This window comes from Leiobunum rupestre, chromosome 1 (genome assembly GCF_980474605.1).
Source record: "Leiobunum rupestre chromosome 1, qqLeiRupe1.1.hap1, whole genome shotgun sequence".
Classification (NCBI taxonomy): Eukaryota; Metazoa; Arthropoda; class Arachnida; order Opiliones; family Sclerosomatidae; genus Leiobunum; species Leiobunum rupestre.
Window position 1 is genome coordinate 43,029,143 of NC_143384.1, and position 144,179 is coordinate 43,173,321.

A 144,179-nucleotide genomic window follows, 5' to 3' on the forward strand; every position below is an offset into this window, starting at 1 on the left:
CAGTTGACTCGACTCCCTCAGTTGACTCGACTCCCTCAGTTGACTCGACTCCCTCAGTTGACTCGACTCCCTCAGTTGACTCGACTCCCTCAGTTGACTCGACTCCCTCAGTTGACTCGACTCCCTCAGTTGACTCGACTCCCTCAGTTGACTCGACTCCCTCAGTTGACTCGACTCCCTCGGTTGACTCGACTCCCTCGGTTGACTCGACTCCCTCGGTTGACTCGACTCCCTCGGTTGACTCGACTCCCTCGGTTGACTCGACTCCCTCGGTTGACTCGACTCCCTCGGTTGACTCGACTCCCTCGGTTGACTCGACTCCCTCGGTTGACTCGACTCCCTCGGTTGACTCGACTCCCTCGGTTGACTCGACTCCCTCGGTTGACTCGACTCCCTCGGTTGACTCGACTCCCTCGGTTGACTCGACTCCCTCGGTTGACTCGACTCCCTCGGTTGACTCGACTCCCTCGGTTGACTCGACTCCCTCGGTTGACTCGACTCCCTCGGTTGACTCGACTCCCTCAGTTGACTCGACTCCCTCAGTTGACTCGACTCCCTCAGTTGACTCGACTCCCTCAGTTGACTCGACTCCCTCAGTTGACTCGACTCCCTCAGTTGACTCGACTCCCTCAGTTGACTCGACTCCCTCAGTTGACTCGACTCCCTCAGTTGACTCGACTCCCTCAGTTGACTCGACTCCCTCAGTTGACTCGACTCCCTCAGTTGACTCGACTCCCTCAGTTGACTCGACTCCCTCAGTTGACTCGACTCCCTCAGTTGACTCGACTCCCTCAGTTGACTCGACTCCCTCAGTTGACTCGACTCCCTCAGTTGACTCGACTCCCTCAGTTGACTCGACTCCCTCAGTTGACTCGACTCCCTCAGTTGACTCGACTCCCTCAGTTGACTCGACTCCCTCAGTTGACTCGACTCCCTCAGTTGACTCGACTCCCTCAGTTGACTCGACTCCCTCAGTTGACTCGACTCCCTCAGTTGACTCGACTCCCTCAGTTGACTCGACTCCCTCAGTTGACTCGACTCCCTCAGTTGACTCGACTCCCTCAGTTGACTCGACTCCCTCAGTTGACTCGACTCCCTCAGTTGACTCGACTCCCTCAGTTGACTCGACTCCCTCAGTTGACTCGACTCCCTCAGTTGACTCGACTCCCTCAGTTGACTCGACTCCCTCAGTTGACTCGACTCCCTCAGTTGACTCGACTCCCTCAGTTGACTCGACTCCCTCAGTTGACTCGACTCCCTCAGTTGACTCGACTCCCTCAGTTGACTCGACTCCCTCAGTTGACTCGACTCCCTCAGTTGACTCGACTCCCTCAGTTGACTCGACTCCCTCAGTTGACTCGACTCCCTCAGTTGACTCGACTCCCTCAGTTGACTCGACTCCCTCAGTTGACTCGACTCCCTCAGTTGACTCGACTCCCTCAGTTGACTCGACTCCCTCAGTTGACTCGACTCCCTCAGTTGACTCGACTCCCTCAGTTGACTCGACTCCCTCAGTTGACTCGACTCCCTCAGTTGACTCGACTCCCTCAGTTGACTCGACTCCCTCAGTTGACTCGACTCCCTCAGTTGACTCGACTCCCTCAGTTGACTCGACTCCCTCAGTTGACTCGACTCCCTCAGTTGACTCGACTCCCTCAGTTGACTCGACTCCCTCAGTTGACTCGACTCCCTCAGTTGACTCGACTCCCTCAGTTGACTCGACTCCCTCAGTTGACTCGACTCCCTCAGTTGACTCGACTCCCTCAGTTGACTCGACTCCCTCAGTTGACTCGACTCCCTCAGTTGACTCGACTCCCTCAGTTGACTCGACTCCCTCAGTTGACTCGACTCCCTCAGTTGACTCGACTCCCTCAGTTGACTCGACTCCCTCAGTTGACTCGACTCCCTCAGTTGACTCGACTCCCTCAGTTGACTCGACTCCCTCAGTTGACTCGACTCCCTCAGTTGACTCGACTCCCTCAGTTGACTCGACTCCCTCAGTTGACTCGACTCCCTCAGTTGACTCGACTCCCTCAGTTGACTCGACTCCCTCAGTTGACTCGACTCCCTCAGTTGACTCGACTCCCTCAGTTGACTCGACTCCCTCAGTTGACTCGACTCCCTCAGTTGACTCGACTCCCTCAGTTGACTCGACTCCCTCAGTTGACTCGACTCCCTCAGTTGACTCGACTCCCTCAGTTGACTCGACTCCCTCAGTTGACTCGACTCCCTCAGTTGACTCGACTCCCTCAGTTGACTCGACTCCCTCAGTTGACTCGACTCCCTCAGTTGACTCGACTCCCTCAGTTGACTCGACTCCCTCAGTTGACTCGACTCCCTCAGTTGACTCGACTCCCTCAGTTGACTCGACTCCCTCAGTTGACTCGACTCCCTCAGTTGACTCGACTCCCTCAGTTGACTCGACTCCCTCAGTTGACTCGACTCCCTCAGTTGACTCGACTCCCTCAGTTGACTCGACTCCCTCAGTTGACTCGACTCCCTCGGTTGACTCGACTCCCTCAGTTGACTCGACTCCCTCAGTTGACTCGACTCCCTCAGTTGACTCGACTCCCTCAGTTGACTCGACTCCCTCAGTTGACTCGACTCCCTCAGTTGACTCGACTCCCTCGGTTGACTCGACTCCCTCGGTTGACTCGACTCCCTCGGTTGACTCGACTCCCTCGGTTGACTCGACTCCCTCGGTTGACTCGACTCCCTCGGTTGACTCGACTCCCTCAGTTGACTCGACTCCCTCGGTTGACTCGACTCCCTCGGTTGACTCGACTCCCTCGGTTGACTCGACTCCCTCGATTGACTCGACTCCCTCGATTGACTCCCTCGATTGACTCCCTCGATTGACTCCCTCGATTGACTCCCTCGATTGACTCCCTCGATTGACTCCCTCGATTGACTCCCTCGATTGACTCCCTCGATTGACTCCCTCGATTGACTCCCTCGATTGACTCCCTCGATTGACTCCCTCGATTGACTCCCTCGATTGACTCCCTCGATTGACTCCCTCGATTGACTCCCTCGATTGACTCCCTCGATTGACTCCCTCGATTGACTCCCTCGATTGACTCCCTCGATTGACTCCCTCGATTGACTCCCTCGATTGACTCCCTCGATTGACTCCCTCGATTGACTCCCTCGATTGACTCCCTCGATTGACTCCCTCGATTGACTCCCTCGATTGACTCCCTCGATTGACTCCCTCGATTGACTCCCTCGGTTGACTCCCTCGGTTGACTCCCTCGGTTGACTCCCTCGGTTGACTCCCTCGGTTGACTCCCTCGATTGACTCCCTCGATTGACTCCCTCGATTGACTCCCTCGGTTGACTCCCTCGATTGACTCCCTCGGTTGACTCCCTCGGTTGACTCCCTCGGTTGACTCCCTCGGTTGACTCCCTCGGTTGACTCCCTCGGTTGACTCCCTCGGTTGACTCCCTCGGTTGACTCCCTCGGTTGACTCCCTCGGTTGACTCCCTCGGTTGACTCCCTCGGTTGACTCCCTCGGTTGACTCCCTCGGTTGACTCCCTCGGTTGACTCCCTCGGTTGACTCCCTCGGTTGACTCCCTCGGTTGACTCCCTCGGTTGACTCTTTCCTGTGGCACTGAATGTTGAACAGATCTATATCATTCCCGTAAATAAAGTGGAATACCTTTCAGAAAACTGTGGACTAGATATTCTGACTTCACAATATACTTCTTCAACTCCCTACGTATTTTTCCTGGTATATCGCACTCCGTCTTATGACAACCATATAGCAGTCTACTTGAAGTAATTGATCTGTTCCTCAGACATTGTTCCACAATGGGTGCTGAACCAATTTTGTTCAGCGACTTCAATTACCGTCACATCTCCTGGCCGACTACTCCCTTCAGCGGATGCATCCACGAAATCCTTCTTTGAAGCCGTATCTTCGCAGCACTTATTTCAATCAGTCCACGACTTCACATGAATGGGCCATTTATTCCAGAGTCCTACACTCTTAAGAAAAAAGGCTCCATGTAGGTCGGAAAAGGGGTTTTCAAAAATGTCCCTTATTTCAAACCCTTTTTTGGCCTAGTTAGATCCTATTTGAAAGGTTCCATTTAGCATCACCAAGGGTTTTTATCGAACCCCTTATAGTTTTATTTAGCACCGTCAGGGGTTCTACCTGACGCCGCCTCGGGTCATTTTGACCGCCATCACGGTTCCATCTAGCGCCGAAGGGGGTTCCAGCTTAAACCGCTTACGGTTCTAACTAACACGATGAGGGGTTCAATTTTAAGCCCTTCATGGTTTCATCAAGGGCCGTCAGGGGCCCCTCTTAACACCCCTACGGTTCTACCTGACGCCGGCTCTTGTTCGATTTGACCGCCATCGTGGTTTCATCGCGCGCCGAAGGGGTTCCAAACTTAAACCGCTTACGGTTCCACCTAACACCATCAGCGGTTCAATTTTAAGCCCTTCATGGTTTCACAAGGGCCGTCCGGGGTCCCTCTTCACACCCCTACGGTTCTACCCGACGCCGGCTCTTGTTCGATTTGACCGCCATCATGGTTTCATCGCGCGCCGAAGGGGGTTCCAAACTTAAACCGCTTACGGTTCCACCTAATACCATCAGCGGTTCAATTTTAAGCCCTTCATGGTTTCACAAGGGCCGTCCGGGGTCCCTCTTCACACCCCTACGGTTCTACCTGACGCCGGCTCTTGTTCGATTTGACCGCCATCATGGTTTCATCGCGCGCCGAAGGGGGTTCCAAACTTAAACCGCTTACGGTTCCACCTAATACCATCAGCGGTTCAATTTTAAGCCCTTCATGGTTTCACAAGGGCCGTCCGGGGTCCCTCTTCACACCCCTACGGTTCTACCTGACGCCGGCTCTTGTTCGATTTGACCGCCATCGTGGTTTCATCGCGCGCCGAAGGGGTTCCAAACTTAAACCGCTTACGGTTCCACCTAACACCATCAGCGGTTCAATTTTAAGCCCTTCATGGTTTCACAAGGGCCGTCCGGGGTCCCTCTTCACACCCCTACGGTTCTACCCGACGCCGGCTCTTGTTCGATTTGACCGCCATCATGGTTTCATCGCGCGCCGAAGGGGGTTCCAAACTTAAACCGCTTACGGTTCCACCTAATACCATCAGCGGTTCAATTTTAAGCCCTTCATGGTTTCACAAGGGCCGTCCGGGGTCCCTCTTCACACCCCTACGGTTCTACCCGACGCCGGCTCTTGTTCGATTTGACCGCCATCATGGTTTCATCGCGCGCCGAAGGGGGTTCCAAACTTAAACCGCTTACGGTTCCACCTAATACCATCAGCGGTTCAATTTTAAGCCCTTCATGGTTTCACAAGGGCCGTCCGGGGTCCCTCTTCACACCCCTACGGTTCTACCTGACGCCGGCTCTTGTTCGATTTGACCGCCATCATGGTTTCATCGCGCGCCGAAGGGGGTTCCAAACTTAAACCGCTTACGGTTCCACCTAATACCATCAGCGGTTCAATTTTAAGCCCTTCATGGTTTCACAAGGGCCGTCCGGGGTCCCTCTTCACACCCCTACGGTTCTACCTGACGCCGGCTCTTGTTCGATTTGACCGCCATCGTGGTTTCATCGCGCGCGGAAGGGGTTCCAAACTTAAACCGCTTACGGTTCCACCTAACACCATCAGCGGTTCAATTTTAAGCCCTTCATGGTTTCACAAGGGCCGTCCGGGGTCCCTCTTCACACCCCTACGGTTCTACCCGACGCCGGCTCTTGTTCGATTTGACCGCCATCATGGTTTCATCGCGCGCCGAAGGGGGTTCCAAACTTAAACCGCTTACGGTTCCACCTAATACCATCAGCGGTTCAATTTTAAGCCCTTCATGGTTTCACAAGGGCCGTCCGGGGTCCCTCTTCACACCCCTACGGTTCTACCCGACGCCGGCTCTTGTTCGATTTGACCGCCATCATGGTTTCATCGCGCGCCGAAGGGGGTTCCAAACTTAAACCGCTTACGGTTCCACCTAATACCATCAGCGGTTCAATTTTAAGCCCTTCATGGTTTCACAAGGGCCGTCCGGGGTCCCTCTTCACACCCCTACGGTTCTACCTGACGCCGGCTCTTGTTCGATTTGACCGCCATCATGGTTTCATCGCGCGCCGAAGGGGGTTCCAAACTTAAACCGCTTACGGTTCCACCTAATACCATCAGCGGTTCAATTTTAAGCCCTTCATGGTTTCACAAGGGCCGTCCGGGGTCCCTCTTCACACCCCTACGGTTCTACCCGACGCCGGCTCTTGTTCGATTTGACCGCCATCATGGTTTCATCGCGCGCCGAAGGGGGTTCCAAACTTAAACCGCTTACGGTTCCACCTAATACCATCAGCGGTTCAATTTTAAGCCCTTCATGGTTTCACAAGGGCCGTCCGGGGTCCCTCTTCACACCCCTACGGTTCTACCTGACGCCGGCTCTTGTTCGATTTGACCGCCATCATGGTTTCATCGCGCGCCGAAGGGGGTTCCAAACTTAAACCGCTTACGGTTCCACCTAATACCATCAGCGGTTCAATTTTAAGCCCTTCATGGTTTCACAAGGGCCGTCCGGGGTCCCTCTTCACACCCCTACGGTTCTACCTGACGCCGGCTCTTGTTCGATTTGACCGCCATCGTGGTTTCATCGCGCGCCGAAGGGGTTCCAAACTTAAACCGCTTACGGTTCCACCTAACACCATCAGCGGTTCAATTTTAAGCCCTTCATGGTTTCACAAGGGCCGTCCGGGGTCCCTCTTCACACCCCTACGGTTCTACCCGACGCCGGCTCTTGTTCGATTTGACCGCCATCATGGTTTCATCGCGCGCCGAAGGGGGTTCCAAACTTAAACCGCTTACGGTTCCACCTAATACCATCAGCGGTTCAATTTTAAGCCCTTCATGGTTTCACAAGGGCCGTCCGGGGTCCCTCTTCACACCCCTACGGTTCTACCCGACGCCGGCTCTTGTTCGATTTGACCGCCATCATGGTTTCATCGCGCGCCGAAGGGGGTTCCAAACTTAAACCGCTTACGGTTCCACCTAATACCATCAGCGGTTCAATTTTAAGCCCTTCATGGTTTCACAAGGGCCGTCCGGGGTCCCTCTTCACACCCCTACGGTTCTACCTGACGCCGGCTCTTGTTCGATTTGACCGCCATCATGGTTTCATCGCGCGCCGAAGGGGGTTCCAAACTTAAACCGCTTACGGTTCCACCTAATACCATCAGCGGTTCAATTTTAAGCCCTTCATGGTTTCACAAGGGCCGTCCGGGGTCCCTCTTCACACCCCTACGGTTCTACCTGACGCCGGCTCTTGTTCGATTTGACCGCCATCGTGGTTTCATCGCGCGCGGAAGGGGTTCCAAACTTAAACCGCTTACGGTTCCACCTAACACCATCAGCGGTTCAATTTTAAGCCCTTCATGGTTTCACAAGGGCCGTCCGGGGTCCCTCTTCACACCCCTACGGTTCTACCCGACGCCGGCTCTTGTTCGATTTGACCGCCATCATGGTTTCATCGCGCGCCGAAGGGGGTTCCAAACTTAAACCGCTTACGGTTCCACCTAATACCATCAGCGGTTCAATTTTAAGCCCTTCATGGTTTCACAAGGGCCGTCCGGGGTCCCTCTTCACACCCCTACGGTTCTACCCGACGCCGGCTCTTGTTCGATTTGACCGCCATCATGGTTTCATCGCGCGCCGAAGGGGGTTCCAAACTTAAACCGCTTACGGTTCCACCTAATACCATCAGCGGTTCAATTTTAAGCCCTTCATGGTTTCACAAGGGCCGTCCGGGGTCCCTCTTCACACCCCTACGGTTCTACCTGGCGCCGGCTCTTGTTCGATTTGACCGCCATCATGGTTTCATCGCGCGCCGAAGGGGGTTCCAAACTTAAACCGCTTACGGTTCCACCTAATACCATCAGCGGTTCAATTTTAAGCCCTTCATGGTTTCACAAGGGCCGTCCGGGGTCCCTCTTCACACCCCTACGGTTCTACCCGACGCCGGCTCTTGTTCGATTTGACCGCCATCATGGTTTCATCGCGCGCCGAAGGGGGTTCCAAACTTAAACCGCTTACGGTTCCACCTAATACCATCAGCGGTTCAATTTTAAGCCCTTCATGGTTTCACAAGGGCCGTCCGGGGTCCCTCTTCACACCCCTACGGTTCTACCTGACGCCGGCTCTTGTTCGATTTGACCGCCATCGTGGTTTCATCGCGCGCCGAAGGGGTTCCAAACTTAAACCGCTTACGGTTCCACCTAACACCATCAGCGGTTCAATTTTAAGCCCTTCATGGTTTCACAAGGGCCGTCCGGGGTCCCTCTTCACACCCCTACGGTTCTACCCGACGCCGGCTCTTGTTCGATTTGACCGCCATCATGGTTTCATCGCGCGCCGAAGGGGGTTCCAAACTTAAACCGCTTACGGTTCCACCTAATACCATCAGCGGTTCAATTTTAAGCCCTTCATGGTTTCACAAGGGCCGTCCGGGGTCCCTCTTCACACCCCTACGGTTCTACCTGACGCCGGCTCTTGTTCGATTTGACCGCCATCATGGTTTCATCGCGCGCCGAAGGGGGTTCCAAACTTAAACCGCTTACGGTTCCACCTAATACCATCAGCGGTTCAATTTTAAGCCCTTCATGGTTTCACAAGGGCCGTCCGGGGTCCCTCTTCACACCCCTACGGTTCTACCTGACGCCGGCTCTTGTTCGATTTGACCGCCATCATGGTTTCATCGCGCGCCGAAGGGGGTTCCAAACTTAAACCGCTTACGGTTCCACCTAATACCATCAGCGGTTCAATTTTAAGCCCTTCATGGTTTCACAAGGGCCGTCCGGGGTCCCTCTTCACACCCCTACGGTTCTACCTGACGCCGGCTCTTGTTCGATTTGACCGCCATCATGGTTTCATCGCGCGCCGAAGGGGGTTCCAAACTTAAACCGCTTACGGTTCCACCTAATACCATCAGCGGTTCAATTTTAAGCCCTTCATGGTTTCACAAGGGCCGTCCGGGGTCCCTCTTCACACCCCTACGGTTCTACCTGACGCCGGCTCTTGTTCGATTTGACCGCCATCGTGGTTTCATCGCGCGCGGAAGGGGTTCCAAACTTAAACCGCTTACGGTTCCACCTAACACCATCAGCGGTTCAATTTTAAGCCCTTCATGGTTTCACAAGGGCCGTCCGGGGTCCCTCTTCACACCCCTACGGTTCTACCCGACGCCGGCTCTTGTTCGATTTGACCGCAATCATGGTTTCATCGCGCGCCGAAGGGGGTTCCAAACTTAAACCGCTTACGGTTCCACCTAATACCATCAGCGGTTCAATTTTAAGCCCTTCATGGTTTCACAAGGGCCGTCCGGGGTCCCTCTTCACACCCCTACGGTTCTACCTGACGCCGGCTCTTGTTCGATTTGACCGCCATCGTGGTTTCATCGCGCGCCGAAGGGGTTCCAAACTTAAACCGCTTACGGTTCCACCTAACACCATCAGCGGTTCAATTTTAAGCCCTTCATGGTTTCACAAGGGCCGTCCGGGGTCCCTCTTCACACCCCTACGGTTCTACCCGACGCCGGCTCTTGTTTGATTTGACCGCCATCATGGTTTCATCGCGCGCCGAAGGGGGTTCCAAACTTAAACCGCTTACGGTTCCACCTAATACCATCAGCGGTTCAATTTTAAGCCCTTCATGGTTTCACAAGGGCCGTCCGGGGTCCCTCTTCACACCCCTACGGTTCTACCTGACGCCGGCTCTTGTTCGATTTGACCGCCATCATGGTTTCATCGCGCGCCGAAGGGGGTTCCAAACTTAAACCGCTTACGGTTCCACCTAATACCATCAGCGGTTCAATTTTAAGCCCTTCATGGTTTCACAAGGGCCGTCCGGGGTCCCTCTTCACACCCCTACGGTTCTACCTGACGCCGGCTCTTGTTCGATTTGACCGCCATCATGGTTTCATCGCGCGCCGAAGGGGGTTCCAAACTTAAACCGCTTACGGTTCCACCTAACACCATCAGCGGTTCAATTTTAAGCCCTTCATGGTTTCACAAGGGCCGTCCGGGGTCCCTCTTCACACCCCTACGGTTCTACCTGACGCCGGCTCTTGTTCGATTTGACCGCCATCATGGTTTCATCGCGCGCCGAAGGGGGTTCCAAACTTAAACCGCTTACGGTTCCACCTAACACCATCAGCGGTTCAATTTTAAGCCCTTCATGGTTTCACAAGGGCCGTCCGGGGTCCCTCTTCACACCCCTACGGTTCTACCTGACGCCGCCTTTGGTTCGATTTGACCGCCAATCACGGTTCCATCTAGCGCCGAAGGGGTTCCAGCTATGGTGCGAAGGCCTAGTTGTCATGTGCACCAAAATAAAGTTTATTATTTTTGAAAAAAAAACCACATACGGTTTTATCTATCACGTCCAAGGGCTCTTCTTCAAACACACCATGGTTCAACCCAGCATCCCATAGGTCCTTTATTAACCATATACCGTTCTAGAAAGTGCCTCTCGGGGTTAATGTTTAAATCCGTACGGTGCTACTTTTCCGCTTAAGAGGTGAGGTTCATTTTTAAGCCCTTCACAGTTCTAAGTACCACCTCAACGTTTTAATTTTGAAAACCCAGCATCTCCAGGGATTCTATTTCCACACTCTATAGTTCTATTTAGCACCTTCAGAAGTACGGTTCCGCCCTTCAACACAACGAATACTACTTCAAATCCTTTTAGAGTGTGTTGGGTTTGCTTTAATTTATAAACCTTAGCTTTATCAGCCTAGTGTTCTTTATGAGTTTTATTCCCATTAGCAGGATAAATCATGAAAAAAGTATTCTTATAAGTCAAAATAGTAGTATTTATTATTCTTTCTTATACCTAATGGCCATTTTTGGGGTATATTAAAAAAAAAGTTTTTGGAAGTAATCCAACATTTTAAAAAATATTTTGGGGTATTGTAGCTGAAAAACTAAGTACGAAGCAAAAAGACAAACAATTCCTTTTTTTAAATTGGAGACATCTTCATCCGAAACGATAGCGTTGCGTGACGTGCTTCGGTTCAGCCTAAAAGAAAAAGATCAGATGTTTGGTATGATAACTAACAGTTTTTTATCAATGATGTTGAGTCATCCATCATTGATAACAAATTCCCTCCGAAATAAAGAGAGCGTCTCTTATTTATTACGGCACTATAACTTTCCGAGGTGGATTAGGGGGGGGGGGGTTATGTTAGGGGAGTCGTGGAGATCAGTAAGGAGGGGAGATTTAAAAAGTTCCAATTGTAACCTTGAGAATCTGACCCACGCACTAAACTCGAGGGAAATTTAATACTTATTTCCCCGTGCCGTATGTATCGAATTTATTTGTTCGGGATCCTTAGAGTCGATATTGTTACAGTCAGGGACGTACCTTGGGGGGGGGACAGGGGGGAGGCTACCCCCCAAAGCTTTGTAGAGTTGGCAAATCGAGGTGGACTTGGCAAAATGTAAATTATGAAACATGTTAGTTAATTAATAAAACTCCTAAATGGATGGTAAACGATATTGCAACAAATCATTTAGAATTTCCCAGCAATTTACTTCCCTAAAATCATTAATTATGTTTGAGATATCTATGTAGTTGCTTCTCCTTATGTATAACTTACAAGACCTGATTTCTATGCTAGGCAGCTAGTGTGTCGGAACTTTAGTTCAGCTTTGAGGTAAAACCTTTTTAAATAGTCATTTTTCCTACAGCACCTTATAAAATTCAAAGGCAGATAGACGCGTGATAGATAATATCGGTTGTTCATTATTATTTCAGTGTTCATTTTCTACGTTAAATTTGGCAATCTATATAAAACTTATAAAAATAGTTTTAATTTCTATAGGAGATGTTACAGTTTTTTTTACTTAGGGTAAATTAGGTAAGTCGTGAATATTATATTCTTTAGGAAAGGGAAAATTTAACAAGCCAATATTCCTAAAGTTGCGTTGGGTAAAGATAACGTGTGATCGTATGGCGTGATACAGTGTCGGTTGCTCTTACGTTAATATTTCAGTCATAAGTGTTTGAATTGTTTATGTTATATTTGGGTATGAATAATTCCAGTTATTCAAAGCAGCTCAGTTAAACAACAAGTCAACTAGTATTAGTCAGGATGAAATGGATCTATTTTTTACTACAGCGGGATACACGACGAGAAAATAGTAAGCGGGTTTGATGGGATTTTTAAATTGCTGTAGCATCGTTCAATCTCTTTTTTCTTCTTCGTGTATCTCGCTTTATATATAAAGAGAGTACGCAAAAGCTTCACTCACTATAACTAGACTAGACGCCGAGCCGTTTTCGCCATTGAATCGGGAATAGTACCGCTAGAATGACATAGGCGCGTTCGGTAGTCGGGGTTTCGCGAAACAAATTCTGAAATTTCCAGTCGGCGCACTCAGCCGTCAACATCAATTGTATATAGTTCCTGCCGCTAACAGTGGATGGCGCCACCGATTATAATTTTAATGAAACATTTAAATTGAAATCTACCGTAACAATCCAAACTTAGACGACTTGACAAACTTTGTTTTTTACTTGGCAAATTTCACTTACCTCCCCCCCAAACGTACTCTCTTCGGTACGCCCCTGGTTACAGTGTAGGTAAATGAAATCAAAGGTTGTTATGCAAAAAATAGTAACTTTGTTTATTTATGGAACTTAGGAACAACAGATTCAATTGACGGATTTTGAAATGACGTTTTAGCGCGCGACACTACAGGTACATGTCTTGGGCACACAGCCTTCTTTGCGTGCTTTTTTGACCATAACATGTAGAGGTATTTTCACGCGCAAAATGAATTTTAAAAGCCGTCAATTATGGTAATTATTTGGAGATGATTAACACTTAAAGGCTATGGCGGGCTCTTTAGGGTGTACAATGAATATAGCAGGGGAAACTTTGGTTGGGTAATTAAGTAGATTGGCTATGGTTGGCCAAATCTTATTAAAAGTAAACATTGCCCAATTACAATTTATGATTACGGAATGAAAACAGTTTAGCTATTAGGAATCTGATTAAGTTACTTCATACAAAATATAATTTAAAAAACAAAAGAATGGAAAATTAACAAGAGTTTAAAAGTACTTATCGTTCTTCAAGTAACCGTCCTTAAACCAAGGAACGAACCGCACATAATTCTCTTCACCAAAAATTATCACGAACAACCACGAATCCGACGCGAAATACCCGCACAAATACCGTGCACTTTAACCTTCACGTCGAACCGCGTCACCGGATGCCGTATACCACATCCTGATCTCTAAAACCTTGACGACACGATTAAAGAAAAACTGAGTCCCTGATTGAAGCTGACTTGGCGTTTTATACTAGATAATTAGATGAAACCTTATTCTATCGGGGTGTGTTAATAACTAAAAAAGCTACGGGGCTGCCAGAATAGGCCAGAGAAATGAAACAAAACAAAAAACAAAATATGGGTGGTCCCTAGATGGCTATACTGAGGGAAAAAAGATAAAAAAAGAAAAATAACAAGATGCTCACTCCCGAAAGTTAACGGGTCGTGATATATTACACAAGTATTTCGGAAAATTTTAAATATGCTACTTACCAATTGTACGTTTAACGCCCTAATTACGTATAATCTAATACTAACATGATAAATAAGAAATTACTCAATAAAATTGATTGCGGCTATTTGTGCATAAATTACCAATAAGGACTTGGCAGCATGACGTAGGTAATACGTCACATATGCTTTTTTCAATTGAAGAAAAAAAGGATACCAGCATGGCGGCCATAGCAAAAGGTGTGACGTCATGCTGCCAAATTGCCTATAAAAGTCCCTATTGAAAATTTGAAAATCGATGGTATTTTATTGCGCACAGTATTAAAATCAGTTAAAAGACCGACTGTAGTTTCTGCTTGTTTAGGCCTAGTGCCGTTGATTTTGAAAAATTTGATTTGTAGGAAATTACTCGTAAATTACTTACTTCGTAGAAGAAAATGCTTCTTCGTCCCCTCAATTATTTCAACAACTTTAAACGCCGCTGAGACGATCTAAATGTACACAAAAACTTCGAAACAAAAATGGTAGGCCGTAGACGGGAATTTCAACATGAGGAAAAAGTATTTTGATTTGAAACGAAAGGGAAACAACGGTCAGCTTCAAGATATTTTAACCGCTCTTTGCCCCCCCCCCCCGGGTTCTCTATCTCATAGGCGTGCGCAGATCTTCTCATCAGGTGCGGTCAATTAAATATTTTCCGCTCCCATTTATTACCAAAAGTTTTACCTCTCCGAGGGGTTATACAATCACCGTGTCTGTGGGTCTGTCTGTCAGGCCTGCGAACGCGTTCGCATTTTCGGGGCAAAGCAGGGCCGTCTTAAGACCTTTTGGGGCCCTGGGCTAAATTACTTCTTAAGACCTTTGCGATCCCCAACGGTCAGCCTTTGTATGTCCGTTGTCTAAATTCAACTACACAAAAATCAAACCAAAACTTTTAATTTCAAAAGTATAACATAGACCTACCGAAAATAGATTTTACTAACCGGGACTTGCTGTTAGGTTTTAGAAATTGTTGGTACCGTATGATACGCTATGGGGCGAAGAGTCAAATTACTTTAGACGTAACTAAAAGATACATAATATTTATCCAACTAAACCCTTATCCCTAGAGTAGAGGCTGTATGGCTGGCCTTTCCGGGGCCCCAAAACTGGCTGGGGGCCCAGGGCGGTAGCCCATTTAGCCCATGCCTTAAGACGGCCCTGTGGCAAAGGCACTACGTACGCAGTTTCTTGGCTCACTGGGTTCGCAGTTTCTCGAAGGGTTGGCTAAACCACCGTGTGACGTTGAGCGTTAACGGATTGATTTGCTGTTCGGTTTGGTTTGGTTGGTCTTTTTTCGTCAACGCTCACCGTCGCGACAGTTTTAACTCGTTTGATTGGATATTTCGTTATTGTAATGTTTATACGTTGGTTGTTGAGTTCGTGTTGTGATGGTTGTGGATGTTGAGTTCATGTTATGACGAATATGGGTGTTGAGCTTGTGTTATGATGGTTGTGTTTGTATGGGCTTTTTCTCTCCAACGTTTTCTGAATGACTTTGGGACGGACCGAGTGCTGAGTGCTATGCAACCTCTCATCGTCCAATGGCAGGGTTTCCACCAATTGTACAGGGTATTCGTCTTAGTATTAATTTGCGATTTGTTGGCGTCGGCCGGGGATCGAACCCGGGTCTGCCTCGTGCCAGAGATTTACTCTAACCACTCAGCCACCAACGCTTGTTAAGTTACGGTGTTTTTCTAAAAAACAGCTTTGGCGAATGTCCTTTACAAAGTTATAACGTTAGGTACGATAATTTATTCTACATCATTTTAAATATTTATAAATTATATTAATCTTATATTTATAAATTATATTAATCTTATATTTATAAATTATATTAATCTTATATTTATAAATTATATTAATCTTATATTTATAAATTTTATTAATCTTATATTTATAAATTATATTAATCTTATATTTATAAATTTTATTAATCTTATATTTATAAATTATATTAATCTTATATTTATAAATTATATTAATCTTATATTTTTAAATTATATTAATCTTATATTTATAAATTATATTAATCTTATATTTATAAATTATATTAATCTTATATTTATAAATTATATTAATCTTATATTTATAAATTATATTAATCTTATATTTATAAATTATATTAATCTTATATTTATAAATTATATTAATCTTATATAAAAATTTATAAATTATATTAATATTATATTTAATTAATTAAAAATTTATAAATTATATTAATATTATATTTAATTAAAAATTTATAAATTATATTAATATTATATTTAATTAAAAATTTATAAATTATATTAATATTATATTTAATTAAATATTTATAAATTATATTAATATTATATTTAATTAAATATTTATAAGTTATATTAATATTATATTTAATTAAATATTTATAAATTATATTAATATTATATTTAATTAAATATTTATAAGTTATAAATATTTAATTAAATATAATATTAATATAACTTATAAATATTTAATTAAATATAATATTAATATAACTTATAAATATTTAATTAAATATAATATTAATATAACTTATAAATATTTAATTAAATATAATATTAATATAACTTATAAATATTTAATTAAATATAACATTAATATAAGTTATATTAATATTATATTTAATTAAATATTTATAAGTTATATTAATATTATATTTAATTAAATATTTATAAGTTATATTAATATTATATTTAATTAAATATTTTAGTATTTTAATGTAAAATTTTATCGTGAACAGGAATTGAACTCGGATCGCATCGTTACAATGCAGATAGTTCACCGCCGAGCCATTGACCTCCTTTGGGAAAATAAAAAAGTTAAGGAACCATTATGATAAGGCGGGGTTTTTTACTAAACGGATGAATACAATATCTGTATATATTGTTTATTGAACTTTGTTTTTTAATTTTTGTGAACTTGTTAAAGTCTAAATATTTTACGTATGAAAATGTAAAGGTCAAATCTTGTTTTAGCGCAGTCAGCAGATAAGATAAAGGGTAGAATCCGTTAGTTATTTTTTTGCAATTTATTTCGTTTTTTCAGTCTTTTTTTATCTAGTGTATTTAAACTCGGTCGTCATTACTTCGTTATTTATTTTAAACGTTTTCTCGACTGATTAAGATGTTTAGTGCAGTTTATCAATTTGGTTCGTTTGTGTTTATTTATAAAGAGCCCTAACTATTCCGTCTACGGTCATTTATTGATATATCAGCTGTCGTTTAGTCAAGTGGCTTTCTGTGCTTTGTGAATGGTAAGTTTTTCGCTTCTTGTTAATTCATTTTGTATTGGTGTGGATATTTGGACATCTACGATTCCTAATGCAGTCATTGATTTCCTGGGTGTGTGAGTCATTATATGATATTGTAAATTGGACGGTATTGGTCTTTTTCATGTGGTATGTGTCACAACGTCAACAGGAAGTGTACGAGTCGTCCACTACCAGATATCTACGGTATCTTCATCAAGGGCGAGTGTTGAAATAAAATGAGCGTTAAAGATGCGGCAAGTATTTCGTAAGCGAGAAAATTACAAAAAGCCTCTGTAGATATTTCTTTCAATAAAATTTGCTTCGTATTATATTTAACTGATAAACTTGTTCTGTAAAAAGGGTTTAATTCAATTGTGCATTGTTATAGTACGTCTAACTCACTGTTGTTAAAATACGCGAAAAAGTAGATACGTCCATAATTAAAAGGGATAATATAGCTAAATCCTAAACAAATTTGAAGAAAATTAAAAACTTACTAATAACTCGTACCGATAGGTCTTCGAGCAACGCGAAACTCGGATCAAATAGATCTTCGAGTAATAAACTAAAGTAAGAATAAATAAAATAGCCAGAAATTCCAACGGTAGACCGGTTTCGTTCTATTTGGAACTCATCAGTACCGTGCGGGAAATCTGGCTGGCGACTATCAAATCGAAAAGAAAAACTAAGCCTAAACATTAAAAATTTCAAAACGCGTTGCGTATAGCAACGGAAAGCCGAAAAGGGGGGAGTGTGGTGGAGAATAGTATATACGATAAGTTAAGTTAGAAGAAACCACCTATGGACTGTGAGAAGGATGATAAAATACGCGAAAAAGTAGGTACGTCCATAATTAAAAGGGATAATATAGCTAAATCCTAAACAAATTTGAAGAAAATTAAAAACTTACTAATAACTCGTACCGATAGGTCTTCGAGCAACGCGAAACTCGGATCAAATAGATCTTCGAGTAATAAACTAAAGTAAAAATAAATAAAATAGCCATAAATTCCAACGGTAGACCGGTTTCGTTCTATTTGGAATTTTAATTTCTTCAAATTTGTTTAGGATTTAGCTTTATTATCCCTTTTAATTATGGACTAATCTACTTTTTCACGTATTTTATCATCCTTCTCACAGTCCATAGGTGGTTTCTTCTAACTTAACTTATCGTATATACTATTCTCCACCACACTCCCCCTTTTCGGCTTTCAATACAAAAAAATACAAATACCCCCTGTAGATATTTCTTTCATTAAAATTGGCTTCGTATTATATTTAACTGCTAAACTTGTACCGTAAATAGGGTTAAAGTCAATTGTGCATTGTTTTAGTACGTCTAACTCACTGTTGTAACTACTTACCTTATGATATTCTGAATAAATTAAAATTGGTCGTTTCGTCTCAATTATTTTAATTATGATTAAAATTTTATACCGGGCGGGATAGAACTGGGATAACATATTTAACAAATAACTCCAAATTGCGGAGAAATATCTTTAAAGGTTATCTCGAGAAATTAATACCACTAGGGACAATTCTTCCGAGGATAAGTATATTTTGGCTTGCCAACTTGTTTTAAAGTTATATTGAACGTTAAAAATCGCTCCACAGTGACTGTAAATTTCCATGTTAAAGATACACTAGTCAAAAGTGAAGAGCACGGTGTCTAGAGAAACGTTTCTGGAGTAGATAGGATAATTATATCAGAAAGTGTAAAGATTATGAGAGGCGTCTCTCTTTCAAAAAAGAGTACTAAAAATGTCCACTACTACCGTAAGAGCGATGGCGCCACCAGTGGCGCCGTTCTCACAGCGCGTGCGTTTCGATGTTAGGTTTAAAAGAGACGCAAAAACTTTCCAGATTTTTAATGCTAGTTTTACAAGGTTTATAAATAATTTAGTATGTCTGGGGTATATTGTTCCGTTTTAAATTGTAAAATATCGAAAACCAGAAATCTTTTTTTAAGTTTCCAAAGCAAAAAGACTGGTAAATTCGCATTTTCATTAGATAGGCTTATTGGCATATGAACTTAATTTAAATTTTAGTTCTATTTTGTGGCTGAAAAATGTAAATAATGATGGGCTTACAAATAAAACTACGGAATATTTACAAGTTAACCATAGAGTTTGAGCGAATCATTTCATTGATGCCAGTTTCATGAATATTAGAACTAAAAATAGGCTCACACCATCCGCTGTGCCAACAATTTTCAGTCTTAATGACTCTACACCATTGGAAATTTCAGAAAATGTTAATTTCAATTCAAGCCTTGCTACTCCTCTGGGAAGATCTAAAGGATAATTTTGGTTTTAAGTTTTATTAACGGACAGGATTAGCCAAGATTTTGTAGATAATTTTCTTGGATCTATAAGACAGAAAGGAGGCAACCGTGATCATCCCAATCCACAACAATTTCGAGCTGCATACAGGGCTGCCTCTGTGAATAATCTCTTGAAACCACCGGATTCTAATTGCATTGATGATTTGGATGAGTTCATTTTAAACATTGACTTTTAAAACTGCAGCTCCAGGACCGGATGAAGATTTCTCCAATTTTGAAATTATTTTGTCTCGCAAAGCCAGGGGCAGTGTTCCGATGAAGACTTAGAATTTTGTAATTCTATTGGAAGTCCAAACCTGCTAAAACAAAATGTTCTTAGTTACATTTCAGGATATCTAATTCACCGCTGCTACTCAAACCTTCAATGCTCTTCTTGCATAAGTCAACTCAAAAAAGACAATCCAATTGTTGACCCAACAAATCTGCTCTTTCAAAACAGCAAAGAATTCTTCTATCAGCTGCTCAGCAGCCTCATCGTACCAACTGATAGTTTCTTCAAATTTGTAACGGAGACAAAGAACCCTTGGGTTTTAAAAGACACCCTTTAAGAACCCTTTTTTCTAAGAGTGTAGTGTCTTAGATTTGATATTTACGATCGACGAGCACATGGTCTATGACGTTCAACAACTCCCTCCACTTGGGAAAAGCGACCATAATGTTATCCTGTTTCGTCTTTCATGCCCAAACAACCGCCAGCAACCTACATGCCAATGCAAAGCCTTTTTTTAATGGTAACTACGAAGTCTTTGAAGAACATCTATCACAATTTAATTGGACCACCATACTTCGGGACCTGGATATTGAGGACAGTTGGACCACATTTGTGACTTTTCTGAATGCTGGTATCGACTGTTTTATCCTTTACCGGCGCTCACGCATATTCCATCTAGTCCATTTCTGAGCCAGATTTGAGCGCTCTAGACAGTAAAAAATTACAGCGTGGAGTCGCTATGTCCGTGCAAAATCACGAAACCACTCTCAAAGTCTCAATTTGTAATTGACGAAGCCTATACGGCATATAAAAAGGCCCGTAATTCTACCACTAATGCTTCTAGGAACTTTAAAAGAAAATGCGAACATGATCTTACGAAGCTGATTGCGACCAATCCTAAGCATTTCTTTGGCCACGAAAATAAATTGCGCACCACTAAATTCATAATTGCAGAAATAATTGGCAGCAAGAGGAGCCGGGTTCGATCCCAGCTTGTGGCACTGGGTGAAAACTCGGAACAACTCCTTCTGCGTTGAGTTTGCAAGTTCTTTCCCCACTGGTTTAAGGGGTTTTCCCTCGAGTTCTTCGGTTTCCCCTCCCATAAAAACTTGTCTAGGTTAACGGTAATAGCTAGTGTAGGGAGCTGTTGGCTCGATCTCGTGGCATGCAGGGCTTGCCACCACCCTCCTACGCATTGTAACCCGGCCACCTGAATTAAGGGCTTCAAAAGTCGCATGATGACTTAGGCCTAAGGTGGTGACTTGGGTATTAGCCTAGCTGATTATTTGATTATTTTATCCTACTTCAATGGCCACTACCTTAAATGAACACTTTAACGTGGTCTCCTCTCCGATACCTGGTTTTTCCCATTGCTGTGATGTTAGTCCTATTGTCCATATTCCACCAGACCCTAGTTTAACACATTTTACCTGCACCAAATCAGATATTCTGAAACAGCTCCTGATGCTAAATTCTTTCCAACCCGCTGGTCCTGACGGTTTACACCCAGTCCTCTTAAAGAGGTTAGCAACCACTCTCGCTCTTTCACTATTTTTAATTATCAACAAGAGTTTTGCCACTGGCAAAGTACCAACACAATGAAAATGTGCTAACATTACACCGATCTACAAGGCTGGAGCACGAAACGACCCATCACACTATCGACCAATCGCCAATTAGCCAATTTAGCAGATGAGCAAACCCGTTGCCATATAGTGGAAACGCATTTCTTCCACCCATTTCAGCACGGATTTCGATCCAAACATTCCTGTACAACTAATCTCCTTACTGCCACAAACGAGTGGACTACCTGGCTTGATGAAGGCAAAACTGTTGATGTCATTTACCTGGATTTTGCCTAGGCATTCGACATTATTACACATCCCGAGTTGATCGAAGCTCTTAAATCTGCTGGTGTCGGTGGCTCTCTCCTGGCTTTCTGACTTTATCACTGCCAGACAGCATTCTGTGGTACTGCGTCTCCTTCACTAACTCATCTAGCTGGTGTTCCTCGGGGCCGTGTGCTTGGACCACTGCTCTTCTCGATTTTCATTAACTCCTTCCCAAGCGCCGTGAAAAATGCCAGCATATACCTTTTTGCAGACAATTCTAAATTGGCCCACCCTGTTCACACTACCCTGAACCAACTTCACCTCCTCGGCGATCTGGACACAGTGTCGCAGTGGGCTTCCGACCATACGATGAAATTTAGTATTTCCAAATGTGCAGTACATCATCTAGGTCGTAAAAAAAACTTGTTTAACCTACTCCAAGGATGGCGTTGTACTTCCGAAGTGTGAATCTCCTGTTAGAGCCTTATTAGTCTGGATAGACAAGTATCTCAGGTTCAGCCACCATACTACCAAAGTGGTCAATCGCATAAACTCCATCACGGGCCTTACTCGGCGAGCCTTCTTCTTTAGGAATCCCAGGTTAATGCGAACCCTATACACATCGTTGATTTTACCTCAAATTGATTACTCCACTGAAGTTTGGTGCGCTCGTCTGGCGGGTGACCAAGACCGACTGACTAAAGCCCACAACCGGTTCACAAAACTGACAAAAGGCCTTGAAAAAGTGTCCTCTGAATCTAGAGACAAACGCCTCAACCTACACCCCGCTTCTTCGGCATACCCTAAACGACCTAACCCAATTGTGGAGCATGCACGGACAGGTACCTCTGCGTGCAATTTCTCTGCCCATGTTAAACTCGACTTCTTGCGCGGAACAAGAAGCAATAGAGCTAAAGTAACAAAACCTCGGGTCCTCACTACCACCCGTCAATGGCGTTTCGCTGTTCGAACTGTTAATCATTGGAAATCTCTGCGAAAAGATGCTTTTTCCTGCACCACGCGTCGCGGATTCAAAATATTTGTGCGTGAACATCTTTTAACATACGAACACAGTTCCCTGTAATATACCTACCGTTATTTTTTGTATTAATTATTTCCTTTTCTCCCGTTTTATTAATACTATTTAGTATATACCTACTGTATTGTCTAAATGGACTTACCGCTACATATAAGCTATCCTAGCTTCGTGCTTTTTTTATTGCAAATAAATAAATAAATACATTTCATTCTCCAACAATATCCCCATATTTGAATTTACGCGTTGATCAGAATATCGTAGCAACGATATTTTGCCAACGTCTTTCTATCGAGTTGAATTCCAATTATTTGGTACAAGAAAATAAAGACTGGTGTATAGTTCCACCGCTAGTTACACCTAAGAACGTAAGGACGCTTATTAACTGAAGTATCGTTGTACTAAATGAACAGACGGATTCGGTTTGGTAAAACCAGTTTAATTATGTCGTTCATGAGACGTATTACATTTATATACAAAGTCTTAAAATACATTTTACCATATTTCATAAACATAATAAAACTATTAGACAGATAACACCACGTCATTAACAAACTAAACTTAGAAAAAAAGGAGCTGAAAGCCATACGATTGCCGTTCATTTGAAACAATTTTCTAACTGACAAAAGTAAAGCTAACGAAGAATTTCATAAGTGGTCTATCAAGCAAGATAGAGGTGGGTCCCTTTTTTTTAACAAGGGAAGCGTTTTCGTTTTTCGAAAAAGCTTCTAATGTGATTAATCCTATAGTGCAATCTAACGTCCAGTTAAAAGGTAATGAGTCTAGAAAGGCAATTATTATTGATACATTAGAAAAAGATGAAATTTGGAACAGATTATGGGGCAGAGAAAAAGAAAATTCACAATCAGCTAAGCTATAATGTTTTGATATTTTAATTAATTTTCACCTAAAGGGTTAAACTAGGATGTGAAAAAAGACAATTTAATTAGCAGTGGGGTTCGGAAAGAACTTATAGTTCTAACACAAACTAAAAACCAAACTTGTCAAGAAAATTTGAAAAGATGTTTAATTTAAGAAAAACAAGCAATAAACTTTTCACGAATAGCTTTTCTTCTATTAATTCTTTTTTCTTTTGTAGAAAAACAATTTCAATTTTTAATTTTTGGCATTAATTACTTCATTAGCTTCAGTCTCTTTGCTGATTACCCATATTGATTAACTGTAGGGTTTTCACCTGAACCACAAGACCCTCGTTGTCTGCTGAAATAGTTCTCAAGTAAATCTTGGTTCAATTTTGCAGTTAACACTAATGGGGCTCCTTTCTGTAGCAAAAATTTCACTATTTCGATACTTGAGTACACTGAAATTATACAATATTTTGAAGGTTAATATTGTACATTATATTAATTACAACCGCTGTAATATGGATTTTCTAACCAGTTATTCTTAAACCCTCGAGTGTTTCCCTACTCAAAAGCATTTTTGATTTTTCAAAACCATCCTCCACCACCATGTCGTTTACCTCCTGTTCCCACTCGTCTAAATACCCAAGAAAGTCATCTACGAGCCACTGGAATTTAGTATTTATTTGTTAACACATATCCAATAATTAGTTACCAAAGTAATTAGGCTTTCACATACCTTAAATCGCCAATCATCTAAACTTCTGAAGGGTGTCAAAGCTGGTTTTCTCTTTGTACGGAATGAAAATGTATTTGATTCATTTAGGATGTCAAAAAATGTATCGGAATATCTGAAAAAATTAATAGTCTCCGTAGCTTCATCCCCCATTGCAGTGGTACTATTTAGTATTTGGGTAGCGAGCTTACCTTCATTCGCTATATGCATTAGGGTAAATGTGATTATAAGTTAATTTAGGAACAAAACGTAGCAATGAATTCGAATGAATTTCAGGTGTCAATAATATTCTTCCAGAGATGGCATTTCACATTTTTTTAACAACCTAATTGGTTGAAAGAAACCATCTTTTTGTATTTTTTTTAATTTTCCGCTATTATTTAGACCGTTCTTGGCTGTTTTAACTTTATGAGATATGTCGGAGACAAAAATAGAGGCTCGTCATTATTATAAGGATTTGTTGTTCGGTAGCCAGGCTTAGAGCAAATTTTGTTCTGGTTGGTTTCTGAAAAAATTTTAATCAACTTTTGATTTGATGTGGCTTTATCACAAACCACTGCGAGAATTTTAAACCCTGCGGCCTGTAAATTTTCAATAGCTTCTCATATTTTCGAATACAAATCTTCAGCGAGTAAGCTTCCACAGCGAAAAAAGCGTACGGATATTTAAAATTTGTTGTTATGCCTCTGACCATCAGTTGAAGAACATGGTTGACTAAGTTTACAGTTCCATCATTAGCGTGACCAATTTCAATTTCCTTAATTTTATTTCTAAAATCATTCAAATTTGTACCTCCGATTAGTTCACCCGTACTACTTTTGAACACCAAATCTTGCTTAATTTGTATTTCATCTATTATTAAAGTGAAATATTTCTGGTACTCTTCTAAGTTTTCGATATCAAACTTCTGTTTCATTTAGAAAAACACCTCATCATTAAATCCATTTTTAGTGTTTAGATCAACGGAATAATTAAACAGCGTTCTCTGTGAAGGCAATATGAAGACTTGGCGCAGGGCTTCGTATGAACTACTAGACCTAGCTTTCATTGAAATACACCACTGTATTATGGCCGGATGCCATTTTCTTGGTCTAGATTTTTTCGTTGTTATTAGTCTCAATTGTTCCCGTAATAATACATGTAGTTTTATATATATACCTGCTGTCGAAAGGATTTTTTGCAATGATGTCTTCGAAGTCTCTACTCTCTTGTTCTGTCATCAAAATCCCAGTTTTTTTACAGCTTTTCTTGGCTTTTATTTCTAGTAGTTTTAACATCTTATTTAAGGCTTTATTTTTATATTAACAATTACCAACTTTTCTTTAACTTGTTTTTCAGTCAAGTAATGGAGGTTAGTATTTTTTTATATGTTTTTTTTTATCTCTCTACATTTTCGATTTTGCAAAACCTTTTTTGTAGTTTGACAAGAATGGTACACTCTAAGAAATTGGGGTGTTGATTCAAACCGTTTTTACACTATTTGTCCACTTTTTCATGAGTCGAAATTGACACTGCTAGGGGCGTTTTATTACACAAATCAAACCCTGTATTAACACCTTCAAGATTTTTGTCTTAAAAATACGGTGTAAAAATTTAAAAAATTAGATTTAAAACTCCTATTCCACACTATTTAAACACTTTTTTATCATTCTTTGTTTGTGACACAAAATATTTCCAATAACCGTGTAATAACACACCTTTAAATAGTCATTTTGCAACTTGTAAGCTTTAAACCACACCTTTAAAGGTGTTAATACACCCATTTGAAGAGTAAAATCAAACCCGTGAAGGAGTTAAAAACAACCTTTAGAGGTGTAAACAAACCATTTTAAAGAAAAAAATAACACTCTTAAAGGTGTAAATTCGCACTTTAAAAGATAAAAATTGTACCTGATGAGAGTTGAATCACACCTCTAGAGGTGTAAATAGGTTCGTATAAAGAGTAAAATCACACTTTTAAAAGTGTAAAATCAGACGTTTAAAGGTGTAAAGTCAGACTTTTAAAGGTGTAAAACCACACTTTCAAAGGTGTAAATTCACTTGGTGAAATTCGGGGTTATGGATCATTTCATTGGCCCAGGCCTTGTAGATTTAATATTGTTATTTCACTATTAAAAATGGCGTATTAACACTTTTAAAGGTGTGATTTCACTCTTAATAAAGGGCTTATTAACACTTTTAAAGGTGTGATTTCACTCTAACAAAAGGGCGTATTAAGACTTTTAAAGGTGTGATGTCACTCTAACAAAAGGGCGTATTAACGCTTAAAAGATGCGTCATAACTGATTAAAAGTGCGTTTACATGTTATTGGATTTTTTGTTTCACGAACTGTGGAGAGTGCTTAAAAACAGTTTAATTGTTTGGTTAAGGTGTTGAATCTGGGTTGGACTTATCATATTGAGTGTAAATGGTGTTAGAACGGTGTGAAATGAATCCCAATTTCTTGGAGTGTTTATCTTATTTAAACATTTGTATAGTGTTGTCACACTATTTTTACACCTTTAAAAAGCAACTCCGTTTTGGAAGTGTTAAAACGGTGTGAACGAGGTGTAACACTTTCTTAACACCTTTTAAACACCCCTATTTCTTAGAGTGTAAAGTTGGGTATATTTTGCGAGGAATATTTTTGCATTGTTCATAACGAATTGCTTGACTGGATACACAGATATATGAAGATTTTAAATAACTGTCTTTAAAATGATAAAATAGTTCATCTTGTATGCCATTACAGCTTGACCAGTTTTCAACTTCAAAAATAAAGTTAATCAAGTCCTTAAGAGATAAAATTGAGCCATAAGGATCAACCGAATTGGTCAAGAATATTTCGTGATCTGGAACAATTAACGAGTTACAAAAATATATACTTGGTTTTAAATTTGAAGATAATTCAATGCACAAAAAAATATCTTCACATTTCTTGAACCGTAGGCATTTAAAAACACGATCATGGGATGCAGATTTTTGAATTAATTCGACAGACCAGCCACATGTTTCTAAAGGATTAAGTCGATGAACTAGAAACTCCTTGGCTAATTGTTTTAGAGGATGATCGATTGTTTGCAACTTGTGGTATAGTCATTTGTCACTATTGCTACCGAAGTCTCCACTAATTTCAAACTTCCAGTTGCAACGCTTGCAGGTTCTTTTAAATTTACAGTTACATCATTAGGTTGTGAAGGATTTGTATCAGTAGCTATTAAAGGATATAATCTTATAATATTTTAGTTTCAATTGGAAATTTTAAAGACTGTGGTTCTTCTAAACTTTCAGTTGTCATGACTTGCGAAGACAAAAATTGAGGCGAAGTTACAGTTGACCTTTCATTTGGTTGTGTAGGATTTGTATCAATAGCAATTAAACGGGAATCATCTGATATTTCCAAACTTAAAGGTGTAGACTGTAGTTTTTCTAAACTTTCAATTGCTATGCCATGTGAAGACGAAGCTTTCTGTCCTTCCAAAGTATCGATATTGTCATTCACATATGAATAACAATGGTCCAAATAAATAGGGTCCTATTTATAAAATGGTAGAGGTTGTTTAGCTGTTATGATTGAAATAAATTATATATACATGTAAGACCAAATGTTACCTGTTAAGGTTCTTTCACAGGATTCGAATATTCTTCTGAAGGCCATTCCCACCAACCAAATGCTTAGAACACACGTATTGATGATCGTGTGTGATAATATCTACTCGATTAATTGCTACTACCCAAGCCATACACTTTTCGAAACTTTTTTTAGGTTTTGGAATAGGGTAGTATTTTAAACTTTCACCACGCGATTTATTTGATGTATTGTAGCTCTTACAAGCGTTATAGACACAATACTTTCCCATTTCGATGAAAATGTCCGTATTAAAACAAAATTTAAATATGAAACAGACTAATACAAAACTAGGGTCTATTTTTTTTCTTGATGGAGACAACAAAATCGCGCCGTTACTTTGTTATTTTTTGAAAATGTGTTTTGTGTTTTTCGAATATATTATGAATATGTAGAGGGCGCGATGTAGCTTGCTCTTATCACGTGACAACTTTCTACCAGGATACGGTCCCTCTTTTTTACGGCCCCCGTTCTCCCGTTTGTGGGTAGTTGGCATCAAAAATCTGGTAGGGATCGCACGTGTATTTCCTCTCCTGGTTTTCTTTCTCCATGATGTCAGTTAGAGGTCGGGGACGGTTAATCATTATCCATGTTTAAATTGATTTTTTCGGGAAAAAATGTAAATTAGAAATTTACCGGTTAATATTTCGGAAAATGATTAAAAAACATGTATTCTTCGTAAAATTCGAGCTTTTTATCGAAAAAAAAATCGGATAATACAGAAATATAAATTACTTGATCAAAACGTTTTACGAATAATTTTGAGAGCTTTATCTATTGAATAAAAGTTAACCATCCCCGACCTCTAATGTCAGTTGTTAAAAATAGACCAAGAGGTAAGCGAAATTATATTATCGCCTTAGCGAACTTGTTATTAACTTTAGTCCTCCTAAGGCTTATTTTATGTTCCCTTTATTCGGATGGTAGCATAGGTAGATATCAATAATACTGCATTGTGGGTCGGGTTGGAATCCCACCCAAAATCCTCGATGTTGTTTCCTAATTAAAACCTCAAACATTTTAAAATCAAAATTTGGTAAATCTGCGTATTTCTCCCAGAGTAGCCCCAAGACGACAGTAGTAGAACCCGCGAGAAGAAGGTGCGGTTCTAGAAAATTATTCTTAGGTGGGTTCATACTTCAGGAAATAATAGGGAGTGGGGGAGGAAATCGTATGGAAGTTTATATAAATCATAAATTTTGGGTGGGAACGGGCCCACTGCACAAACCCCTAGTACCGCACCTGGCGTGTAATACACCTCGGTTGATCATTCACCCCCCGCTGCACGGGCCCCGCAAATTTATAATATTTTTAATATGCAAACAGTATTAGACTAATCATGGAATGAAAACTTTTATTTTTATTTAAGACCGAGGCCTTTGCCGCGGAAAATTTCCAATACTAATTAATTAATCAAATATATCTAAATAAATCTCTTAATTTGTAAACTCATAGAGAGATGGCTATAAGTCGCATGATGACTTGTCCTTCTAATGCCATTGTAACATAATCCAAAATTTATAATAAATAAATTTTAATTTTGAATTTTGATTTAAAAGATATGGAAATTTAGTACAGTCAAATCTTTTTCTGGTGATAATAAATAACGCTAAAGAAATGGTGCCCAAACCTTTATATTTCTCATCAAAAACACAATGCAAAATTACAATAATGATTTCAATAACAATGCCAAATTCTGATCATAATTAACAAATAAAATTTTGTATTATATTTTAGTTTAAATTTATCGATACAAGTTAAACGCACTCTCGCCAGCTGAATTTTCTCAGCTTTTAGTTGTTAAATGAAAAAGAGATGGCGATGGAGTCTATCGCGACGCATTCTACGAGCTATTCCAATATCACTTCAATCTTTATTGTGAAAGTCGAACCTTAGAGTAAAAGTATCTGTGGGAAGGAATGAACTATATGCCCCAAAGAGTTAGAAATCAGTCACTCCAGCAGTATTTCTTTGAGAAAATTTTCTTCGGGTGGGTTTCCCAGATATCCGGGGGTGCCGGTATCCAGTGGCGAGCGTAGCACTCCATGCACGCCTGGCAGTGGCGTCGGAAAAGGGGGAGGCTCCGGGGGGGGGGGGCGATAGACTTTTTCTTCGCCCCCCCGGAGAGATGCCTGAAAGAAACACTGCACTCCAGGGGGCTGAAAATCCTCTCTCCGCTACCTTTGGCTGTACAGCATAGTTAGAGAAACCCCCGCTACTCTCATTGCCGCTACTATCTAATAGAAAAAATTGAAAGAAAATAAGTAGTCCCGAACTCGACGATAACACAAATTTTGAGCTTGCGAGAGTGCGTTTACACGTCAATCATGAGTGAAAAGTCATTGTTTGCTTAAAAATCAATAAATTAAGTCCATTACTTCGAGAGATTTTCACTTTTCACTAATTAAATATTATTAAAGCTAATTTTTAATTTACCGATACAACGTAAATACCAAACAAGATGCAAAATCAAATAATTGAAACCCTCAAAAAGCATTTGATTTAAATTTTAAATCGATGATATAAATGTAAAAATTGTAATTTTGTAAATTAAAAATGGTCGTTCTTTGGTTCACAGCAGAACCAACTGACGCTTAACTATTGGAGAACAGCGATACAAGAACTTTACAAGTTGTTAGTAGCATCTTCAGCAATGTATATGCGCTGGCACAGATAGATTCGCAAATCTAGAGCGTGTGTGCAATCATCTGCAATTAAATAAAAATTGTAGTTAAATGTAATCTAAAATACTAATTTCAAGAAAGGGTAGGATCACACAATGAACCACCGACTTTCAAATTGGCTATTGCGGCGTAGAGTTGAACTCTAGGTCTTGGCTCTCCTCTTCGCACCGTTGTTCCCACTCCAACAGGAGCAAGATTACCCGCGCTAGGTTTCGCCTTTTCCATTGTTCCGGGTCGTCTTTCCATCGCACTAAACTTGCCGAAATCACCATGGATATTTCTTTTCCGCTCAAAACTGGAAGCGCTTCCTTTAGTGTGGTCGTCGTGAATGGTTCGATTGCCGTCGCTTTCTTACGAAAAGAGAGCGGTCCCATTTCTTGGTCCCATTTGGTCGTAGCAAGTTGCAAGGGCGTTTTTTCGTCGACGTCGTTGGCATGTATATCAGCCCCGTACGTTAACAAAAGGCGGACCACATCTTTGTGGCCACATTCACTGAAGGCGGCCACGTGTAATGGCGTTCGGCATCTCTTATCTTTAGCATTAATATTGGCTCCTTGGTTCAGCAAAATTGACACTAAATCACTGTGACCTTTCATCGACGCGATAAACAAAGGCGTTCGTCCAAATTTATTAGTAACTTCGATATCAGCTCCATTCTTCAACAGAGCCCTCACCATTTCAAGTTGTTCGCTTACGCTAAGATTATCCCCTGAACCAACATCTTTATGGGAACTCGGTTGAAAATGCTCAACGGCGTAGTGAAGTGGCGATTGATGGTTCCTTTCTTCGCGTTGATTGACGTCGAATCCTCGCTCCAATAATAGATGTATCACCTCGGTACTTCCGTTTTCAATCGCTTGAAACAAAGCCAACGAGCCACTTCTTTCGCATCCAAAATCCAAGAGACATTTGACCACCTCTACTCTGTCGAATTGACAGGCGTACTCCAGTGGCGACTGACTGTTGTATTTGAGATTTTGATCGGCACCCCTTTTCAGAAGCATTTTCACGCATTTCGAATTACCCGCTCTTATGGCCCTAAACAGTACTGGGCAGTATAACGGATCAACTGGTTGGTTTAACAGCGATCCCCGGTCTAAAAGAAATTCCAGTGCACCCTTTTGGTTTCTTTCTATCGCTCTTGCTAAGGCCGAATCATAATTCCAGCTATCTCTGCCTTTCCAAGTGTTGAGCAGCCAAAATCGAGTTTCTTCGTCAGCAGCGTCTCGCAGCAATTTATCCAAGAATTTGACGTCTCCATCGGCAGCGGCCTTAAGAAAGTGTCCAAACATAATCTGTTTCGCAAGAAGAGATTCGGATGTCACTGACATACCGGGAAATGCCAAAATAAGGTTCAATTTATCATGTGATGCCTCAATATTTCCATAGTAAACTATTTGCGTCAAAATAATGTCTTGGAAATTTTTGGAACACGACGAAAGAAACATTAAAAATAATTCAGTGCATTCAGTTTGGCATTTCCCGTAGTTCTCAAGTGGCGCGGCTTCCGCGACCAGTGGGATAAAATCCGTGGACATGTTACCCTCAAGTATAAAACATTTCAAAAGAAACCGATACGTTTTGACCCGTATTCCCCTCGAATCTACGTCGGGTTCTGTACTTTGGTCAAGTTTTGCGTGTTGAAACGCTTTCCGGAAACTATCGAATACGGAACGTGAATTAAGTCGCCAGGCCTTCAGAATTGAGTTTCGAATGAGGTAAAATTTATAGTCATTTATTTCTCGAATTTTCAAACTACTTTCGAAAAAGATCCGCACGAAATCCATGGTCCAATGCCCGCTGCCTAAAACATTTTTTATCAAAATCTCCCCTATTTCCCAAAAATTGTCTCCTTCGAGGTGTTGGATCATTACAATGAAGAATTGGGCGACGAAAAACTCCGCGAATGTTCGATTTATGAATACCGGATTCTCACCAGTTTCCGACATGATGCCTACCCTTTCCACCTTCTTCATCAAAAACTCATTGACATTTTTATCGTGACGATCAAACTTTAATTTTTTAACAATGTCTTTTCCGAGCAACAGTTGTAAACCGGATTCCCAATGATACTCATCTACAAGTGTTTTAACCAGGTGGTTATTCTCGGCGCAACTTGTAGTAGTCGTGTTTTTATACTTATTTCCTTCGTCTTGAAATTTTAACGAAATGAATTGCTGGTACAATTCGTATAATGATATTGTTCTCCATTCCGCCGAAGAATTTAGCTTATTGCCATATACTTCGGCGAGGAGACGACATTGCAAAGGAATTCCCATAAACTGACATTCCTTATCTTTAATAGATCTTGAAAATGTGTTCAACAGACGCATCGCTTTAGACACGAGAATTACATTGTCGTCATGATTCGATCTACGACGCCAGAATTTCACGAGGAAGTTTAGTTGATCTTCCTTAATGAATGGTCGCATTTGAAAGCGTAAGGCCTCAAAGGTCCTGAAGCTTTCCGCGTTACGAGGCCTCGTTGCTACGATCATATTCTCAAGGCGACTGCTCTTCAAACCTAATAGCAATCCTTGCACAAAGATTTCGTATTTTGGACTGATTTCGTCGTATCCGTCGAAGAGTAGAACAACTCTTCCGCTTTTCTCCAAACACCACTTTAACATATTTTTCTCAAATTCTTTATTGTCATTTTGCGAACTGTATATTTCGGAAACGAAAAACTTAATAGCTTCCGAGGTATTTTTGATTTGCCTGCCGAGATGTTTTTCGAAGACGGTGGCGTAACTACTCAAATTTACGAAGATGACCCAACGATTAGGATGTTTCTTTGTCATCGTTCTCGCTAACTTTTGAAGGATTATGGATTTTCCCGTTCCCGCGTCGTCGGAAATGATGATATTTCGACCACGTTCTATCTCTCTAATTAGGTCCACGACATTATTTTCGACCTTTTCTTGATCTTGAAGGTTGATAAAGGTTCGTGGTATGAAGTAGTTTTTGGTCTCCCCTAATCCGGGCAACTTTTGTCCTACGTGGACGTCTATGTCGAAGACGAGCTTGTAAAGAATGTAGTCATCTATGAGGTCTTCCAATTCCGCGCCCATTACATTTCCCAAAAGACTTGTCAGGCTCAGTTTGTTACGACGGTCTCCTTGTAACACCATTAGTGGCTTTGAAATCAACTGGTTCTGTACGACGTCGTTCACATAGGACCACGGAATCGGAGCTATTTTGTTCGAATGAAATACAATAAATGAGGTTATCCAATTAATAGATAGACGAAACCGAGAACAATACCAAATGTTAGGCCTATGTTTCCCGAACAATGTTATGATCGGTATTTATAACTTTTGCTACAGTTATTTGTTCATAAAGTCACTGTAATTAAAACAGTTAAAATGGGTTGTAAAATTCTGTTTTTGTTTAAAAAACCAAAGCACGTGTTTTCTGTTTTAAACTTGGGTTAATTTAAGCTATTGGTTTTTAATTTAAGCTATTGGTTTTTAATTTAAACTAATTATCGTTATTGTAAATTATGTTTCACTGTATAGAGGGTGTTTCAAATTGCTCGATCAGACTATTTTTCTCAAAAACTATTTAACGTACATTTTTGAAATTTTCAGGGTGTATAATCTCATTATAGATCTCTTCAATTTTCAAAATTTTCAAAAATGAATAACTTTTATGGTTTTTGAAAGATTTACTTTTTCACCGGTAGGCGGTACACCAAAATGTTCAATGAGAAAGTTGTAGGGAACATCCGAAAACGTGCGGACGAAATAGGTCTACTTAAAATGAGTTATGAGGTCGAGAAAAAAACAAGTTGGTACTCTCCTAGTACCAACTTGTTTTTCCAAGCTTCGTAAATATGCTTGCCGCGCTATATGTTCTAGCCAAACAATTCTTTAGGTTATTTTGGTATTTGAAATTTAATTTTGGTAAATTATTAGTGATAAAATTTGCAAGGTTTGAAGCACGAATCTATATGAAACAACGTGGAAAACTTACCTTTTAATTTTGAGCGATCATCGATGATTTGTTTTTCCTAAAATTCAAATAATCAGTTTAATTTGAACAGATTGAAACCTATCCGTAAGGCTTAAGAGGGGGTGATCACTACAAGTAATCAATGTACAAGCCCGTACGTTTGCAAAATTGCGTACCGTATTTTGAATCTCAAAGTTATTTCAGAAATGGGAAACTGATTTTGAGGTTTCAGAGCATGATTTTGGTGTTGATTTCTGGTTTCATAGACTAATTTAGAGATTTTTGTAACTAATTTTCGCCGATATTTCGGAATATCGAAATTGATTTCAAGATTTCTAAAATTATTTTATCTAGATTGTACAACTTCCGGATCTATCGCGGGGTACAGATTCTCAAGAAGTAGTTAGCCCCTCGGAGATTTATTCAAATATGGTTCTATACTTACAATGGTGGCATTTATGGTTGATACATCTCCTATAATCTGAAAATATCAAAGTTTGCTTGAATGGAAAATAAATTACAAAAGCTACTTGACTAAAATCAAAATGGGATGTCGGGGTGGATATTACTTGTGCCTCGCAGCAAGAGGAGCCTGGTTTGATCCTAGGCTGTGCAATCTTAAAAATAAAGGCGTTATAAAGGTGTTTAAGGGTGTTATGATGGTTTGAAAGGGGTGTGAAAATGGTGTATAGCTTCTTTTTAAGGAATGAAATAAGTCTCCAAAGGGTGTTATAAAAGAGTGAGATAGGTTTAAACACCTTTATTATACCTTTGTGGGAGTTACACTACACCCTTTAGGGCAAAAGTAAGGTGTTAAAAGAGAATATAATAAAGATGGTTTATCTTACAAAAAAGGTGTTTAGGGACACCTTTAAAAGCGCCCTTGAAAAGGATTACCTCTACACCCTATACTACGAATATCGAAACATAAATGGTATTAAAAGCACCTTTTAGGAAGGGGTAGTTACTCTTTTTATACTGTTAAAAACACCCTTTTGAAGATCGAAGTGACATCCATAAATGATTAGATTACACCGTTTATGTTCTAATTAACACCTTTTAAGATCTGAATTAACACCTCTCGATATCCCAATTACCACCGATTTGCCAAAGTGTTAATATGCCTTTATAAGAGTTAAATCACACCTTTGAGAGTGTAAATAAGCCCTTTTGATAGAGTAAAATAACACTTTTAAAAGTGTTAATACGCCTTTTTTAAGAGTTAAATAGCACCTTTTAAGGTGTTAATAGATCCTTTTGTTAGAATTAAATAACACCTTTGAAAGTGTTAATACGCCCTTTTTAAGAGTTAAATAGCATCTTTAAAGGTGTTAATAGGCCCTTTTGTTAGAGTTAAATAACACCTTTGAAAGTGTTAATACGCCCTTTTTAAGAGTTAAATAGCATCTTACAAGGTGTTAATAGGCCCTTTTGTTAGAGTTAAAACACATCTTTAAAAGTGTGAATAAGCCCTTTTTAAGAGTTAAATAATACCTTTAAAAGTGTTAATCCGCCTTTTTAAGAATTAAAACACATCTTTAAAAGTGTTAGTAAGCCCTTTTTGAGAGTTAAATAACACTTTTAAAAGTGTTAATGCACCCTATTGAAGAATTAAATCACACCTTTAAACGTGTTAATACGCCCATTTGTAGAGTTAAATCACACATTTAATACTACGCGTTTAAGCACATCGTTAACTAGGGATTTTTCATATTTATTTATTAACTAAAACATGGTGTAATTGTTACCATTTTACACGGTTAGGTGTAGTTAATCCCAATAAGAGGTTTTCTAGAAAGATAACGTTTCTGTCAAAAATCGAATAATTGCACATATCTAGCTTTATAATGTGCATATTCATTAACGCATACCGTGCCAAAATGTTTAATTGCGTGTTTAAAATATATGTATTTTATTTAAATATATATATTTTGTAAATATTTATGAATAATTATCTGTTTTTAAATGTTATTGTAATTTAAATTTATCTTTTGTTTAATTTGCTTATTGGTATAAGCAAGAAGTGTTAAAATTTCTATAAAATGCGAATTAAAGAAGAAATAATGACCATTAAATATCATGTTTTTGATTGATAGCGACCCCTATTATCACGTTAAGTCGAAAGTTTCTGTCCAACCTGGGCTTTAGTGTCAATTTTTGAGTTCTTGCTTTAAACAGATTTATAGGTTAATTTATTTATTAAAGGTGTGCTTTTACTCTGTAAGGGGCATATTTACACCTTTAAAACAGTGATTTTACTTCTTAAATGGGAATATTTGTAAATCTAAAGGTGTGATTAAAGTCTTATCAGGTGCAACTAAACTGTTTTGAAGTGTGCATTTACACCATTGAAAGTGTGATTTTACTCTTTAAAAAGGCGTATTTACACCTCTGTAGGTGTTATTTATCTCTTACCAAGTGCAATTTCTCTGTTTTAAAGTGAGCATTTACACCTTTAAAAGAGTGATTTTACTTTTTAAAAGAACCTAATTACACCTCTGTAGGTGCGATTCAACTCTTATCAGGTGCAATTTTTATCTTTTAAAATGCGCATCTACGCCTTTTAAAGTGTGATTGTCCACCATCAGGAGACCCAGGTGGACAAAAAATAAACACAAAAGCTGTTGAGGCCATGTGATTTATCAAAGGTGAAATAGGTAAGCAAAACACGACGAACATAATTGTTTTAAATTATTGAAATTAGTGGAAATATGATATAAAGAAATTCTTCAACTGGGATTAAAATGGGTTTATTTAAGGAAATTTATATCAAACATTTGGGTAATTTAGGCACCAAAAGTCATGTAAATTCGCAAATTCATAAAAAAATACCAATTAATTTATTAACTTTTCGATCACTCTCCCTTTAAGGGGGTTGGTCGGATGGAGCGGAAATTAACGGCACTGCGTGCGCGTCAAAGAGTTCTATCGAATGAGACCAACTTTTTTTTCGGTCACTCTCCCTTTAAGGGGGTTGGTTGGAGGGGGCGGAAATTAACGGCACTGCGTGCGCGTCAAAGAGTTCTATCGATTGAGACAAACTTGTTTTTTTGTCACTCTCCCTTTAAGGGGGTTGGTCGGAGGGGGCGGAAATTAACGGCCCTGCCTGCGCGTCAAAAAGGTTATATCGAATGACACCCGCTTGTTTTTTCCGGTCACTCTCCCTTTAAGGGGGTTGGTAGAAGGGGGCGGAAATTAACGGCACTGCGCGTTCTATCGTTGGACCGACTGAATAACGTGGAAACTGAATAACGCGCATCCTGATTTACGTGGAAAAGTTAGTAAAACCTGAATAACGTGGAAACTGAATAGCGTGGAAACTGAATAACGTGGAAACTGAATAACGTGGAAACTGAATAGCGTGGAAACTGAATAGCGTGGAAACTGAATAGCGTGGAAACTGAATAACGTGGAAACTGAATAGCGTGGAAACTGAATAACGTGGAAACTGAATAGCGTGGAAACTGAATAACGTGGAAACTGAATAGCGTGGAAACTGAATAGCGTGGAAACTGAATAACGTGGAAACTGAATAGCGTGGAAACTGAATAACGTGGAAACTGAATAACGTGGAAACTGAATAGCGTGGAAACTGAATAGCGTGGAAACTGAATAGCGTGGAAATGTTTCCCCTTGTCGTTGTTAGAAGTCGCCACTGACTGAATTTTAAAGGCGTGATACAGTGTCGGTTGCTCTTACGTTAATATTTCAGTCATAAGTGTTTGAATTGTTTATGTTATATTTGGGTATGAATAATTCCAGTTATTCAAAGCAGCTCAGTTAAACAACAAGTCAACTAGTATTAGTCAGGATGAAATGGATCTATTTTTTACTACAGCGGGATACACGACGAGAAAATAGTAAGCGGGTTTGATGGGATTTTTAAATTGCTGTAGCATCGTTCAATCTCTTTTTTCTTCTTCGTGTATCTCGCTTTATATATAAAGAGAGTACGCAAATGCTTCACTCACTATAATTAGACTAGACGCCGAGCCGTTTTCGCCATTGAATCGGGAATAGTACCGCTAGAATGACATTCGGTAGTCGTGGTTTCGGGAAACAAATTCTGAAATTTCCAGTCGGCGCACTCAGCCGCAAAGACTATATAACGCTTCGCTTACTAGACAGGCGTGTTCCTAGGAAAAACCTGTTAACACCTCCTTAGCACTGGAAAAGCTGGGGTAATATTTGGACCCGCGGCTAGAGGCGCCACTAGTAACACAGCTCAAGGTAGGGGAAATTTTGGGCCAGCGTCGAGATGGAGCCACAGTCGGTATGCAAGTTGGGCCATAGAACCATGGACTCTATTAGGTATAATAGAGTCCATGATAGAACACGCCTGTCTAGTAAGCGAAGCGTTATATAGTCTTTGCTCAGCCGTCAACTCTATCATTATACGGGTGCCGCCATCTATAACTTTCAAGGTACATTAGTACTATTAAATCAATTGTATATAGTTCCTGCCGCTAACAGTGGATGGCGCCACCGATTATAATTTTAATGAAACATTTAAATTGAAATCTACCGTAACAATCCAAACTTAGACGACTTGACAAACTTTGTTTTTTACTTGGCGAATTTCACTTACCTCCCCCCCCAAACGTACTCTCTTCGGTACGCCCCTGCACTCGTATTTAAAAAAACAATTATGACATCTTGGGGTGATTTTGAGCCCAGGTCACACTTACCCCACTTCACCCTACTGCGCAAATAGAAAACTGCGAAATTGCATATGCGGTAATGGGAACTGCGCAAATGGGAACCGCGCAGTTGGCCCATTACCATTTAAGTGATGTGTCGAAAAAAATTGAGTTATTGTGTAACGCAATTTGTTAATGGCCCAAACCACCACATGCACAAAAAACACGGAAACACTTTACTGGCATGTAAATAACTGCTTACACTACTGCATAAGAAAAATAACACTATGAATATTTACCACACCACTGTTGATATAAATGTAATTATTGCTTCCGTAATTAGAGGATGGTGAATCCATCTGAAATAAAACGAACAATTACAATCTAGTATATTATTGACAAAGAAAACCTGTTGGGAAGATAAAATATTAAAAAATATTAGTCACATTTAAGTTTAAGCTCGCCGTTGTATGAATATAAAAAAACAAAAATAAATTTTAATCATGTAGTATCTTGTCTCTATCGAAAAATAAACGTTTTTAAAATTAAAAGTACTATTAATAACAGAATACACGTAAGTATGATACTGGAGGAAATCAGTAAATTTGTTGTAAATCAGGTGTGTTATTAGGTAATCCGAAGTTTCGGAGGAAACCCCTCAGACTCTCTTCGTTGGAAAAATTACTGCCAGGGTAGTTTCATTTCAACAAGTTTCGGTCTCAAATTATAAAAAAAAATCTCTCTTCACAAACTAAGGAAGTGCGTATCAGTGGCGGCCTAAGGGGGGGGGGGTGGGGGGGCGGTCCGCCTCGGGTACCAGGGCAGCAGGGGGTGCCATCGGAGAAGCTCGAGGGGGGGGGGGGCAAATCAGAACGATTAAACTTGAAGAAGACGGACCCGTGAAAACTTCTGCACGGTCCTGGGGGGGTGTCACAAAACACTGCCGCCGTCCCAGGGTCCCAGCCTTCTTAAGCCGCCACTGGTGCGTATAATGATCTATTTTATATTACTGTTCAATAATTTCAAGTTATTTTGCTAAAATATTCGTTATCTTGTTGTTGAAAGCTTTGAAATTTTCAAAAACCTTGGCTGAACCGATATGTAGTCCATTGGGCTGATTTCTCGGTCATCGTTACCCGAAATTACCAGTCCTTACCCGAGTAATGATTTAGATGGTCTTATACAGACTATAATTAAAAATATTTGGGTCGAGATAATAGTTAATGTCATACTTATGGTTCTTATGATAATTATGCGATATAAGGCGATTTCGTGTGGGCTATAATATAAAACTGGGCTGTCGGCATTTAAATTAACAATTGATCTACTTCTAATTTTGTCGATTTCGTAGTGTTCAATAAACACCGAAAACACAAAGCTAAGCGTTTCTCCACTTTGAGATTCATCATTTAGCAAATCGAGTTGATGAATCCGTAGAAAAGATAGAAGGGAAGTCTCAAGTGGAAATAGGATACCGTGATTTCTTAAATGGACATTTGAACGAAAAAAGGGTAAAATGACGTACCTTGAGCCTTTTGGATCCACCTAGTTGTATGTTTGAGACGCAGGGTTCTGCCATGACAGGTTCACTTTTTCATAAACTATAAAATTCAAATATATTAAACATTCGACATAATTATAATATAGGTTTGGTTTGTTGCTTTTAAGTTTAACAGATGTGACTAGAGCCCGGTCAAAACAGGAATAATTAAGTTTAAATGCAATTTGGTCAATTTGATCAAAATGAGTAAAAAAGTTCCAAACTGAGTAAAAATAGAAAAATGATAAAATGGGCCACGTGAAAAATATTTAAAATTTTATGTAAAACAGTGCATTTTTAATAATTTAAAATAATTTTCCAAACTGATTAATTTTGATCATAAATAAAAAAATTATCAAAATTTAATAAATTTTATAAAAATAGATTAAACTTGATAATATGAAATTTTAATCGGGTAAAAAGGGATAAATTTAATTTATTTGATCAAATCTGGACATATTTTGAATAGTGTGATCAAAATGAGTTAAAGCAAATCCGAATGAGTGAAAATGAAAAATATAAAAGAAAATGAATAAAAATGCCTGTAATTGGCTAAATATTCTTAACTTTTGGTAAATAAAATAATGTTTTAAAAAAATTGTTGCATTTTGATCAAAATTGATCAAAAAGGTTAAAATGGTTAAAAATTATAAAAAAAAACTTAAATATTAGTAAAAATGAAGAAAATTACATTATTGTCGAACAAACATTTAATTTAATTTTAAAACAATTTTATTTTAAAAATTGATAAAATAGGTTAAACCCCATAAATTTTGATTATATTTTTATAAATTGTATCTAAATTGATAAAAAATATACAAAATTTAAATAATTAATATTGGGTAAAAATATTTATGAATATATTATATTTGATCAAATCATAATGAACTTTGATATTCTTTGATCAAATCATAATGAACTTTGATAAATTTCAACAAATCATAATGAACTTTGATATTCTTTGATAAAATCATAATGAACTTTGATAAATTTGAACCAATCATAATGAACTTTGATAAATTTGATCAAATCATAATGAACTTTGATAAATTTGATCAAATCATAATGAACTTTGATAATTTTGATCAAATCATAATGAAATTTGATAAATTTTATCAAAATGGGTAAAACTTATTCAATTTGTTATATAATGAGAAAATAAAAAGGTCAACTTTATTTTAAACTTTTTTGTTTTTCAAAAATTAAAAACAAAAAAGTTTAAAATAAAGTTTGATAATTATAGCTCTTTTTATCTACATGTATTTCCTTTTTATTTTCTTATTATATAACATTTTGTATAAATTTCAACCATTTTGATCAAATTTATCAAAGTTCATTATGATTTGATGAAATATAATAAATTCTAAGTGACGGACATCTCGGTAACAATTCCCTCGTCCTTCGTCTTCTCTCTCTTCGCACAAGCTTAAACCAATAAACCCACAACACGAAGTTGCGTGTCTTCACAAGATTGCAACCCCGGCCATCGGAAAGACATTAAAAGTAGCTAGCTGATCATCATTGTTCTTTTATTTAAGCCCGCCTGGAAAATCGTTTGTAAAGACAGTGACGGATTTGACGTACCTGAAACCTTGGTTTAAGTACCTTCGCGGATCTAATAATTGACTTGAGGTCACAAAGTCACTTTTTATTCCAGAAATGAAACTCCTAACGAATCTGACAAGGGCCTAAATTTGATACTCACTAAAATGGCGGTATTTTATCTCCGGCTCAGTGTATTGGCACACACATTTATTAACAAAAGATAAAGCGCTTTTTCTGGATAACAGTATGTACACTACCTCATGGAGCATTTGATAACAGATTCTTCTTTGGCGTATACAACGTCCTTTTAAATATAATTATAGGTATATACATTTATAGTCTATACGCTATGCCCACCGATTATTTAAGATTACCTAATATTTTTTGAAAAGTTATTTTACCAACAAGATAGCAGAACGAACTGATTTTCGGAATCGACGAATTTAAGTAACGTGAAGTGCGTCTGACCAGTTTGTGATTAAGAGTGACAATAATGTACAAAACAAAACGTTTTATTTGTTTAATTATTCAACACACGAGTTAAGGAGTTGAAATGTTTACAGGAGTAAATAATTTCTAAGCCTTAAATTCACTAATATCTAAAAATATTCAAAATTGCCTTTACTAGATTTTGTCGACATTCTTATCTACTAACGATAAAATCAATTTCAGTGAAAATCGACTAAAATACAACAAAAAAAAGCGAATACAATCTTAAGAAAGGTGAAAATAGCCGGAAGCTATTACACCACAAACATAACAAGGAATGAAAAAATTTCAACAAAACGCGCCATTCCAAAACGGCTTGTAATCTTAAATCTTTTTAGCAACTACCCAACCCGTGGCAGCGGCAGGAATTTTGGGTTAAGTAGGCCAAGTATTTTTGATGTTTGGACCCTTGGAAGTTTTTGTGGGCCAAATTTATTTCATAAAGCTAGAAAATATCGTGATTCCTACTCCAAATTTTAATAAATGTAATAATTTTCTGTACAATTTTAAGGAATTTAAAAGTGAACCCTCAAGGGCTACAAGGTAGGCTAAATTAAAATATTCGCCCTCTCACAAAAATAGACCGATTTTAAAGTGTTTTTAATTAAAGAACTTTAGCTAAATATTGCTCAGTACATTAAGCGCGCAGGGCTCCCAGAGGTCCTATAATTCCTATAAAATCCTATATTTTCAAAAATGTCCTATAACATCCTATATTTATAGCAAAATCCCCCAAAAGTCCTATAAAATCCTATAATTTTGATATTTTGCCCATTTCAAATCCAACCACGCAGTGAAATTACTAGATTTAGCTATAGGATAAATTCGTATACCAAGTCATTCTAGTCTATACTTTTGTTATTGTTAACATGGTTAGCTACTAGTATATTTTTGTGATAAAATGGTTAAATAGTTACTATTTTTAAGTGAAAATCAAAGATTTATTTCTCTACATATAGTTTTTGTTTTTAAATGCATAAAGTTAGTAAATACAATAGCATAAATAGTCCTATAAAATCCTATAATTTTGTAAAAATAGTCCTATAAAGTCCTATAATTTTAGAAATATAATCCTATTTTTCCTATAAAAAATTTTAAAATTCGAGTGGGGGCCCTGAGCGCGATTTTGAATTATTCACAGTCTGTTTCATAAAAATCCAGGGATAGCAAAAGAATACCTCCAGATGTCTGCAATGAAATTAAAAATTGTAAACTTTATATTTATTCCATCTTTAAATGTATGCCAAGAATTCGAGAATTGTACCAGATATGGGTTCTTGACACAAAATTTTAAAACGTCGTTATTGCTGCGTTGAGTTCAACTGCTCCTGTTTCGGCAAGACGGAGATTATTCCGGGCTTCAGCAAGACGGAGATTATTCCGGCTAGGTTGCGTCTTTTCCATTGTTTGGGGTCGTCTTCATATCGCTCTAAATCTGCTGAGAGTGCTACGCCTATTTCGTTCGCGGAGTAATCTACGAGGGCTTTCTCTAACGATAACTTTGTAACTGGCTCGACAGCGCGTCTAGCCTTCTTCACCGGAAAAGACAGAGGTCCTATTTCTTGATCCCACGCTATGGCCGCCAGCTGCAGCGGTGTGTTTCCGTCTCTGTCCTTTTTAGTGACATCAGCCTGGTGCTCCAACAGAAGATGAATGAGGTCCTGGTCGCCAATACTCGTTGCCGCTTCGTGCAAGGCCGTTCGCATTTTCTTATCTTTCGCGTGTATTTTGGCTCCATTTTCCAAGAGAATTGAAACTGAGTCACATTCATCCCATCTGGCGGCGATATGCAAAGGCGTTTGACCGTTTTCATTCTTAGCTTCGATGTTGGCTCTGCTCTTCAACAAAAGGCAAATTTTTTCAGCTTTTCTTTTACTCGCCGCTTGGCGTAAAGTCGTGTTTCCGTCTTCCTTTGACGTTTCGGTTAGTGGTACAAGGTGTAAGGGCGTATGTCCTTCTTTATCTTTAGCATCAACTTTGGCTCCAAGAGTCAAGAGAGTTTCGACTCCATGGTATGTACCTTTCATTGTTGCAATGTGTAGGGCAGTTCTTTTTTGGCTATCAGCACCCTCAAGGTTAGCCCCGTGATCCACAAGTGTTTTGATTACGTTAAGATTTTTCTCCCAATTGATCTCTGCGGCGTAGTGAAGAAGTCCTCGATTGTAGCCGTCGCGTTGATTTACGTCAAATCTTCGCTTCAATAACAAATGTATCACCTCAGTACTTCCGTTTTCAATCGCTTGAAACAAAGCCAACGAGCCACTTCTTTCGCATCCAAAATCCAAGAGACATTTGACCACCTCTACTCTGTCGAATTGACAGGCGTACTCCAGTGGCGACTGACTGTTGTATTTAAGATTTTGATCGGCACCCCTTTTCAGAAGCATTTTCACGCATTTCGAATTACCCGCTCTTATGGCCCTAAACAGTACTGGGCAGTATAACGGATCAACTGGTTGGTTTAACAGCGATCCCCGGTCTAAAAGAAATTCCAGTGCACCCTTTTGGTTTCTTTCTATCGCTCTTGCTAAGGCCGAATCATAATTCCAGCTATCTCTGCCTTTCCAAGTGTTGAGCAGCCAAAATCGAGTTTCTTCGTCAGCAGCGTCTCGCAGCAATTTATCCAAGAATTTGACGTCTCCATCGGCAGCTGCATTAAGAAATTGTCCAAACATAATCTGTTTCGCTTGCAAAGATTCAGTTGTCACTGACATACGAGGAAATTCGAGAGCAGATTTCTTGAAATTATTCACTGCCTTTCGGATTTTGTAACCCATAGAATTGCTATTTGAAGCGTCGACTACTTGCGTCATAATAATGTCTTGCATAGTTTCAGGACACGACGAAAGAAATTTTAGAAATAATTTGGTTTCAGTGGCGCATTCAGTATAGCATTTCCAGTAATACTTAAGTGGCGCGGCTTCCGCGACCAGTGGGACAAACTCCTTCTGAATGTTTCCGTCAAATATTAAGCACTTCAAAAGGAACCGATACGTTTTGAGCCTCATTCCCCTCGAATCAACGTCGGGTTCTGTACTTTGTTCAAGTTTTGCGTGTTGAAAAGCTTTCCGGAAGCTATCGAATACGGAACGTGAATTAAGTCGAAAGGCTTTCAGAATTGAGTTTCGAATGAGACGAAATTTATCGTCATCTTTTTTTTCCAGAATCTTCAAACCTTGATCGAAGAAGTTCCGAACGACATTCATGGTCCAATCTCCGCTGCCTAAAACAAGTTTTATCAAAATCTCCCCTATTTCCCAAAAATTGTCTCCATTGAGGCGTTCGATCCATACGACGAAGAATTGTGCGACGAAAAACTCCGCGAAGGTTCGATGTATGAATACCGGATTCTCACCAGTTTCCGTCATGATACCAACTCTCCCCACCTTCTTCAACAGAAACTCATTGACCTTTTCATCGAGACGAAGACACTTGAATTTCATAACAATGCGGTCGCCAAGCAACAGCCGAAAGCTCGATTCCCAGTGGTGCCATTGTACAAGTTCTTTCTCCGTGCCACTTGGACTTTTATCTTCCTCTTGAAATTTCATCATACTGAACTGTTCGTATAACTCGTATAAATTCATTTTCTTCCATTCGTCTGAAGATTTGTTTTGGGAATATTCAGTCAGTAGACGATATTGAAGAGGAATTGCTACAAATTGACGTTCGTTATTTTGAATTGCGGATGTGATTATTTCCCTTAAATGTGTCGCTGTAGTTTTGGGATCGTGGTCACAACTCGATTTGGCTTTACAATATTTCATGATAAATTTCAGTTCGTCTTTATCAGAGAATGCTTGTATTTTATAAGAATTAGCCTCTAACGTCTTCCTTAAGTATCTCGCTGCCGTATGTGGCCTCGTGGTTACGATCAAATTCCTAACGTAACTTTGTTTCAAACCCAATAACAACCAATGAACTATGTTAGCATAGTTGAGATTTATTTCATCGAAGCCGTCAAATAACAGAACAACATTGTCGCTGTTCTCCAAGCACCACTTCAACAGATTTCTCTCGAGAGATGTTTCTCCACATTTCGAAATGTATATTTTTTTGACGAAGAAATCTACAGCATTTTCTAGTGGCAAATCGAAAAGCTTTTCGAAGACTGTGGTGCAGCTTTCCAAATTAACAAAGATGACCCAACGTTTAGGATAATTATTTTTCAGCTTTTGGGCTAACTTTCTAAGTATTATGGATTTTCCAGATCCCGCGTCGTCCGAAATAATGATATTTTGACGATGTCCCATCTCTGTTATTAGGTCGCCGAGTGTCGTTTCGGCATTTTCTAGACCCATGTGACGTCGCGTGAAAGTTCGTTGTATGAAATAGCCCTCGTTCTCTCCCAATCCCGGCACCTCTTCTCCCAAGTGAAAAATATTGTCTTTCCGGAGTCGAGTCAGCGTGTCTTCGTCGATAAGGTCTTTCAGAACTTCTGTATTTTCTTCTCCCAGTATGCTTTCTAGGTTTATTATCTCATCCTTGTTCCCTTGGAAAACTATCCGTGACTTCATCATTAATTCGTGTTGAGTCTCTGGTTTCATTAAGGACCACCATGGTGCTGGAAATATTTCCAAGAAAAAGCATACAACAAATAGATTAGTCTCTTCGTAAGTTTAGTCATCTAAATTATTGAAATTTTTGCGTAGAAACCCGCGAAAACAATTTATCGTTACTCTTCTCTAAAAATACCTTTACCACACCAAATTTTGACATTTTACTTTAATAAAGATATTTAAAATTAATATTATCAATTAGTTTTATGTAATCTAGTCAAAAAACCAGCATAAACGATTGTAGCCAACACTCACCCGGAAAAACTCAATTTGCGACAACTATGTTTTGCAAAAATGTGTTAAAGGCCGAGGGCTATTTGGAACAATAGCCCCGCCACATGTTTCCCACTTTTTAGTTCCACCATACCAACGTACTTAATGGTGCAAAAATTATTAGCCGCAAATAATTAATTTTAAAGATATTCTAATTTAAAGATGTACGAACCGAGAGCTCGCCATCACGCCGTTTTTGCCCTTTCGGAAATCAGCCTTTCTTTATTTGTTGGGAGTGGTAATGGCGCCAGTTGAACCACAATATTCGTGAAATATGCTGCTGTAGTAGACGTGGGGTCTAAGGAATCAAATGAGGGTGCCCGAAACAAAAACGAAACATTTCACAAACGGATTCTATTTCCGCTAACCATGCCCGATTCCGTGTCTTCGCGTAGTTCCGCAAGTTCGGAAGATTCTAAGGCTATTTTTTAACGAAAGGTACTTTTGGTTTTTGTTTATTTTTTAAGGTGTATTATTTGTCAAGGGTGGCTTTTGTTTATTTTTTAAAGTGTATTATTTGTCAAGGATTACAGTAATTCAAAAAGTTTTGGCTATTTTTAACAATAGGTACTTTTGTTTTTTTGGTTTTGTTTATGGTTTTTGATTTATTATTTGTCAAGGATTACAATAATGCAAAAAGTTTTAAAAGTGTAGAATAGCTGCCCCCACCCGATTTTTTTATACCTTTTTTTGGATAGAGGGCAAGATGGGGATTATTTTAATGTTAAATATTTTTTGGGCGGAAATGAATATTTACAAAGATATGAGTTTTTAAACATTGGCCTTTTGCAGTGAATTTTCCCTAGGACGATTCTTTATATTCCTAGATTTTAATGCGTTTTGGATAACGTGGGGCTGATGACGAAAAAGAAAAATGTGCACATGCAAAACATTACTAACTTACTTTTTTATTTTAGGTATAATCGCCATATTTCAACACATTTTAGGGGTTTTGGCGGGGAAAATAGGTTAGGTTATTTATATTATTAGGTAAGTTGGATTAATATCGAGTTGACGATACTTGATGCGGCAGGCTTGGTGCTGTCCTCTAGGTTGGCCCTCAAGGGGTCGGAGTGTGCAATAACTGGTGGCGTTACCGGGGAGTCGGGGTCCGGCTCTTGTAACCCGTAAGGGCGGTGGCGCGCTGGGAGATGTTAGCTCCGTCCAAAGGGTCCTATCTCCAACCTCCGACTTCGGTCAGGTGTGGGCTGGATACTGGGCTTCGGCCCAGGCTAATGGAGAGGGGCCGGGAAACCTGGCCGCCTCGGCGGATTGAGTAGCCTGCTTTGGGGCTGCGGGCCTCCGTATGAGGGCACGGCGGACCCATCTCCCGGCCTTTTGGGCTCCCACCGGGATCTCCGGTGCCAGCTGTGCCGGGTTATGCGGGCTGCTGTGTGCCCGCCGTTCCCCTTTAGGAGCTCTCTCCAAAGGGCTTGGCTCCCTGCCTTTGTAGGTGGGGTGTCGGCCGGAGTTGCTAGAGCATCCGTTCTCTATCCCACTGCTGTGTGCGAAGTGGCGGGCTGGTCGTCCCATTGTTGCACCTTCTGCTGGGTTGAGCGGCTTGCGTCGAAGGTGCGACCATCAGTAGTGGGGTTCTGCTACCCATGCTGGTTTTGTCACCTGTCCGGGCTTGTGGACGCTGGCGTAGGGCATTCTGATGATAGGCCTCCGGTGGTGTGGTTCTTTTCTTACCGGTACACCGGGCTATAAATTCTGACAACATGTCCTCTAGGTTGCGTTATAGATGGCCCATAGCTTTTTTTAGTATGGGGTTGGGGAGGCGCCGTGCACCCCCAGCGCTCGAGCGAATTGAGTGCCCGGCGCCGTCCGGCGCCAATACTTAGAATACATCTTGACCTCAGTATCAGGGAGGCAAAAATGTTATTCTGGAGAGTAAGGGGTACCATAAGCAAGTCTTGGGGTCTTAGTCCCAAGGTTCTGTATTGGATCTATACCATGATAATCAGGCCTATGCTGACGTATGCAGCTGTGGTTTGGTGGCCGAGGGTAGTGCTTAAGTCAGTTCAGGCTGAACTACGCACTGTGCAAAGACTGGCCTGTGTCAGCATTTCAGGAGCTATGAGAACGGCCGCAAGCGTTTCTCTGGAGGTGTTCCTGAATATTCTACCGCTTCATCTTTATATAGAGGAAGTTGCAATTATGAGTGCCCATCGGTTACTGCATAATGGTTGGTGGAGGCCTGCTAATTGGGAGCTCAGCCACACCAAATTTTTTCGGAAATATTGATGGGTTCTGACAACATGGCTACAAAAATACACTTTGAAAAGCAGTTTAGTGTTTACTTTCCAAGTCGTTTAGACTGGTCTGCCGACAGAGTGTTTGTAACCAAGGGCGAAATTGTTTGGTTCACGGATGGCTCCAAGACTCACTCAGGGGTGGGTGCTGGAGTTTATGGTCCGACTAAGAAGTTTGGCTTCTCTGGGAGCCTCGGCGTTTTTGCTACGGTTTTTCAGGTTGAGATTTCAGCCATCTGCTTCTGTGTAGACTTCTGTCTTAAAAAGAAGTATCGGGGCAAGACTATTCAGATCTTCTCGGACAGTCAGGCTGCGCTTAAGGTTCTTAATCAGTTTATTATTACTTCTAAGCTCGTTCTTAGCTGTTTGGATCTATTTTCGGAACTGGACATCCATAATAGCGTTCAACTATATTGGGTGCCTGGTAATAAGGGGCATCATGGCAATGAGATGGCCGACACTCTCGCAAAGGAGGGTGCGGAGGCTAGGTTCTTAGGTGCTGAACCTGCTATTCCAATACCCAATGGCCTGGTTCGCAGCCATGTGCATGGCGCTATGACTGAGAGGCAGGTCAGGCTTTGGCTTGAGACGGAGGGTCAGAGGCAGGCCAAAGAGTTTATTCCTGGTCCTTCTATGAAAAGAGCAACTGAGTTGCTTTCGCTCTCTAAGACTAGTATAAGGGTGGTTATGGGCCTAGTTTTAGGTCACTGCCAGCTTAATAGTGACAGCGTGGACAGCTGACCGACGGCTCTGACTGTTTTTGAATTGACTATACATAATGATCATCAACAAAAGAGATAATCTACAATCAAGTTGTCAGAGATGTCACTCAGTTGTCACTCGTCCATTCTTAATCCCACTGCTGTGTGCGAAGTGGGGATTGGTCCACCCATTGCTGCACCTTCTGCTGGGTTGAGTGGCTTGCGTCAAAAGTTAGACCATCAGTAGTAGGGTTCTGCTACCCATGCGGGATTTTTCCCCTGTCCGGGCTAGGGGAACGCTGGCGTAGGGCACTATGATGATAGGCCTCCGGTGGTATGGTATCTGTTACTAGGTACACCGGGCTTTAAATTCTGACACACTGTCACTCGTCAAAAAATTAAGTACAGGATAAAAAGGGTGGAAATTCACTCTGTTCTTGATCGGTTTCGTACGATAAGAAAATTCTACATTTTTTGAGTTGCATAGCCACCAAAAATATTTCGGAACAAATGAAATATATGTTAAAATAATTGATTTATTCATAGGAAGTTCAAATGGCCATATCATATGATAAGTTGCTATTTTGCAATAGTGGAAGTAATTAACGATTCGAGATGAAAAAAACCTAGTTTTTGAACATAAAAGTCCTAAAATTATCGTCCAAAACCGAAGAAGAAAACGGAAAACTTAATAATTGCTTAGAGTTTGAAGGATGATTTTATATTATCATAAAATTCCAAACTTACAGTCCAATGTTTGAGGATCTTGCGGATAGTATTTGTATACCTAAAAAGGGGAAGGCAACTATCAGTCGATGAAATTATACTATTTATACAGAGTTAAAACTGGAAGCGTGAATTTTTTTATTTACAGCCATCACAATCTCATCCTGCCTCTACGACAGTCGACAGCCACTTCGTAATAAGGCGATCTATGTACGTTCTATATTTATTAGTGCTGTAACTTCACTTACTTTTTTAGTCTTCTTGACACCTATATTCTGAAAATATTAAAGTTTTTTGGCGAGTGTAAAAATTACGACAAAACATCATTTTCTAAATGTCTAAATGACGGGAATGTTCCTTTCATTCGAGACAAAACGTACTGATTTGGTTATGAACCCAAACTATAACGGCCTCTAGCGATATAAATACGGAATTTAAAAACCAAATGGAACTCCGGTCCGACGCCTGCACCAAATCGAGTAGTTAATCTATAGCTTGTTTTCCACTGGCAACGACGCGTTTCTCAGCTTTGAAACGTTCAAACGTTTTTACGCGCATAAAGAAAATACCTTTATGACGCCCGCTAGTGGGAACAAGCTTTTCGCACTTACGGGAAAGATACACTTGAGCTATTGAACGCACAGCAGGAAAATAGAAAGCAAGATATGAATGAATAAATGGTTTTACTTGCTTTGAGTAATTTAATTTAACTTTAATTCTGTTATCCTTCAACCTAAGAAATTTAATCAAGACCTAATTCATATTAGGAATTTAGATTATTGGTGGGGTTTTACGTGAACATTACATCCATTTAGTTGTTATAATAATCACAGATTTCAATATTTACCGTGTTCTCAAGGTTGAGTTTAGAATTTTCATCAACTTTAATTTCAATGATATGCCCCCCTGCTTCCTTGTGAGACGAAGGCTGATCAACCTGAAATAAAGTGAAAATTCTAATCGGCTATTTCAAATAGTTGATACATATAATATATAAAGATGAGTGTTTGTTTGTTTGTATGTATGCTTGTCCGCTATAGGAATCTACAGCTTTTAACTAGGTCGACCACATTTGGTATACTATCTCATGGTACCCTGACGGTTACGGTCGGCAAAACCATTTTAAATAATTTAATTATTTTAATAATTAGGTATATCCGCTATATACAAGATACTACACTTTAGTCTTATAGCCAAAATACCGAGTTTCTTAGTTCTTTTTTAAACGCCTTCTTCTGGTTAGGAGAACTATTTCTACTGATGTCGCATTTGGAAAAAATTATTGTCGCATTGGTTGGCGTAATTTGTTTTTAACTTATGTTTGTATATCTCAAGGGCTGCCATTAATTTAGCCCACTTTTTTACCTATTATTGGTCACATAACAATCTGGTTAGGAAGAACTATTTCTTTTGTTGTCGCATTTGGAAAAATGATTGTCGCATTGGTTTAGGACGTAATGTAATTTTTTTAACTTATTTTTGATATTTTAGGGGCTGCCATTAAATTAGCCCCCTTTTTATCTATTATTGGTCACATAACAATCTGGTTAGGAAGAACTATTTCTATTGATGACGCATTTGCAGAAATGATTGTCGCATTGGTCCACTTTAACGACGTAGTAAATTTTTTTTTACAAATCATATATTTCAAATTTGGGTTCTGCCATTAAATTAGCCCCCATTTAATTTTATCTATTACTGGTCACATTCCAATCTGATGTCGCTTTTGGAAAAATGGTTGTCGCATTGGTCCGCGTTAACGACGTAATTTAATTTTTTTATAACTTATTTTTTTATATTTCGGGGGCTGCCATTAAATTAGCCCTCTTTTTTCGTTTGTCTATTATCTCATAACCTAATTTGTCGCATTCGTTAAAAATAGTGTCGCATTAATTCGCATTGACGTCTCTTTATATTAAGGTTAATTAAAATTATGAATTAATATGGGGGGTTACTGTTAAGTTAGCCCCCCACTTTCTCTGTTAATTTTCTTATTAACTATTTTTTCGCAATTAAAATTATATCTGTCGCATTTCTTCGCATTGACATGTAGTGGCTATGATATTGTATCCTGGTTGAATAACGAAATTATGGGGGCTGACGTTAATTTAGCCCCCTTTTAATTTTAATTATATCTCGATAATGGTTAAGTCGCATCTCTTTTCCTTGTTTTCGCATTTTGTCGCATTGTGGGTGCATAAAATTGAGAAATTTTCTGGGAAATCAAAAAAGGGGGGCCAACTTAATCGACCCAACTTGGGTCACTGTACGAAAACCAGGGAATCACTCCTATCGCGTTGCGTCAAATCTATGCCCAGGATTGTCTGATATAAATCAATTTAATTTATTTATATTTTTAAAAATCCGTTGATTTAAATCACGTTTTTAATGTATATATGAAAATGTACAAAGGTAGATTCTTTAGAAATTTCAGAACGCCAGAGATTAGCTAGCTTCCAAAGCCCCGCTTGAATATTTTATTATCATTACATTGGGGCTATATAACCAGTGCCGGATAAAGGACTAAACCTACCAAAGGCAAAATTCAATAAAGCATTGTTCTCGTGACATAAGCTCAGCTTCGGGACACGCGTGTTTTGCGTTTTTACGCTTTCCTTACATAGGCCCCCATTAAATTAATGCCACCAAAGTTCCAGTCTACGTCAGTGTTTGAATTTCTCTACATCGAAGCCGTTAAGCTTGGAAAAAAAGTCCTAACTAAATTCAAACAACCCGGCCTTGCACTTTAGCCCGAGCAACTTGCTTAAAATTGCAAAAGTTGATTTTTTACGAGCTCTAAATGCCGACTCGCAATAGCATAGTCGCCTAGATTTATCAATAGAATGGGCTGTTTGCTAAAGGGTTCGCCACCTGTCGGGGCTCTGGACGCTTGCACGGGGCACTGATGAGACCGGGTTCGTACACAATTTCCGGAATTAAATTCCCTGACATTTCCAGGTTTTCCCTGACCATTTTTGTAGAATAAATAAATGGTTTGAGGTAAAATCTTGAAAAATATCTATTATGTATTTTTAATACATCTTTCAAAAATTTATTTACCTCATTTTTTGGGGTCAATTTAAAATTCCCTTAATTTATGGGACCGTTTTAAAATTCCCTTACTGTTTGGAACCATTTTAAAATTCCTTGACTTTTCCCTGACATTTAGGAATCATTTCCAAATTCCCTAACTTTTCCCTGACCTTTTGGAATCATTTCCAAATTCCCTAACTTTTCCCTGACCTTTTGGCAACATTTTAAAATTCCCTGACTTTCCCCTGATCTTTTGGCAACATTTTAAAATTCGCTGACTTTTCCCCGACCTTTTCGCAACATTTTAAAATTCCCTGACTTTTCCCTGACCTTTTGGCAACATTTTAAAATTCCCTGACTTTTCCCTGACCTTTCGGCAACATTTTAAAATTCCCTGACTTCTCCAGGTTTCCAGGTGCACCGGTATCTAAATGCTAATATCTGTTAAAGGGTCACAGCGGTGTTTCAAAAATCTGAGTTAAAATAGTTTTTACAGGTCTATTTCCGGACACCCACGCGGAAAATAGTAAATTTGGAACTCCGGTGGGGCATTTTAATTAAATTTGCTTTGTTTGCTCGCATCTATCCCGTCGATCTATCTTCTGGCAATAAGGGCGATAATTAAAACACACTATCGTCAATACACATTTGAACCAACCTTGGAATTAAGAACACAATGACGTACCTTCTTTCTTTTCTTTGCAGGTGCTCCCTCCATTTCAGGATTCGTTATTGTGGCTAAATGATTATCGTAAACTATGAAAAGGAAAAGAAATGATTTAAATTTTCTGACTTGAAGAGTAAAACTACCCCGATCTAAATTTTTTTGACTGTATCGTACGGTCGGAGAGAGTACACCCTTAAATACTATAAGCTTAAAAGAATACAGGCTAAGTGGTACGAAATTTATTAACTTAAAATAAAACATTTTTGATACTAATTATCTTATTAATAGTGGTTTAATTAGTGATTATTAACTCTCTATAATATCTTATAAAATAAAGGTATAGTGTATTTTTAAGCCGTTTATTGAAATACTTTAATAAATGTTCTAATAAATTTAAATGAAAAGACGAAATTTCTTTCAAAATGAATGTCTAAGTATGATCGGTGACAGTCGGTGTTTCGTACCTTTTCAATCTTTCGTTGTTTTGTGACCTTACAAGTCAGCCTCGTGTAGCGTGATCGTGCTACACGAAATCAAATCTCTCAATAACATTTCAGAAATAACTTGTTGAAACTCCATTAGCTAAGACAAGGGCACATGGCTAAACTTAAGCTCATATAAGGAATCAAATAGTAAAAAAAAAATTTCGCTTAAAATTGGAATCGTTCTGAAATAAGGATTAATCCGTATGGGAGTAATCCTTAGTTTGAGAGGCCTAGCCCTTAATTTTTTAATGGACTAAACATATTTTATATATTTGAATAAACGTATTAATTTTTTAATGAAGTATTTATTAATTGGGGATGGGGTCAATCATACTAGGGGTCTTAACGTCCGAGGTCGAAAAGCCTGGGGTCGAAACGGCGGGGTCGAGCCGGCGGGGTCAAAACGTCCCGTACCGCCCGGCCACGTAACACCACTAACAAAAATCACATCTTTCTAATTTACTCCTCTTTCTCTTAGGTAACTTGGTCAACTAGAACATTAAAACAAGTGTCGGCTCGACATGAAGTAGCTTTTATTTCATTGGATATCGCTGGCGGCGAAATAAAAAAGGTGGTAGTTATAGCTACCCCTCGCGTTGATTTTATCGTTTGTAAATTGGTCAATAACAGAAAATACAGCAAATATAAACAATATTCTTACATGGATATAATTTAAGTTAAAGCCCACTAAATAGAGTATAAGTTGTCTAACTATAATACTCTACAATGGCTCTCTGACGACATTTATCATTTGGCTATTTTAAATTTTAGCTTCCTTTGACATAAATAGATGGCATCACGCTCTCCAGTAAAGAATCGGAAAGATTCTTGGCCATCTCTAATAACAGGGGCCTTTTCATTATACAGGTGGCTATGATAGAGCCACCACTTGCTTTAAATGTAAATTAAAATTTCAAATTTCAAACGGGTCTTGAGGACCATAAACCATCAGTTTTTAAATAAAGCCATTTTTGAAATCGTTTTTTGATCATTAGACCAACCTTTTTTTCAGGTTTACTTGTGTACAGTAACCTCTCAATTAGATTATAGGACCGTAATTGTGATGTGTTATTAAATATTGGTAGTTAGTGTTACGACCCATAGAGGGCTCTAGTTCCCAGTTATCTAAGAAACAACTCTTTTATCTATCGTGTACAGGTATAATCTTAGCTAGTCATCTGCCAATCGTTGATAACAGGCCGGTCGCGTGCTCGTGCTCTTTCTAGTTCTTGAATGAATTGTTACAAAATGGGTTCCTATTAATAATTTGAAATCCCCACTTTAACAGCGAATTCAAAACCTACGTTGAAATCACTTTAATCTGGGTTTAGTGTGACCGTGACTCTATTAGTCAAATACATAACACTCACGGTCTAAAATTCTTTAAAATACGGCACTCCCCAAAAATATATATTTATTAAAATCGGTTTTCTTAGTAATATTTAGGACAAGTAATTAAATCTTAATAAATAAAACTCGGAACAACTCCTTCCGCGTTGAGTTTGCAAGTTATCTCCCCACTGGCTTAAGGGTTTTTCACTCGAGCTCTTCGGTTTCCCCTTCCATAAAAACTTGTTTGGATTAACGGTAATAGTTAGTGTAGTGAGCTGTTGGCTCGCGTGGCTTGCAGGACTTGCCACCACCCTCCTACGCATTGTAACCTGGCCACCTGAATGAATGGCTTTAAAAGCCGCTTGATGAGTATTAGCCTAGCCGATTATTATATTATTATTATTATTATTATTATTATTATTATTATAATTAACTTTAAAAAACGTTTGATTTGAAATATCTAAATTAGAGTTAAAATTTAAATAATGTCAAAGCCCTCTTTGCATTTGAAAAACGATATTTTCGAGCTTCGTTAATTCAATTTATTTTTTGAATTCACAAAGCTCGAGATGTATACCATCGTTACTGACCTGAGATCATGTACGACGAATGAAGTTGCCATAGAAAGTAACTCAGTTATGCGCAATATTCCAAGCTTTAATGTTTTCAAGAAAAAAGTAGTGACATTTCGCAGCGGATTATTAACGGAACCGTAGAGGTGTTTTAATCAGCATCTAGATAAAAATTGACTCTGTTTCTCCAGAAAACAAAATTGATAAGTTCCCTCATTTTATGAGAACCTGCGAAAATTCATTTAAAAAAGTGTCTACCTCGAAAATGGAGCCAATAAAGATTTTGTAAGTTTCGATACCGAGTGCGAAGTTGGTCTTGAACTCGACGATAATAATTCGTCCAATCAGAGAAAGGTTCTTCAGTCCTAGATTAAAGATGGCTGTGTATTTAGATTGTCTGCAATTACAAAATTTCGATTTAATAATATAAGTAATTTAAAAAGGTAAAAATTAATTAGAGATCGTTCAAAATCTTTTACGCTCACGGATATTATTTTTTGTAGGGTTTTCGACTCGGAAACAACACCTTGTAATTGAACTGACGTAGGCCTTTGTAGATGCAAAGGGAGACTATATTATCTGTTAGCTCTCTTTCTAACGGGATGTTCTTGTTTGTTAGTAAAGCAGTCTAGCTTATAAAGAAAATAAACAGTTTAATTACCCGAAATAATAACAATTATCAAAGATTGCAATTATACACATCTACGAGCGGCCTCATCCGAAAGTTCTAGATATTCCGTCCATAGAGATAAGTAGAGGCCCAATGAAATCTGAGGGTTTGTGCCGCGGTGCTATAGCCCCTTCGCGAGCTATGCGGTATAGTGAAGAAAATACGTGGTACCACCAACGGCCGTCCAAGAAACTAAAATTCCCTTATAGCAAACAGCTGGACTCCACGAATGTAAACGTAGATTTTTCGAGAGACAAAAGGTAAATTTAACTCTAATTTTAAAAATTAAATTAAATTATCAATCGTTAAAATATATTTATGATATTTATCTTGAGTACCGTAAATTAGTTTAAAAAGTGTGAAAAGACTGGGATGGCAGTTAAAATCCAAAGAAGAAAAAGAAATTGGATTATTAAAATTATTGTCCTTAGAAAAGGATTAGTTTGGTAAGTTTTCTTCAAAAATGCTTCTTTCTTTAGACTATCGCTGAAGTTTCTTAATCTTATTATTACATAAAGTTTGACAATTTTCTTCAACAAGGAATTAATGAAATCTCAAAAGAAATGTTGGTTTCGACTGAAAACTCGCTTAAATTGGGAACGTCAGTGTTGTCTAAAGCGATGGCATTGCCACTTTTTTATGTTTAAATTTTTGTAACTAGGGTGTTTTTACAGGCTGCTGGTATGCTTGTTGATCCCCTCTCCTCTCTGTCGTATTCTATTAAAATACCATTATTATCTTAAATTATTTTAAGACAATTTGTAGGTTAAAAGGTACCTTAAAAATTAATAATTGGTTTAAAAAATCTACTATTTTTCTAAATAACTTTAGCATATTTAAAAAAATTATACTTCAGTAAGAACACCGCAGTGTGAATCATAACTGCAAAACCAATAATGGGTGTCTTCCTCGTGCCTGAAAACATAAAGTTGCCTTCTACATCTGTCAAGTTGAACAGAAGTTTCTTTGTCCTCGCTCCAAGTTACGGGGCCGAATTGGTGCCTTGAAGCCTTTACCAAACGGGTTTCTTGAATTCAAAATATCAAACAATCTGTGAACGAAAAGTTAAGAAAGGTAGTGTACATTTATTAGAGAAAAGCTGCTTAGTCAGTCAATACTTGTAGGTATCAAAGGACGATATAATCTTTGATGTTGGGCCACTTTCCTGAAAAACTAGATCTCCAGCCTCCTTCAAGAACTCGGTGCTCTTTGCCACTGAGCTTCCAATGGTTTGTGCGGCCCAGTTAACTTTAATTTTTTGGATTTTTTTTGTAAGTTTGTTGCCAGTGTTAAACCCTCTTGTTCTTGATGGCTTTGAAGTATCGAGATGCCCATTGAATACGCTAATAAATACGTCACCAGGTAAAAATTTACAACATTCAAATGTGATTTTTTCTTACTTCACCAGTTCGCTGGTCAATTAAAACACCAAAATGCTCCCATAAATTTCTCAAAAGCTTCAACATGTGGCATCTGGAACAAAATGGAGTCTTTCGCCTGGATCCGCTGAAAAAAATATATTTCTAAATGTTCGCGCAACAAAATAGGTTAACGTTTATACCAGGGTTAGGAAAAGTACATTGGATAAATTCTTCTGTTATGACAACACCAAGCAAGTGAGCCATTGCAATATTACCTCAGAGTCCGTCGCATATTAGAGCGATACATTTAGCCCCTGTTTGGGTATTTTGAATAAGCACTCTGTTACGAGATTTTTCAACATAGAGGTAGTTCCATGGACAAGGAAGTATCCTACGGGGATTTTCCAATGACCGTTGATAGCCACTGCCGTAAATACAAGGGCTGATGTTGCAATTTCGTCAGTATCTTGAGTATCGTCCATTCACTATTTTTCTTTATTGACATTTTTGATCCATAGTTAATGCTATTAAAAGTTGATGATCTGATTTTTTAACCTCATTTATAATGTAGTTAAGACTTTCAGCTGTGAAGCCAGGCTGGCCATCGATTTTCTTTGTCCATTCTCGAAAAGTGTTGGGACAAACAAAGGTGTTTTCTCTAGAAATCGTATGCTTTCGGAGAACAAAAATTAACAGTCATGGCAAAGCTTCGGAGTAAGTGAGGGCATTGCTGCTTTTTTTATTTTTCAATCCGGTTTGGCGCAAAAATGTAAACAGTTACAGTTCTATTGAAGTTGGAACAATCTATATCCACAGCATTTGTTTTTCTAATAAAAGCATTTTTTAGATATGACAGCTTTAAATTATTGCACTTCTGTGCTTACTTCTTAACACGAAGTTCTTTTCACAGCAACCTAACTTTGTTTTTCATTTTCCAGAGCGTTTTGGAGTGCCTCCCAGTGCAATGATGTTTGGCAGGATTTCTAATGATTAAATTTGACATTAATATACAAACTTGTGGATACACTACATATGTATAAATTCTTGTCTTATTCTTGTTCCTGACCTCAACAGTTGAGTTTTCTTTATAAACCGGTAATAGACCATCGCTACTGAAATATGGCTGAAATATATAAATGTGACATTACTAAATGAACCCGGGTACGACCCACTTAAAAAACCACTATGAAACCCATTTAAAAAAAAACCACTTTTAAAAAAAAGTTGGTTGTTTTTTTTATAAGAAAGACTCAGTTCACACTTATTTTTGAATATCGTGCCAAAATATATCAAAATGTTTTTAAAGTTTAAAACATGTTGATATATTTTGGCGCGATATTAAAAAATTTTAAATATATAGTTCATAGATTTTACTAGAAATGTATTAAATTTTATTACTATCGCGAGTCGAATACGTCGATTTTTGTAATGTTGACTTGTTAGCCTGAATTTTAATAAAACAAAACAATAAAACCCGATGGGTCTGGGTTTAAAAAAACAACCTCGCTATTATTTAAATTTGAACTACATACAAGATCGTGATTGGTGTTTGTTTTTTTTCAGTGAATTATCAATGACAAAGCTAACCTCTTCATTCATTGAATCTTCAAGAACTTCTGTTGCATCATCTTCAATCTCGTCCATTTCAGTAAATTCAAATTCCATCCGTACTAACAATAAATTTAAAAAAAAAATAATTATTAGGGCAACTATTTACTTCTGCGTATTCATTATCTGAGTATGACACTACTAACTCAAGAGTGCCGAGACCATAGAACGTTTCATCTTGGACATCTACAGAGGATGTTGGGAGTTTTAATGTTTCCATGCTACAGATGGTTGATGGTATACTATTAATCTCGAGTGTCTCCGAACTGACCAAATCATCATGTTTGCTGTAGGTCTGCTATAAAGCCATTTTTGTATATACCGATATCATCAATATTATTAAACATTTATATAATTGTTTACTTTTGTCCAGGTTTTGTTAAATCTCAAGCGAAAATCCGATTTTTCTGTTTCTACTGTCACCGAAGGAATTGCATCTCCGTTTAGTACTTTACGCGTTTGATTTTTCCCAGCACGATAGTCACTTTCGTTGAAGTGTTTTCCAGTCCAAAGATGGGCACTATCATATCTTTTTTGAATCTGATACTTCTATCAATTTTGAAACGATTTTTAACCAAAAATTCTATACAAATTGATTGGTATTGATTCCACGGATTTTTATTGTTAGAAAAATTGATCGGAATATTGATAGTCGCTTTATATTAAAAAATTTGAGAGGAAAAAATTGATCGATTAAAGTTATCCATCTTTGATTTGAAAATGATATTGAAACTTAAAAAAAATTGATCCTGATAGTGATATTGGCGCCATCTAAATAATTTTGAGAGGTTAAATGATAGATAAGATAAATGTGCACATCTTGTTTCTGATGCGTTGTTCATTTCTACCCCCCCCCCCTCACTACCGTTCGAGAAGAAATTTTATTTTCACCTTCTCTAGCAAACGCGCCAACGTGATGCCAGTAGGAGTATGGCATAATGGGGGCTGACAAAAAAGGGGGTAAGCTCGTGGTCTTGTTGGTGCTCTGTGTGTCTCAGTCTTTTTTTTTTTTTTTTTTTTTTTACAAAAAATGAGTTTGAATAACGTTAAAAGGTTCAAGGTGTTATTGTAACTCGTACATACGTACGCGTTATCCTAAGCACGGCCAACTTTGATCTTGCGCTATAGATTAAAGTTGGCCGTGTCCTAAAACAGGCGCCAGATACCGTGATTGCTGATTGATGGTTTCGGAATTTCGATGTCATCACGTGGCCTTGGGGGCTAGCCGAGAGCCTCGGAACTCTGCATCTTTTGTGTAAACTGTAAACCAATTCTAGAAATTTCTTTTGGGCGCTGTAAATAAATCTAAAATCAAACCCAACCATACATTATTCGCGGGATTAGGATGCGTGGCTCGCACTGCGATTGGAATGCCTACTATTTAAAAGACGTTTGACTCTTTTCAAATTTAGAATTTTGTTTTAAAAAGGTAAAAATTATTATCATAAGTTATAACTTACTACTTGATATGTAACTTTAAGGACTTTAGATAAAAATTTATAGGGATGTGATAGTGGTGCTTTCTAAAGATTTTTGAAAGGTAAAAAAATCCATCAGGTAGGAAGTACTAAGATTTGATTTTAATTGGATTTTTAAACTTTGTGGGTTTTTAAAGAAAAAGATTGATCGGGTATTGAGGTATTGATAGAAAATTTTATCGGAATAGTGATAGTGGCGCTATATTAAAAAAATTGAGAGGAAAAAAATTATCGATTTAAGTTATCCGTCTTTGATTTGAAAATGATATTGCAACGTTGCGGGGTTTTTAAAAAAATTGATCGTGATAGTGATATTGGCGCCATCTTGATGATTTTGAGAGGTAAAACGATAGATAGGCAAAACATGTGCCCATCTCTGTTTTCTACAGACAAAATTGTTAAGTCCCGGTTTCAAATTTCATGATTAATGGCTTTAAGCCATTTTGAACGCAAACAATTAGGTTAATTTGGGGAAATATTTAGCATGATAATTAAAGAGTATAAAAAATCATTTAAATGGTAATTAGCAATTGAAATAATACTTGTGAAATTATATTTTGTCTTTTGGTGATTGGCTTTTGCAGTTTTTAATTTCACAAGTTTTAACCATTTTCAGATTTATTTAAATTTACATAATAACTTATATTTGAATTATTATAATTAATTCAAAATTGTATGTAAAAAATTGCAATATTTCCAACCTCAAAATATTTAACTTTATTTATTACAGGAACCTCCTTGAAGCCTAAAAAGTTTGCTTTTCAAAAGTTGCATTTTGTATCTACCGCCTATTTCTAGTTCCTCCAGAAAGGTGTGGTGGCGCTACGTACTTCTTCCCTTTATCGCATCGCATGCCACTACATGGGGGAGATGAAATTTCCATAATAGATTGAAGCTTTCTTTTTCCTCTGGTTGGGCTTCTACTTATTTTCTCTCTTTTTGATTCCGTCCGCTGATTACTCGTCATCGACGCATACGCCATCTATTGGACTATGTAAGAACTAAGAGAGCGCGACTTTTAAAGATTATTGCTAAACCTACCATTCGGCCATCCTAAAATTCCTAATTACATCAAACACCTGGTTGACATGTATTTAAACTGAACATTAACTTTACATTTAACACAATACTTTTGTTTTTGATACGCGAAGAGTATGTAGCTCTTTTTAAACGAACTCTCTCCAGCTGAATTTTCTCACATAGGTAGCTTTTAGTTCTTTTATTAAAAAGGGATGGCGATGGAGTCTATAGCGACGCGTGCTACGAGCTATTCCAATCTCACTTCAATCTTTATTGCGAAAGACGAACCTTAGAGTCAAAGTATCTGGGGGAAGGAATGAACTATATGCCCCAAAGAGTTAGAAATCAGTCACTCCAGGGGACTGAAAATCCTCTCTTCGCTACCTTTGGCTGTACGGCATAGTTTAAGAAACCTACGCTACTCTCATTACCGCTATTATCTAATGGAAAAAATTGAAAGAAAATAAGTAGTCCCGAACTCGACACTAACACCAATTATGAGCTTGCGAGAGTGCGTTTAAGTTAAAGTCCTTTAAATAATGGAGTTTCTGTATTCGTCTCTGAAGCCTTCTTAGACTATTAGTAGCGCTGTTATCGAATATAGGTAACTTACAAGGAGACGACCCGAGGTGTAACACACAGATTTTGTTCAAACTCGGGGGTTTGGTAGACCTTCATGTTACTTGAAACACCCTTAAGGGAAATGTCTCCATAAGCAACTGTTTTGGCATGGCAACCAAAAATGTTTTTGACAAAACAAATAGAAAATTTTCCCATTGAATATAACATGGGAATCTGACCAATTTTAAGGGTACCCTCTGTAAAAATTTTAATCAATTTCGAACTTTTGTATTATTTTTTTATTTATATTTACTATTTTTAGCATTTTAAAAAATTTAAATTTTTTTACACGGGGTACCCTTAAAATTGGTCAGATTCCCATGTTATATTCAATGGGGAAATTTCCATTTTGTGTTGTCAAAAACATTTTTGGTTGCCATGGCAAAATGGTTGCCTATGGAGACATTTCCCTTCAGGGTTTTTCAAGTTACATGAAGGTCTACCAATCCCCCGAGTTTGAACCAAATCGGTGTGTTACACCTCGGGTCGTCTCCTTGTTAGTTTGACTGGATGACGGTGCAATCACTCGGCGCGTTTGGCCGATTGATTTATTTTTGCCAACGCGTACATTGAGCTGGATCTCGCTGTTCGCGCTATTGTCAGTATTGACGAAGCGCTTTCGGAGTTTCGTTCGAGCGTCGTCCGTTTTCATCCACTCGTCCCGTGTGCCCTCACCTTCGTTTCTAGTGTCAGATTCATCATTGTCGAGAATGTACCAACATTTTAATTTTCAGCGGAGGTTACATTGTGGCAAAACTTTTGCCTTCGTTGTCCTATGATTTAAATATAAATAGGAAAGATTTAACAAAAAACCGCAATTTTTAGTAACAATTCTATTGTTGATAAATGGGAAAAACGTTATTATCCATGAGAGGTTAGGCATTAGCCATTTACTGAAATACCAATATCAATCATCTAAAAAAATTAATTTTAAATAAAAAAAGGTTAAGGAAGGAGCTTAAAATGGACAGTGATAAAAAATACAAACTTAAAGAGGCATGGATTTAAAAATTCTCAGGATTACCGTGTACATTTAAATGTTATTTTCTTAGTTCCAATTTTATCAATAATATGGATTTTCAGTTTGTAGCTATTTAATAAAACAATTCTAGTTTTATTACCCGGATGAATATTAAAAACAATTTTATCATCTATGTTTACATTTACTTATTTTACAGAAGTGGGCTTCTGAAACATTTTTTCCATTTGTCCACATTCTGAAAAAAAAAAGGATAGGCATTTGAAGCTGTTTGCACCGCATGCTACTCAATGTCTTCCAAAATTATTTTCCAGGTTGTCTTGATTGAGAAGATTGGTGAGGTCAAACTGCGCTCCTTTTTTAGTTAGAAATCTAATATTTGGCACTGATGTAGCTGCACAGGGGAAAATATACAGGGTCTTTTTTTTGCTCGGAAAAGTGTTTTTTTTCAAAAACTATTTGTAGTACCGATTTCAAATTTGGAAGGTCAATTCTCTATACCGGGGGACATCAGTTTGAGAAATTTGAGCGTTTTCGGTAATGTTTTTCACCAATTTTGAAAAATTATTTTTCGACCACTAGGTGCGAGATGAAAAATTTCTATTATAAAGTTGTAGGCCGTCATCGAAAACCCTTAAAAATTATTCACTCGACGAAAAACAACTTATTTATCAGTGAAAATTCGAGCTTGAAAAATTTACAAGTTGGTGAAGCCAAATTACGATTGTTTGAAACGATAATTGAAAAGGAAACAAGTCTAATACAAACGTAGTAGAGTTTTCACACTTGAAAAAATGTACACGTTTGGTTTTTAAATGCAGATATTTTATTCACATAAATTTTTACAAAACATTTTCAATAATATCACCATTGGCTGCAACACAGGTTTGTGCGCGGACAATTAAGTTCTCAAACGCTTTCTCTACCATTTCTGGTGTGACGTCTCGGCAAGCACTGATTATTCGTCTAATGAGTTCTTCCCTAGTTTCAATGGGCGTGGCGTATACCTTTGCTTTAACGAATCCCCAGAGAAAATAATCCAGCGGTGTTAGGTCAGGTGACCTTGCTGGCCAATGCACTGGACCATTTCTCCCTATCCACCTTTCAGGAAACTCGTTGTTGAGGTGCTCAGTTACTTGCCGGGAAAAATGCGGAGGGGCGCCATCTTGCTGAAACCACAACTGACGTCTTTCAGCCAATGGAAGGTCGTCGATTGCGTCACTCAGTTCGTTCTGTAGAAAATGTAAGTACCTTTGGCCGTTGAGGTTCGTCGGCAGGAAAAAGGGACCAATAAAACGGTTTCCAACAAGTCCAACCCAAACATTGACCTGTTCAAATTGAACCTGGTGATGATATTCAAAACCCCAATGTGGGTTGATGTCAGACCAAAGATGGCTGTTTTGATGATTAAAGGGCCCATCTCTAGAAAATGACGCTTCGTCGGAGAACAAAACATGGCGCAAAAATTGTCTATCTTCTTGGACAGCATTTAGTAACCAGTTGCTAAATTCATAACGTCTTTGATGGTCTCCGTCAATTAGTCCTTGGTGGAGCGTAGCTCTGTATGGGTGATAGCGATTCTTACGAAGAATTTTCCACACACGATTTGCAGAACAACCCAAATCAGCAGCGGCGTTAGCGCAACTGTGACGAGGATATGCCACAAAGTACGCGAGTACATTGTTCTCGAAGTCTAAATCCGGTTGACCCAATCCGCGAAACCTAGGTTGCAAGTTACCAAATTGATTGAAATCGTGAATTGCTCGTCTTACTGTATTTACAGATGGTGCTCCATTTGGATGTCTTTCTGCGAAGATTTCAGTCACTCTTCTAAGGTTTTGCGCTGCTTCTCCATAGTAAATGGCAACTATCTCGGTACGCTCAGCTACTGAATAACGAGGCATTGTTCGAAATATTATCAAACACTGATAATAATCTCCCAAAGTTTTCCTTTAAATACCCAATGCATGTTTAGGATTGACCTATAGCCTCGTGTTTTTTAAATCCGGTCGTTTTTTTAACCAAAGTTTCAACTGGATTAGGTAATTCGGTTTCAATTATCGTTTCAAACAATCGTAATTTGGCTTCACCAACTTGTAAATTTTTCAAGCTCGAATTTTCACTGATAAATAAATTGTTTTTCGTCGAGTGAACAATTTTTAAGGGTTTTCGATGACGGCCTACAACTTTATAATAGAAATTTTTTATCTCGCACCTAGTGGTCGAAAAATAATTTTTCAAAATTGGTCCCCCGCTATAGAGAATTGACCTTCCAAATTTGAAATCGGTACTATAAATAGTTTTTGAAAAAAAACACTTTTCCGAGCAAAAAAAAAGACCCTGTATAATAAATAAAGTGACAGTTAAATTCATTACTTTATTTGTTTTAAGTGGACAAACCAGTAATTTTCAATACTTCGATTGTTTCTCTGCTAAGCGCCATTGTTTTCTTTTGGTCAGTGGTAAGCGATCCAGAGTGGTTAACAATTTCCTCGTCAAACACAAGGATAGATAACGCACTATTGTGTACAAATTTCATTAAACGAGCCTTTACGCTGAACGTTTTACGGGTGGGGGGGAAGATAATTTCAGAATTTTCCCCTTCCGACGGCAGCAGGCGCTAAAGTATCTAACCAATGGAAACTGTACGCAAGAAAATGCACGACTTTTGACGGGTTGCGTTCTCCTTGTGTGGGGTGCTGTGTTTGGTGCTCCTAGGTCCCAGTCAGTTAGGTACTTAATGAAGTCTGCCTCTAACCACTAATAATGAAATGATTAATTTACATCCTAGTACATGTTTGGAAAATAAATAAAGCTATACCTTCAATCTATCATCATTGACATCTTTATAGAAAGAGCAATTGGGATTTATTTTCCAGAATCTTTCAGCCAAACTTCTTGCATTCGTCAGATCGAAAAAATTATACATTGTTCATGAAAGTGTCAGTTTCTCGCACAGTATGACCAAAGCGTTGTTCCTGGCTATTTGCAACAGTTCTGCTCAGAATTTGGGCAGCAAGATTAACTTTAATTTTAGAATATCAGCCTAAATAAATGTGATCATATAATAATTTTGGTAGCTGTTTTGTGGTTATTATAAAAATAATTATCAGCTGGGCTAATACCACCTTAGGCCTAAGTCATCAAGCGACTTTTGAAACCATTAATTTAGGTGGCCGAGTTATAATGCGTAGGAGGGTGGTGGCAAGCCCTGCATGCTACGCGATCGAGCCAACAAGCTCCCTACACTAACTATTACCTCAACAGGTTTTTATGGAAGGGGAAACCGAAGAGCTCGGGGGAAAACCCCTTAAACCCGAGGGGAGAGAACTCGCAAACTCAACGCGGAAGGAGTTGTTTCGAGTTTTCACCCAGTGCCACAAGCTGGGATCGAACCCGGCTCCTTTTGCTGCGAGGTGAAAGTGCTAACCACTCTGAAACTCCCTGGTTCTTGGAAGATCCTCTATAAAAATTTGTAGAATGCTTTTCCAGTGTGGTCCATTTTTAAATAATTTTCTTGCGTATGTTTTTCAATTACCACTACTTGAAAAGCAATCCCTGGACGTTTTAAGTGTGGTGGATCACAAATAAAATAGATGTCACGTTCTCCATCTAATGCATAAGGGTTGCAGCACTTAAATTGTTAATTTCCAATTATTTATAAAAATAATCTTTTGTAACAGTCAACACTCTAATGTCAAAGGCTGGTTTTCACTAGGGCAAAAACGCCACGACGGTGGACGTCGACGCGAAAAATTCCCGTTAGGCCTAATGCAATATTTTTACGTCGACTGTCACCGTTGTGGCGTTTTTGCCCTAATGAAAACCAGCCTTAATATCATAGATCTCTAATTTGGTAACTGCCTCCCAAACAGAACCGTAACAAGGTTGAAGTGGTGTAGCAAATGGGGGGAGGGGTTGACCCCCGAGGGCCTTGACCAGCGCGCCCACTCTGGAAATTTCGAGCACTAACAACCTTCACCAGCAGCTGCCCGGTGTGCCCATAGGGGCGGAAAAGGCTGTGCGCCCATGATGGTGCCCCTTTATTTTCCCGTCCGGTGCGACGTTTTGTACAAAGTCGGGGCCTGTCCATTAGCGGTGTCGACACAACCTTTTTAATATTACACTAATAAAAGCCGACACAGTTATAAAATAATTTACCCTTACCGTTAGAAATATAATCATGTAAAGAACGCACTGTTGCTGTTTGACTTAGATATTTACTTGTTGACCTAACTTAAAGGGGCTCCAAATTTCGGTGGAATAAAAAATGAGCATGCTTTTCATCCCCCCCAACCTCTCACTCGGCCTTGGCAGAGGTGGGAAGAGTCACCGGTAAATTTCGCACTGTACTGACTTTACACACATTTTGCCACCGAACTTTTGAGCCCCTTTAACTGATCTAGTTCGATCAAAAAGGTGATTCGGGGGAAAAGACCGTTTCCAACTAATCCAATTCATCAAACTTGAACGAAGCAATTTAACGAAAATGCCGTGACATAATATTTATTTAATGGCGAACTTAAAGTGGGTGTCCTTGCAATAAGTTTAAGCTTTTAGAACGCCAAACGGTGCCCCTTACACTCTCGCGCCCTTGGCGGGGGCCAGCCCCGCCAATGCCTAGTTACGGCACTGCTCCGAAACTAATGAATACAGTTGATCACTTGTAAGATTTTCAGTTGGAAAATGTGCCAAAGGATACGTTATATTGTTAGTAATTCTTTGAATCATTAATTCCAGGACATAGGGATGTTTCCATTTGTCCAGGGGCAGGTCACTTCCTTGATTAACGACGCACCCCTCAAAAGATTAAATCCGATTTAGTCGTGATTATTTTGATTAAGTTCAATTTAATCACGATTAAGTTGATTAAATCACGTTTAATCATGATTAGAATGTTTAAATCTGATTTAATCGTGATTAAATGATTAAATCTGATTAAAATGATTAAATATGTTTAAAGTGATTAAATCCTGATTAAAAAAATTATATCGTGATTAGTATGATTAAATCGTACTTTAGTTTTGATTTTAATGATAAATTCTCTATTCGACCGATTATATTGATTAAATCGTGATTAAAATGATTAAAACTAATTAAAACGATTAAATCTAATTAACAATATTAGATCATGATTAGAATGATTAAATCTCGTTTAAATGATTAAATCATGATTAAAAATATTAGATAATGATTAGAATGATTAATTCTCGTTTAAATCGTGATTAGATTTTCTAATCTTGATTAGATTTTTAATCTTGATTACCCTGATTTAATCACGACTACCCTGATTTAATCATTTTACTATGATTAAGACGCACCCAAAATGGAAGTGACCTGCCCCTCGATTCAGACATGAAAACCAAATTAGTTCTCCCGCATTTTTTATACAATATGTCTTCTTTAATTTTAATTTAATCTATTAAAATATTTTTGATCTTCTTCGAGGCACTTCTTTTGTACAATTTTCGACAAGTCTTTAAAGGCTCCTAAGTAGGAAGAATAATTGTAAAGAGTTCTTCACGGAGGTAGTTCAAAACAGTCACTACGTTCCATAGCTTCATTGGCACCTGGTGAATATTCTGGATATAGCTCTTTTACTTTTGCATTTTAACGCTTTTATCATTTCCTGAATGAAAGTGTTCTTGGTGTTTTTTATCGGATTCATATCCTCGTTCTTTAATAGACAGTTAAAAGAATAAACAAGCTCGCCAGTCCTATAACAAATCCAAAGGCTTAGAGCTCTTTTAAACGTTAATTTTGGCTTAGTTTCCTATTAAACCTTCAACCGTTCAACGTTAACCAAAATAAAGCTATTATTACCTTTTAAATGATTTATTTTGATACATGATGGTTATCGGTCTATTTCAGTTTATTGAAAATAATTATCGATAATCCGTCACAGTTTACAAACAAATATAAGAGATCAATGACTATAAGATCCTTTCGTGAATATGCTTGGTGTTGGTCCAATTGATCGAAAAATATGTGATCGACAGTCGATCATTATACGTTGCAATTGATCGAAATTCCATTTGATCGAATCCCATTTGTCATTTGTTTCATAAGATCCAACCTTCAAATGATCGAATACTATTTGATCGAATTCAAAAGTATTTATAGTACCAGTTGGTATGTTTTTATTTTACCGAACGTCAATATGAAGTGCAGAAGGAATAATGATGGAATAATTCATTGCTTAAGTGCAGAAGGAATAATGATGGAATAATTCATTGCTTTAACTGTATTAAGCCACAAAGATGAAGAGATTTTTACTTTATACACTATATGATGGAATTTTTTATGACATCGACGATAACGGCCCGTTGTTTTTGATATATATAAATAGGGTCAGGTTAGGTTAGGTTAGGTTGATGTACGCGTGCCGTAGGCGCGTATGCACCGTTGCCTTTTCGATTTACTCCCAAAAACTAGTAGTTTTACCCTACAGTAGCTTTCGATCAAATTTCGTTCGATCAAATGCCATTCGATCAAATGCAATTCGATCAAATGGAAATTCGATCAAATGGAACCCGTTCGATCATTTGGGAATCGATCAAATAGACTCAAACCATATGCTTTGAAGGGCAGCCGTGTTTAATAAAATAAAAACATAAAAATCGTGAATGCGCATGCGTATACCAGGATCTAAAGCAAACCAATCACGGTGTCCCTTCCCTCTGAGATTTCCTCTACACCCAGTTTTCGACGGTTACAATATTTGAATGTTTTTTTGGGCGACGTAATTGTTTTAATTTGAGCATTCTAGTACTCAAATATCGCGGTTTTTTGTTTGAATCTTGAACTTGCTTGAGTAGTTCATCTCTGGACACTCTTCGAAAATACTTTCGAGTTGGTTTAATTTCTGTTACTTCGTTTGCAAATGGGTGGCATTTAAACAGCCCGACTAAAATATAGGAAAGCAGCCGACTCCGAAATTTCGAATGTTGTTTTTTACCGGAAAACACCACATTGGCTAGTATTCATTTTCGAGTCGGCCATATTCCTATTTTCTAGTCGGTCTATTTAATACTAGCTGAAAACTATTAGTGAGTTCTGAACCGTTAAGAGAACGGCCTAGGACTGAGCTGTAACGTCACGCAAAAGTTCTGGATAGTTCAGAACTTTTGTACGAATAGTTGTGATTCGTATGATCTGACGTACGCAGCCCGATGTGCAGACGAATTTTAGAGATTTCAACCTTGAGTTCTGACCAGTACTTGCTCTTGAGCAGGTACCATTTAGAACGGTTCCGAACGGTTCAACCAGAGGTTCTTGTCTGCGAATAGTTTGCATTTGGGTAGTTCTAGAATTTTTTTGCCGAATAGTGCGCATGGGGACTGGTTGAACGGTTCAGAACTCACGAATAGTTTTCAGCTATTAAGTCTTTGGAAATACCAGAAAAAAATTAGTTACGATTAATTCGTATCGTTATGGTTGCTTTTAAAGATTTGCAGCTTTTGCGGACGTTTTTATCCGATAAATAGACACATGAACTTGAATGTAGAGTAATTATCATACCAGGAAACATAAACTTCTTTCTTTGAACCTTATTGTACCTCATCTTTGAACTTTGTTGAATCCAAACCTTTGCAAATTACAAATTTATCAAAACATCCAAGGCGATGTGTGATGTCACAACCACTTGATGATTATCAGGAAGACTTCGATTAAGCACTTTAATCACAATGGTGCAGGTGTAGAGGATATTGTCAACAACACCAATGATGTGGGGTGTTGGATGGGCTAGCACTTTCGCCTCGCAGCAAGAGGAGCCGGGTTCGATCCCTGCTTGTGATACTAGGTGAAAACTCGGAACAAATCCTTCGGCGTTGGGTTTGACAGTTCTCTCCCCACTGGTTTAAGGGTCTTTCCCCCGAGCTCTTCGGTTTCCCCTTCCATTAAAAACTTTTTGAGGTTAACGGTAATAGTTAGTGTAGGGAGCTGTTTTTGCTCGCGTGGCATGAAGGGCTTGCCATCACCCTCCTACGCATTATAACTCGGCCACCTAAATTAATGGCTTTAAAAGTCAATTCAAACGAAATTGAAAAATATGGAAACCTTAAAGTTTTTCCGTATGTAAAACCTTAAAAAAATGGAATCTCAAACATCAAAATAGAATTAGACCCTAACATTGCGAAAGATCCAACGTGTTTAGAACGGTTTAAAAGACTAAATACATTTTGGATCTGTGGTCAATTTTTCGAGATAGTCCCTAAGGTGTCATGGAATGGATATATGTCTGGAGCAACATCACCACGAGAGTACTGCAAATCAAGAGTTATTCCATCACCTTTCATTAACTTGGACCCTATAATTTAAGTACGATTAATACAGCTCTTACGTATGCTAAAATGAAATGTAAAGACCAAAAACAGTCCCACTGCTTAGTCACTTTTGATCAACCGCTTTTTTTAAAAGCCGTAACCATGGTTGAATCTGCTAATCCGGAAAGTCAAATTGCGGACATAATTGTTCGTCTAGGAGGGTTTCACCAGTTAATGTCCTTCCTTGGATCTATTGGATTCATAATGAGTTGTAGTGCACCATGGTATTGAAGATTGATGGGAAACTATTTACGCCAAAAATACCGTAGTGCACATGATGAGTGGCCACGCGTATTCAAGATCTTTAAGGGCCCATTTTTTGACTCAAAAGGCTCTGTCCTACGCAATTTTAAAACGTTGTAACCTAGAAGTAACGGAATTTGAAGATTGGAACATACCCGAAACATATGAACACCCTAAAGCGGAAATTTTAGATAGCGAGAAACTGAAAAATATTCAGTTGAAATTTGAAGCCGCTATGGACGAACTTCGAAATTTAGGAAGAACGGGCCAGCTTTGGATGTTGTATTGGGATTTGATAAACGTAGTGAAGATGTTCATTTTTGCTGAAAGAAGTGGAAATTGGGAACTTCACTTGTATGCCCAAAGAAAAATGATTCCTATCTTCCTTGCCACGGGGTATTTGAATTACGCTAAATCATCTTTACTAAATCAACAGCAAATTAAAAAGATGCGCTTAACAATGAAACCCGGGGATTACGAAAATCTAACGGAAAAGGGAATGTTTACTATACGTCGTAGCGAAAATTATTTTAGTGGAACATGGGCTGATATGGTTGTAGAACAAGACTTAATGCGGTCAATGAAGGTCAAAGGTGGTTTAAGCCAGGGGAGAAGTTTCGGAGATAGTTCATTGGCGAGATGGATCGCGGCAATGCCTTTCTGTACGGAGATTAGCAATGCTGTTGAAGTCTTTTGTGGATTTCATTCAACCACTAGTGAACAACACGTCGATCTTAGAGAGTCGAGGCGTAAACGGGATCAACAAGATTTGGATCGTTTGATGACCTGGTTCGACGATCATTCACCTTTTTCTTCGGACCTTGGATCCAGCCTAGTTTCTTTGTCAAACGGTATCGTTGCTGATGATAACATCAACTGCGAAAAAGTCAGAGAAGTTGGCGAAGGTTTATTAAAAAAGATAGAGGGCAAAACATTCGGGGAGCTCAAGTTAAAACGCAATGATCAAGTGAGAACGCTGGCGCTCACAAATAAAAAGGCGATTAAGATTAAAGAGAACCTTATCCCCATCAACCCCGCGCAACTTTTCAATCGCATTATTTGTACTAATACATCCACAGAAGACTTAAAAGAATGTTTCGAGTATGAACTGGCTTCATACCCTCCCTCGATATTTCTAGATGGATTCCTGCGTAAAACTACTAAGTCTAACCTTTTAAAAGAACTAGATAAAATTGAGACTCCAACTAACACAATTCCCCAGAACGCCGAAAACATGTTCGTAGTTGACGGAGGACATTTATTGTACAAAGTCGTATGGCACCGGCCTTCGACCTACTCAAATATCATCGATCAGTACGTTCAACACCTGAAATATCACTACAAATGTAATTCGAATATAACAGTTGTATTCGACGGTTATGATCTAGAATACAAAAGTACCAAATCGGAAGAACATTTAAGATGATCAAAAAATATTCCAGATATAGTTATTCAACCTGGATTATTCTGTTCTGTACCTCAAAGTGATTTTCTCTCGAACTTGAAAAACAAAAAATCACTTATAAAAGAACTATCTAAAGAATTGATAAATGTAAACATCCGAGTTATACACGCACCCTCTGAAGCGGATACTCTAGTCGTAACCACTTCTTTAGATATGAAACGTAGAAACAACAACATATTTGTCGTTGCAGACGACACCGATATAATGGTTTTGCTACTTTACCATTGTAAAAAAGGAATTTTCATGATAAGGCATGGAAAGGGTTCTTCGTGTGACAAAATAACAGATATCTACAGTTTGAAAAACAAACTAAAAGATAGAGCAACGATTTGGCCTTTTATTCATGCCTTTTCCGGTTGTGACACAACTTCGTGTTTCTACAAGAAAGGCAAAAACACAGTCCTAAAACTTTTCGCCGATCACCCGGACTTGATCCAAAAAGCAAAGATATTCAATAAAAGCAACTCTAATCGGAAAGATTTAATCGAGGCAGGGAATCATATCATTTTGAAACTTTACGGCGCAAATGTTCGAACCAAATCTCTTAACGAACATCGATACCTAATGTACAACAAAATTGCTCCAAAACAACTTTTGAAAAGTTCATTTGAATTGGCCTCGCTTCCTCCAACGTCAGAAGCTGCAAAACATCATATCGAAAGAGTATACTACCAAGTTCAAGAATGGCTCGGGGTAAATTTGGAATCCGATTTATGGGGTTGGAAACAAAATGGACAGTTTTTAGAACCCATTCGCTGCGAAAAAGATCCGGCTCCTGAGATAATTTTAAATCTTATATTCTGTGGTTGTAAGGCAAGTAATTGTGCAAAATCTTGTTCATGTCGAAAAAATGGAATGAATTGTTCGGCCATGTGTGGTGAATGCAACGGAATCGGTTGTCTCAACGCTTATAAAGAAATTGAGGAAAACACTGAAGATATACATGATGCAGAATAGTACCAAAACAATTACTAATGTCCCTAACCAAAAATAGTCTATTTAAATTTCCAAATATATTGCTATAGCGCTTGTAAGTTTCAAAATACATCACTTAACTAGTCCATGTAAATTACAAAATATATAACTTAATCCATATAAATATCAAAATATATAACTAAAGTCTATGTAAATATCAAAATATATAACTAAAGTCTATGTAAATATCAAAATATAAAACTAGTCCAAGTACATATATATAAATAAAAATTTTCAATAGTCAATGTAAATTTCAAAATTTCGTTCACTTAAAAAAAAACTTGAGACCTTAGGTCCATCTATGCACAGCACGTGGAGTTGGTGATGTATAGACATGGAATACGACAAATGACGGGAAATCATCTGCCGAACAACTATTCCCAAGTTAGTTTAAACCTATCTCATACCGGTGACCCAGAAAATCGAAAAAATACAAAATGGCGGCCTTGATTCCATCTATGTAGAAAAGCAAACAATACAGCAAATCATAGCAAATCGCCCATCGAACAACTCACCTACCGGAAGTTTTGCTATATCTCCTATAGTTTACACGTGAACCCGAAAAAACCTAAAATAGACAAAATGGCGGCCATTTTTAGACATGTTCCCCTACGCAGAAAGTGGTAAACTTTTTTTTGCAAAATAAGTACCCCATCTAGAACCCAAAACCGTTGAGAGTTGCTTGTCGTAAATTATTTCTGAGTCAAATGCTAATTTGACTGGGCTCTCTCAGAAAAAATTTGCGTTTCTCTCATACGTTGAAAGAGCGTTTAACATTTGTAGCGAAAAATTGGAATATAACCACGAAATTAATTTCATTAGAATGGTAGCACTTAATAGGGTTTTGATTTAAATTTCGTCAATAAGATCATTTATTTTGTACAAAATAAAGCCGAAACCTTGAACCACACCAAGCTCAAACCGTTTGATAAGAAGGACAACTTCATAATATTACCCTATAGCAAACTCACAGAAAAAATAGGCCACCTGTGTAAAAATAATCACGTTAAACCGATTTTCAAACCCATTAACAAGATTGGAAATTATTTGCCAACTAGAAAAGACACAGTAGATAAGGCTGACCAGAGTGGAATCTATTTACTATTATGCAGTTGCTCAATGGGCTACGTAGGCCAAACGAAACGTTGCCTATCAGCCAGATTAAAGGAACACAATGCGGATCTTAGACTAAAAAGGCCCAAAGCCATTGTTGAACATGTTCGGGGGGTTTCACACACTATAGACACCAATAATGCAAAACTAATCTCCAAAGTAAACAACAAAATAAAATTGAACATTAGAGAGTCTATAGAAATTGTGAAATTAAAAATTGCTAATCGACTTATTAACAACATTGATGTCCCCGCCCAGGAGATTGCTATGCACTATGTGCAGTTACTTAACCAGGGGAATATTGCTTTGGTATAAAATGTATTGTTGTTATTCTTGTGCCTACACTCGAACCGTGTTTACTCTGTTTCTCTCAATAACTCTCGGCCAAAAATTGTATCTAGATTAGTTTTGCCTGACGACGTCGCCAGTTTTAGCGCCGAAACGGCCGTAGCATAGCTTTTTAATAAAGTTTTAAAGTTTATTGTACAACAGTGGTTCTCTGTTCTTTATTTAGGATCATTAATATTATAATTTTATCGCAAATGTATTAAAAAACTTCGTTTGATACACATGCGGAAATGTCATTGTCACTCGTCCCAAGTCTAGCCAGTACTTTAAATATGCGTTATTGAACTTATTGCTAACGAAAAATTTCGCGCTCGCTACGCTCGCGATTTCTTCTGGTTGTGTAATAACTCGTCCCCCCCCCCTTAGACTTTCTATATCTACGTGCTTGGTAGAACTCCTTACAAGGTCACCTCGGGGAGGTTAACCGGACGGTCTGGGATGTGATGGAAGCTATACGTTGCGCTTTCACACCCTGGCCAACCTTGGTTCCTAGGAATTAGGAACGCCAGTATACAGCCTTGACCCCAATATAGGCCTACGTATTGTCTCGCCATAGTTATTCTCTTAATAAATTCTTGTTTCAACCTTGAAAGTCAAATCATTCCCGTCTATCGCCATGGAAACGATGACGTACGTAGATACGAGGTTATAAAAGTCATTGACGGGAGGAAGAGCGCTCAATTAGGGCGTTTTCCAGTTGCGAGCGAGAGCCGTCTCTCCGGCGATGGCTGTCGTGATATGGAAACACGTCCTCAGTTGGAACAAAATATCATAATATTACGCTTACTTCGTTCCGCCGGGGCTTTCTAAGCCTCGGCAGGCTTTTCGTTTCGTAGCTTTCTACAGCGGCCTCGCAATCGCTCGCTTCGGAGCGCCCTGAGGTTTGAATGTCTACACCAAGGGACGAAAAGCCACCTCTCTTCAAACGAAAACGATCCGTTTGTCCATTATTCGATAGCCAACGATCGTCGTTTTGTGGTGAGGTGACTGCGTTCTTCACAACTGATTATGCAATCTTTTTTCGAAGGTAATGTAGAGGTCATTTTCAAAGATGTAGTAGTAATTTTCAAATATATTGTACAGGTAATTTCAAAGGATATTGTATAGGTAATTTCAAAAGATATTGTAGATATAATTTCAAAAGATATTGTAGAGGTAATTCTCAAAGGATATTGTAGAGGTAACTTTCAAAGGATATTGTAGAGGTAATATTCAAATATATAGTAGAGTTAATTTTTAAATTTATTGTAGAGGTAATTTTTAAATTTATCGTAGAGGTAATTTTCAAAGGATATTGTAGAGGTAATTTCAAAGAATAGTGTAGAGGTAATTTAAAGAATAGTGTAGATGTAATTTCAAAGAGTAGTGTAGAGGTAATTTCAAAGGATATTGTAGAGGTAATTTCAAAGGATATTGTAGAGGTAATTTTCCAAGGATATTGTAGAGGTAATTTTCAAATGATATTGTAGAGGTTATTTCAAATAATATTGTATAAATAATTTCATAAGATATTGTAGATATAATTTCAAAGGATATTGTAGAGGTAATTTTCAAAGGATATTGTAGATGTAATTTTCAAAGGATATTGTAGAGGTAATTTTTAAATATATATTGTAGATGTAATTTTTAAATTTATTGTAGAGGTAATTTTTAAATTTATTGTAGATGTAATTTTCAAAGGATATTGTAGATGTAACTTTCAAAGGATATTGTAGAGGTAATATTCAAATATATAGTAGTTAATTTTTAAATTTATTGTAGAGGTAATTTTTAAATTTATTGTATATGTAATTTTCAAAGGATATTGTAGAGGTAATTTCAAAGAATAGTGTAGAAGTAATTTCAAAGGATATTGTAGAGGTAATTTCAAAGGGTATTGTAGAGGTAATTTTCCAAGGATATTGTAGAGGTAATTTTCAAAGGATATTGTAGAGGTTATTTCAAATGATATTGTATAAATAATTTCATAAGATATTGTAGATATAGTTTCAAAAGATATTGTAGATATAGTTTCAAAAGATATTGTAGATGTAATTTTGAAATATATTGTAGAGGTAACTTTCAAAGGATATTGTAGATGTAATTTTCAAAGGATATTGTAGAGGTAATTTTCAAAGGATATTGTAGATGCAATTTTTAAATATATATTGTAGAGGTAATTAAAAAAAAAATATATATATATATATTGTAGATGTAATTTTTAAATAAATATTGTAGAGGTAATTTTTAAATATATATTGTAGAGGTAATTTTTAAATATATATTGTAGAGGTAATTTTTAAATATATATTGTAGATGTAATTTTTAAATAAATATTGTATATGTAATTTTTAAATATATATTGTATATGTAATTTTTAAATATATATTGTATAGGTAATTTTTAAATATATATTGTAGAGGTAATTTCAAAGGATATTGTAGAGGTAATTTCAAAGGATATATTATCGCGCTGTCGGTCGACGCGGGATGCGAGGTCGGACAGGTAATAAGGGGAAAGGAAGTAAATAAGGTAGTGGCAGTGAATTGGAATCGCGACGAAATTCAAATAATAAAAAATACTTTTATTGACACTTTCCTTTTAAACAATGAATTAACAAAATAAAACAAGTTCTACTTACATAAATCATGTTTTGAACCTTGTTTAATGAGAGACATTGGGATAACGAATTACTTTAATTTTAATTATTTATGGGCTACTTAAAAGAGAGGGAGATAATATAAATTTAAATTAAGAAATTTATTTTAAGGGGGATAAGGGATAAAATCTTAACCTTCTATCTTAAAAGTTTGAATTATTGGGAGTTAAGGGGAGAGTAGTATACCTTCTCGGTATGGAATCTAAAGATTTATGAGTTCTATTTCTGGAGGGTAACTTAAAATAACATTTTTATCGGTCCAAAAAAGGGGGGGGGGGCGAGACTCTTTCTGGGATTTTCCGTTTTACCGGAGCACAAATGGTAAAATACTTTTGGTCATCTACGAGGGTGAGAGGGGGAACCTTTTTAACAAAATTTTAAGGGGTGAGACTCAATGGCGACAGATTAGCGGGAGGATTATCGTTTTAGCTTGACGGGTGATCCAAAGTGGGAGGAGGGAAAATAGGAAAATTTCAACGTTACGATAGATGAACGTCTTCTTTTTGGGGATAATCTTTCTTGATGTGTCGCGGTTCTGGGTGTTTGAAGATGACGAGGACGACTTTGTTTCTCGACAAAGAAGGGACGGAGCCAGGATTGTCTCCTACAAACGGGTCGAACTTTGACGACGCGTGGATTGAAAGATTTCTCCTTCGGGAATTATGATTAACCGAAAATTGTTCCTACTAACGTTAAAAAGTCTCTATTTGGGGAAGTTGTTGGCCTTAAAACGATATTCGTGCTAAATTTGCATCTTTTAGGGGATTTATTTGGGCAATTCAGCCTCTTTTATTGTAATTTGGGGTTGTCGCGGAGAAAAAGTCCGAACTGGGAAAACTCTTCTGTCATAGCCGAACTAGTCTGGTCTCATGGTGGGTTGACATCAGCGGCGGATTCTCTGCCTTCTTTTGGGGTGCTCTTTGGTTTTGTTGTTTTTCAGCTTGGGGAGGGTTGAAAATGTGGGGTGCCGGAAGTGTATGTTTGGGTGTCCTTATTATTTTGGTTGTGGTTTCGAATGACGTAGAGAGACTTCCACGACTTCCGATTCGCCCGGGCTGTTGCTATTACCTTTAAAATAACATAGACGCTTCATTAAGCTTATTTCGTACCCTTCTTTCTCCCGTCTTTGGGGTGACAAGCGGAAATTTTCCAGCTTCTTGGTCGTCTAAATTGACATGTTGAATGCTACTGATGAAGTAAAGTTTTCAGCAGGGGGTTGCTGGGGCTCTTTTGATTTGGTTGGGGTTCGTGGTGCAATCGACCTTCGACTTGTTTTTCTAGACTTTGCTGGCGCCAAGGAGAGGAGAAGGAGGAAGGTGTGAAACGAGTAACAATGGGAAAGGATTTTAACGAAGCCAAGGCTAGCGAATTGGTTTTAAAAGGATTTTAACTTGATGATTTAATTTAATGTCAAAGGGAGTAATATTTTCTTATAGCTTAGGAGAAGAGTTTTCTGGAAATACCAAATATCGACGATCTATGAGTTTATTTTTTCTCTCTCTCTCTTCTATATCGATTTCAATTTAATTATTTAAATAATACCATATTTTTATGGATATCTGTTACCTTTTTCCTTAATGAAGGGATCCAATCTTAAACCACTACAACCAATATTTATCAAGATGCCAACTAATTCTAAAACAATGATAACTGAAAACCATATTTGAGGGATTAATTAACATTTTAAGATACAGGGTGTCCACTAAAAAATGAACCAGGGCGAATATCTCAAAATCTGTTTTAGGTACGATTTGGAAATTTTCAAGTCGTATACAAGATGTATTATAATTTTAATGTTCTGATTGATTCAGGTGATGTAATAAACTTTTCGTAGGGATTTAAGTTGGAAACACATTGGTCAAGGGAAAAATAAATGTTTGCTTTATATTTTGTCTTGACTATTATTATTGGAGTAAGGTTTGAGTGTGGTACAGTTACTATAGAGTAATGGCAGTGCTACGTCACACAACGTCACCCATGCTTTTTCCTATTCATAAAAAATTCGCGCCCACAATGGCGGCCATGGCCAAAGCTACGGAGTGCTACTACTCTATATGTTTTCGTATTAAGTGAAGAATAAAAGAACGTCGTTATATTTGCATATATAAAACTTTTTTATTTAATAGTAAAAACAATTAAATACCGTCTGACCGGTTTCGTCGGGCTTAGCCCTTCATCGTCGGAGACCATGAAGGGCTAAGCCCGACGAAAAAAGTTTTATATATGCAAATATAACGACGTTCTTTTATTCTTCACTTAATATTATTAAAGTCAAATAAAGTAAGGTTTAAATATGATAACTTTTCTTTCACTTTTTATACTCTTTTATATATTAGCACCTTTTTAGTTCCACATCGAAATATATTTTGAGTGGAACTATTGCTATGACCGAATAGTTAAAGAGGTTGTAGCTAAGTGTTGTCGTAATTTGCGTAATTTACTATTTTTAATTTTTGTAATAATTAAATAATTATGATAATGCAATAAATAGTGTTTTTCATTCCACCATTTAGAGCAAGTGTCGGCTCTACGTCAAGTAGTTTTTATTAATTAAAACAAGATAGTGAAAGCAAGTGTCGGTCTAGTATAATTGCGTTCTTTATCGACATTTGTCGCCACCGTGCAAATTTAAACAAGTTGATTAGGCACATTACCCAGCATAATTTACCTATATGGCGTGGCCCAAAAGCACGCTTTTAGCTCATTGGGTAATCGTAATCACGTATCAGAAAAGACTATTGGTAATCACGTGCTCAGTCGACCTCGCTTGGATTGGATTTTCGGCAAACACGTAATTGTCGACTTGAAAATAAACGATAAAACGTTTTTAAAAGTCGATACTAGGTGGAAGCACCTTCCCGGTGATCTGAGCAACCATAGCCATCTTTGATATATAGACCCAATCAAAAATAACGTAGGCAATGATAGAGCCGACACTTGCTTTAAACGCACTCTCGCCGGCTAAATTTTCTCACATAGGTAGCTTTTAGTTGTTTTATGAAAAAGAGATGGCGTTAGAGTCTATCGCGACTCGTGCTTCGAGCTATTCCAATCTCAGTTCAATCTTTATTGCGAAAGTGGAACCTTAGAGTAAAAGTATCTGTGGGAAGGAATGAACTATATGCCCCAAAGAGTTAGAAATCAGTCACTTCAGGGGGCTGAAAATCCTCTCTCCGCTACCTTTGGCTGTACAGCATAGTTAGAGAAACCTCCGCTACTCTCATTGCCGCTACTATCTAATAGAAAATATTGAAAGAAAATAAGTAGTCCCGAACTCGACGCTAACACAAAATTTGAGCTTTCGAGAGTGCGTTTAAGGCAAATGGTGCTATATTTCCTAAGCGGCCTGTAATGTGTATAAAAATTGTATTACAAGTAACAATTTATCAATACTGCTAATGTTATTGGCTTGAAACATGTACCTTCGCATGCTCCGACTGATTTTTGAAACTAAATGTCAAACAAAATGGTCGAAATACATATTGAAGTACGTGTCTAAACTATTACATCGTTAAAATATGGGTTTGAAATTAAGTACACATCTCTAAGCAGTGTAATTTTAACATTTCACATCAAGGGCATATTTTTTTTTGGGGGTTCAAACATCCCCGAAATGCTGATGACTGGGGGGGGGGTGCCTAATAAAAATCAGTGAAACTTGCGTCAGCACCCCCCCCTTGAAATTTTCCCTCAAAACCCCCCTGAAATAAAATCCTGGATACGCCCTCGTTTCACATTGATAGACGGTAAATTTAGGGTCGTAATGAGGTTCACACTACCGCAATTGGACTGGAAATTCACACTGTGCAATGTTTCTTATTAATAATCTGGATTAATACTTCTGTCGTAAATTAAGTTATTATAAACTTTTAGTCTTTTTCATTTCCACAATGATTATCATGAAAGGCCATTCTTTTTGTAAATTACCTCTACAATGTCTTCCAAAATTATTTATACAATCTAATTTTTGTTGAAGATAACCGACGAAGATTGTTTTCCAACACAGCGGGAAAGAGAACAAAACCACGGAGAGATGTTTTTTAATTTATCTCTCCGCTTTATTTTATATTTGTTTTTTAAAATATTTTCCGCTCGGGTTTTAATATAAAAGCCTTTTACACTGCGTATCAGTGTGTCACTAATTTACCAGCTTTCAATCATGTGACTTGTTCTCATCATTTTAATAAATTAAACCAGTTTATCGTTTATTCGAGTTCCTTGATCATCACTGCGAAGCGCTGCTGCTATAAAACTTCAACAGGTTATGATCCCAGCACGCTTCCACTGCGCCACTCTGCTTACTATGATGATCAACTGAACTGGTTACCTGTCTTCATCGTATCCTGTTTCACATCGTTCTAGTTCCTGCCACGATGGATGGTCTTCTACGCCATGAGGTCGAGAAGCTGTCTGGTCCAGAGAATTGGCGAAGCTGGAAAAGACAAGTATGTGACTTCTTGACGATTCGAAGCGTCTACAACATTGTCAACGGAAGTCGTACGGAACCAGTACGAACCGATGAAACAGAGGCAGCATTTTCTGCAGCCCTAGAAAAATACAGAGTTGCATTCAGTACAGCCCGTACTGTCATCTGGTCAGCGTTATCCCGGAAGGTCCAGAACATGATTGCTGATTGTGAAACACCAAGGGAAATGTGGAGTAAACTACTGGAAATCTTCGAACAGAAGTCGTCCAACCGGCTTCGGAAATTACTCGCCCAACTGATAAAAACGACGAAAGCTCCTGAAGATGACATGGCCACCCATCTTGCACAAATGCGTTCCCTATGGTCAGACATCCTGACGACAGCGAAGTTGGAAAAGGACGTTTCATTTGATGACTGTATTCTGATCGCCTGCATTTTCGAGTCTTTACCTCAAGACGAATACCGAGAGTTTGGTATGCTCTGGGATACATTGCCCAAGGTTAAGCAGACTGTCGCTGAGTTGGAGCGCCTACTGATTGGCCGTTCAACACGTGATGGAAACGCCTTTGAAGAGTCTTCTGGTCTTCTAGCTCGTCGAGATGGTAGAAGAAATGTCAAAAGCCCTGGCAAAAGCTCAAGAGGAAATCGACCGAGATATTTCAAATGCAAAAAGTTAGGACATCTCTCGAGGGACTGCACAGGAGGGAAGAAACCATCCGGAAATCTAAGAACTGGAGAAAGCAGAAGCAACACTGGCGCCGACAATGGCGGTGTTCTTTATGCGGGAAATGGCCTTGTTGCTCATACTACGGCAGACACTGTCTGGTATTTCGACTCCGGAGCCACGCAGCACATCACCAATGACGCTACGAAGTTCATTCAGTTCAGGAGGTTTGACAGTACAGCCACTCTACAAGTTGGAAACAAAGCTCAGATGACAGCGGACGGCGAGGGTGACATTCGCGTACGTTTTAATGATGGAAAGTCCGTTCGTCACGAGATTATCCACAACGATTGGCACATCAGCGGTTTTGCATGCAATGTATTTTCTCTAAAAAGCGCCATGAAACGAAACTCTAACTTGGAATTTCAAGCCACTGCGTTCTCCTGCGGCCTGTATGAGAAAATAAAGGGAAGAAAGCATCTGCGTCTTCCTGGGAAAGTCGAATCACTGTTCCGGGTGGATATGACTGTGGAGCAGCCATCGAGTTCCTTATATCTTGCCACTGGTCCAAGAAACGGAAAAAAAGGTGGACCTCCAAGTCTGGCACGAAAGATTGGGCCATCAAGATAAACGACATGTAGCAGCTACTCTGAAGAAACTCGGTTACGAGATTATCAATCAGGAGACTGATAAGCTATGCGAAGGATGCATCTTTGGAAAAATGACTCGTCACAGCTTTGGCACTCGGTTATATAAAGCCACGAAGCCAGGAGAAAGAATTCATTCAAATCTCTGGGGCCCATCACCGACTCCATCAATGAAGGGCAAGCTCTACTATCTTCTCTTCAAGGACGAGTATTCCGGCATTCGTATCACATATTTCTTGGCGAAGAAATCTGAAGTCGTGGATCGTTTCAAGGACTTTCTCACATTCTGCAAGAACCATGATCATACCGTACGAGAACTTATCACGGATAACGGGACCGAGTACGTCAATGATGAGTTTCGCCGAATAACGACACAAGAAGTTGGCCTGAAGCATCGAACCTCAATGCCATACACTCCTGAGCAAAATGGAGTAGCTGAACGTGAGAATCGAACAATCATGGAGTCTGTTCGTGCAATGCTGCATTCGAAACCCGATCTACCTCCAAAGCTGTGGGCCGAAGCAGTCAACACGACGACGTATATTCTCAATCGCACAGCCCCAACTCGCATTAAAGGGAAGAAACCGTACGAACTATGGACTGGAAAGCCGAATCCATCAGTCAAGCATTTGCGCATTTTTGCAACCGATTGTTACGTTCATGTGCCAAAGGAGAAGCGAAGGAAGCTGTCTAAGAAAGCTTTGAAAGGCATTCTCGTTGGTTATGAAGATAACATGGATGAATATCGAGTCTACGTTCCAGAGCTAAATGACGTCATCTGATCTCGAGATGTCAAGTTCGATCCTGAGAAATGTATACTCAAACCAAGCCTGGAGAATGTATGCAAGTCTCTAGTCAGGGAGAGCAGAGGTCCGACTATTCGGATTCCGAAGACGTGACAGACAGATCCGTCGATGTTCCCGAAGACGTGACAGACAGATCCGTCGATGTTCCCGAAGACGTGACAGACAGATCCGTCGGTGTTCCCGAACACGTGACAGACAGATCCGTCGATGTTCCCGAACACGTGACAGACAGATCCGTCGACGGTTCCCGAAGACGTGACAGACAGATCCGTCGACGGTTCCCGAAGACGTGACAGACAGATCCGTCGACGGTTCCCGAAGACGTGACAGACAGATCCGTCGACGGTTCCCGAAGACGTGACAGACAGATCCGTCGACGGTTCCCGAAGACGTGACAGACAGATCCGTCGACGGTTCCCGAAGACGTGACAGACAGATCCGTCGACGGTTCCCGAAGACGTGACAGACAGATCCGTCGACGGTTCCCGAAGACGTGACAGACAGATCCGTCGACGGTTCCCGAAGACGTGACAGACAGATCCGTCGACGGTTCCCGAAGACGTGACAGACAGATCCGTCGACGGTTCCCGAAGACGTGACAGACAGATCCGTCGACGGTTCCCGAAGACGTGACAGACAGATCCGTCGACGGTTCCCGAAGACGTGACAGACAGATCCGTCGACGGTTCCCGAAGACGTGACAGACAGATCCGTCGACGGTTCCCGAAGACGTGACAGACAGATCCGTCGACGGTTCCCGAAGACGTGACAGACAGATCCGTCGACGGTTCCCGAAGACGTGACAGACAGATCCGTCGACGGTTCCCGAAGACGTGACAGACAGATCCGTCGACGGTTCCCGAAGACGTGACAGACAGATCCGTCGACGGTTCCCGAAGACGTGACAGACAGATCCGTCGACGGTTCCCGAAGACGTGACAGACAGATCCGTCGACGGTTCCCGAAGACGTGACAGACAGATCCGTCGACGGTTCCCGAAGACGTGACAGACAGATCCGTCGACGGTTCCCGAAGACGTGACAGACAGATCCGTCGACGGTTCCCGAAGACGTGACAGACAGATCCGTCGACGGTTCCCGAAGACGTGACAGACAGATCCGTCGACGGTTCCCGAAGACGTGACAGACAGATCCGTCGACGGTTCCCGAAGACGTGACAGACAGATCCGTCGACGGTTCCCGAAGACGGGACAGACAGATCCGTCGACGGTTTCCGAAGACGGGACCTCCAGATCCGTCGACGGTTTCCGAAGACGGGACCTCCAGATCCGTCGACGGTTTCCGAAGACGGGACCTCCAGATCCGTCGACGGTTTCCGAAGACGGGACCTCCAGATCCGTCGACGGTTTCCGAAGACGGGACCTCCAGATCCGTCGACGGTTTCCGTAGACGGGACCTCCAGATCCGTCGACGGTTTCCGAAGACGGGACCTCCAGATCCGTCGATGGTTTCCGAAGACGGGACCACCAGATCCGTCGACGGTTTCCGAAGACGGGACCTCCAGATCCGTCGACGGTTTCCGAAGACGGGACCTCCAGATCCGTCGACGGTTTCCGAAGACGGGACCTCCAGATCCGTCGACGGTTTCCGAAGACGGGACCTCCAGATCCGTCGACGGTTTCCGAAGACGGGACCTCCAGATCCGTCGACGGTTTCCGAAGACGGGACCTCCAGATCCGTCGACGGTTTCCGAAGACGGGACCTCCAGATCCGTCGACGGTTTCCGAAGACGGGACCTCCAGATCCGTCGACGGTTTCCGAAGACGGGACCTCCAGATCCGTCGACGGTTTCCGAAGACGGGACCTCCAGATCCGTCGACGGTTTCCGAAGACGGGACCTCCAGATCCGTCGACGGTTTCCGAAGACGGGACCTCCAGATCCGTCGACGGTTTCCGAAGACGGGACCTCCAGATCCGTCGACGGTTTCCGAAGACGGGACCTCCAGATCCGTCGACGGTTTCCGAAGACGGGACCTCCAGATCCGTCGACGGTTCCCGAAGACGTGACAGACAGATCCGTCGACGGTTCCCGAAGACGTGACAGACAGATCCGTCGACGGTTCCCGAAGACGTGACAGACAGATCCGTCGACGGTTTCCGAAGACGTGACAGACAGATCCGTCGACGGTTTCCGAAGACGGGACCTCCAGATCCGTCGACGGTTTCCGAAGACGGGACCTCCAGATCCGTCGACGGTTTCCGAAGACGGGACCTCCAGATCCGTCGACGGTTTCCGAAGACGGGACCTCCAGATCCGTCGACGGTTTCCGAAGACGGGACCTCCAGATCCGTCGACGGTTTCCGAAGACGGGACCTCCAGATCCGTCGACGGTTTCCGAAGACGGGACCTCCAGATCCGTCGACGGTTTCCGAAGACGGGACCTCCAGATCCGTCGACGGTTTCCGAAGACGGGACCTCCAGATCCGTCGACGGTTTCCGAAGACGGGACCTCCAGATCCGTCGACGGTTTCCGAAGACGGGACCTCCAGATCCGTCGACGGTTTCCGAAGACGGGACCTCCAGATCCGTCGACGGTTTCCGAAGACGGGACCTCCAGATCCGTCGACGGTTCCCGAGACGTGACATCCAGATCCGTCATTGCATTAATCAAGAATGAATTTATGTACTTAGAATATGGGAGACCAAAAAATCCAAAGCAGTCGGACTTAAGCTTAATTACATTCAAGGGTATCTTTTATTGAATTTGTGCAATAATAGGAATTTTGGTGTATGAACCATACCCAAATGTTTGATATAAATTTCATAAAATAAACATATTTGAATCCCAGTTTAATAATTTCTTTAAATCATTTTTCCACTAATTTCAATAATTTAAAAAAAATTATGTTTGTCGTGTTTTGCTTACCTATTTCACCTTTGATACTTTACGTCTATCTAACGATAGGAAATCAAATGACCTCAACAGCTTATGAATTGGTTTGCCCACCCGTGTATCCTGAGGGTGGGCGGTGGCCACTCTTTAACATAGGATGGTAAATAGTATATCTAACTATAGGAAATCACATGGGCTCAACAGTTTTTATATTAGTTTGCCCACCCGGGTCTCCTGATGGTGGGCGGCATCCACCATTTCACTTAGGGTGGCAATTTATATATCCAACGATAAGAAATCACAAAGCCTCAAAAGCTTTGTATTAGTTTCCCTACCTGTGTCTACTAAGGGTGTATGTCTTTGCCCACTCGAATACACTGATGTGGAACTAATAATACGGCCTGGGCCGACTTGTTTAAAATATTTTCCGCTCGGGTTTTAATATAAAAGCCTTTTACACTGCGTATCAGTGTGTCACTAATTTACCAGCTTTCAATCATGTAACTTGTTCTCTTTATTTTAATAAATTAAACCAGTTTATCGTTTATTCGAGTTCCTTGATCATCACTGCGAAGCGCTGCTGCTATAAAACTTCAACAATTTTAAATTACCTATACAATATCCTTTGAAATTACCTCTACAATATCCTTTTGAAATTACCTCTACAATATCTTATGAAATTAATTATACAATATCTTATGAAATTAATTATACAATATCATTTGAAATTACCTCTACAATATCTTTTGAAATTATATCTACAATATCTTATGAAATTATTTATACAATATCATTTGAAATAACCTCTACAATATCCTTTGAAAATTACATCTACAATATCCTTTTAAAATTACCTCGACACTATTCTTTGAAATTACCTCTACACTATTCTTTGAAATTACCTCTACACTATTCTTTGAAATTACCTCTACAATATCCTTTGAAATTACCTCTACAATAAATTTAAAAATTGCCTCTACAATAAATTTAAAAATTACCTCAACTATATATTTGGAAATTACCTCTACAATATCCTTTGAAAGTTACCTCTACAATATCCTTTGAAAATTACCTCTACAATATCTTATGAAATTACTTATACAATATCTTTAGAAATTACCTATACAATATCTTTTTGACCCAAACAAAAGTAACGTAGGCAATGATAGATCCGACACTTGCTTTAAGTTACATTTTGACTCAAAAGGCGGGAACTAATAGGTCCTCTTCGCGTTGACGGCTTTTCTGTAAATGTGACGATAACTTAAATTATAGTCATTTTAATTATAAATTTTATATGGGATATATAATTATGGTTAAAGTCTACTAAATAGAGTATGAGTTGTATAATTATAATAATCAACAATGTTTCTCTGACGAGTGACGACGTTATTGTTTCGATATTTTGGATTTTAGCTTCCTTTTCCATTATTAGATGGCACCACGCTCTCCACTAAACTTGATTTTTAAGAAGAATCAGATAGATTATGGCCATCTCTAATAATAGGGGCCTTTTCATAATACAGGTGGCAATGATAGAGCCGACAGTTGCTTTAAGCGGGACCAGGGTTAAAAATAGGGGCTTTGGATGGGGAAACAATTAAGTTTATTTTGGGGATAAATAAGTGTTTTTAGAAGGAAAGAGTATTTTACGGGTAAGAAAATGTCCATCTTAACTAGTGAGATCGTTGCTACTGACAATCATAACTAGTTAAATCGTACCTACTGACAACCGTAACTAGTGAAATCGTATCTACTGAGAATCGTAACTAGTGAAATGGTACCTACTGACAATCGTAACTAGTGAAATGGTACCTACTGACAATCGTAAATAGTGAAATCGTACCTACTGACAATTGTAACTAGTGAAATCGTACCTACTAACAGTCGTAACTAGTGATAATAATAATAATAATAATATTTATTATTCAATAAATATTATTATTATTATTATGAAATAATATTAAATTAAGGTTTATTATATTTTACCAAGGCTTAAAGTAAATAGGGGAAAATCTTGGATTGTTTTTAATCCGAGGGAAAACCGTGCCAATTATAAAGCTGTAAGAACTAGCAAGAAGACGGCAGAAGTATTTTTTCAAGTCAAATAAAAAATATATTTTTCTATATTAAAAATATATATATAGAAAAACACTTAAAGACTACATCGAAGATAATTAAAATTATAGGCCTAATACTCACCATTATGCTTCTTCGATTCGGATTTGTGTTTTATCTTTTCGCAATAAGCCTGACCCATTTTTAGCCCGAGGCCTATGTACGGACACCGAAGCAGACGAAACAGAGTTTTGCTCAAGGCCCCAAAAGAGGGAGCCACTGAAACTTTTCAGACTTCACGTACATTTCTACCTCATGCTGTAACTATATAAACTATTTTTCACGATCGAGTGCTTTAGTAAAGTGCCAATTCAAGGAATGAAAATTAATTTGGCCAGGTCGGTCATTAAGCGGGGTGACTCAATATGTACGAAAATTTATTGCAATGGAATTAATTCTATACATCCCAAATAACTTAATAAATATAGTTTATTTCCATAATAATATAATTTAATAATAATAAAATAACTTGTAACTCATTTGAAAAACTTTGCTGCTAATAATAATTATATTATGCATATTAATATTAAAATTTTTGCTATTGTTATTTCGAAAATAACAGATTGGAATCTACTTCTTGAAAAGATTTTGCATCTATTGGATCCAAGCTGTTAAATTTCATTTTCATGTAGCATTTGATATAAGACTTGGGATTGTGTAGCCAATCGTCGAATAACCGGTAGTTGAGCGCGTCTTGGGGTAATTTCCGGCTCAAGTCGACCAGAATGTGCCTGATGATCTCCCACCCCTGACCGCCATTGTGGTGCAAACCCAAGGCTCTTACTAAACGGTTCAGATGACAGCGGATGTGAGAGTGATACGCCTGAAAATTCACTATTTCCAAACTCGCAACCATTTCTCCAATGGGCTCAACCATGGTCCCAAATGCTTTGCGCACCGTTTCCAAATGAAGGACGACCCCATCGAAATCTCGAATGATAAAGCCTTTAATATTCTTCGTGTCCTTGTCCACTCTGAGCAGAGTATTCTGAAGATGCGCCTCGAACATCAAACCATTTTGCACCAACGTTGGAATAAACAATTCCAAAAACATTTGGGCGTAGGATGTAAACCAAGTCACTTTTTTGTCCAAGGAATTCAACTGGAACGCGTCATATACTCTGGGTAAGCCTAGGCCATTCAGTTCCGTCAGCGCGCAGCTCGGAATGATGAACTCGTTTCGCCCTTTGATCAAAGATTCTGAACTTTCTCTGAAGACCGCGGACATATATTTGGCGACCTCAGCGTCTGGGTGGTTGCAAAACGCGCACGCCACTTCCTTGGCCACAATCAACCGCTCTTTGTCAATTATTATTTTTTCCAGCCAAGGGATCATTTTGAAACCAACCGCGGTGTTCTTAGGTTTCATGGTTCTAAGACTGGAGCCCTTAATTAAAGCCAAAGACGTTTTCAAGCAGAATTCCGAGAAGTGGCTCAAATTGAGAGTTCTGAGGGAAGACTGTGCATGCGCACTCGCCGTGAATGGCAATAGACGAACGTGCTCCCGATGGTACAGGAATAAAGGTGGTAATTGAAGACAGTGTACTGGAATTATGACATACGCTTCGACATCCGAAAGAATCGTGTCATTAAGATGGATCCCCAATTCGTTTAAATACCCACGCATGATGTCTTCAAAATGACCTAATGTGGTTAAATACTCCCTTTTAACCGCCAAGAAATTAACAGTTGTCTCCGTGAGATCAGTAGAAGGCGAGATGCGTGGCATGGAGGACGACCCCAATCGCGTGCGATGCATGGGATGGGTGGCGTGACCTTCAACCATGCTCTGTTCCCACTCGAGGACACTCGAGGACCACGAGGGCTCTTTGAGCGGATGAAGGTACTGGTGTTGCTGATTAAGGACGCTGTTTTCTATCTGGTCGCAAATGGCCTTCGTCAGTTTGCGACTTACATTCTGAAATTGACAAACAGCTCGCATGATGTCAGTGGGGTCCCGGATCTCGACGAAGTGTCCGTTCGGTTCTTCCCGAAGGAGAGTCGGTCCGCATTCGTCGGGGTCCAACTCAGTTACTCTTCCATTTATCGTTACCGGTGGCGCTACTAGTTTCATATGGTAACGGCCAAACTGGAAAAAATTGTTCACGATTTGGAATCAAGGTAGCAGATACATATCAATTTGTACTTAAAGTAAAGTATCGAGCGTATCTAGTACTTGTACGTAGTCAACCGACACTTTTTATTTTAAATTAACTTTAAATTTGAAAATTACGCTTTGTATATACATTTCTATAGAGGCAACGATATAAACAACTAGTAACTTATATTCTAATAAGAGTCGTTTACAATATAATATTGACCAGAGGCGTAGGAACGTTTTGAAAATATGTAGGGGTGCTTGGTTACCCAAAACCGGGGGTCGGTATTTGGGAGGCTCAAAGTTTAGGGTCAGTAACTCCCCCAGATGTTTATTTGTGACCCTATAACAGCGAGGTTTTTCTCCAACATTGGGTAGATTTTAGCGCATCTCTATTAAAGGTGAGAAAAAGACCGTAATTAAATACTGATCTAATATGGTGATAAAGTTCGGTTCGTTTAACCTTTTACATCTTTAAGTCCACCTCTGATCTGATATTCACATTTTATTAATAAAACCAAAATGTTCGTGATAAAATTGCTGATCTTGACCAACAGCCAATCAGAGGTAGAACATTATTCATACCAAGGCAATAAATGCAATGGTAAGACAGACCCAGTTAAGCAAAAATGCTTCATGGTGATGATCTGCAGTAGTGCCAAAATCGTCGATTCCGACCTGGAAACTATCTCGAACTTTCAAAGGTGATCTATCTATCTAGGCTGTAGCAATACAATACTGCCATAACAATTTTTAACTCACTATAAAATCACTTTATCCACGATATATTAATATTAATATTAATCAAAATTTTATACCTTTGATATTCAAATGAAACGGTTTTTAAATTATGATATTTAAATTTTTAAATCACGAGATAATTATTTTTAATAAATCATGGTTTAACCAATAGAATTAATTTTAATCCTTCTATATTTTTCGTATGATTAAACCATTTGTTATTAATTTTAATCCTTCTATATTTTTCGTATGATTAAACCATTTGTTATTAATTTAATTGGTTTACAATTTTTTATTAATTTAATTGATTTACTATTTTTAATTCATTTATTTGATTTGCTGTTTTTAATTAATTTACCTGATCGCTTTGATTCCCGTTCATTTTCAAGATCAGGAACTTCTCTTTAGTGGCAGCATCATCGCAGTCGTCGGTCAGTGAGGCTCGGAGGTATCCTTCGTTGACCAGGCAAGCCAGGAGCCTCTTCATGCCGGACACTTGGGCCTTCCTCAGGCAAACATCGGCGTTTCCTGCCAAGCGACCCAAAGATTCCAAGTACTTTTCGTCGGATTTCAGGAGTCGACTAAACAGTTCATCGGTGCGCACCATTTCGATTGCGGTAATTTGTTTCCCTTGTTGATCTCTTTGTGGCGTATACACAAATGACGCGTTATTTCAAATCTATTTATAGCTGTAGAAATTAGGTTTCGGTGTCGATAATTTAATCGCCATTTTAGAATAACAAGGAAGCAAAAATATTTTTTTTTGTAGTATGAATCGTGTACCGTGTCCGTGTCGTACTATTAAAGTTACCATGAATAAAAAATTTAAAAATAACTGTCTACTTGTATGCCTAATAACACACTCTCTCTCTCTGTCTCTAATTTTGACCATTGACCTCCCATGTATTTCATTTTGTTTGTATTTTGTTAATCTTTAATTTATTTGGGTGGGAGGTCGTACATATATTTTATCTGAACTCAAGACCCGAGCCCCACCCCCGAACTCTTGAGAAAAAAGGTTTAGCAGACTGATCATGGAATAGTTTATTTATTCCAGGAAAGAGGGGGGGGGGGGTGGTTAGCTGGTCACAAGTCCACATTAAAAAATTCGTTATTTTCCACCCGGTTGTTTACTTTTGTTTTTGAGTGATTTCCGGGGCCACAGCCAACATCAATTGCGCAGTAGAGCAATATCAGTTATCAGTGTTGGCCGTGACACGGGGGACCTTGAACCTTTGAAAGTACGCGGTGCACGGTAGCCCTGCGATTTTTTTTGCTCCTATTTCAGTAAGACCTAGGGCTTTATAGCCTTATCAGTGCCAAATTGTACAACAATGTTATAGTTATTCTACAATTTGCAAACTGACACCAAATGAGGCTTCAATACAAATTGTCATACAATCTTATTCTACAATTTGCAAAATGGCACCCAAAGGTCTCCAATACAAATTGTCATACAATGTTATTATATAAAATTTATTCATTTAAAGTTCAAATAAAGTTTTGTCAAAACTCACTAAGAGCTTGGATGAATATTGGATTAATAACATACGCTTCGCTTGCTTATATTATTAATCCAATATAAAATTTAAAAAAAGTCCTTGAAAAATGTTTCAACTCTAAGGTAGCCTGGACCATATGTCCTATAATGCTATAATTTGCTATTATATCAAATTTATATGTTGGAAACAATTTTTTTTGTGAAAACTTACTTACAGCTTGGATTAATAACATACACTTCGCTTGCTTATAATAATAATTTAAGGTAAAATAAAAAAAGCTCAACGAAAATATGATTCAACTGTAAGGTAGCCTGGACCGTATTTTTTCTGTATAAAACATAATCTCTTCGATGTGGCCCACCATATGGCAGCATGCACTTAAGTAGCGCCATCCCTAGATTTATTGATGCACTTTTATGCACAAACTAATATTAAAATTATATAATAATGCAGCGCAAAATTTTAAAATTAAAACTAAAAAATGACGAAGGTTAAAATTATATATTAAAGCAAAGCGAAATCCAAAAAAATTGTATTTCCGAAAGGAGATTCGAACCTCCTGTCGACACTAACTATTAGGCTAAACGCAGTCCTGCTAAGAATTCTGAAAAATTTACAATACGAAAATTAAAAAATGAAGAATCTTACGTGTAATTTAATTAGCGAAAATAACGAAATAACGACATCCAAGTCAATTCTTGATTTATATTGTTCTATAAACTCGATTGGTAACTGAATTTCGTATTCATTGCGAATTACGATGAAGATAGAATAGAGAATCAACCCCACTCAGTTCTACACTCGTAGATTTCTCGCCGGCGGGTCGCCATAATTTATGCGCTCGAGAGGGAGATCCATACATCGGTGTCGACCCAAGGCCTTAGACACCCGCACACAATAACTGATTAATCAGGATTAGATAAGTGTAACGGCCACGCAAACGAGGGGATACGGGGCGACAGGGGTGGGGACACCCGTGGCGGAAAATATATAATAAATAAAGTGACAGTTAAATTCATTACTTTATTTGTTTCAAGTGGACAAACCAGTAATTTTCAATCCTTCGATTGTTTCTCTGCTAAGCATCATTGTTTTCTTTTGTCAGTGGTAAACGATCCAGAGCCGTTAGCAATTTCCTAGTCCCAGCTCGGAGCAACAAACACAAGTAGAACGCAGCATTTAAATACGCTAACGCAGTGTTGTGTACAAATTTCATTGGACAAGCCTTTACGCTGAATAATTTCCGAATTTTCCCCTTCCGACGGCAGCAGGCGCTAAAGCGTCTACCCAATGAAAACTGTACGCAAGAAAATGTACGACTTTTGACGGGTTCCGTTCTCCTTGTGTGGGGTGCTGTCAGTCAGTTAGGTACTTAAAGAATGGCGAGAGTTTAAATATATCGGGAAAAAAGAGCTATCCCAAGCGTATTATATTTTTAAGTTTTCCCGTTATTAAAAGCGCCAGTTGAAAATAAAATTAATTCGACTATTATTAAACCCAAGGACGAGCCCGAGTCGTCCTTTGGTTATATAGCTAACGCCAATTTTTACATTGTTTCGATTTTTTCACGCTATGGAGAAAGTTACAAAAATTAATTTCCTGATCTATGGAGATTTAACATTGACTTAACGCTATGGGAAATCCATTTTACCCTATGCTAATTTTTGCCAATTTATAGTTTATAAAAGTATAGTTTTTTCTGATAAAAATTTTCAAAGGAACCTTCTTCGGAATAAATGCAAAATTTGTTATTGTCCATGGTTAAAAACTATTGTTAGTAATTGATAAAGAGCCTCGAGCTCGAAAGCTCCTACGATAATAACCTAATAAAGGTTTTTAAATTCTAATCTCCATGTGTAATTCTTTTATTTTTTCTTCTTCGGAATGTTATCTAAGGATACTTTTTTTGTTTTATTTTAAATTGAAATTAAGGGTTAATAAATCAATCCGTAAAATTATTATTGAACCTAAGTAGCACCAGATGCCAATAGCATGATAAAATCCAAAAATACTACCATTACTGAACAGGCCTCTTAATGTTAGATAGGCTCGCTTATGTTGTGAAAAACAATGGCCGTCTTCGATGCACAAGCTCGATTTTTAGCTAAGCCTTGGATAACATTGTAATTACTGGAAAAGAAATTCGAAATGATATTGCAGGCGAGATCGGCCGAGAGGTTAAGGACGTTGTAGTATGATTATATACCGCGAGGTGGGGTGTTCGAGCCCCCGTCTCACAGGAAGTATTCGTATAATGTTAGTCGTTATTTATTTATTTCTCGTAATAGAAAGTATGCGTCTATTTTTTAAATAAATAGTTTAATTATTTATTAAATAGTTTAATTATTTATTAAATAGTTTAATTATTTATTAAATAGTTTAATTATTTATTAAATAGTTTAATTATTTATTAAATAGTTTAATTATTTATTAAATAGTTTATTTATTTATTAAATAGTTTATTTATTTATTAAATAGTTTAATTATTTATTAAATAGTTTAATTATTTATTAAATAGTTTAATTATTTATTAAATAGTTTAATTATTTATTAAATAGTTTAATTATTTATTAAATATTTTAATTATTTATTAAATAGTTTAATTATTTATTAAATAGTTTAATTATTTATTAAATAGTTTAATTATTTATTAAATAGTTTAATTATTTATTAAATAGTTTAATTATTTATAAATAGTTTAATTATTTATTAAAGAGTTTAATTATTTATTAAAGAGTTTAATTATTTAGTAAAGAGTTTGATTATTTATTAAAGAGTTTAATTATTTATTAAAGAGTTTAATTATTTATTAAAGAGTTTGATTATTTATTAAAGAGTTTAATTATTTATTAAATAGTTTAATTATTTATTAAATAGTTTAATTATTTATTAAAGAGTTTAATTATTTATTAAAGAGTTTAATTATTTATTAAAGAGTTTAATTATTTATTAAAGAGTTTAATTATTTATTAAATAGTTTAATTATTTATTAAATAGTTTAATTATTTATTAAACAGTTTAATTATTTATTAAATAGTTTAATTATTTATTAAACAGTTTAATTATTTATTAAATAGTTTAATTATTTGTTAAACCGGCCTCGCTCGAAACCGGCCTCGCTCGAAACCGGCCTCGCTCGAAACCGGCCTCGGAGGCGCTCGAAGCTGACAAAGTCAGCTGACAACTTCAAAGATTTTGATTAGACGAACAGGGCGGGTAATGTGACCGTGTCCGTTGAATAGTGCGCTTTCCAAATAAGTCAGGCTAACTAGTCCGCCTTATTTAGTCAGCTGACTAAACTTGGATAGTGGGAATGAGCCTTAAGGCAACTTTTCATCGTGTCTCTTTACGTTTCAAGTCAAGATATACCAATGGCATAAATACTTTAATTTATGTTAATAATGTTATGTTGTTAATACTGTTTATTGTCTGGGCTTAAAATTAAGGGCAGTTGTAGAGACGTTTTGCAAATTCATCACCATTCATGATTATCGCTGAGCAACCACATGGTCCCCCTCCCCCTATAGTCCGGTCCTGAATGCCTCACATAGCATACGGAAAATATGATAATAATTTATATTTTTCGAAAAAGGTTTATACATTCAGCGGTTAAATTTTTAGATTGTGGTTCGTTTCGCTCGTGAAGAAACTCGCGCGACTCGTTGCTCGCTCGCCAAGAAACTAGCTCAACTCGTTGCTCGCTCGTCCTTAAACTTGCAATTATGTTGCTTAATTTTTATTCTAATTAAGGTTTTTTGGCAGCGTATACGGACTCCCGCCACTTCCGACCAGTGGCGTAGCCAGGATTTGGTTTCGGGGAGGGCACACAATGTATTAAAATAAAACAAAAATAAAAAAATTGTACATACAACCAAAGAGTATAAAAACTACGTAACCTAGAGATATAATGACGGTCGAAAGCAGTAAAGGAAGTTGTAGCAACCGGGGGGGAAGGCACTCAGTGAATTTGCACTTCAAATTTCGGTACCGCAGCGCCACTACGGCAGTTTTTAGTACAATAAATAATAATACCGGAGAAAAATGGCAGTTACGGTGTTGCGGAGGTGCTAAATTTGTCATTTTGGATATTTAATTGTCTAATATCTGTCAATTCAAAAAAGTGACAGTAATTGGTTACTGTTTCGTGATTTTTTAGTTAGAATTTGTGGATTCGTTGTTTCGGTGTTTATTTTCAAAAAGTGAAGAATAAGGCGTTTGTTCTCTAACGTTGCCAAGTCCTAAAGGTAGCCAAGTCCTTAAGGAATTTTCAAGAATGTTGAACTAAATCAAAATGATTGCCATTTAAAACTGCCGTAGTGGCGCTGCGGTACCGAAATTTGAAGTGCAAATTCACTGAGTGCCTTCCACCCCGGTTGCTACAACTTCCTTTACTGCTTACGACCGTCATTATATCTCTAGGTTACGTAGTTTTTATACTCTTTGATACAACTCTACGTTTCTTGGGGGCACGTGTCCCCTGTGCCCCCCTCTGGCTACGCCACTGCTTCCGACATTATAAATCCGCGGGTTTATAAAGGTGTACATCTCAGACTTTCTCAAGGCCGCTCGCACGTATCACCAGAAGGAACTAGTCGAATGTGGGTTTGTTGCTTTCAAAGTGTTACCACAGAAGTAACAATTAAATACAATTAAGTGTGGCCGTGGATACATATTGGTTGTATGACCGGCGTTACCGGTTACTGTTAATAGCTCAAACAAACTTAACACATTTTATTTTATTTTTTAAGAGAAAGTATTGCTCAACAATTTAATTCATGAACGGTTAGTTTATTTTTAGATTTTTCGTCAATCTGTTGAGATGCTATCGCCATCTACCTATGATGTAATACCATAGATTTAAAAATGATCAAGAAAGGGGAAATGAGTAGTTTTTTATCCGGTCGATTAAACCTTTAGTACAGGGATTGTCACACTTTTGTAGTTATGTACTTTGATTATTAGAAAGGTACGGGTTTATTCAGATTTTTAATGAAATTGAGGCGCAGAAAGAGTAGAGTTATTCTTGTGAATGGAAACTTGAAATTGAACACACTTTCCTTAAAGATTTGACATTAAGCCTCAACTAGCCGGGCTGCAGGGTCATTTGTAAAACATACGTTATTATTTAAACTGTAAAGATACTATATTTCAAGTAAAAGTAATATATTTAAGATATTGGATGACCCCCTAAGATAGACGGTTGAAGAGGATAACCTATAAAGGGATTTTCCAAGTTCACTACAATTTACCTCCATTTGTTAAATGGAAAATTTACGTAATTTTATTGAGTAAGTATCTGGGAAACTTTAATTAATTAAGGAAAACATTTGAGATTTTTTTTTATAATTTGCCATTTTATTTTCCATAGATTACATTTTACGTAATACGCCTTCTTCGTTTTCCGATACGGGCTCCAAGTTGGTTCTTAAGTTATTATAAACTTTTAGTCTTATTTATTTCCACAATGATTATCATGAAAGGCCATCCGATTTGTAAATTACCTCTACAATGTCTTTGAAAATTTCCTCTACAGTGTCTTTCAAAATTATTTATTCAATATCATTTGACATTACCTCTACAATATCCCTTGAAATTACCTCTACAATATATTTGAGAATTACCTCTACAATATATTTGAAAATTACCTCTACAAAAAATTTAAAAATTACATCTACAATATATTTGGAAATTACCTCTACAATATCCTTTGAAATTACCTCTACAATATCCTTTGAAATTACCTATACAATATCCTTTGAAATTACCTGTACAATATATTTGAAAATTACTACTACATCTTTGAAAATGACCTCTACATTACCTTCGAAAAAAGATTGCATAATCAGTTGTGAAGAACGCAGTCACCTCACCACAAAACGACGATCGTTGGCTATCGAATAATGGACAAACGGATCGTTTTCGTTTGAAGAGAGGTGGCTTTTCGTCCCTTGGTGTAGACATTCAAACCTCAGGGCGCTCCGAAGCGAGCGATTGCGAGGCCGCTGTAGAAAGCTACGAAACGAAAAGCCTGCCGAGGCTTAGAAAGCCCCGGCGGAACGAAGTAAGCGTAATATTATGATATTTTGTTCCAACTGAGGACGTGTTTCCATATCACGACAGCCATCGCCGGAGAGACGGCTCTCGCTCGCAACTGGAAAACGCCCTAATTGAGCGCTCTTCCTCCCGTCAATGAGTTTTATAACCTCGTATCTACGTACGTCATCGTTTCCATGGCGATAGACGGGAATGATTTGATTTTCAAGGTTGAAACAAGAATTTATTAATACCTAGGGAGAATGACTACGCCGAGACAATCCGCTGTAGGCCTATATTATCGTTGCTGCGCGTTTCGCTACTTTTCCTCGATGTTCATTCCAGTGCTGGATTAAGAATTAGGCACACTAGGCACGTGCCTAGGGGCCCCCGAGGGTCAGGGGGCCCCGAATGATCCCACGTCAATACGCTAGTTCAAGAATAAATTATTTGAAAAAAAAAACATTAAGCTTATTTAAATTTAATAACAGTTTTACGGTATGTTTTTTCAGAATTAAAACAATCAATAACTTTGAAACTATATTGATTCTTTTTTTAATATTTATAATATAAATGAAATATAAAATACAATTCCGAAAAACACTAAAAAACGAATTCGAGTAAGTCGAGATAAGGTACCGCGTAGCAGTGGCCGACTGGCCATAGACTGGGCCTAACCGATGGCAGGTGGGCCCCGTGATAAATTTGGTCAGTGGGACACCTTAAACCTTCAACAATATGTCAACATTATAGTAGCTTCAAAATATAATAGAAGTTCCAAAACTTTCAATATTAAATTATATTTTTACTGAATAAAACTAAAAATTAATATTTTTTTTATAAAAAAAAGTTCCAATGACATCGTCGGGGACTCGGGGTGCCGAGGCGCTGGCGGTTCAGCGTGGATTCATTTTCAAAACAATTTTAACCATTTTTAACACATTTTTAAAAGTTTGGCTAAGCCCGAGTACCCGACGAAGGAAACTACGTAGTTGAACAGTACTAAGTTACGTCTTATATTTGGCAGGGTCCCGCTGATTTAAGAGTAAATGTATTTAACCTAATAATGGACCGCATTGTCCAGTCACTAGATTCACGTTTTTTACAACACAAAAAGTTGTATAAAGATTTATCTTGCTTGGACACAGCAAATTTTAAAAATATTACAGAGAAGGGCCTAGAAGATGACGCCTTGGATGGTGTTAAGCTTTCTCCACGAATCAGTAAAGATGAAGTTATGTTGGAATTGCTTTCTTTTGCTTCGAACTTCGACGTATTAAAATTATTGCTTAATTGAAAAGGAATTGTTAGATGAATTGGATGTAGAAGCAATTATTGACAGATTCGCACAGTCATTTAGTGTATTCCAACGATTACTCAAAATATAGTGGAACATGAAACATGCTTTTAAACAACCGGTTAATAAGTAAAATTTCGGCATTTGTCTAAAATATAAACTAAAAATAACAATCTGTATAATTATGTTTACATTTAGTATCGACTGTGTATTGCCTTTAATATGTTATCTGTAATTATTAAAAACATTATATCGCTAAAACATTTCTTTTATAAATGGCGACGAACCAGCGACCTATGAGTTGCCGTTTCAAAGAGTGTTCCAATTGAAAGGAACTGTTACAACTAGGTGATTTATAAAATGCTATGGCTTAATAAAAAATCGGGATATATTTTACGCGAGACAAGGGAACACCTATATTGATTCCAGCCTGAGGCATGCCCAGTAGTATTCCGTGATTTAATTAAAAATATTATAGCATTTATCCTTCTAGTTTTCGGCAGTAGCGTAGTTCGCACACAATTGAGTAAAAATAATGAAAGCGAAAAAATTATTAACATAAAACAATATTTCAGGGAGGAATGTTCCTTTTTCGGAGGGTGTCTCCCCCCTGTCTACGCCTCTGGGTTTGGGTGGGCGCCCTTTGACCCCTGGCAGTCCTGATTTTTAGACCCAGTCCGCCACTGCCGCGTAGCCTCTATTTCGTTTTACGGTGATCTATAGAGGTAGAACCGTACCAAACCGACTACCTTGTAACCTTGCATAACCAATCTCTTGTCCACTCTGTGATTCCGTGTCAGGCCGCTCAGCATAGAGGGAGTTGCCCCACCCTTGTTCATTTTGTTTGGCCCCAGCATAGTTTTTTATATAAACATCGTTAGGATTTGAATTGACAACATTTTCCCAGCATTAAACAAATTTGAATAGTCGAACTATAATTTGGATAATCATGGTCCAGTTACTACTTCCTTTAAGTGGGTACAATGGCATTTTTATTTATTTTTTGGTTTAAGTTACGTTGTGAATTGTCACTTATGGAATTCAGGAACGTGTGTAATTAAGTGCTTCGTCTTAGAGGGGTAGGGCGAATAGTTAGGTTTTTGCCTAGTCAAATAGAAAAAGAGAGGAGCATGCAGTGGCATAGCCAGATGGGTGGACCAAGGGGCAAGTCCACCCCTACGCTACTGAGAGCATGGACGCCGGCAGAAATTATTTCAAGTCATATAGCGAACTCGCCCGATGAAATATACAACCTTTACACATACAACGATCCGATAAATGAACGAGCTATAGCTAAAGCTTAGTAGGAATAGGGATATAAGTTTCCCGAAATTGATGTAACACACATTTCAAGTAACTGGATCACTCTTCTTCGTCACTGCACTCCCCAAAAAGTTCGACAGAAAAAAGAGGTATGGCTAAAGAAAGGGGTGGTGGAGCAATTTCCCCGTTTGCCCACCTCTGCGGGCGCCCATGGAAAAAAACCATTTCCCATTTTCAAAATGGTCATTGTGTCAACTCTAGAAAAAGTTGGTTTGCTTAGCTACCCTCTTACTCCATCCTTGAGTCCTCTACTTGTATTGAAGGGGCCCCCGATAGCCTAGTGCCTAGAGGCCCCCAAGGGTCTTAATCCGGCACTGGTTCATTCTTTCCAAATTATCGCGTGGAAAAAAAGGTCGCGGGCCTTACTTCGGTGGCTCGACTATGGGGTAAAGGGTACCACGGAAATTATCGCGTGGAAAAAAAGGTCGCGGGCCTTACTGCGGTGGTTCGACTATGGGGTAAAGGGTACCACGGAAATTATCGCGTGGAAAAAAAGGTCGCGGGCCTTACTGCGGTGGTTCGACTATGGGGTAAAGGGTACCACGGAAATTGTCGCGGGCCTTACTTCGGTGGCTCGACTATGGGGTAAAGGGTGCCACTGTAATTCTCGCATGGGAAAAAGGGGGAGAAGGCCTTACTGGGGGGAGGTTCGACTATGGGGTAAAGGGTACCACGGAAATTGTCGCGGGCCTTACTTCGGTGGCTCGACTATGGGGTAAAGGGTGCCACTTTAATTCTCGCATGGGAAAAAGGGGGAGAAGGCCTTACTGGGGGGGGGGGTGGTTCGACTATGGGGTAAAGGGTACCACGGAAATTATCGCGTGGAAAAAAAGGTCGCGGGCCTTACTGCGGTGGTTCGACTATGGAGTAAAGGGTACTACGGAAATTATCGCGTGGAAAAAAGGTCGCGGGCCTAACTGCCGTGGCTCGACTATGGGGTTAAGGGTGCCACGGTAATTCTCGCATGGGAAAAAGGGGGAGAAGGCCTTACTGGGGGGAGGTTCGACTATGGGGTAAAGGGTATCACGGAAATTATCGCGTGGAAAAAAAGGTCGCGGGCCTTACTTCGGTGGCTCGACTATGGGGTAAAGGGTGCCACTGTAATTCTCGCATGGGAAAAAGGGGGAGAAGGCCTTACTGGGGGAGGTTCGACTATGGGGTAAAGGGTACCACGGAAATTGTCGCGGGCCTTACTTCGGTGGCTCGACTATGGGGTAAAGGGTGCCACTGTAATTCTCGCATGGGAAAAAGGGGGAGAAGGCCTTACTGGGGGGGGGGGGGTGGTTCGACTATGGGGTAAAGGGTACCACGGAAATTATCGCGTGGAAAAAAAGGTCGCGGGCCTTACTGCGGTGGTTCGACTATGGAGTAAAGGGTACTACGGAAATTATCGCGTGGAAAAAAGGTCGCGGGCCTTACTGCCGTGGCTCGACTATGGGGTTAAGGGTGCCACGGTAATTCTCGCATGGGAAAAAGGGGGAAAAGGCCTTACTGGGGGGAGGTTCGACTATGGGGTAAAGGGTACCACGGAAATTATCGCGTGGAAAAAAGGTCACGGGCCTTACTGCGGTGGTTCGACTATGGGGTAAAGGGTACCACGGAAATTATCGCGTGGAAGTAAAGGTCGCGGGCCTTACTGCGGTGGTTCGACTATGAAGTAAAGGGTACCACATAAATTATCGCGTGGAAAAAAAGGTCGCGGGCCTTACTTCGGTGGCTCGACTATGGGGTAAAGGGTACCACGGAAATTATCGCGTGGAAAAAAAGGTCGCGGGCCTTACTGCGGTGGTTCGACTATGGGGTAAAGGGTACCACGGAAATTGTCGCGGGCCTTACTTCGGTGGCTCGACTATGGGGTAAAGGGTGCCACTGTAATTCTCGCATGGGAAAAAGGGGGAGAAGGCCTTACTGGGGGGAGGTTCGACTATGGGGTAAAGGGTACCACGGAAATTGTCGCGGGCCTTACTTCGGTGGCTCGACTATGGGGTAAAGGGTGCCACTTTAATTCTCGCATGGGAAAAAGGGGGAGAAGGCCTTACTGGGGGGGGGTGGTTCGACTATGGGGTAAAGGGTACCACGGAAATTATCGCGTGGAAAAAAAGGTCGCGGGCCTTACTGCGGTGGTTCGACTATGGAGTAAAGGGTACTACGGAAATTATCGCGTGGAAAAAAGGTCGCGGGCCTTACTGCCGTGGCTCGACTATGGGGTTAAGGGTGCCACGGTAATTCTCGCATGGGAAAAAGGGGGAGAAGGCCTTACTGGGGGGAGGTTCGACTATGGGGTAAAGGGTACCACGGAAATTATCGCGTGGAAAAAAGGTCACGGGCCTTACTGCGGTGGTTCGACTATGGGGTAAAGGGTACCACGGAAATTATCGCGTGGAAGTAAAGGTCGCGGGCCTTACTGCGGTGGTTCGACTATGAAGTAAAGGGTACCACATAAATTATCGCGTGGAAAAAAGGTCGCGGGCCTTACTTCGGTGGCTCGACTATGGGGTAAAGGGTACCACGGAAATTATCGCGTGGAAAAAAAGGTCGCGGGCCTTACTGCGGTGGTTCGACTATGGGGTAAAGGGTACCACGGAAATTGTCGCGGGCCTTACTTCGGTGGCTCGACTATGGGGTAAAGGGTGCCACTGTAATTCTCGCATGGGAAAAAGGGGGAGAAGGCCTTACTGGGGGGAGGTTCGACTATGGGGTAAAGGGTACCACGGAAATTGTCGCGGGCCTTACTTCGGTGGCTCGACTATGGGGTAAAGGGTGCCACTTTAATTCTCGCATGGGAAAAAGGGGGAGAAGGCCTTACTGGGGGGGGGGGTGGTTCGACTATGGGGTAAAGGGTACCACGGAAATTATCGCGTGGAAAAAAAGGTCGCGGGCCTTACTGCGGTGGTTCGACTATGGAGTAAAGGGTACTACGGAAATTATCGCGTGGAAAAAAGGTCGCGGGCCTTACTGCCGTGGCTCGACTATGGGGTTAAGGGTGCCACGGTAATTCTCGCATGGGAAAAAGGGGGAGAAGGCCTTACTGGGGGGAGGTTCGACTATGGGGTAAAGGGTATCACGGAAATTATCGCGTGGAAAAAAAGGTCGCGGGCCTTACTTCGGTGGCTCGACTATGGGGTAAAGGGTGCCACTGTAATTCTCGCATGGGAAAAAGGGGGAGAAGGCCTTACTGGGGGAGGTTCGACTATGGGGTAAAGGGTACCACGGAAATTGTCGCGGGCCTTACTTCGGTGGCTCGACTATGGGGTAAAGGGTGCCACTGTAATTCTCGCATGGGAAAAAGGGGGAGAAGGCCTTACTGGGGGGGTGGTTTGACTATGGGGTAAAGGGTACCACGGAAATTATCGCGTGGAAAAAAAGGTCGCGGGCCTTACTGCGGTGGTTCGACTATGGAGTAAAGGGTACTACGGAAATTATCGCGTGGAAAAAAGGTCGCGGGCCTTACTGCCGTGGCTCGACTATGGGGTTAAGGGTGCCACGGTAATTATCGCATGGGAAAAAGGGGGAGAAGGCCTTACTGGGGGGAGGTTCGACTATGGGGTAAAGGGTACCACGGAAATTATCGCGTGGAAAAAAGGTCACGGGCCTTACTGCGGTGGTTCGACTATGGGGTAAAGGGTACCACGGAAATTATCGCGTGGAAGTAAAGGTCGCGGGCCTTACTGCGGTGGTTCGACTATGAAGTAAAGGGTACCACATAAATTATCGCGTGGAAAAAAAGGTCGCGGGCCTTACTTCGGTGGCTCGACTATGGGGTAAAGGGTGCCACTGTAATTCTCGCATGGGAAAAAGGGGGAGAAGGCCTTACTGGGGGGAGGTTCGACTATGGGGTAAAGGGTACCACGGAAATTATCGCGTGGAAAAAAAGGTCACGGGCCTTACTGCGGTGGTTCGACTATGGGGTAAAGGGTACCACGGTAATTCTCGCATGGGAAAAAGGGGGAGAAGGCCTTACTGGGGGGAGGAGGCCTTAAGGGCGAAGGTTCGACTATGGGGTAAAGGGTACCACGGAAATTATCGCGTGGAAAAAAGGTCGCCGGCCTTACTGCGGTGGTTCGACTATGGGGTAAAGGGTACCACAGAAATTATCGCGTGGAAAAAAGGTCACGGGCCTTACTTCGGTGGCTCGACTATGGGGTAAAGGGTGCCACTGTAATTCTCGCATGGGAAAAGGGGGGAGAAGGCCTTACTGGGGGGAGGTTCGACTATGGGTTAAAGGGTACCACGGAAATTATCGCGTGGAAAAAAGGTCGCGGGCCTTACTGCGGTGGTTCGACTATGGGGTAAAGGGTACCACGGAAATTATCGCGTGGAAAAAAAGGTCGCGGGCCTTACTGCGGTGGTTCGACTATGGGGTAAAGGGTACCACAGAAATTATCGCGTGGAAAAAAAGGTCGCGGGCCTTACTGCGGTGGTTCGACTATGGGGTAAAGGGTACCACGGAAATTGTCGCGGGCCTTACTTCGGTGGCTCGACTATGGGGTAAAGGGTGCCACTGTAATTCTCGCATGGGAAAAAGGGGGAGAAGGCCTTACTGGGGGGGAGGTTCGACTATGGGGTAAAGGGAACCACGGAAATTATCGCGTGGAAAAAAAGGTCACGGGCCTTACTGCGGTGGTTCGACTATGGGGTAAAGGGTACCACGGAAATTATCTCGTGGAAAAAAAGGTCGCGGGCCTTACTGCGGTGGTTCGACTATGGGGTAAAGGGTACCACGGAAATTGTCGCGGGCCTTACTTCGGTGGCTCGACTATGGGGTAAAGGGTGCCACTGTAATTCTCGCATTGGAAAAGGGGGAGAAGGCCTTACTGGGGGGAGGTTCGACTATGGGGTAAAGGGTACCACGGAAATTATCGCGTGGAAAAAAAGGTCGTGGGCCTTACTGCGGTGGTTCGACTATGGGGTAAAGGGTGCCACGGTAATTCTCGCATGGGAAAAAGGGGGAGAAGGCCTTACTGGGGGGGAGGCCTTAAGGGGGGAGGTTCGACTATGGGGTAAAGGGTACCACGGAAATTATCGCGTGGAAAAAAGGTCGCGGGACTTACTGCGGTGGTTCGACTATGGGGTAAAGGGTGCCACGGTAATTCTCGCATGGGAAAAAGGGGGGAAAGGCCTTACTGGGGGGAGGCCTTAAGGGGGGAGGTTCGAGTATGGGGTAAAGGGTACCACGGAAATTATCTCGTGGAAAAAAAGGTCGCGGGACTTACTGCGGTGGTTCGACTATGGGGTAAAGGGTACCACGGAAATTATCGCGTGGAAAAAAAGGTCGCGGGACTTACTGCGGTGGTTCGACTATGGGGTTAAGGGTGCCACGGTAATTCTCGCATGGGAAAAAGGGGGAAAAGGCCTTACTGGGGGGAGGCCTTAAGGGGGGAGGTTCGACTATGGGGTAAAGGGTACCACGGAAATTATCGCGTGGAAAAAAAGGTCGCGGGACTTACTGCGGTGGTTCGACTATGGGGTAAAGGGTACCACGGAAATTATCGCGTGGAAAAAAAGGTCGCGGGCCTTACTTCGGTGGCTCGACTATGGGGTAAAGGGTGCCACTGTAATTCTCGCATGGGAAAAAGGGGGAGAAGGCCTTACTGGGGGGGAGGTTCCACTATGGGGTAAAGGGTACCACGGAAATAATCGCGTGGAAAAAAAGGTCGCGGGCCTTACTGCGGTGGTTCGACTATGGGGTAAAGGGTACCACGGAAATTATCACTTGGAAAAAAAGGTCGCGGGCCTTACTGCGGTGGTTCGACTATGGGGTAAAGGGTGCCATGGTAATTCTCGCATGGGAAAAAGGGGGACAAGGCCTTACTGGGGGAGGCCTTAAGGGGGGAGGTTCGACTATGGGGTAAAGGGTACCACGGAAATTATCGCGTGGAAAAAAAGGTCGCGGGACTTACTGCGGTGGTTCGACTATGGGGTAAAGGGTTCCACGGTAATTCTCGCATGGGAAAAAAGGGGAGGCGGCCTTACTGCGGTGGTTCGAATATGGGGAAAAGGGTGCCTCTAAAAACACCACTAGCTGAGGGCCCGCCTTTAAGGCGGGCCCTCAGCTAGTATATATATATAGTTGGTGCAGTCCCATGAACGGAAGTGAAACCAGAGATTGTCAGTATCTCTAGTGAAACAATGAATAACTGATGGAGGCCGATTTTTCGGAGGCCACGGAAGTGGGTAATCACTTCCCTACATAACCGTCAATCGCAAAGCTCTCGAATCTAGGGTGCGGAGTTCCGTATTTTCTTGGGATTTAGAAAAAGGTAACAAATAAATCTTCATTAATAATATCTCACCTAATATATTTAATTATACGAATGTAACCTCCTCGAGTTGAGAGATTTTTAAAAAACCAAACATTTGCAGATTGAATATATGATCTTTTTGGAAAAAAATAGAGTACAGAAAAAAATATTTCAATTTGTTTTATTAAATCTCAAACCTTCACAGTTTTGCGCGATTAATTGGCAAATAAAATGTCGGATATTAGTCGGCCGTTGGTCGGGCTATAAATGTTTCATGTCTTTTTCAAGTCACGACAGCTATTTAAGGTCGGCGTTCGGATTCTAAATAGTTCCAATGATAAGATTTAGTGAGTCTTCAAGTGGTCCAAAATGTTTTGTCGCCATACCAACTTTAAAAGCGACCAAAACATATACTTACGCGGAATGATCTCAAAAAGGTTTAGGATTTTTAGAGTCGGTATTTGGACCAGGTCCCAAAAGCGACTCTTTGTGCTACAGGGTAAGTTATTGGTCGTTGGTCGGGCTATAAATGTGTCATATCTTTTACAAGTCACGACAACTATTACAATGTAAGGTCGGTGTTCGGATGCTAAATAGTTCCAATGATAAAACTTATGGATCGATAAGTGGTCCAAAATATTAGGTCACCATACAGACTTTAAAAGCGACCAAAAACGTACTTAAGCGGAATTATCTAAAAAATGTTTAAGACTTTTAGAGTCGGCAAGTGGTCCAAAATGTTAGGTCACCATACCGACTTTAATAGCGACCGAAACCGTACTTACGAGGAATTATCTCAAAAACGTTTAGGACTTTTACAGTCGGTAAAATATGTTAAGTCACATATCATAATTATAAACCAGAACCTAAATTATCAATTATTTTAAGTAATTATTAATAGTTTAGATATAAAACATAAAAATTCATTTTCTTCAAAAGAGTTTTCTCAACTTACTTTACTTTGGCTCTCAGCCTCTCAGGTAGCGATAATCAGTAAGGAGTGGCCTGAGAAGAAAAGTATCGTACGTACGTTTAGTTTGCTTAAAGACTTTGCACTCGATTCTTTAATTGTTGAATCTACCGTAAAAATGAAACGTCTACATTCGCTGGCTCCAGGCAGTTTTAGCATCGCGGCTCAAAATGTATGGCGTGTGGCGCGTGTACCTTGTAACAAGTTGGCAAGCCAAAATATACCTCTCCTCGGAAGAGTATTTAACTTTCAGTAAAGCGTAACGGTATCCGTGGTTCTGCGGTAGAACGCTCACCTGTCGTGCAAGAGGGCTCGGGTTCGAATCCTGGCTGATTAAAAAATTATACTACACCCAATGACAAAAAGAGGGCGCTTATGGAAAAAACCTTTTCCCTGATTCTAAGAAACTGCGTACGCAGTGATTACCCTTTGCCCCGAAAAGGCGAACGCGTTCGCAGGCCTGACCCACAGACAGACATGGTGGCTGTATAACCCCTCCTAGGGTACAAAGTCCCCTCGGAGAGGTAAAAATTACAAAGCGTAGGGATATTAACGAACCAAATTTTGTCGACGTAATGGTTTTAGATAATCACTATTCGCCACTTAAAACTATCGCTACGCGCCCTTTGGTCGGCCATTGAAACCTAGATAGGTAGCGGCTAAGCAGACCCTATTAGTTTGATAAATTTGACTTTATAAATAATGATACTTGCATATTAACAGAGTTTTTCATTCTTTTAAACGGTTTTTAGACGGTTCTATAACTTTATTTACCAATATTTAGCGCATGTTGAAATATAGTAATTAAACTTCCTAATTTACTATAGGGACTTAACAATGCTACGTCACAGTTTTTTTTTTCAATAGTTTTTATCGTGGGGATAAAACTAGGACCATAATGGCGACCATGGCCAAAGCTACTGACAAGGAGACGACCCGAGGTGTAACACACCGATTTTGAAAAAATAAAAAAAAATTGAAAATGCTAAAAAATAAAAAATATAAATAAAAAATAATGAAAAGTTCGAAATTTATCAAAATTGTGACAGGGGGTATCCTCAACATTGGTCAAATTCCCATGTCATTTTCAATGGGAAAATTTCCATTTTGTGTTGTCAAAAACATTTTTGGTTGCCATGGCAAAACGGTTGCCTATGGAGAGATTTCCCTTTAGGGTTTTTCAAGTTACATGAAGGTCTACCAAAACCCCGAGTTTGAACAAAATCGGTGTGTTACACCTCGGGTCGTCTCCTTGTGAGTGCCAAGTCTCTATTCGTTTTTCATATAAGCTCATTTTTATCCTATCTCATATAACTCTGTGGGTTTCTACGTAACTGTGAACTGACACACCCTTACGTCAGTGGGGTAGCTGACGGCCCGCAGGGCCCGCGGTGCGGGGGGGGGGTGAGTTTCAAGGGGCCCCACTCATAAAGATTTTTGCGGGGGTCTCTGAGTTCTCAGCTACGCCACTGTCTTACGTATTCTCAATTGAAAATGGGGTCGTCCTCCAAATGTTTGCTTTAAAAACTGGCGTAATCCGGAAATCCGCGATAGTTTTAGTTTTATTTTCTTCAGTCGGAAAACTCGACACAATTTCACAAATGTAACAAAGGAAACAAAAAATATTTGTCGTCTACTACTACTAGTGTGGCTTCCGAGCACTTATTTAGTGGGGCAATGGGCAAGCATAATTTAGATCCTCTTCGCAACCGACTTAGAGGAGAAACAGCAGAAAAGCCAGTGGCGTAAATAACGCCCCGGCGGACTCCGCTAAAATTTAGGAACCGGATCCGGAACCGAGATAGTCCAAAAAATGGAACCGTTGCATCCCTAATGGCTACGATAGTTTAGGTACAGTCAACCATACTTGGTCCGAATGGAAGGCTTTACTTGCAAAAATGGTTTCAGGGACGAGAGAGTTTAGCGGCGGCCTCCGTTAGAATCTATCGCGTTAAACGATCTAAACGCAAGGGGAGTCGGTAGTGAACAATAACGATGGTAGTGGCATCTGCTAGTAATTTTGGCGCTCCTCGGCAAGGCTCCGATGTTTGAAAATTTAAATCTAATTTTCATTTTTACTAACGCTCCTAGTTTTATTTTAAATATAAAAATTTAACGAAACAAAAATATTTACAAACCAGCCGCCCCACAGCAGGGAATCCAATCCTCCGAGGTGGTCAGTTTGCCTGGACCCTCTCCGTTAGCCTGAGCCGAAGCTCAGTTTCAACCCCACACAGGATATCTCCCAGTGTGCCACCAGCCTTATGGGTTACAAGAGCCGGACCCCGACTCCCCGGTAAAGTCACCAGTTATTGCACACTCCAACCCATTTAGGGTCAAGGACACTCCAGACATAATTATACGTTGACAATTCCAATTGCGAGCATGCCATTCTTATAAGTTATACTTGCTCGAGGGCAGACGACAAAGTAGGCGATGACTGTGTCTTCCATATTAATGTTATGAAATTATGATGTCCCCGTCCGCGGAATCTGGGATTCACTTTGCCATCATCTTCAAAGTCACGAGCAGCACGGAGAATAGTGTGGTGATCTGGTCGACCTTAAGGATAGAGCATTTGAAATAACTGCCTTACTACTAGACGTGCGTTTTGAACATCACCGTAGTATAACTCTACCATCTTGGACATCTGTTCACAGCTATACTGAGGCATACTTAAAAGGAAACAGGAGCAGTTGGAGCCGTTGGAGCTCATTGGAGCCCAAACTTTTTGTAGCTTACCTATACTGATATAAGATAATGTTTATCGGTACTTAGAGGACAGATAACTTAAGCAATGGTGCTTATTGAAACTAAAAGTAAACACGTACGATTTGAGGGATCGACAGTTTCGTCATTCCGTATGAGGATAGAGTAAATTATACATTTCGTCAGTCTTGTTTGTTTACACAGCGAATAAAATGTGTGTACGAACCTGTACTGAAACCAATAATGAAACTAAAACTAGAACGTATGGGGAAAACCAGTGTGTAAGCCTTCAGAACACGTGACTGGTATTTCTAAGTAAACATTGTGAAACGTCGGAGTTAGTTTACACAGCGAATCAAATGCGTGTACGGACCGATACTGTAACTAAAACTAGAACGTATGGGGTAAACCAGTTTGTATGCCTTATAACACGTGACTGGTATTTCCAAGTAAACATTGTGAAACGTCGGAGTTAGTTTACACAGCGAATCAAATGCGTGTACGGACCGATACTGTAACTAAAACTAGAACGTATGGGGTAAACCAGTTTGTATGCCTTATAACACGTGACTGGTATTTCCAAGTAAACATTGTGAAACGTCGGAGTTAGTTTACACAGCGAATCAAATGCGTGTACGGACCGATACTGTAACTAAAACTAGAACGTATGGGGTAAACCAGTTTGTATGCCTTATAACACGTGACTGGTATTTCCAAGTAAACATTGTGAAACGTACGCGTTGAGTGGTGAAAAAACTAATACGTCATAAGGTCCAACTGCAACTGAAAGTATTAAAGGTCGATATATTCACGGTATAAAAGCCGCTGAAACCGATAGAGAGCTATATTTTCTCGGAGCTCTCTCTACAACCACAACCGGACGCTGATTTATAACGACAGTAATATAAATGTGAGTACTATATTTATTTTTAAACAACTTATTAGTTTTCGTGAATGCTCTTAAGCCTTGGTCATTTTTAACTAAAACTTGGGTTACTCTATAGGGACAACACAAATATTTTCGAAATTTCCTCGAGCAAGTCGATCATCGTCACTCCAGTCTGTAAAATTAGACTAGGATTTACAGATGGAACGTCTAGTATCATTCTAAGCGAGGATGAGTACTACCAGCTCTATCGTATGAAGGACCACTGCCTTCTCTAATACTAGGCCTAGAAATGGTACCTACGTCGATTATTTAAGTGACATTTTCAAACTGGCATGATTTTCGCGCTAGATGTCGCTCTCTTGGGTTTTTTGGGTTTGAGGTAAAACAGATTAAACGGCTGCGGCCAATCTGCAGTCTCCTGTCACTGGTGGCTTCAAAACATTAAATGCCTAAACACGCAAACATGTTCGAATGTGATATTACATTGTATTTTTTTTAATGGATTAAAAAACCTGTAGAAAATCCAAGCTTATTTTTAAATAATTGTTTTTACTAAATCTATTTCATTATTTGTTAAGAGAAATTAAAGTCCTATAAATTGAATGTTGACATTATAAAGTGTATTTTCGCTATTAATATTTTAATTTTTCGCGTAAGTTTGAATTTCCCGAACTTTCCCTACCCAAAAAAAGCGACCTCTATCGGATGTTTCAAAATCATTACCGCCACCTCCTTTTTTTCTTACTTCTAGGCCTAGTATTATAGAAGGCAGTGGAAGGACGAAATCCCGATGTATTTTCAAAACGACGATGCTATCCCCATCTAGTTATTTTTCGAAGGGTCGACTCATAAGCGTCTGGAAGTCAAAACTTATCAAGACCGCAAGACGTTAAATATTCGCGAAATGTCTACCGGCAACGGCAAAAACTATGGGATGTTATTTCCTACTAAAAATGGGTTTGCCATTGGATCTGTATTGTGGGAAAGACTTTTGGAAAAACATGAACAGGTCGTGATAATGCTTAACGAGAGTAAGCGTGTTTACCAAGCGATTAAGGAGATTGTCGTTCAACAGCTCACCACGTATATTAAAAATTCGTGTAATGGGTGTCGTATGGATCACCCGTCGCAATTACATCACGATTGTCTCTTACACGATTGGAAAGAACGTGTCGACATGAACATTTCAAGTGCCATCAGTAATTTAAATATAGAGTCAATAACGGAAGTTTTCAATAATTCAACATTTTTAAGTTTTGAATTTTGCAAGCAAATGGTTACTAGAATTGTTTGTATTTCGACACAGTATTTGTGATTAAATAAATATGGAATTTTCCGATTTTTAAAAAAAATCCCAAAATGGTCTTAATTTAAGTCTTTCCTTCATATCTAGTCTATAGATAAATAAACAACAAATAAAATCCAAGTTAATAGCACGCAAGCTCTGAAACGATCTCTTCGATAAATTCCAATATTTATCTTTATCAAAAGTGATATCTTCTGAAGTGGGTAATAAAATTGGTGATTATAGTTCTCGGCAAATAAAAATTTACTGAGACATAAACGCGAAAAACACGATAAAGTAAATTTTTCGTGTCCGAAATGCAAGCAAGCGTTTACGAGACGTGATGTTCTTAATTGGCACCTGCGAGTTCATGATAACAGCAATCCAGTGTGTCAGAATTTATAGCCCGGTGTACCTAGTAAAAGAGACCATACCACCGGAAGCCTATCATCATAGTGCCTTACGCCAGCGTCCAAAAGCCCGGACAGGTGACAAATCCAGCATGGGTAGCAGTACCCCACTACTGATGGTCGCACCTTTGACGCAAGCCACTCAACCCAGCAGAAGGTGCAGCAATGGGTGTACCAATCCCCACTTCGCACACAGCAGGGGTATTAAGAATGGCAATCGAAGATCCCTGTCAGTCCAGATCAAAAGAAGCAGGTATGTTCCGACGTACCATCTACCAAAAAAAGGAAAATATCCAATGTCGCCGATGAAACTTCAGCTCTTCCAGTCAACGGTGTACCGTCGCTAACCGACGTTGCCGCGTGTGATAATTCAACCACATCCAGCGAACTACGGTGAGTTGACCGCCCAAGAATGCGCGGAACTTAACGCCCATATGGATCTGATGGAGAACATTGAAAACAATGCGCCTCCGACACATGAAGTTGCATCTCCGCTCGATCAGTTAGTGTGGTTAGGGACGTGGATGCCTTCGTAAACAAACAGAGAAAAGCTATAGAAAACTATCTACGTGTAAAATTAACCGAGAAAAAAGGGATCAAGTGGTATATTGTTATCAGAGTACGATACACGCGTGAATTAAAATTCGTTCTTTTCTGGAATCCTTCGTTTTCCGTTGGAGTGTCGAATTTCCCGGCAGTATCTTTGTAAAACAATGCGGCCGTCAGGTAACTCGTTTTTGCAGGACTTCCAAATGTGACGGCAGTTTGAAACATGGCCTGGTACGGGTCAGCCGAATATACCGCTGTCGCCGGGATCGAGGGGTCGGACATTTGTACAAAATCCCGTACACTTCAGAAGAAATCTCCGACGAAATCGCGAAATCCCTGACAAAATCACAAAATCTCTGACCAAATTTCAAAATCTCTGACGAAATCGCGAAATCTCTGACGAAATCGCGAAATCTTATGAAATCGCGAAATCTCTAATAAAATCGCGAAATCTCTGACGAAATCGCGAAATCTGATGAAATCGCGAAATCCCTGACAAAATCGCAAAATCTCTGACCAAATTTCAAAATCTCTGACCAAATTTCAAAATCTCTGACGAAATCGCGAAATCTCTGACGAAATCGCGAAATCTTATGAAATCGCGAAATCTCTAATAAAATCGCGAAATCTCTGACGAAATCGCGAAATCTCTAATAAAATCGCGAAATCTCTGACGAAATCGCGAAATCTGATGAAATCGCGAAATCTCCGACGAAATCGCGAAATCACAGATTTCGAAATCCCGTACGCTTTTTTTGGGAATGCCGGGTCGCGAGTCGGACTTGTAGATGGAGTAACGTTTTTGACATGTCAATATACGTTTCACAGTTTCCGGCCCCGTTGAACGTAATTGCTGAATTTTCGTTAATGTTAGAGATGTGGCTGTACTCGACCCATTCACCACTTACGATGCTGGCGTTAGTGAGCGGGACGCTAAAAAGCTCCAATTCGGAACTCACCGACGCTCGCGAATCGGGGTGGATGTGTGTCATTTATATTAAGAGAAAATAGCGGAGGGTTGAACAAACGATGTTCGCTTCTCCCTGCTCGAGACTGAACTGATTATCCTTCTTCGTTTACGATTCCTTTTATTCCCGTTTCCGGACATTTTCTGTTTCACCCCGTCATTCAATTCCAAAATGGTTTCCTTCCCCACAGTCATGACGTGGCTTTTAAGCGAGTCCTTAATCGGTACACCACTGCCATGGCGACGTCCGCCGCAACTCGAGCCCCGGTTTTCAAAAACTTTTTTCCCAAGAAAACGGCACCCTTTTTCAAAATCAGGTTAGCTTGTCGAAAGGCGGAGGCTATGAAACTGATAATGTTCAATCTGGCTTAAAAAATGCCGGTCGTAGTCCAACTGATTGACCGGTGCGTTTCGTATAATGTTCGCAATAAGAATGAGGAGTGTACGTTTGCCGTACGCTTTATTTATAAGGGTGTCCACATTCTTTGAGGTCTAAAGTGGAGGGTTACGTGAACCTTTCCTCTTTCAAACTTGACGGGGACTCCCATTTCGCTCATCACGTTAATTTCGATAGAAACGTATTGGCCGAAACCGGCAGCTATAGTCAGTTGCAGGCTAAGAAAGACAAAATATGTAGTACAATCGGCGCAAGGATGCCTCAGATCGTTTCCGATCATTCCACAGCGCGAAATTTGAATTTAGTCATTTTACGGTCAAATTCGAATTTTGCTCTTTTCGTCGTCTTTTAGCGCCATCTAGAAACCAAAATTGGAATCTTTATTTTTAAATTTCAAAATTGTGGTGGGGAGCAAATTTAAAAGATAAGGCATTCCTATCATTCTTAAATTTAAAATAGTATTAATAATTATTTAATTTTGTAAATTTATTTCTACGCCTTACCAGCTAAATTGGCAGTTTCTTTAAAATAGTTACCACGCTTTATTGGGGCTAACGTTGTCTTAATGAGCTATAAACGTTTAAAATTGTTTTTCTCTTTACTTGTTAACAATAAACCTTTATCGTGCTTTTTATAGTAACCTATTGGGCCATTTAAAATATTTGGAGCTTCCATTATCGAACTTTCTTTAGCAAGATAATTCGGCTGTATTCAGTAATTAAACTCATGACAACATGAAATTAAAAAATAGATTCCTAGATGGCGCGAAAAGACGATGAAAATCACGAAATTTGAAATTGACCGTAAAGTGGTCAAATTCAAATTTCGCGCGGTCGACTGGCCGGAAATGGTCTGAGGTATCCTTGCGCCACTGTACTATATATTTCGTCTTTCTTGGCCTGCAACTGACTATAGTGAGGTCGGGAAAATTCCTTGTCCACCGTGTCGCCGTCCCTCCCTTGTACGCTCGCTATTCGGAGCAAAGGCAGGTGTACGTCTCCTACAGCCCTGCTTTCCACAATATCGGAATATACGAACAGAGAATGAAGACCGGCGTCCAGATCAACTGGGTACGTTGCCGTTCTGATCTGAGCGAAGCTAGTAGTTTTCGTTGCATCTTTTGAAAATCCCAACCAGACCGCCAGGATAGCCGGTATAGTTAACGAGTAATTCGTTTTAACGAAAACCTCCACGCGACGAATTCTAGCGATATATCTAAACGTGTATTTCGCTTCCACAGGCATGTCTGGATCGAAAATATCATCTTCGGCTGTCAAGTTATTTTTCAGTATTGTCACGTTGGCGATATCGTCTTCGTCGTAATTGGGTTCCAAAAGGTCCTCGATATTTCCGTAGTAGCCAGCCGGCAGTTCTATCATTTTAAAGTAACCACTACTAACCATAGATTTTACGTGGCTAGTTAAAGTCAACGCGCACGACACTGGCATATTGTTCCAAGTGTGAGGATAGCTAATCTCCGCCAAAGCCACCTCGTAGGGTCCCTGCAGTTTCAACGATTCTGGTAAGTATGTTCGGAATTTACTGGTCGTGTTATTTGGAAAATAACTCATCGACGAGTCCGAAGGTAATGTAATGTAAAAACTCATATTAAATCAATTTCTCACACCGAGCTGTCGAACGATGGCGGATATCCTTTCCAGCGAACCAACTTCTCTACACTTTTCGTCGCGTACGTAACACTTTCTCAATTTTGAAAGTACTATTATTTAGGTCCTTCCCGACTTTCTGTAGTTGCTCTCGGTAGAAAATCCCCGTAATGACCTCGTTGTCCAAGGCGCGTATCTTATATACCGGAGGGCTGCGGGGTAGCCTTTCGGATATTTTAAAAAGTTCTTCAGACCACGTGGGAAAGTATCCCTCCTCAAAGATGTCTTAGCGCGCACTTATCCGAACTACGTCATCAAGATCGAAAGCGTACGAGCCTGGTGGCGTAAAATCCACGTCGCCGTAGAGGTTTTCCCAAACACGTTTCGAAATGGCCGACGTGACGTATTGTTTAAATTGGAATCCTCGAGTATGGTTTTAAGTTTATCGTCTTTTTCTAATTCTAGGGTAGTGTCCACTTTTAAATCACTATTTGCATTTAGTCTTTGGTACGTATCCTCGGAAACTAATAAAAAAAATGCCGTTTTTTTTTTAATTGCTTTGCTACGGAACTAATAATCGAGAGTTAAGGCTGTCGCACACTATGTAGTTTCCCGTACCGGCAACAGTTGCTGGTACCAAAACCGGTGCTGCTATCGGCGATGTATATCGCACACTATGCGAGTAAAATATGAGGCTGATAACGGCGATCACGCGCTCGGACGAAATCCGTCACCCGTACCGAGTTCAACTAACCTCAACTTTTTGTCGCTACTCTCGGAGAACCGCTCTGACGTCACGGCATTCCTTATCTCTTCAACCAATTGGGAGCGAGAAAATATTGCGCAACTTTTGAAACACCGGCGTGTTGGGATATTTCTTTTTTTCGAAAGGGTTTATTTGTTCAGTCAGTAAAAACATGGCAGAAAATGATATGTCCATTTTATTGGAAAACGGTAGGGATGTGACCGATTCGACGTAATATTCGTATTTCCATAGCAAATAATTCAGTATTTTTTCTTAGTTTAGTAAATTCTAACTACGAGCTTTATCAAATAAGAATGTTTCACTAAATTATGCAGTTATACGTCTAGAAAATCAAATTAAAACGTAATATCTACAATACGAAAAGATAAAAATTGTTATACTAGAAACCAAAACAAACGGATGCGCGCGCACTCGCAGTCTCGCGTATTTTGTAACAGTGCTTCCTCATAGTGTGCGACTGTACGAAAAAATTCACCGGTATCGACAGCAAAATTCCCCGACGCCGTTAACGAAAACATTTCCCCCATCAAAAGAAGTTTTGATGCCAGTACCAATTTCAAGATTTTTTCTATAGTGTGCGACAGCCTTAAGGGTCCGAGTAATATCGGGAGAAAGCCACCCTTTTGAATTAGAATTTTTCTTCTTTTTGAAAGCGGAATATTCTGGGAAACACGGCGTATCAAATTTCGTTGTTTCTTCAATCGTTTCTTCTGAATGTCTGTGAGGGAAAATTACCCCCCAAGATATTTATACAACACTCAACTAACACCTTTATCGCGTCCTTGTTCGCGAATTTAATGGCGGGATTCCGTTGGCAAGCGTTACAAGATCTCAAATATTTCAAAAAGTCTAAGTGCTCGTGCACTCTCTTCGGCGGAGCCATGTAGCTAACCGGAAGGCCTTCACTAGGGTACAGTTATTCTTGTCTCGATGAGAAATACAACCTCTTGGGGTTTCGCACGCGATTGTTACTATACAGGGACAACCCGAGTCTTCGGCGTTAACAACCTTGGTTTCCAAAATCTTAGATAAAATTATAGATTTTTCCAAACCTTTGGTCACAAAATTGCTAGCTTTTTGTTTAATTTTGGGAGCAATTTCTCACGCCAATTCAAACGGATGATCTCCTTCGTCCCAGCGTAAGTCGCAACTGTTCCTAGTTAACCATCGACACTGCTTTTTATCCTCGTACGATAAGTCCGAGAATGAGCACGGCGCTTTGATGATCCAGACATTAAAGTCGCCTGTCTCCACCATGAGAAAACATATCTCCTTTACGATCCACTCCCCTCGAACTCTGAAAAGGTTTGCTTTGACAATCGCTGTCATTTTGGTATAAACACGGTGGCTTGCTCTCCTGGTAATATGCCGGTAGTCTTCTATCTTCCGGGGTGGAGGCCTTGAAATCCACGAATAAGTATCCGAAACTGGTAGCCGTAGCTTGCCTGAAAGCGTCTACAACGTATTTACTGTTGACTGGTGATATCTGTTTCGCTAAATGAAGAATCGCGGACTGGTCTCTCGGCGTTTTAAAGATTACCAGTTAGTGAGCGTTGAGATTCAAGGTTCGAATTTCTTTTCCTGGGTAATAGAGGTTCTGCATTAAAATCAACACAGATGTATTTCTGTGGTGAGATCCTCTAATAAACAGGTTCGTAACATCCTTATTATTGGCGATTTCGCGCGACAAATCATCTAATATTACAAAGTTTCTAGTATTGACATTTAAATTGCCCACGTCCAATAATCCCTCGTGAAGTTCAACACTTGGCGTATGACTAAATATGGACTTAAATAATTTATCTTGGTATTCCGTATAGCACCAAATTATACGCTCGGGTGGGGGATTAATGCGTATTGCTTTGTTTTCGATTAATTTGCCCACAAAAACACTTTTACCACATCCTGTTACTCCCGCCACTAAGCCATTAAAAGGGTGTTGTAAACTTAAATCCATATTGAGAAATGAGTCAAGTGATAAACAACCACAGTATTTTATAGGGGTAAAACTTAATTTTTACTTACAGTGTATACGGAGCTCCGAGAAAATATGGCTCTCTTTGGGTGTCAGCGGCTTTATACCGTGAATATATCGACCTTTAATACTTTCAGTTGCCGTTTGACCTTATAACGTATTAGTTTTTTCACCACTCAACGCGTACGTTTCACAATGTTTACTTGGAAATAACAGTCACGTGTCCACCATTGCTTAAGTTATCTGTCCTCTAAGTACCGATAGACATTATCTTATATCAGCCTCGTATAGGTAAGCTACAAAAAGTTTGGGCTCCAACGAGCTCCAACGGCTCCAACTGCTCCCATGGCTCCAAGTGTTCTTTAAATGGCAAAATAATACTACTATGGATTTATTAATTTCAGCCATGAATATCGAAATACACGTATATCATTACCCTCTCTACCATCTGGGGCGGTGACGTTTTGCGTTGTACGTAATCACTTGAGCCAATCAGAAGACAGAAGTTTGTCGTTGACTCGATCTTCAAAATATTTTCGGGATTGCACGATTTAACCATGGGCAAACTACTACAGGACTCGCAATGCTGTACAAAGCTCTCATAGAGTATTTCTCTCTGAACGGTCGCGCTATTCGACTGGAGCGCCGTCATGCGTAATTCCCGGGAGTTAAAAATCTAGAACACAATCGGCCAAATGGCGAGTATCTCCCTGACCTGATTGAAGAGTTTAGATATAATTTGTTTAGCGCTGGCACCTAAAAAATGTTATTACGGTGATTGTCGAAGTGATACTAGGTTATTAAAAGGTGCAAATTTGAAGTTTTATCGATATCCAAATCCCCAAAAGCAACCCATAAAGTTTGAGCAATGGTTAAAGTCCAGTGGTTGGGACTTGGCTTGATCTGAAAAATTTTATTATTTAAAATCGGCTCGGTATGTTTGCTCGAAACATTTTTTTGGCAGCGATGGGCCTTCGAAATTAAATCCGAATCCAGTTCAACTAAATGGAAAGGTAATCAGATATTAAAATTACATTTGTTATACATATATACTAAAGAAATTAAAATATTATCTGTATTTCTATCTATAGGTTGTAATCTGGAATGATCGTAGAAAAGTTATCATAAAGGATTATGTAGAAACAATTTCAGTGATAATTAATCAAACAAGTGCCACTTCTAGTGATGATATCCAGTTGCCCGAGACAATCAGTGTTGATCCGGAATATAAAAATGCAAATGAGCCTGAATATGAAAATTCAAATGTACGCATTTCTTCTTCCAAAAATGTACACATTTCTTGAAAATTGATTACGTTTATATTACAGACAAAGGAGCGGCAAGACATTTCAACTTCAGTGTCACTAAAAAGGAGTGATCCATATCAAGAAGAAGTCAATATCGTCAAAAAGTGTAAATACACTTATGACTTTCCAATAGCAGTTTCTTCCCTCTATAATGAAAATGTGGAACTATTTTCAATTGATCTTTTAAATAAGAAGTTTGGGTGTCCTACAAATTAAACTACTTACTACGACCTAGACTATGCCAAATATTCTAAAGCCAAAGGAGAGGTTCTGGCCTTGTCGTATTATATTTATAAAGATCAAACAACTCGCTTGACTATTTTGGGGAAGAAGTACCTTCTTCAAATTGGATTATAGAAGAAATAAAGAATAAAATAGAAAATATTGCTGATATTTCCAAGAACCTTGAATATCTTCAAAAATTTTGTATTTGTCCCGGGAATTCGAAGAGAGATTTTCCAAATATTGTAACATTTGGAAGTGGTATTTATAATCATCTCAGTGACTCTCTTCACTCGAAGGAATGTTTACTAGTGTTCCAAAAAGATGGCAGAGTTCAGCGTTGTACAAATTGCAAAAAGCTCCGCAATGTTTTACGGAAACTAGTATCGAGAAATAAAGCTTCTGCCCCAAAGAAGCGATTAAGTTTCATGACTAAAAAACAGCGTAAAGAAGGGAAAAAGAAGGAAAATGTATTTTTCCAAACAAACCAAACTTATAAGACTGAAGTACCGCAAAATGATTCGTGAAGAGGGCCACATAATATCCAAAAAAGACAGTGACATCTTTAAAACAATTGTTAAAACAAATATGGATTCGACTCAAGACTTTTCACATGCTTTTTTAAAACAACAGCTATCAGCTATTAAGGTGACAAATAGTAGAGCACGTCGATGGCATCCCAGTGTAATAAAGTGGTGCTTATTAATTCATAGTAAATCGCCAAGTGCCTATGAATGCTTGAGAAAAACTAAAGCTCTTACTTTACCGTGCCAAAGAACACTTTACAATTATGCGTTGCCCTTGACCGCGAAGCCAGGTTTTCAAGCAGAATCTTTTACCATATTAAAAAAGCAAATGAGTGAATTGAAATGTTTTGATGAAGAGCATACAAAATACGTCTCTATCTTAATAGATGAGATGAAAATCAAAGAAGAACTAGTTTATAAACGTACAACTGGTGATCTTATAGGTTTTGTAGATATGGGTAAAAGTTTAAATGAAGCAAGACGTGTAAGGGATGCGAATGATGAGAAGAAGAGAAATAATATCGACCTGGCCACTAATGTATTGCAAATAATGATCAAAGGCATTACAACCAAATTACAGTTCTCGTTGGCCTTTTTCCCATGTAGCGGTCTACACGCTGATGACTTAAATGCTCTAATCTGGGAAGCTATTGAACGATTAGAAGCCATAGACTGTCGGGTTTTAACAGTTATTGGAGATGGTGCCAATACAAACCGTTCTTTCTTTAAGAACAATATGGTAACTCCAGATGATAATAGTTTAGCCCATTATGGCCAGAATTATTTTGCAAACGAGCAAAATCCTAGACCACTATTTTTCCTATTTGACAATCCACACCTTTTGAAAACCAGCCGGAATAATGTGGAATGCAGTACTCTAAATAAGAAGACCCAAAGAAAGAGGAAAACTTTACCTAAAAAACCACCAACAAAACCCAAAGTTGAGGTGCCCACAAGACTCCTAATGAAAAACAAGAAACTCATACTATGGGACCATATCCGTAAAGTATATTACAATGATGCAAAGAGAATTCCTAGACTTTACCCAAAATTAAGACTTACCCACATTAATTTGAAATCACGTGGTAAAATGAGAGTTAAGTATGCAGTCCAAGTGTTGTCCGATAAGGTGGCTACTGGAATTAGGAAAGAAGTTGGAGAAGAAGGCAAGGAAACAGCGAAATTCTGTTCAATGATGAACAAATACTTTTATGTTATGAATGTGTCTAGTTTCTCTAAATCGCGCTTTAAAAGAAATACTAATTTGAAACCATACGAGCTTCCAGATGATAGTCGTTTAACGGTAAGATGAGCAATCTATATATTCTTCTTATCTTATATTTATTTAGTTTCTTGTTTTCATTAGTGGCTTAAGAATGATTTTCTGGGGTACTTTAAAGAATGGGAGGATGAAGTAGCAGCTCTAGAGGGATATACTAATGCACAGCGCAAGAGTATGCTTTTAAGCACTGAAACATCGGAGGGACTCAAAATAACAAGTAAGCTCATAACTGTTTATAAGCTTGCTCTGTAATTTTTTTCTGGACAGCTTGGTCAATGATAAAAGTTATCAAATACATGCTTGCGAAAGGAGCTAAATATATTCTGACCAGAAAACTAAATCAAGATCCTATAGAACAGGAGTTTGGGAAGCACAGAAGCCTTTGAGGTTCTAATACTAACCCCACTGTCAACCAATATGGTCAAAATGTTGGGAAATTGAGATTGTTAAAGGGAATTGTTCCAAACGCAATAGGAGGAAACACATCTACAGAGGTAATTAAAATCTTTTTTATTAAATCATTGCTACATATTAAAGAGAAAACAAAAACAGTTAAAATTCATAATATATTTTATATCCAATGGTTTGGAGGAACTATTCCTCCTCCCTGAATGAATAGTTCCTCCAAAACAAATTAAATATATCTTGAATTTTAACCGTATTTAATCTCTCTTTTTAACTATTCACCTAATCAATGCCTTCGTTCTAAATTTTCATATTGCATTGCTTTCACAATTACTTAAAACTTTTCTTAGACTAGGAACAGATTTTATATTTTTAGTGGTATCGCGTTGATATTTTTCAGTTAGGAAATTTGTCAATGCTTTACCATGTGTATTTAGGTACGTGGTTATAACACATTTTAAAGCCTTCTCTTTAAATTCATTTGGAAGGCCATCACAGACAATTTCCCACGTATGTAATACTGCTGGGTTCTTCATAATGTCATTTTCTGCTTTATTTTTCCTATTTTCTATGAACTTGCAACCCGCTGAATCTTAATATTTCCGAGGGGTAAGACACTTATGATTTTTGTGTACACCGGGAGTTCGAACTCTGCAGAGTTCGGGGGGAGGTCGAGGGGGAGGTCGAGGGGGAGGTCGAGGGGGAGGTCGAGGGGGAGGTCGAGGGGGAGTTCATAAGAGTTCCAATAGCAAATGTACACCTGAGTTCTTGAGTGTCTTACCCCTCGAATATTTCATTGCAATAGCTGCCATTACTTGAAACATCTTGAACGCAGACTCATTTAAATTGTATAGACCTCCACGGTTAAGAGACCGGCTGAAGTCATCATAGTCATGTCTTTCTTCTTCAAATTTAGAAGTCATATTGTTAATTAGTCTTAAAACATCCGTCTTCGCGTAGTTCCTCCCTTTTATCTTTTTTTAGTGATTGTATTACAAATCCACCTACATAATGTAAAGCTTCTTCAGAGATATTTTCTTTATCTTGGCTTGATTTGGGAGCTGAAATATAATTATGTTTTCCAGATTCCAGATAGTAATTAATTACTATTAAAAGTCGTCTTAAGAATGCTGCCGCTACCACACTGATTGGGCCCAATCAAAGGGTGAGTCTGTAATTTAAAGATGTTGGGTGAAATTTATTGTATTTATAATAAGTAATTAAAAAAACACTCACTATGCATTTTTGACTAATTTTTGATATAACTTGGCGTGCTTTCATTTGAAGATCATGACTTTGAAGAATTATACCCATTTTAATGGAAAATTTTGCTTTACTCGTGATTAATGAGGTTAATATAACGTCTTGAGCGGTACTCTTTAACTCTAAATATTCTAATGAATATCCATTCAATATTAAGCAATTTAAAAGGCTTTTAGAAGTTTCGTTACGGGGGCTATTTTGGGCATCCTCAAGTTTTTCGACTGTTTCACAGAGAACAGATTGAAATCTATCATCAAGAATACCTATGATATTGAAAAACGAATCAAATTAGTTTATAAAATGGATAAGAATAACTCAACATGAAAATTAGGCATTAATTTTACCTTTCAATAACACAATCTCTAACTTCTTCCAAATTTTTAAGTCCAAAGAACTTCACTAGGTGGCGCTGCCCGTCACGTAAAATATCCACGCGACATTTGGAAGACGAAGTTTTATAGCCTTACATTGCGAGTCCTGTACGAAGAAAATGACTCGTGATTCTTAGAAAAATACCGGTACGCTAACCAAATCATTTAATGATCATAAATAAAGGTATTTAAAAATTAATAGTCTGACCAATTTTCGTTCAATCAAAAAGATGTGCACTAAAATTTTAGAAACTAAATTTCGCGCTAAGTCTTGGCACTGAAAGCTAATCAAGCTTCAAAACATTGCCCTTCAAATATGATTGAACGGCGGCGCGTGACTGACGTCATAATAATTAAGCCACTCCCATCTTAGCGACTAGAGGCCAGACTGCTTAATGCAGATAGATATTCATGGTTGAAATTAATACATTCATGATATAAGTAAATAAAAATTCTAGTCTTTCAAAATACAACCAAGATTAATTAATTTGCTTAATTTAATTTCAAATCACGTCGAAACCTTGGATTAGTTTATATTTATAGGAATACATTTTATGGTGTAAATACGTTTATTAATCACATTCAGTTATTAATGTTATAAATTATAAGTTGAAGTTGTATGTAAGAATTTTAATTTAATTTTAATTTGCCAAACTGGATAAGCTTTTAATTTCTTTCAGGTTTAACTAATGTAAATATTTGATTTTTCAAGCAAATTGAAGCCCAATATTGCATTACGGTATTTACAATAACAAATTAATTCGTTACACATATTTTAATGGGATTAACACACATCCTATCAATTGTAAGTAAACACAGCCCTTGGTCTAAAGCTAGGGTAGGATTTTTCTATAAAACAACCGAGGTATTTCTACAAAGTTTAATGGTTTCATCTGCAAAGTTGACTACTTTTTTTTGTAAAATATACTAGATTTTGCTCTAAAATCTACTGTTTTTTTTCCTCTAAAATATACTAGTTTTTCCCCCTGTAAAATATACATCTTTTCCCTTGTAAAACAGAAAAGTTTTTTTTTTATGTAAAACGTACTATTTTTTTCCGTAAAATGTACTAGTTTTTTTTCTAGGAAATATACTGTTTTTTTTTCTATAAAATATATTAGTTTTATCTATAACATATGTTAGTTTTTACTATACAATATACCAGTTTTTACACACAATCCTAAGGATTTGTGTGTATTAGTCTCACGTACAGTGTAGCCGTTGCCGCCGATGCCGTTTCGCGCATACCTTTTCAACGGTTATAGCTAGAAGAGTCCCATGATATCTATAACGACCGTTCGTCTTTAGGTAAAAATTAAGACTAACTCGTGCCGAATTTGGGAAGAACTGGCTTTATTAATGAAAACTTTACCAACCCCGCGCGATAAATTGACGAGACCTTCAGCTCGTCGCCGTTATATCGAAATTTATTTGATTCGGGATTGCCCAACTGCTAGGTTGTGAGAGAGAGTTGGAAAAAGGAGCGGAGAACAGTTTCAATTGTAATTTACTTTTTATTTATCCCAAAGTTCATTTAGTTAACTTAGACAGTGTTGAAAATGAGAGAAAGAAAACTCACCGTCAGCGTGACGGTACTTCACTAACTTAGTACTAAATTACCATAAATTGATATTGGAACCACCCAACGTAAATAATAAAAATAATTTTCATTCTTACAGTTTTCTTAAGTTTTCAGCTCTAGAAGACTTAAGACCTTATCACACGAGCCAACTTTTCAAATAAAAATGCTGAGTCAGCAAAAATGGATCAATGATCCATTTTTTTCTCGCGTAATTTGTTTTGTGGATCAACTCATGGGCCAAATAATGATAAATCCAGGACATGACTGCTGTAGCTTCCCACGAACTAAAACAGCCGGCCAGTCGAATGAACAAGCGGCTTCCCGGGAAACTTGTGGAGGGGAAGGAAAGGGGGATAAAAATACATTTTAGGGGCAAATTCTGCCGGTTTCATGAGCGCCATCTAGCGTTAGATAAATCGGATTTTTGTACGCTAATATCTAAAAGTTCGACATTTGAAAAAAAACGACGAAAGTAAACTGAATTTGGCGGGAGCGTGTTTTGACTTTTTACTTAGTTTATTTAATAATTTCAAAGACTTGTTCGCGCTTTAAACGAAAATGGTTAAAAAAAAGCACTGCATTTTTCCGAAATGTAACAGTGATAATCGCTACTTTCATAAACCGCATATGCTTGGAGTAGATTTTGTTGCTTTTCCTAAGCCTAAGCAGAAGCCCGTCCAATGTAAAGAGTGGGTTACCTGGTTATCCCAGTTTAAACCTGGCTTTACAGTTAAGAACGTGAATTATGATACCTTTTTGTGTACCAAACACTTAAAAGACGATTTTTTCAAAACCCAGCTTTGGCTTCAACAAAAAATACCACAAAACATCACCCCAGGTATGTGCTTTCACAAGTTGAAAATTGTTTCTAGTCATTAATTTTCATTTCCATTAGTGGTCACGATTATATTACCACCAACAACTCAAGTGCCTAAACTAAAAGAATCAAACCCGAACCAACCTTCTGAAGGGGATGCTGTAAAAATACAAGGGTCAACTGAAAAACATCCAGAACAAGATCTGATTTTACAGCAAACTGAGGATATTTACAATTTGGAATTCGCTGGTAGTACAAAATCAACTCAAACTTCCCAAGATCTTCCATATCAGCATCTACTTGACCATGGTTACGTGCAATTATGTAATGATAATTACGACAGTCAAGTCCAGCCACCCGTTGATGGTTCTAGAGCTATGGATTTAACGCTTAATAATCATGAAGATGTTTTATCATGTGTGGCTAGAGGAAATGAGCGAGAAATAGATATAGTTTCGCACGTAGAAACTGTTTCAACCACATCAGTCAAAGATATTTTTTCATCCTATGCATTTCCTAAGGAATGGGTGGTGAATTTTGATGAAGGAATGAAAATGTTCCTGATGAATTATCAAACCGGGGGTGTTATTGTTTTAATTACAATTAGTTCTGTATTTGACTTTTCATTGCGCATATTGAACCAGTTAGTAACGGAGCACTCACTTATCTCAGATATACCCTCTAAAATATTTTCCCATGAAAGTTTAAGAAGTTTTTTGGCTAAACTTAATTCAATGGGGATTTGCTCTGGAACTGTGGAAGAAAATTACCGCAAGATTTTCAGTGAGAAAACTGTTCCACATGCTTCTGTATGCTGGATTACTAATTCCATTCGACACTCCTCTTGTTGCCTTTTATCCCAAATGAAACGGTGTGGCAACTGTGTCAAATTAAGAAGTTATTTTAGGAGTGAAATATTCAGACAGAAAATGGAGAAGAGAAAAACATCCGCATTTAAAAGTTTGAACAATTCCCAACTACTTTTTGAATTAAAGAAAAGCAAAAATAACGAAATTAAATTGAAGAAACAACTAATTAGAAGGGAAAAGAAAATTTGTAAATTAATTATGAAAAATGGAGAACCGGCTAGTCCCAAGGCTGAAAATTGGCTAGAAGATGTTCTTGAAAAAAATTTCAATGGAAAAACTGACGAAGAGTTATATAATCTAGACTTCCCTAAACTTTTCTTGGCCACCCAATTAAAAATGAGCAAGTTAAGGAATAAGAAATGTCGAAGATGGCACCCGCTAGTAGTACATTGGTGTATATTTATGTACAACCAAGCTCCTAATTTATATAAATCTCTAGAGAGCTCTGGCATTTTACATTTACCTAGTTATCGAACTCTACTGAGACATACACCTGATGTGGGACGAAAACCAAATTTTCAACCAGAAATGTTTATGCAGATTGCTGAAGATTTTAAACTGAACTCATTGGAAGAACATCAAAAATATTTCTCTTTGCTACTAGATGAAATGAAGGTGAAAGAAGACCTAATATATAGCAAAAAGACTGGAGACCTTGTTGGGTACACAAAAATTAAAGACCCTTTTGACAAAATGGAAAGTATCAATGCGGAACTGTTTGACCAAAAAGAACAACCTATAGCCACACACACTTTGGTTTTTATGGTCAGAGGCGCGACCACAAGACTAAAAGCTCCGATCGCTCATTTCCCTACCAATACAATTACTGGTGATGAGCTGCACTTGCTAGTTTGGCGGGCAATTTCACTCTGCGAAGCAAAAGGGCTTAAAATAATTTCTGTAATTGGTGATGGTGCGTCCACGAACAGGAAGGTCTTCACTAAACACCAGGGTAGCGAATCTCATTGCTACAAATGTGTCAATGTACATGCTTCAGATGAAGAGCGCTTTGTATATTTTGTGTTCGACCCCCCCCCCATCTCTTGAAAACAGTTCGCAATTGCCTGTTAAACAGTCGTGATGGTTGTAAATTCCGGCTGATGTTTAAGAACGGGCAGAACTTGGTATGGAATACCATTATAGATTTGTTTGAAATGGAGCGTGGCAGGCCATTTAGGAAGGCTTTTAAGCTAACCGATGATCATGTTTACCCTCAGAAGATGAAGGTAAAATTTGCAACCCAAGTAATTAGCAAAACAGTGGCCAATGCAATTTATGAAGAGTTTGGAGATCAACAGTCTGAAATCATCAAGTTTTTAGAAACATTTAATAAGTGGTTCGACTGCATGAATGCAATGAACTTCCAAGAAGGGTATCACACCCGAAATCCATGGGTGAACCCATACAAAACCACGAATGATCGAAGGCTAAAGGTAATAAATTTGATACATTTCAGTTTGGCACACCTAGGGTGGTATAATGTGCGTATGTATCCATATATTTTATATTTGTATTACTATTCCTTCATGACATTACCTATATATATATAATGAAATATATGGATACATATGAGCACAACACCTTTCAGTTTTCAGGCATTTAAATTGTGTTATTTATTGCAGTGGCTCAGAAATGACTTCCTTCAATATTTGGAGGATTGGGAAGCCGATGTTCGGAATAGACTTAACCCAGATGGAGAGCCTTACACATCCGAGCAGAGAAGAAAAATGCTGCTCAGCCAAGAGACGCTATCCGGATTGAAACAAACCAGTAAGACTTAAGGAATTTTAAAGGTTAATATATTAATATGTATATATTATTCTCTTACAGCCCTGGCTGTTGTAGAAATTATAGAATTCTTGCTGTCAAAGGGAGCGATGTTTGTGTTAACAGCGAATTTTAACCAAGATCCACTTGAAAACGAGTTCAGTCGTCACAGACAAGCCAATGGATCTGGTCAACATCCAACATACCAGCAGGTCTGCAACAATACTCCGAAGCTTAGAGCTATCAAACGTGGTAAAATGGAAGTTTTTGTGTTGGGGAAGAATTGTGAAAACAATAAGAATTCATAAAATCATTATTAAATATTAATTACTCGTGACCTTATTGGACTAGACTAATTTTTTTAATCGCAATTACTAATATCTTGTAACTGTTGTCTTAGTGCCTTTTTAGCCCTAGCTTTCTGGTTTTTCGCCCTTTGCTGAGCCTTCATATCATCTTTTTCATTTTTTACATGACCATTCCCTACAGTGTTCAGTAATTTGTCAATAATTTTTGCAAATAATTTTTCACCTACAACATTATCTATGTCACACGTTTTTAGAGCTTCCATCCAAAATTTTTCCACTTCTTCATCATTTGCTATAGCATTTCTTGCCTCAGCTTTTCTGTCAAACTGTTGCTTGTTTTTTTTACTGAAGATTTCAGTTGCAATATCATTAAGTTTTTTAAAGGTTTTGAAAGTTTTCTTATTAGCATAAATTAATCCTCCTCTATCTTGGAGTTCAGTCCACTTGCGAGTACATATTTCTACACACTCTGCGTCAGATTTTTGGCACGTGAATTTTCTATATAACTTAGACCCTTCCGGAGTACCCTGAAGGAATCGAATCGTAGCTCCCACAACATAATATACAGCTCCATCACTGGATTCAAGTTTGTTTTCCTCTGGAACCTGTACTATTAAACCACTTGGGTCTTGGTACCTCAAGCTTCTCAGAAATATTTCGCACAACAAAAATTGAATGGCTCTTTTCTTACTGAATAAGCTGATTTTGGGTTCCTGTAATGAGTTACAAAAAGGTAAATTTCTCTATTGGCAGACATTTTCAGTAATTGTCTTACAATTATCTCCGTTGTTGTAAGTAATATTGCTTCCATAAAACTGCTAGAATGTTTGATCTCCTCTGATTTGACGACATATTTATCCTGGGGAGTTTGGGTTAGCAAACCCTTTAATTCCTGCTGGAATGCCTCTATAGTTTTCGGGTTGTCTAATTGCAGTCCCCAGACTAAGAATGCACCTTCATCAGGGGTAAGGCCCATTGTTTGGTGGGTTATTTCCATAGCTCCAATTGAAAAACTATAAACATTTCTAAACATATCATTGTAATTGGTTAGATGAACTATTTTATCCTTCGGCTTCTGTCTCTCTTTTTTCAGAAGAGGTTTAATTGGAGTGTCAGCTTTCTTTGGTGACTTTACCCTCCTCTTTTTCTGGTTCAGTTTTGGTGGTGTATTTTCACTAGGAACATAAAAAATTGGTAAAATAGCAATAAAACAAAAACCATTTGTTTTTACCATTTGATTTTGATTGTAGTTGGCAAAGGATAATTTCTTTCATCATCACTATTTGTATCACAGTCAGAGTCTGCAAATTTAGAAATAAAATATAATAACAATATTTATATTCTCTGAAATATGTTGTACCAGCAATGGTGATTACAGGTGGAGTTGGAATTCCAAGAGTTTCAAAAGTGTATTGGTGAAACATTCTAAAAAAGGGTATTCAATATAGCTTTATATGAAGAACAATTTATATTACGTTAAATTAGTACTTACTTCAATTATTTTCTATCATTTAATGGCCTCTAGCCTATAATCCCACGTGCGCGTTTAATAGGAACAATAAAACCGTTAAATTTTTTCCTTGCCCGCCGAAAATTCTTCACTTCCCCCCCCCCCCGGAATTTCTTCTGGTGGTCTTTAAAAATTTGCCCCTGATATGACGTAGTTCCGCTATTGCGCTTTTTCTTTCCACCAGATGGCGATACTTTGGGTGTTAGAGCTAGTGTCCGCGTTTTGGGAGAAAAGTCATGTCCTGGATTTATCATTATTTGGCCCATGATCAACTCATCGAACTTTTATTCACACGAGCCAACTAGTTGACTCATCTAGTTGTATCAAAAAGTTGACTGGTGTGAAAAGGCCTTTACACTCACAAACAGTCTTTCAATTCTTGGTAAAAGTTCACACACAATTTCAATAAGTTCAATCTATGTTCAGACACTCGCGCTTCTACGTATATACACTCGAAGCAATTATACAAAATTAAACTTTTTAACTGTTGCCCGACCTAAGACCTAATTTAACCGGAAACTTAAAATAACACCAAAACGAAGTTATCCCATAACTTCTACGACACCAGGACCCCGTCCTGCAGAGATTCGTCTCACACACCGAGACTCGTAAAAATGATTCATTTTTCAAAGTTGTTCTAGACATGGGCCAAATAATGTTCTAGAGTTTTATAGTAGAATAACTTGTTTTTTAACCATAGTCTGACTAACGAAAAAGTATAAAAAATTAAACTTGGCACGATAGGGATTGAACTTTATCCCGCCGCGGTTAACATATGCAGTTTTTTAATACTAGAGGGCGACACTGTTCCATCTTTTTAAAATATTGAGCGGCAATTTCAATTAGTACTTATGGTATGGAAAAAAAGGTTAACAATTTTGAGAAACATACAAAAAGTTTATGAAATTATTTTCCAAAACTGTAATAATCGTTATATATCTCGTTCGAATGTACAAACATCTCCATTGATAGCCTTTCACAAAGTTTTCAAATCGGAGCCCAAGAAGTTGGGCATTTGCCCGATTTACCGTTTTCGGTAGTTTGGCTTTGTGTGGTTGATATTTTGTTAAAAATTAAGTCCGGAACGTTAAAAAAAATATTATTGGATAGGTTAGGATTCAGTGGAACTACAACTTCGGTTATATAAGTAAATGTGAAATTTAAGTATAGTTTTCGGGGTTATTTACGGGACCCCAATGTTCGTGGTTTTATATTTCCGCCTGAAAGTCGACATAATGTACCTTAATTTAAGTCCGATTTTCATGAAAGTTATATTTTTGAATAGCTGTGGTTTCCATAGCACATAGAATTGCATTTACGTTGCTTAATTTTAATTCTAAGTAAGGTTTTTTGGGCAGCGTATACGGACCCCTTCAACTTCCAACATTGGAAATACGCGAATTTATCTCTGACATTTTTCAAGGCCGTTCTGATATGGCCCAAAGTAACAAATAAGCGTGACACTTATCGGAGAACTACGCGATGCTTACAACGTGTGACCTGAAGTAACAAATAAGTGTGACAATTATCGGAGAATTACGCGATGCTTACAACGTATGACCTGAAGTAACAAATAAGTGTGACACTTATCGCAGCAGTACGTGATGCTTGCAACGTATGACCTGAAGTAACAAATAAGTGTGACACTTATCGGAGAAATACTCTATGCTTATAACGTATGACCTGAAGTAACAAATAAGTGTGACACTTATCGGAGAAATACTCTATGCTTATAACGTATGACCTGAAGTAACAAATAAGTGTGACACTTATCGGAGCAGTACGTGATGTTTGCAACGTATGACCTGAAGTAACAATAAAGTGTGACACTTATCGGAGAGCTACGCGATGTTTACAACGTATGACCTGAAGTAACAAAGAAGTGTGACACTTATCGGAGAAATACGCTATGCTTATAACGTATGACCTGAAGTAACAAATAAGTGTGACACTTATCGGAGCAGTACGTGATGCTTGCAACGTATGACCTGAAATAACAAATAAGTGTGACACTTATCGGAGAACTACGCGATGTTTACAACGTATGACCTGAAGTAACAAATAAGTGTGACACTTATCGGAGCAGTACGTGATGCTTGCAACGTATGACCTGAAGTAACAAATAAGTGTGACACTTATCGGAGAAATACTCTATGCTTATAACGTATGACCTGAAGTAACAAATAAGTGTGACACTTATCGGAGAAATACTCTATGCTTATAACGTATGACCTGAAGTAACAAATAAGTGTGACACTTATCGGAGAAATACGCTATGCTTATAACGTATGACCTGAAGTAACAAATAAGTGTGACACTTATCGGAGAAATACTCTATGCTTATAACGTATGACCTGAAGTAACAAAGAAGTGTGACACTTATCGGAGAAATACGCTATGCTTATAACGTATGACCTGAAGTAACAAATAAGTGTGACACTTATCGGAGCAGTACGTGATGCTTGCAACGTATGACCTGAAGTAACAATAAAGTGTGACACTTATCGGAGAACTACGCGATGTTTACAACGTATGACCTGAAGTAAAAAAGAAGTGTGACACTTATCGGAGAAATACTCTATGCTTATAACGTATGACCTGAAGTAACAAAGAAGTGTGACACTTATCGGAGAAATACGCTATGCTTATAACGTATGACCTGAAGTAACAAATAAGTGTGACACTTATCGGAGCAGTACGTGATGCTTGCAACGTATGACCTGAAGTAACAATAAAGTGTGACACTTATCGGAGAACTACGCGATGTTTACAACGTATGACCTGAAGTAACAAATAAGTGTGACACTTATCGGAGAACTACGCGATGTTTACAACGTATGACCTTAAGTAACAAATAAGTGTGACACTTATCGGAGCAGTACGTGATGCTTGCAACGTATGACCTGAAGTAACAAATAAGTGTGACACTTATCGGAGAAATACTCTATGCTTAAAACGTATGACCTGAAGTAAAAAAGAAGTGTGACACTTATCGGAGAAATACTCTATGCTTATAACGTATGACCTGAAGTAACAAAGAAGTGTGACACTTATCGGAGAAATACGCTATGCTTATAACGTATGACCTGAAGTAACAAATAAGTGTGACACTTATCGGAGCAGTACGTGATGCTTGCAACGTATGACCTGAAGTAACAAATAAGTGTGACACTTATCGGAGCAGTACGTGATGCTTGCAATGTATGACCTGAAGTAACTTGAAGTGTGACACTTATCGGAGAAATACGCTATGCTTATAACGTATGACCTGAAGTACAAATAAGTGTGACACTTATCGGAGCAGTACGTGATGCTTGCAACGTATGATCTGAAGTAACAATAAAGTGTGACACTTATCGGAGAACTATGCGATGTTTACAACGTATGACCTGAAGTAACAAATAAGTGTGACACTTATCGGAGCAGTACGTGATGCTTGCAACGTATGACCTGAAGTAACAAATAAGTGTGACACTTATCCGAGCAGTACGTGATGCTTGCAACGTATGACCTGAAGTAACAAAGAAGTGTGACACTTATCGGAGAAATACGCTATGCTTATAACGTATGACCTGAAGTAACAAATAAGTGTGACACTTATCGGAGCAGTACGTGATGCTTGCAACGTATGACCTGAAGTAACAAATAAGTGTGACACTTATCGGAGAAATACGCTATGCTTATAACGTATGACCTGAAGTAACAAATAAGTGTGACACTTATCGGAGCAGTACGTGATGCTTGCAACGTATGACCTGAAGTAACAAAGAAGTGTGACACTTATCGGAGAAAAACGCTATGCTTATAACGTATGACCTGAAGTAACAAATAAGTGTGACACTTATCGGAGCAGTACGTGATGCTTGCAACGTATGACCTGAAGTAACAAAGAAGTGTGACACTTATCGGAGAAATACGCTATGCTTATAACGTATGACCTGAAGTAACAAATAAGTGTGACACTTATCGGAGCAGTACGTGATGCTTGCAACGTATGACCTGAAGTAACAAATAAGTGTGACACTTATCGGAGAAATACTCTATGCTTATAACGTATGACCTGAAGTAACAAAGAAGTGTGACACTTATCGGAGAAATACGCTATGCTTATAACGTATGACCTGAAGTAACAAATAAGTGTGACACTTATCGGAGCAGTACGTGATGCTTGCAAAGTATGACCTGAAGTAACAATAAAGTGTGACACTTATCGGAGAACTACGCGATGTTTACAACGTATGACCTGAAGTAACAAATAAGTGTGACACTTATCGGAGCAGTACGTGATGCTTGCAAAGTATGACCTGAAGTAACAATAAAGTGTGACACTTATCGGAGAACTACGCGATGTTTACAACGTATGACCTGAAGTAACAAATAAGTGTGACACTTATCGGAGAAATACGCTATGCTTATAACGTATGACCTGAAGTAAAAAAGAAGTGTGACACTTATCGGAGAAATACTCTATGCTTATAACGTATGACCTGAAGTAACAAAGAAGTGTGACACTTATCGGAGAAATACGCTATGCTTATAACGTATGACCTGAAGTAACAAATAAGTGTGACACTTATCGGAGCAGTACGTGATGCTTGCAACGTATGACCTGAAGTAACAAATAAGTGTGACACTTATCGGAGCAGTACGTGATGCTTGCAACGTATGACCTGAAGTAACAAATAAGTGTGACACTTATCGGAGAAATACTCTATGCTTATAACGTATGACCTGAAGTAACAAATAAGTGTGACACTTATCGGAGTAATACGCTATGCTTATAACGTATGACCTGAAGTAACAAAGAAGTGTGACACTTATCGGAGAAATACGCTATGCTTATAACGTATGACCTGAAGTAACAAATAAGTGTGACACTTATCGGAGAAATACTCTATGCTTATAACGTATGACCTGAAGTAACAAAGAAGTGTGACACTTATCGGAGAACTACGCGATGTTTACAACGTATGACCTGAAGTAACAAATAAGTGTGACACTTATCGGAGCAGTACGTGATGCTTGCAAAGTATGACCTGAAGTAACAATAAAGTGTGACACTTATCGGAGAACTACGCGATGTTTACAACGTATGACCTGAAGTAACAAATAAGTGTGACACTTATCGGAGCAGTACGTGATGCTTGCAACGTATGACCTGAAGTAACAAATAAGTGTGACACTTATCGGAGAAATACTCTATGCTTATAACGTATGACCTGAAGTAACAAATAAGTGTGACACTTATCGGAGAAATACGCTATGCTTATAACGTATGACCTGAAGTAACAAAGAAGTGTGACACTTATCGGAGAAATACGCTATGCTAATAACGTATGACCTGAAGTAACAAATAAGTGTGACACTTATCGGAGCAGTACGTGATGCTTGCAACGTATGACCTGAAGTAACAAATAAGTGTGACACTTATCGGAGAAATACTCTATGCTTATAACGTATGACCTGAAGTAACAAAGAAGTGTGACACTTATCGGAGAAATACGCTATGCTTATAACGTATGACCTGAAGTAACAAATAAGTGTGACACTTATCGGAGCAGTACGTGATGCTTGCAAAGTATGACCTGAAGTAACAATAAAGTGTGACACTTATCGGAGAACTACGCGATGTTTACAACGTATGACCTGAAGTAACAAATAAGTGTGACACTTATCGGAGCAGTACGTGATGCTTGCAAAGTATGACCTGAAGTAACAATAAAGTGTGACACTTATCGGAGAACTACGCGATGTTTACAACGTATGACCTGAAGTAACAAATAAGTGTGACACTTATCGGAGCAGTACGCGATGCTTGCAACGTATGACCACAAGTAACAAATAAGTGTGACACTTATCGGAGAAATACTCTATGCTTGCAACGTATGATCTGAAGTAACAATAAAGTGTGACACTTATCGGAGAACTATGCGATTCTTACAACGTATGACCTGAAGTAACAAATAAGTGTGACACTTATCGGAGCAGTACGTGATGCTTGCAACGTATGACCTGAAGTAACAAATAAGTGTGGCACTTATCGGAGAAATACTCTATGCTTATAACGTATGACCTGAAATAACAAAGAAGTGTGACACTTATCGGAGAAATACTCTATGCTTATAACGTATGACCTGAAGTAACAAATAAGTGTGACACTTATCGGAGCAGTACGTGATGCTTGCAACGTATGACCTGAAGTAACAAATAAGTGTGGCACTTATCGGAGAAATACTCTATGCTTATAACGTATGACCTGAAGTAACAAAGAAGTGTGACACTTATCGGAGAAATACTCTATGCTTATAACGTATGACCTGAAGTAACAAAGAAGTGTGACACTTATCGGAGAAATACTCTATGCTTATAACGTATGACCTGAAGTAACAAATAAGTGTGACACTTATCGGAGCAGTACGTGATGCTTGCAACGTATGACCTGAAGTAACAAATAAGTGTGACACTTATCGGAGAAATACTCTATGCTTATAACGTATGACCTGAAGTAACAAAGAAGTGTGACACTTATCGGAGAAATACGCTATGCTTATAACGTATGACCTGAAGTAACAAATAAGTGTGACACTTATCGGAGCAGTACGTGATGCTTGCAAAGTATGACCTGAAGTAACAATAAAGTGTGACACTTATCGGAGAACTACGCGATGTTTACAACGTATGACCTGAAGTAACAAATAAGTGTGACACTTATCGGAGCAGTACGTGATGCTTGCAAAGTATGACCTGAAGTAACAATAAAGTGTGACACTTATCGGAGAACTACGCGATGTTTACAACGTATGACCTGAAGTAACAAATAAGTGTGACACTTATCGGAGCAGTACGTGATGCTTGCAACGTATGACCTGAAGTAACAAATAAGTGTGACACTTATCGGAGAAATACTCTATGCTTATAACGTATGACCTGAAGTAACAAATAAGTGTGACACTTATCGGAGAAATACTCTATGCTTATAACGTATGACCTGAAGTAACAAATAAGTGTGACACTTATCGGAGAAATACGCTATGCTTATAACGTATGACCTGAAGTAACAAATAAGTGTGACACTTATCGGAGAAATACTCTATGCTTATAACGTATGACCTGAAGTAACAAAGAAGTGTGACACTTATCGGAGAAATACGCTATGCTTATAACGTATGACCTGAAGTAACAAATAAGTGTGACACTTATCGGAGCAGTACGTGATGCTTGCAACGTATGACCTGAAGTAACAATAAAGTGTGACACTTATCGGAGAACTACGCGATGTTTACAACGTATGACCTGAAGTAAAAAAGAAGTGTGACACTTATCGGAGAAATACTCTATGCTTATAACGTATGACCTGAAGTAACAAAGAAGTGTGACACTTATCGGAGAAATACGCTATGCTTATAACGTATGACCTGAAGTAACAAATAAGTGTGACACTTATCGGAGCAGTACGTGATGCTTGCAACGTATGACCTGAAGTAACAATAAAGTGTGACACTTATCGGAGAACTACGCGATGTTTACAACGTATGACCTGAAGTAACAAATAAGTGTGACACTTATCGGAGAACTACGCGATGTTTACAACGTATGACCTTAAGTAACAAATAAGTGTGACACTTATCGGAGCAGTACGTGATGCTTGCAACGTATGACCTGAAGTAACAAATAAGTGTGACACTTATCGGAGAAATACTCTATGCTTAAAACGTATGACCTGAAGTAAAAAAGAAGTGTGACACTTATCGGAGAAATACTCTATGCTTATAACGTATGACCTGAAGTAACAAAGAAGTGTGACACTTATCGGAGAAATACGCTATGCTTATAACGTATGACCTGAAGTAACAAATAAGTGTGACACTTATCGGAGCAGTACGTGATGCTTGCAACGTATGACCTGAAGTAACAAATAAGTGTGACACTTATCGGAGCAGTACGTGATGCTTGCAATGTATGACCTGAAGTAACTTGAAGTGTGACACTTATCGGAGAAATACGCTATGCTTATAACGTATGACCTGAAGTACAAATAAGTGTGACACTTATCGGAGCAGTACGTGATGCTTGCAACGTATGATCTGAAGTAACAATAAAGTGTGACACTTATCGGAGAACTATGCGATGTTTACAACGTATGACCTGAAGTAACAAATAAGTGTGACACTTATCGGAGCAGTACGTGATGCTTGCAACGTATGACCTGAAGTAACAAATAAGTGTGACACTTATCCGAGCAGTACGTGATGCTTGCAACGTATGACCTGAAGTAACAAAGAAGTGTGACACTTATCGGAGAAATACGCTATGCTTATAACGTATGACCTGAAGTAACAAATAAGTGTGACACTTATCGGAGCAGTACGTGATGCTTGCAACGTATGACCTGAAGTAACAAATAAGTGTGACAATTATCGGAGAAATACGCTATGCTTATAACGTATGACCTGAAGTAACAAATAAGTGTGACACTTATCGGAGCAGTACGTGATGCTTGCAACGTATGACCTGAAGTAACAAAGAAGTGTGACACTTATCGGAGAAAAACGCTATGCTTATAACGTATGACCTGAAGTAACAAATAAGTGTGACACTTATCGGAGCAGTACGTGATGCTTGCAACGTATGACCTGAAGTAACAAAGAAGTGTGACACTTATCGGAGAAATACGCTATGCTTATAACGTATGACCTGAAGTAACAAATAAGTGTGACACTTATCGGAGCAGTACGTGATGCTTGCAACGTATGACCTGAAGTAACAAATAAGTGTGACACTTATCGGAGAAATACTCTATGCTTATAACGTATGACCTGAAGTAACAAAGAAGTGTGACACTTATCGGAGAAATACGCTATGCTTATAACGTATGACCTGAAGTAACA

The 144,179-nt window shown here is 39.1% G+C and overlaps 4 protein-coding genes and 2 long non-coding RNA genes across 23 annotated transcripts; 1 reads left to right on the top strand and 5 right to left on the bottom strand.

Moving 5' to 3' along the window:
• Positions 1-23,244: 23,244 nt before the first annotated feature.
• LOC149963008 (uncharacterized) lies at positions 23,245-24,124 on the bottom strand. Of its 2 annotated transcripts, none has more exons than XM_090170426.1 (3): positions 23,881-24,124; positions 23,762-23,809; positions 23,245-23,599 (listed from the first exon to the last, which is right to left on the bottom strand). In XM_090170426.1, exons 1-3 carry the CDS (start codon positions 24,085-24,087, stop codon positions 23,579-23,581), a joined length of 276 nt encoding a protein of 91 aa, XP_090026552.1. In that variant the 5' UTR covers positions 24,088-24,124; the 3' UTR covers positions 23,245-23,578. The 2 variants fall into 2 exon arrangements, with proteins under 2 accessions (XP_090026552.1, XP_090026551.1); XM_090170425.1 differs by having other exon boundaries at positions 23,677-23,809.
• Positions 24,125-29,113: 4,989 nt separating this feature from the next.
• Positions 29,114-41,996, bottom strand: LOC149963009 (uncharacterized). Its single transcript, XM_090180320.1, has 7 exons — positions 41,888-41,996; positions 40,289-40,364; positions 39,063-39,122; positions 34,569-34,604; positions 34,145-34,181; positions 30,278-33,362; positions 29,114-30,193 (listed from the first exon to the last, which is right to left on the bottom strand). Exons 2-6 carry the CDS (start codon positions 40,340-40,342, stop codon positions 30,289-30,291), a joined length of 3,261 nt encoding a protein of 1,086 aa, XP_090036446.1. The 5' UTR covers positions 40,343-40,364; positions 41,888-41,996; the 3' UTR covers positions 29,114-30,193; positions 30,278-30,288.
• Positions 41,997-42,433: 437 nt separating this feature from the next.
• Positions 42,434-61,073, bottom strand: LOC149963010 (uncharacterized). Of its 8 annotated transcripts, none has more exons than XM_090180327.1 (18): positions 60,943-61,073; positions 60,726-60,877; positions 60,559-60,641; positions 60,038-60,094; positions 59,856-59,954; positions 59,247-59,798; positions 59,011-59,116; positions 58,729-58,953; positions 57,641-58,661; positions 57,426-57,568; positions 57,199-57,337; positions 56,959-57,119; positions 54,570-54,640; positions 51,699-51,788; positions 51,100-51,126; positions 50,873-50,912; positions 43,602-46,901; positions 42,434-43,525 (listed from the first exon to the last, which is right to left on the bottom strand). In XM_090180327.1, the coding sequence occupies exons 12-17, from the start codon at positions 56,966-56,968 to the stop codon at positions 43,639-43,641; spliced, it is 3,501 nt and encodes a 1,166-aa protein (XP_090036453.1). In that variant the 5' UTR covers positions 56,969-57,119; positions 57,199-57,337; positions 57,426-57,568; positions 57,641-58,661; positions 58,729-58,953; positions 59,011-59,116; positions 59,247-59,798; positions 59,856-59,954; positions 60,038-60,094; positions 60,559-60,641; positions 60,726-60,877; positions 60,943-61,073; the 3' UTR covers positions 42,434-43,525; positions 43,602-43,638. The 8 variants fall into 8 exon arrangements, with proteins under 8 accessions (XP_090036453.1, XP_090036449.1, XP_090036448.1 ...); XM_090180323.1 differs by having other exon boundaries at positions 57,426-57,572; positions 57,639-58,661; XM_090180322.1 differs by having other exon boundaries at positions 57,426-58,661; positions 60,726-60,874.
• LOC149963011 (uncharacterized) lies at positions 57,956-61,895 on the top strand. Of its 5 annotated transcripts, none has more exons than XR_016482215.1 (9): positions 57,956-58,056; positions 58,285-58,383; positions 58,467-58,684; positions 58,735-58,972; positions 59,068-59,685; positions 59,910-60,044; positions 60,535-60,619; positions 60,676-60,868; positions 60,953-61,895. It is a non-coding gene; the product is annotated as an uncharacterized LOC149963011 (long non-coding RNA). The 5 variants fall into 5 exon arrangements; XR_016482214.1 differs by having other exon boundaries at positions 58,467-58,674; XR_016482216.1 differs by having other exon boundaries at positions 58,467-58,972; positions 59,910-60,066.
• A 29,847-nt stretch (positions 61,896-91,742) lies between these two features.
• Positions 91,743-96,519, bottom strand: LOC149963012 (uncharacterized). 3 transcript variants are annotated; one of them, XM_090180332.1, is made up of 3 exons: positions 96,291-96,519; positions 94,499-94,781; positions 91,743-93,390 (listed from the first exon to the last, which is right to left on the bottom strand). In XM_090180332.1, exons 2-3 carry the CDS (start codon positions 94,745-94,747, stop codon positions 91,846-91,848), a joined length of 1,794 nt encoding a protein of 597 aa, XP_090036458.1. In that variant the 5' UTR covers positions 94,748-94,781; positions 96,291-96,519; the 3' UTR covers positions 91,743-91,845. The 3 variants fall into 3 exon arrangements, with proteins under 3 accessions (XP_090036458.1, XP_090036457.1, XP_090036456.1); XM_090180331.1 differs by having other exon boundaries at positions 91,744-93,390; positions 94,499-94,819; XM_090180330.1 differs by having other exon boundaries at positions 91,744-93,390; positions 94,499-94,829.
• Positions 96,520-100,981: 4,462 nt separating this feature from the next.
• Positions 100,982-101,798, bottom strand: LOC149963013 (uncharacterized). Of its 4 annotated transcripts, none has more exons than XR_016482221.1 (4): positions 101,464-101,798; positions 101,336-101,407; positions 101,216-101,265; positions 100,982-101,154 (listed from the first exon to the last, which is right to left on the bottom strand). It is a non-coding gene; the product is annotated as an uncharacterized LOC149963013 (long non-coding RNA). The 4 variants fall into 4 exon arrangements; XR_016482218.1 differs by having other exon boundaries at positions 101,216-101,289; XR_016482220.1 differs by having other exon boundaries at positions 100,991-101,066; positions 101,144-101,265.
• Positions 101,799-144,179: the final 42,381 nt, after the last annotated feature.

What these genes read in the sequence shown, in the direction of transcription:
- LOC149963008 (XM_090170425.1), bottom strand. Translation starts at nt 24,087, where the DNA reads ATGCATATAGCGAATGAAGGTAAGCTCGCTACCCAAATACTAAATAGT. An exon ending in TAGATGATTGGCGATTTAAG is followed by an intron (nt 23,810 to 23,880) that starts GTATGTGAAAGC and finishes ACTAAATTCCAG; the next exon opens with TGGCTCGTAGATGACTTTCT. An exon ending in CGAGGGTTTAAGAATAACTG is followed by an intron (nt 23,600 to 23,676) that starts GTTAGAAAATCC and finishes GTATAATTTCAG; the next exon opens with TGTACTCAAGTATCGAAATA.
- LOC149963012 (XM_090180332.1), bottom strand. Translation starts at nt 94,747, where the DNA reads ATGGTGCGCACCGATGAACTGTTTAGTCGACTCCTGAAATCCGACGAA. An exon ending in ACGGGAATCAAAGCGATCAG is followed by an intron (nt 93,391 to 94,498) that starts GTAAATTAATTA and finishes AATTTTTTCCAG; the next exon opens with TTTGGCCGTTACCATATGAA.
- LOC149963009 (XM_090180320.1), bottom strand. Translation starts at nt 40,342, where the DNA reads ATGGCAGAACCCTGCGTCTCAAACATACAACTAGGTGGATCCAAAAGG. An exon ending in GTGGATCCAAAAGGCTCAAG is followed by an intron (nt 39,123 to 40,288) that starts GTACGTCATTTT and finishes GTTTTATTTCAG; the next exon opens with ATGGATTCACCATCCTCTAA. An exon ending in CAACCATAAATGCCACCATT is followed by an intron (nt 34,182 to 34,568) that starts GTAAGTATAGAA and finishes TTTGAATTTTAG; the next exon opens with GAAAAACAAATCATCGATGA.
- LOC149963010 (XM_090180322.1), bottom strand. An exon ending in GTGTCAAGAAGACTAAAAAA is followed by an intron (nt 50,913 to 51,099) that starts GTAAGTGAAGTT and finishes TCCCCTTTTTAG; the next exon opens with GTATACAAATACTATCCGCA. An exon ending in AGATCCTCAAACATTGGACT is followed by an intron (nt 46,902 to 50,872) that starts GTAAGTTTGGAA and finishes AAATATTTCCAG; the next exon opens with CACCATGGTGGTCCTTAATG.